Source organism: Nuphar pumila, chromosome 5 (assembly GCF_984573655.1).
Source record: "Nuphar pumila chromosome 5, dmNupPumi1.hap1.1, whole genome shotgun sequence".
NCBI classification, from domain to species: domain Eukaryota; kingdom Viridiplantae; phylum Streptophyta; class Magnoliopsida; order Nymphaeales; family Nymphaeaceae; genus Nuphar; species Nuphar pumila.
In genome coordinates, this window is record NC_143253.1 from 122,412,673 (window position 1) to 122,548,918 (window position 136,246).

The 136,246-nt window shown below is 38.3% G+C and overlaps 5 protein-coding genes across 10 annotated transcripts; 3 read left to right on the plus strand and 2 right to left on the minus strand.

Moving 5' to 3' along the window:
• Positions 1-21,163: 21,163 nt before the first annotated feature.
• Positions 21,164-21,523, minus strand: LOC149838462 (cysteine proteinase inhibitor 5-like). Its single transcript, XM_090008256.1, has one exon. It carries the CDS (start codon positions 21,521-21,523, stop codon positions 21,164-21,166), a length of 360 nt encoding a protein of 119 aa, XP_089864382.1.
• Positions 21,524-25,616: 4,093 nt separating this feature from the next.
• On the minus strand, positions 25,617-26,825 carry LOC149838463 (uncharacterized). Its single transcript, XM_090008257.1, has 2 exons — positions 25,973-26,825; positions 25,617-25,865 (listed from the first exon to the last, which is right to left on the minus strand). Exons 1-2 carry the CDS (start codon positions 26,823-26,825, stop codon positions 25,837-25,839), a joined length of 882 nt encoding a protein of 293 aa, XP_089864383.1. The 3' UTR covers positions 25,617-25,836.
• Positions 26,826-43,342: 16,517 nt separating this feature from the next.
• On the plus strand, positions 43,343-74,748 carry LOC149838464 (uncharacterized). Its single transcript, XM_090006603.1, has 6 exons — positions 43,343-43,551; positions 51,082-51,188; positions 53,734-54,080; positions 71,420-71,515; positions 74,084-74,143; positions 74,231-74,748. The coding sequence occupies exons 2-6, from the start codon at positions 51,104-51,106 to the stop codon at positions 74,432-74,434; spliced, it is 792 nt and encodes a 263-aa protein (XP_089862729.1). The 5' UTR covers positions 43,343-43,551; positions 51,082-51,103; the 3' UTR covers positions 74,435-74,748.
• An 11,678-nt stretch (positions 74,749-86,426) lies between these two features.
• On the plus strand, positions 86,427-91,733 carry LOC149838465 (uncharacterized). Its single transcript, XM_090006602.1, has 5 exons — positions 86,427-87,296; positions 87,973-88,527; positions 89,160-89,696; positions 90,580-90,834; positions 91,105-91,733. Exons 1-5 carry the CDS (start codon positions 86,673-86,675, stop codon positions 91,414-91,416), a joined length of 2,283 nt encoding a protein of 760 aa, XP_089862728.1. The 5' UTR covers positions 86,427-86,672; the 3' UTR covers positions 91,417-91,733.
• A 24,438-nt stretch (positions 91,734-116,171) lies between these two features.
• LOC149838466 (uncharacterized) lies at positions 116,172-120,445 on the plus strand. Of its 6 annotated transcripts, XR_016431969.1 has the most exons (9): positions 116,172-116,695; positions 117,257-117,374; positions 117,465-117,766; positions 117,836-117,934; positions 118,056-118,640; positions 119,136-119,216; positions 119,313-119,356; positions 119,586-119,732; positions 120,080-120,445. XR_016431969.1 is itself a non-coding variant. In XM_090006604.1 (5 exons), exons 1-5 carry the CDS (start codon positions 116,199-116,201, stop codon positions 118,339-118,341), a joined length of 1,302 nt encoding a protein of 433 aa, XP_089862730.1. In that variant the 5' UTR covers positions 116,172-116,198; the 3' UTR covers positions 118,342-120,445. The 6 variants fall into 6 exon arrangements, 1 of the variants encoding a protein (XP_089862730.1); XR_016431968.1 differs by lacking the exon at positions 119,586-119,732; XR_016431966.1 differs by having other exon boundaries at positions 118,056-119,732.
• Positions 120,446-136,246: the final 15,801 nt, after the last annotated feature.

The window sequence follows — 136,246 nt, forward strand, 5'->3', positions numbered from 1 at the left end:
CAAGGCCTGTGCATTTTTGTCCTCCTCCACATTTTGGATAAGAGTACAAGTTGGGTTTGGGGGTGGAATGTGTGGGTGATCAATAGGTGTGTCAATGGGTAGGGTTAGACCCGGACCCGACCCATACCAAACACTATAGGGTCAAGGTTTGGTGATAAATAAAATGGTTTGATTAAAATTTGGGTCAGATCCAAAGGATCTGATTATTATATGTAGCGGGGTATATATGGTTTGTGAATTTTTATATCAAACCCGGAACCTACCTGAGTTCTGACAAAGATCCACTATTTTTCAATGTAAAAAGGATAACAAAAATTATTTTACCGGGTATGCTTCAGGTTTGGTTCATGTAATCCTTATAGGGTCCCGGTATGGTTTCTCTTTTGGTGGGTCTGATTGGACCTGAGTCTGAAATTGGTAACAACATCTCAAATCAGTTCTGGGTCTGGTTCTACCAGGATTCAAACCTAACCCCACCCGTTGACACCCCTAGTGATCAGCAGTGACTGCTTAAGCCATTTCTGCTAGGAATGCAATTGTGATGAGAAGCAGAGGAAGGATGCGTGCCATGATCATAACAATGAAAAGGCAGAGTGCACCAAACTATTGACTATTGATTGGAGAGGGTGAGTATATGGATGAGTGAAAAGTGCAACAATCACTACATATTTATAGGGGCAAGGTTTGGCACAATGAAACGTAATCCTCTCTAAGTATATTGTGTACTGGGGATATGGTTTTTAGGTGGTTTTACTACATTCACACACCAGTTAAAATCATTTAAACTTATTCAACATTTCAAAATGACAGTAGATACTTAAAGTCAGAACTGGAAACTCCATAGAAGGTCTGGTAAATCAACGCCAACTAGTTTTTTATGATAAACTATTTTCACAATCGCCAGCCATGAAGTAATTTAAATGCTCTATAAAGTTATTTTTTGGAAAAGTTTTATGACAGCACCTAACTTTTTTGGTATAATCCAAAAATGCGCCTAACAAATTGCAATCTTCATAAAATGCCAATGTTTTGTTTATGCCCCCATGCCATGGCAAATTGGTTCAAAATTTTCAATCTTTACATCATCATCAACGCCCATGCCATGGCAAATTGGTTAAAAAAAAAGAGTTTAAGCTTTATTGGAAAACAGAAAGAAAAGTGATATTACTAAACTTTTAGAGGTTATATTTGAGATTTTGCCATAAATTTATTGTAAAAAATGCCGATGGCCGTTTTCGATTAACCATAATAAAGTTTAGGTGCATTTACGAAAAGTTTTGTAACATAGGTGCAATTTTGAATTATACTGCAAACATCGGTACAATTTAAAAAATTACCCTTTAGTTTTTTCATCGAGTTCTCACAACAATTTGATGTTCAAGCTTCAAAAACAAGGTGCGGAATGCACTTGTAATTTTTCTCCTTTTTTTTTATAGGGGAAGACACTGGTTTAAAAAAATATAGTATGGATATGAGCAGTTAGGGTTCTTAACTTAAAAAAATAAGCTCACACTTATCAAAGTTGACTGGAGAACAGTGTTAATGATTAAAAAAATAAAAGTTTGGGCGTAGTCCTAGTTTTAGAGAGTTCGAGTTGGCATGCAGCAAGTGGTTTCTGTATGCTGTCACTCTTTTGCAGTGAGCTGATTGATCGACATTGAATTTAGCAATTTCCTGTAAAAAAAAATTAATTGTTATTACAACTACACACAAGAGATGCAGTAAACTACAAGATAAAGAAAGAAAACAGATAACCAAATTGTAACATAAACGAGCAACGAGTTTAAAACCCATAGGGCTTTTCTTTGCCACAACGTAAATTGGGTGTACTCCCCATGGCCAAGGGTCTCCAATAGTGAGGCTTGCCAATGTGAAGTTAGTGATGGGTGTGGGTTGTTTGTTAGGGGTTCCCTTGGCTTTGCCAAAAAGTAAAGAAAAAAAAGAAGATAACCACATTGTCACATAACTGAGTCAGAGAATCTGAAATATACTCTAGGAATTTTTATAATGAATCATAGTTTATTTCATCCAATAAAGGTTGCATTTTTGTCTAATTCTTGCAAAAATTGCTCTCTCTCCGTCTCATGTGGAAGTAATCATGACATTTTTTTATTTTGTTGGACAACCGAATAAAAACCACCTCATTTATTGAGTTCATTGACGTGAAACCCTAGGTGCCTGCTCTTTTTTCATAAGCAATTGAGAAACCACCCTTGGAGTAAGAGACCTGGCTGCCCTATGGTCGCCTCTCCAACAGCCACCCTCGCCCCCTAAGAGAGTTGCCTTGCTTTTGAACCTAGACTGCCCGTCCAGTGGCTTAGGGCCATCCCATTATGCCAAACCCCTTTGGGGCAAAGCCCAGGTGCTACTTGCATGCAAGTATACCTAGAGGTGCTACTTGCATGCAAGTATACCTAGCTTTGGTCTCGCAGTAAAAGACACATACCCTTAGGTTTAAAACTAGTGACGTCTCATCAACTTGACATTCATAACTAGGGGTCACCCCCACCAGATGAGAGATGAGAGAAGACCTTGTGGGTGAATGGCATCCTTAATTAGCACATAATCCTTAGATCATTTCAAGAGTACAGAGGCTTTGAGATTTGACGCATACATAGCCATAGTCCAAGTGTGTGCCAAGGGCTACGATTTGGAAAAGAAAATTAAAATTCAGATAATAGAAAAAAAAAAGATGATGACGTTGCACGATGAACATTTTTGCAAGGATGTGTTCAATTTCTTCATAATTTCATGTATTTCAAGGGATTGAACTTGATTGGAAAGAAAATAGATTGAACTTAATTGAAAAGAAAATAGGTCAACTAACTCTCTCTCTCTCTCTCTCTCTCTCTCTCTCTCTCTCTCTCTCTCTCTCTCTCTCTCTCTCGTGCGCGCGCACACACATATCCGAATCAATGAAAAACTGATTTAAACCTTGCCCATATATCTATATAAACTTACTTTTCATTTTATGAAATTATGCAAATCTGCTCAATCTTTTTTCCACTAAAATTCATGAGTTTCTTTATCAACTTCAACCTTGTCAAACTTAGTTTGAGCTCAATCTGACACGATTCCCTCTCAAACTATTGCAGATCCGAACATGTTCGTATATGAACAGAACTACCAAATGGGATTTGATGAAACCCGTCGTGAACCACACCCAATAGCCAGCCCATTAAGGAACTCGGTCAGGACCAAAAGCCAAACCTGATTCATATTGATAAAGTTTTGGGTCCAATTAATTTTCATGCACGACACATCTACTCCTCACATTTCCTTTTAATGTAAGACTGGCAAATATCTGCAAACATCTCTGGCAGGTGTGCTTGGTAAAACAAGGATGAACTAGTATCCTGCAAGGGCACGATACTAACGCTGAGAAGGATACTGTTTTTAGTTTCCAATAAGATAGATCTTTTTGGTCAAATTTCCATTTCTTCAGACACATTACCGGACGGTAGCGTACGTTTTTACCATAAAGGAAAAAATGGGTTTTACCTGTTGAGCTCGAGTTGGGGATCCAAACATGAGCAATTATTTCATAAGCAAGTTCATAACACCAATCCCTTGCATCGTTTCGAGTTGGGCCCACATTCAGGTGTTGTGCTTTCCCATGCAATGCTGCCATGTGATTGGTTGCTATGATATTTCCTATGTCATTTCCGATGACCGGATTCAATCACGATCTTCTCTCATCTCAGACTGTGGTACTTCAAATACGCATGGATATCAAACAAATTAATGATTTGAATGGATATCAAACAAATTAATGATTTGATTTTCACAGACAAGAACGTTATTAGCAAATTCTTCATACGTCTCCATTACTCAAGATAGTGCTCCTTACATTTATTTGGCCACTAGGCATCACATACCTATACATGAGATAGTGCTCAAGTATATGCTTATTTAGATTAACTACTTTCTCTACTGCTTCATAGAAGCACATTACAAAAGATAATACTACGGGAGGACTGGCTCAAAGGAAGTCAGGTTGAGCGACAGATATTTGTTGTATCTTGTGGCCTCCTGATAGACCTGGCTTTTGTAAAACCTTGGGAGTTGGTCATCCAGAGCCTTGATCAGCAGCATGTAATTGGCATGTCCACCCCAGCCCAGCAGCAGTTGCTGCCCCTCTACCACTTTATCAAACTTGAGGTAGACATGATTCTGTTGGTCATACTGTTTCACAGCAAATGACCCCAAGGACTGTGCATGTTTGTCGTTCTCTACATTTTGGATACGGGTCCAAGTTGGGTTAGGGGGAGGAGGGTGTGGGTGATCAACAGTGACTGCTAAAGCCATTGCTGCTAGAAATGCCATTGTGAAGGGAAGCAGAGGAATCAGGAAGCGTGCCATGACGATGACAATGAAAAGCAGACCACACCAAGCTCTTCTTGCCTATTGTGGATGAGTTGAGGTGCAACAATCTCTACATATTTATAGGCTAGGTTTGGCACACTGAAATGTAATCCCCAAAGTACACTGTGGACTTGGATGGGTAATTAGGCGGTTTTACTGCACTGACTTGAATAAAGTCCTTTTAAGTTTCTCCAATTATTGTTTGAACATGACAATGCATATATGATAAAGTCAGCACTGCAAATTCCAAGGAGCCTTTTGGTAAGTCATGGCCAACTAGTTTTTGCTCATAAAATATTCTCAAGAGACTAGGGTTGGCAGTGGACGAGGGAAAACGGGGTTCAACCTTGCCTCATTTGGACAGTGGATGAAAGACATGAAAAGGGAAATGGACCAGGGATGGAGGTTAAAATCAAAATCCGTATGGGGATGGACTTACTCTTGACCCCGCTCTGTCCCCGACCTCGTTAAGAAAATTATTATTATAACCTTTATATATATATATATATATATATATATATATATATATATATATATATATATATATAACCCTAACATAAACTCTTTCTCGAATCTCTTATCTCTCCTTTCTCTAACAATTCATGTGAGCGCCCATTTTTTTTCTTTCCTTCCTCTAACGGTGGAAGGCAGCATGGGTAGAAGGACTAGGGAAACAGAGCCTCACCCCACCTTGCCCCGTTTGGATCGGAGATGGAGGATATGAAACAGAGAATGGACCAGGGATGGAGGTTAAAATCAAAACCTATGCCAGGATGGAGGCGGAGCATGGGTGGAGACCTTATCCCCCGCCCCTGCCTTAGTCCACTACCTTCCCTACCTGAGACTCATCAGTCATTTGACTAAAATAATTCAGAATAATGGGTTGTAATGGCAGTACTGCCACCGGTAAATGGTGCATTTTTTCTTTTTATTAATGGAACTACATTGATTAAAAAAAACATGGTTGTAACATGGGGACAAGGGGTTATGGTTTTGGACTTTAACGAATGAGTTGAAACTACTCAACATTCAGTAGAGAGAGATTTTAAAAATGAAAAAAAGAAAGGGAGTGCTTGCCTTAGTTTGAGAATGAAAAATAGTAATAGTTTTTTAGGTTGGCATGCAACAATTGGTTTTAGTAAAAGTTGTGAGTATTTTTTTGATACAGAGCATCCAAATGATCAGAGCATTGAAGATGAGTTGGATGTTAATCCAACTTTTCATACCCGATCCAGAATACGATACCCTCGAAGATCCAATTCTCTTTAGACCCATTATGGTCCAAATGGATCTTTGAGGTAATTCCTTCATTTTGGCACATCTCAACTTCTGAAAATTTTGTTTGTAGCTTCTGAAAAATTTCCTTATGTGGCAACTCCATTTTTGTGAATATTGGAATCAGTTTTGTATTTTTTTTTTGTTTAGGTGTCAGATCTTACAGATCCGGATAGTTCTGGTGTCTGATATGATTATTTTAGGGTATTAAAGGGTGTATGGAGTATCGGGTAGATTTTTAATTTTTTTAGCAATTTTATTTTGCTCTAAAATGGTTCAAGATCCATTTGCACAAATTGGATCTTGAACCAGATCCAATTCATCTTAAATGGATTTATATTGGCCCCTCCATGGCTGAACCAATATGAACCCTATTTGAACTTATTTGACCAAAGTCAAGAGGAGTATAGCTTGACTTCCTATTGGTGCAGATGGAGGTGGGCTTAAAGTCCCTTTAAGCCCAAGTCACCTCCAAGGTGGCCAATAAGATGATACATCCTTCTTGACCATCCAAAATAAAGTATTTTAAGTTTAGCCTTCTCATTAGCCACTAAGGAGGTGGACTTCAACATAGCCAATGAGAGGGCATACCACCTTTTTTACTCTTTTAAAAGAGTCTAGATAAAAGGAGGAGGGGCCTTCTCTCTTTGCTGAAAATTTTTGCTGAAGAAAAAATCATGGTAGATCTTCCCTAATCATCTCCTACATTGGGACTTTTTGTTGAAGCTTATTACAGCTGAACTGTGGTGCAGACCATAGCACAATCTGGGTGTGCACCGGAGTTGTGTGTGAACTTGTTAGTGTGTCCATATTAGCTGTTCAAAATCTGTTCCAACAGTTGTGGCTACTTCCTTGTCTGTGGTGCCCTTGCCGAGTTGAAAGGGAGTAGATTTTTTGTTGTTCGTATTTGTGTGAATCTTGATACTTTATTGAAACTTTACCTTGTGACTTATAATTGAATTTGCTTAAACTTGCCTCAGTTTGAACTAGTTATATATCTCATTTGATCTAAGAGGTTACCTTTTAAGCATTGTATCTTGAATATAATTTTTTTGCTAGTTTATTTGGTATTTGTAGCTTATTTATAATCCTTACTTAGTCTCACCAGAGTTGGGATAAGGTGGAAGGGATTTGGTATTAGAAAATATACTTTAGAAGTGTTTTTGTGTGCAGGTTAAACAATAAACTCCTAACATTAAATTTTGGATTAAACTAAATGTGTTGTTGAATCGTGTAACACCATTCGGTTATGTGATTGTTTGTGTATCAGATACAATTACATTAATCAAAGCATAACTTTCATAAAAAATAGTGTATGATAGCTTGTTGGAAAGCTAAAATCTGTGGCTACAACTTATATGTTTAGATAATTTTTTGATTCATTTGTTTTGACTGTCAAAATTTATCTATAACTGAGAAAATAGTCATTTGGATAACCATCAGGACTGTAACAGTCTGACCTCTTGTTTGGTTCATAGCAGAGTCATCTGAACTTCGATTCAAGTGATTTTTATTGTTCTGATTTGATAATTAATTTATCTACAACTTTCATGTTAGACAAATTTGTTGAATCGATCATCTGTATGGAAAAAAGTATTCATTCTCTTTTGCGAGCCTATCCATTCTCTTTTGCCCTATATGTCCAAGCCGAGCATGCCATACAGATACATCCACATCCATATTATTAGCAGTTGAAATAAGTGAGAAACATTCATCATTAACATTCAAATTAATAAGTTCTGTGTCCAACACATAGAAACCATTCATCAAGAAACCAGAAGCAACTGTAGTTTGTCCACAAATGATGTCAACATTGACATCCCCAAACACAAGTTTATAGTTTAACATAGACAAAGCAGAAACTGAAATTAAATTTCGTCGAATCTCTGGAACATGCAGAACATCATATAATAATAGAGATCGTCTTCCTCGCAAATCCAATTTGCAAGTCCTGATTCCTTTGACTTCTGCTCTAGTGTTATTCCCCAGGAACAACCACTTCGAACCAGATGGCATCTTCCTATATTCGACGAAGTTTGTGCGGTCTTTGGTCACATGGTCAGTGGCTCCTGAGTCTACAATCCACATAGGATTAGATTCAATAATTAGTGCACAACTACAAACATTTGTACAAAAAACAGGAGTCATAAGAGAATGTACCTTCTCCTGCTCATGACATTCATGAGCATAGTGACCCAAATTGCCACACTTAAAGCATTTTGCATTTGCCTTATTTTTCTTGCTTTCACGCTTCCCAGAGCGCTGATAAGGCTTCTTTTCTTGCTCTTTGTCTTGTCCCTTCTTATTACCCTTCTTGAACCTTCTTGGTCCATAGAATTTCTTCTTAAAAGATTTTTGCTTTTTCAAACTTTCTGCCACATATGCCCTCATGCCAGATTGTTGAGTCGCTTCAAGGCGATCATTTTCCAGTTCTACATGACGGGCGATATCATTGAAAGTCTTAATACTTTCGTTATGAGTCATATTAATTTTCATATGTTCCCAACTGTGTGGCAGAGAACGAATCACAGCCTGGACCTGTTGTTCATCTGTAAGGGTATGCCCTGCACTATTGAGCTCTCTAATCATGTTTGCCATCTCCCTGAGATGCTGGCTCATGGTGTGCTGAGGGGACTTTCTGTATGAATCGAACCTGATGGTCAGCCTCCTTAGTTTTGTGGTTGATGTTCCCCCAAACTTATCTTTAAGGGCCATCCACATCTGTTGAGCAGTCTTATAATGCTCAAATTGGCACATGATGTCATCCTGCATAGAACATAGCATGGTGACATGCGCAACAGTATTCATGCGCTTCCATTTCTCATAGGTTTCCATATCCTTACGAGATTGTGCCCCAGTACCAATTTCAGGTCGTTCCACAGTATGGTTGAGAGCCTCCAAGGCCTCAGCCTCCTCCAGTGTAAACTGAATCTTTCTATGCCATATATCATAATTATCACCATTCAGTTTTTCAATTCGTGACAAGTCCATTATTGATTTACTTGGTGCAGCCATGTCCTTTTAGATAAGAATAAAGCAATGCACAAAAAAATGTTATTCAAGCATGTTATGATCTAATCATTAGCATATCTATATGCAGTCATAATCACACGATTAGATAACATATAATTTTCACAGGGCGTGGAATCGAAAGCTCACTTCGTTCACAATCATCTCCCACTTTCCCTAAGATAATTATATTTACTTAAACTGTATTATGACTGTTTTAAAAAATAACACATAGAGTAAGTACTTCCAAAGTACTTAAAAAATATCGTATAATCAATATGATTATATCATATTCATTCACATACATGAATAAAATATATAATAAAATGGATTCATGAATCCCAGGCTTATCCGTGGCATAAACAAAATATGGCTCCAACTACTAGTCAATATGCCTCAACCCACATGGACCCTGGTCCTGCCGGGGTTCAGCCAAAAAAAAATTTTTTTTTTTAGCCCGCATTGTAGTTCCAAGAACTCGGCCTGCGGCCTGTGCCGCAAGGCCGGTCAGGCCGGGCTAGGCCGGTCAGGCCGGGCTAGGCCGGTCAGGCCGGGCTAGGCCGGCGGCCTATGCCGCAGGGCCAGGAGCAAACAAGCCTGCGGCTCGAGCCGCAAAACCGGGTCAGGACGGATGAGAAAGCCTGTGGCCTATGCCGCAAGTCTAGAAGCATAAGAGCCTGCGGCCTGTGCCACAGGGCCGGGTAAGGCCGGACTGAGCCTGTGGCATATGCCGCAGGCTGGGAGCAAAAAAATTGCGGCCATTGCCGCCACAGGTCCTGGGCAGGCCTGCGGCCTGTGCTGCAGGGCCAAGGCATGACCTGCGGCCTGTGCTTCAACATTTGGTCCAAAACCGGGCCTGAGTTTTAGCAGCCCTTCTAGCTGCAGGTCAGACCCATCATGTCGGGCTGGCTCATGCCCAGCCCACGCCCTGGCCTAAAAACGTTAGTCCTAACCTGTCCCATGGCAAGCCGAGTAGGCTTGGTCCATCGGGTTGCCCTCGGCACTAGGGATGTAGACAATCCCCCATAGCATGCGTCCACCATGAACCTCTTTTGTTCCGGCCATGAATCAACAAAAACAATATATTCGCAAGCAAAAACGAGCATATAAAACCCGTTGCTCTGATACCAATGAAGATATACGAATACATACCTTTTAGGTTGTTGCGGAAGCGGAAAAAACAGCGGATCGATGATGCTTGCTTTTGCTCAACGGATGTGTGCTCTCACTTGGAGAGAACAATGATTCCACGAATCCAAATGCTAATCACGTTGATTCACCACAAAACGCACTTCCTTTTTCTTCTTGCTGTTTCTTTTCTCTGTGCACAAATCTCTCTGTTGAGATTTCTCTCTCTCAAAGACACAATGCACTATAACTCAATTTGGGCACTCTTTTTATAAGGGATGTGGTCATGTATGGTGAATTAGCTTCAGGACCATCTTGTTGACTTGAAAGGATCGCTCTATCACATGTTTGGTATAATATCTCTCAATTCTTCTATTATATTCCTTATTGTTCTTTGTAGCTAAGATTATTTTCTCATCTAAGAGAACTAATTCTACTAGCCTAAGCTTTTGTTGGGCTTCTAAAGTCATTTTTAAAGTAATAGCGGTCCTGAGTGAGGGTAAGTGTGCCTGCAAAGGTAACAAAGCTTCAGTCTCATACACCAACTCAAAATGAGTGACATTAGTGGGTGTGTTGATGATAGTGTGATATGTAAGCAATGCATCATGCAACTTTTCATATCAATCATGACCAGTTTGTATGATTCTTTCAATGATGTTGATGATGATTTTGTTGGTGGCTTCAGCCTAATCGTTACCTTGAGGATAATAGGGGGTTAAAAAATGATGAGTGGTGACAAACTTTTTGCACATCTTCCTAACCTTTTCATTCTTGAAATAAGAACTATTGTCATTCACTAAGCCTTTGGGCATACCGAAATGACACTTTTTTTTTAATGAATATAGTTACATGTTAGCATACCAAAATGACACTTTTTTTTAATGAATACAGTTACATGTTATCCTTCGACCCAGGACAAAAAAACAACTTTGACCCATTTGATGAAGTATTCGGTGGCACTTAAGATATAACGATGATCATTGGATGTATGCAGATTAGTGGGACCTATGACATCAAATGCCCATGTGAAAAATGATAATGAAGATGCAACAAAATGTAATGCAAATGAAGGTGCACGAATGACATTAGCATGTTCCTGACATTCTTTACATTTTGTGACATAAGAGTATTAATCGTGATCTATGATCAACCAATACTATTTTGCTCTTAAAATTCTTTTGATCATCATCTAGATACTAATGTACCCTCCGCAGAGACCACCATGGAACTCTTCTAAGACCGTTTTGGCCTCCTCTTCATCTAGACATCTAAGGAGTTCAATGTTGTAACCCTTTTTGTAAATGACACCTCCAAGAAGATAATATCTCTGGGTCAATCTTTTAAAGGATTTTTTGTCTCTAGAATAAGTATTCTCGAAAAAGGTTTTGTTCTCTAAAAAAAATTTGATATCATAAAACCAGGGATTTTTATTTTGATAGTTAACCTCTTTTGAACTTGCTTTTTTCCTCAAATTATAGGTTGACTTTTCTAATCTTTTAATGAAAAATGATCTTTGATCTTGTCCCTGCTCCATTTTAGTGATGGAGGCAAGTTTCACCATACTATTAATAAATTGGTTGGTGTCTCTTTCAACGTAAGAGAATTCTCATGATTCAAACCTTTTTACCAACTCTGATATCATTTCAGCATAGGTGGTCAACTTCTCATGTTTGGTTTTTCACAATCTCGTGACTTGTCTGGTTATCAACATCGAGACCTTGAATATGAACTTTCTTGACTGTCAATTCCATCAAACATTTTAATCATTGGATAAAGGCTTCATACTTTGCACATGAAATCCAATTTGAAAGCACAAAAAAACTTTTCATCTCGAGGAATAATAATAACATATCAAATTTCATATCCATTGACATTTTGAGTTCCATCAAAGTACAAATGTCAGGCTTATTCTTCCTTTACTTTAAGAATTTTTTCATCAGGAAAATTATCATTTACTTTGGTTTTCTCATATATGATTAATGGGCCATAATTTATTTCATCCAATAAAGGTTGCATTTTTTGTCTAATTCTCACACTTTCCTTAACAAAATTGCTCTCTCACGTGGAAATTGAAATGGCATCTTTTTTCTTTTGTTAGATAACCGAATAAAAACCACCTCATTCATTGTGTTCATTGAACATGAAACCCTAGGTGCTTGCTTTTTTTCATGAGGAATGGACAAACCACCCTCTGAGTAAGAGACCTGGCTGCACTGAACTATGACTGCTAACCAACGGTCCCTTCGCCGACAGCATAAAGTTAAAGTTGCAGCGCATCCTCACACCCAAAGAGTTGCCTTGCTTAGGCTATAATGCAAGAGGCGGACACTAGCAGGATTTCAACCTATACTGTTCATCTAGCGGCCTAGGCCCATGCCACTATGCCAAACCCCTTTGTGACAAACCCCAGGCGCTCCTTGCATGCCAAGAAGTATACCTAGCTTCGGTCTCGCAGTAAAAGACACATTCTCGTGGGTTTAAAAGTCGTGAGGTCTCATCAACTTGGCATTCACAACTAGGGGTCACCCCTACCAGAAGAGAGAAGCCCTTGTGGGTGAATGACATCTTTAATTAGCACATAATCCTTAGATCATTTCATGAGTTTGGCTTTGAGTTTTGATGCATGGAGAGGCATAGTCCGAGTGTGTGACAAGGGTTAAGCTTTGGAAAAGAAAATTAAAATTCAGATAACAGAAAAATAGATGATGATGTTGCACGATGAACATTTTTGCAAGGTTGTGTTCTATTTCTATATAATTTCATGATAGTGCATTGCTATTTCAAGTGATTGAACTTAATTGGAAAGAAAATAGGTCAACTCTCTATCTCTATCTCTCGCACACACGTACTAATCAATGAAGAACTGATTCAAACCTTGCCCACATATCCATATTTACTTATTTTTCATTTTATGAAATTATGGAAATCTTCTCAACTACCAAATGGGATTTGATGAAACCCGTCATGAACCACACCCAATAGCCAGCCCATTAAGGGGCTCAGTCAGAACCGAAAGCCAAACGGCCCAAACCTGATTCATATTGGTAAAGTTTTGGGTCCAATTAATTTTCATGCACGACCCATCTACGGATATTTGCTTATCCTCTACTTAATCAATCCTCACATTTCCTTTTAATGTAAGAATGGCAGATATCTGCAAACATCTCTGGCAGGTGTGCTTGGTCAAGAAGAATGAACAAGTATCCTGCAAGGGCACGATACTAACTCTGAGAAATTAGTTTCCAATATGATGGATCTTTTTGGTCAAATTTCCATTTCTTCATACACTTACCTGACTGTAGTGTACGTTTTTTTAAGGAAATTAAATTTTATATTACAGAGATGCAGCAACAGGTGCAGAGGTATCAACTGTTGCAGAAGAAAACTGAAGAGATACGAATACATACCTTTTAGGTTGTTGCGGAAGCGGAAAAAACAGCGGATCGATGATGCTTGCTTTTGCTCAACGGATGTGTGCTCTCACTTGGAGAGAACAATGATTCCACGAATCCAAATGCTAATCACGTTGATTCACCACAAAACACACTTCCTTCTTCTTCTTATTGTTTCTTTTCTCTGTGCACAAATCTCTCTGTTGAGATTTCTCTCTCTCAAAGACACAATGCACTGTAACTCACTGTGTATATCAGCGTACTCAGTGCTTCCTTGCCTTTCTTCTCTATATTCGCCCAAATGAGAGAGCCACAGTAAATGGGGAGTGGGTGGTTTCCAAAACCGTCCCCTCCTCAAATGGTGGGCCAGGTCCGGATCTCGCCCATCATGGGCGGACCCAGTACCCAACCCAACATTCTCCCACTCGCACATGATGGGAAGAGATCTTAGAAGAAGGAACACCAAACGTGCTCATATGGTGAATAACATCGTGTATTCATACTGGCAAATGGACCGTGCGACCCGTGAACTTAGGGAGTGGAGGCATATTATGTACCGGTTAGTGTAACATAATAGCCTAAACCTGCAAATAATAAGATAACACAAGGTATACCTGCACAAGCCAAGTAAGAAGCTCACTGTGTCCTAGATCAAATACATTTTTCATATTCTAGCATACTGAATCCCTCTGCACATATTATAGTGCTAAGCTATGCTAGACAAGGCCGTTCATTATGCCACATGTTTCATCATAAACCTAAAACATCCCCAGGATGCGGAAAAATAAGCTAGCTTTTAACATGTGCATAATCTGAAAATGTCAAATGATCTTCCTTTCCAACTCTTATTCTTTGAATCAAGATAAGTTGCTTTCTCAGATATGTTCTTTTAGACCGAATCATACATGGCCTTAAGCAACATGCTAAAGTAGCAACACTCATCTTTCTCCTTAAAATAAGGTTAAAAGTCAATAAGGACATCAAAATATATATATCTATATCTATATATATATTAAGGACTCACATAATGAAGAAGCAGGGACCATTCTTCATTTCCTTTTGTGGTCGACTTATAGTCATGGTGTGACATACGTGGTATGACTCACGTATTACGGCAAGACTTTCTCACTCCAGTGAGTGTATGCATACACCATAAATTCTTTGCCGTACAGATTTTTATTAGTTCAGTTCCTCCCCGAGAAACTAACTTGAGTCCTTCAGGATGCACATTCCCATGCAATGTCTATCCAAGTCCTCAGATATGGTCAACCAGGTTACCCTTGATATTTAGATATCAAGGTCGGTCTCTCCATATAGTTAAATATACATAAGACCTCATCCTAACCCGGTTAGGGCGATGCATCCATATACGTATATATGGCGGATATCATAACTCATTGTACTCCCACTCTTTTGAGTTATAATCACATGATATCCCCAAAATCCGACATGCTTCTTAATTCAGCAATCCTGGATTTTGTTACATCTCATCTCAGCCCGCCCACAAGCAGCGTCTGAGGCGATAAATCCGTGTGAGAAGATTTATCTCAAACCTAGTAGCATACTCATATAGATGTGCAACATGTTATACAATGATCATAGAAAGAAAATATGAATAACATTAGCATATCAAATCTTACAAATACCCATAGATTTTACATGTTTAACATAAGAATCCCTATAGATAGGCTTAGTAAAGGGATCTGCCACCATATCTTGGGTATTAACATATGCCAAGGCAACCTCGCCTTTAGATACAATATCGCGCATATACTTGCATCTCGTATCAATATGTTTGGTTCTATTGTGAAACTTGGGATCCTTAGCAAACGCAATTGCCGCTTGATTATCACAGAATAAAGTCACCGGCAGTTTTGCTTCAGAAGAGAGTCCCAAATGTTTGATGAATCTCCTTAACCAAACACATTCCTGCACTGCGAACGATCCTGCAACAAATTCAGCTTCCATTGTGGACAAGGCTACACACGTCTGCTTCTTGCTACACCAAGATATAGCACCATTGTTCATCAAGAACACATAGCCAGACGTAGACTTACGCTCATCAGGGTCCCCACCCCAATCTGCGTCAGTATAGCCTACCACATGCATGTTACCACCATGGTAACAAAGAACTGAATCCGATGTGCCTTTAAGATATCTCATAATCCTCTTGACAGCCTTCCAATGGGCTTGTCCTGGATTAACTTGATATCTACTCACCAACCCTACTGCATAACATATGTCAGGTCGGGTGCACATCATAAGGTACATAAGGCTGCCTACTGCACTGGAGTAAGGGACTTTGGACATAGCTTCTATTTCTTTAGATTCCTTTGGACACATCTTAAGACTTAAATCATTCCCTTTTGCAACAGGAGTATCTATGGGTTTACTATCTTGCATATGAAATCGTTCTAAGACCTTCTTTATATATGATTCTTGTGAAAGAGAAAGAAGTCTTTTTGAACGATCTCTTTTTATCTCTATGTCCAGCATAAAGCATGCTTCACCCATGTCTTTCATTTCAAAATGAATAGACAACCATTCTTTAATGGTTTTTAGAAACTCCAAATGATTACTAGCCAATAAAATATCATCCATATATAGAGTTAGAATCACAAATTTTGGATCTTGACGCTTAAGATAAACACAGTGGTCCTCATCAATCATAGCAAAGTCATTGCTCATGATGGTCTCATGAAACCTTAAATACCACTGTCTGGATGACTGCTTTAATCCATAAATGGATCGTTTGAGCTTGCACACTTTGCGCTCAAAACCAGCAGTAACAAACCCCTCGGGTTGTTCCATATATATTTCTTCATCCAGTTTTCCATTAAGGAATGCAGTTTTAACGTCCATTTGATGTAATTCTAAATCCATATGTGACACTATGGCTAACAAAAGGCGAATAGAAGTCAATTTGACCACAGTTGAGAATGTTTCATCATAGTCTATCCCTGCCATTTGTGTGTATCCTTTAGCAACCAAACGAGCTTTATATCGCTCGATAGATCCATCAGCATTTCTTTTAATATTGAGAACCCATTTGCTCCCAATAGGTTTTCTTCCTTTTGAAAGATTAACAAGATCCCAGACCTCGTTGGATGCCATGGATTTCATTTCCTCTTCCATTGCCTTGTGTCATTCATTCCTTTTAGGACAAGATAGAGCATCTCTAACACTCTTAGGTATATTATCATCTTGGGGCAAAACCACAAAGGCTTCCCCTTCGATTTGGAATCTCCGACGAGGAATTCTCTTCCTCAGACTCTTTCGAGTTGTCAGATTTTCATCAAAATCAATATCCACTTGAGTGTTACTCCCACTATCCAATAGTGGTATAGACACATCCTCTTGTGTCTCTAAAACATGATGATCAATCTCTTTAGATTGATCTTCATCATCCAATTCATAGAACTGGAAGTGACGCTCTATCTCTCCCCTTTTAGGAAATTCACTTTCAATAAATGTGGCATCTCTAGAATCTATTTCAGAAATACTCCCATCAGTATTCTCTCCTAAGAATACATATCCTTTTGAATGTTCACAGTATCTTATAAAGATACACTTCTTTCCCCTAGGACCCAATTTTCCATATTGATGGGAAAGATTATGGACATATGCAGCAGACCCTCAGGTCTGAGATAAGTCAATTTTGGCTTTCTGTCTTTCCACAATTCATAGGGAGTTGAAGAAATAGATTTAGATGGTACACGATTTAATACATGAGCGGCAGTTAATAAGCAATCACCCCAAAAAGAAATAGGTAAATTTGCCTGCGCCATCATGGACCTGACCATCTCTAAGAGGGTCCTATTCCTCCTTTCTGCAACACCATTTTGTTGCGGAGTTCGAGGAGTAGTTAATTGTCTATCTATCCCTATATCATCACACAATCCCTTGAATTGTTCAGATAGATATTCACGTCCACGATCTGTTCTCAAAGCCTTGATCCTACGATCAAGTTGATTCTCCACCATGTTCATAAAAGATCTAAAGCAATCCAATGCTTCAGATTTATGCGTAATTAAATACACATGGCTAAATCGTGTCTAATCATCAATAAAAGTGATGAAATATGAAGCTCCATGCCTCGTTGCCACATTCATTGGCCCACATATATCTGAATGAATTAATTGAAGAGGATAGGTTGCTCTAATTGCCTTTCCAAAAGGTAATCGAGTTGCTTTTCCAGCAAGACAATGCTCACATATAGGCATTTCAATCTTCGCATGGGATCCCAAAAGACTCTCTCGTGCGAGCCTATCCATTCTCTTTTGCCCTATATGTCCAAGCCGAGCATGCCATACAGATACATCCACATCCATATTATTAGCAGTTGAAATAAGTGAGAAACATTCATCATTAACATTCAAATTAATAAGTTCTGTGTCCAACACATAGAAACCATTCATCAAGAAACCAGAAGCAACTGTAGTTTGTCCACAAATGATGTCAACATTGACATCCCCAAACACAAGTTTATAGTTTAACATAGACAAAGCAGAAACTGAAATTAAATTTCGTCGAATCTCTGGAACATGCAGAACATCATATAATAATAGAGATCGTCTTCCTCGCAAATCCAATTTGCAAGTCCTGATTCCTTTGACTTCTGCTCTAGTGTTATTCCCCAGGAACAACCACTTCGAACCAGATGGCATCTTCCTATATTCGACGAAGTTTGTGCGGTCTTTGGTCACATGGTCAGTGGCTCCTGAGTCTACAATCCACATAGGATTAGATTCAATAATTAGTGCACAACTACAAACATTTGTACAAAAAACAGGAGTCATAAGAGAATGTACCTTCTCCTGCTCATGACATTCATGAGCATAGTGACCCAAATTGCCACACTTAAAGCATTTTGCATTTGCCTTATTTTTCTTGCTTCCACGCTTCCCAGAGCGCTGATAAGGCTTCTTTTTTTGCTCTTTGTCTTGTCCCTTCTTATTACCCTTCTTGAACCTTCTTGGTCCATAGAATTTCTTCTTAAAAGATTTTTGCTTTTTCAAACTTTCTGCCACATATGCCCTCATGCCAGATTGTTGAGTCGCTTCAAGGCGATCATTTTCCAGTTCTACATGACGGGCGATATCATTGAAAGTCTTAATACTTTCGTTATGAGTCATATTAATTTTCATATGTTCCCAACTGTGTGGCAGAGAACGAATCACAGCCTGGACCTGTTGTTCATCTGTAAGGGTATGCCCTGCACTATTGAGCTCTCTAATCATGTTTGCCATCTCCCTGAGATGCTGGCTCATGGTGTGCTGAGGGGACTTTCTGTATGAATCGAACCTGATGGTCAGCCTCCTTAGTTTTGTGGTTGATGTTCCCCCAAACTTATCTTTAAGGGCCATCCACATCTGTTGAGCAGTCTTATAATGCTCAAATTGGCACATGATGTCATCCTGCATAGAACATAGCATGGTGACATGCGCAACAGTATTCATGCGCTTCCATTTCTCATAGGTTTCCATATCCTTACGAGATTGTGCCCCAGTACCAATTTCAGGTCGTTCCACAGTATGGTTGAGAGCCTCCAAGGCCTCAGCCTCCTCCAGTGTAAACTGAATCTTTCTATGCCATATATCATAATTATCACCATTCAGTTTTTCAATTCGTGACAAGTCCATTATTGATTTACTTGGTGCAGCCATGTCCTTTTAGATAAGAATAAAGCAATGCACAAAAAAATGTTATTCAAGCATGTTATGATCTAATCATTAGCATATCTATATGCAGTCATAATCACACGATTAGATAACATATAATTTTCACAGGGCGTGGAATCGAAAGCTCACTTCGTTCACAATCATCTCCCACTTTCCCTAAGATAATTATATTTACTTAAACTGTATTATGACTGTTTTAAAAAATAACACATAGAGTAAGTACTTCCAAAGTACTTAAAAAATATCGTATAATCAATATGATTATATCATATTCATTCACATACATGAATAAAATATATAATAAAATGGATTCATGAATCCCAGGCTTATCCGTGGCATAAACAAAATATGGCTCCAACTACTAGTCAATATGCCTCAACCCACATGGACCCTGGTCCTGCCGGGGTTCAGCCAAAAAAAAATTTTTTTTTTTAGCCCGCATTGTAGTTCCAAGAACTCGGCCTGCGGCCTGTGCCGCAAGGCCGGTCAGGCCGGGCTAGGCCGGTCAGGCCGGGCTAGGCCGGCGGCCTATGCCGCAGGGCCAGGAGCAAACAAGCCTGCGGCTCGAGCCGCAAAACCGGGTCAGGACGGATGAGAAAGCCTGTGGCCTATGCCGCAAGTCTAGAAGCATAAGAGCCTGCGGCCTGTGCCACAGGGCCGGGTAAGGCCGGACTGAGCCTGTGGCATATGCCGCAGGCTGGGAGCAAAAAAATTGCGGCCATTGCCGCCACAGGTCCTGGGCAGGCCTGCGGCCTGTGCTGCAGGGCCAAGGCATGACCTGCGGCCTGTGCTTCAACATTTGGTCCAAAACCGGGCCTGAGTTTTAGCAGCCCTTCTAGCTGCAGGTCAGACCCATCATGTCGGGCTGGCTCATGCCCAGCCCACGCCCTGGCCTAAAAACGTTAGTCCTAACCTGTCCCATGGCAAGCCGAGTAGGCTTGGTCCATCGGGTTGCCCTCGGCACTAGGGATGTAGACAATCCCCCATAGCATGCGTCCACCATGAACCTCTTTTGTTCCGGCCATGAATCAACAAAAAAAATATATTCGCAAGCAAAAAGGAGCATATAAAACCCGTTGCTCTGATACCAATGAAGAGATACGAATACATACCTTTTAGGTTGTTGCGGAAGCGGAAAAAACAGCGGATCGATGATGCTTGCTTTTGCTCAACGGATGTGTGCTCTCACTTGGAGAGAACAATGATTCCACGAATCCAAATGCTAATCACGTTGATTCACCACAAAACGCACTTCCTTTTTCTTCTTACTGTTTCTTTTCTCTGTGCACAAATCTCTCTGTTGAGATTTCTCTCTCTCAAAGACACAATGCACTGTAACTCACTGTGTATATCAGCGTACTCAGTGCTTCCTTGCCTTTCTTCTCTATATTCGCCCAAATGAGAGAGCCACAGTAAATGGGGAGTGGTGGTTTCCAAAACCGTCCCCTCCTTAAATGGTGGGTCGGGTCCGGATCTCGCCCATCATGGGCGGACCCAGTACCCAACCCAACAAAAACAGATCACCAAAAAAAATGTAGTTACATTAAAATACACAGTAGCGTAAGGGAGAAAGGAAACTGTTCATTCCCACGACCACAGTTGCTGCAGAAAACTGGTAACTGCTGCAGAAAAACGTGGCAACTGTAGAAAGGCACAGCAATCTGCAGAAAAACTATAGTGCAGAACCAGAAATTCTATCAATGAGGCTGGCCATTAGGTTGCAGGAGAAGCTCCGGAGCGGAAGCACCCTGCATCGTCCCAGCCCTGCATGTTGTAGGCTGTCCAACAGGCCTGATACAGTACCCTACGTTTTTACCATCAAGGGAAAAATGGGTTTTACCTGTTGAGCTGGAGTTGGGGATCCAAACATGAGCAATTCTTTCTTAAGCAAGTTCATAACACCAATCCCTTGCTGTAGCCCAGTCCTGCCTCCCGGCCCAGTTAAAAAAAAAAATCCAACCCTGATTCCATATGAAATAGATTTTTATCCATTTTTGTAGCCCAGTCCTAGCCCAGCCCTGACTGCAGCAAAAAGTTTGATTTGTCCATATGAAATAGATTTTTATTAATAATTGTAGCCATTTTTTATTTTATCTCAAAAAAAAAATTGGGGGGTGGGGGGTGGCGCTTCCCCCGAACCCCAGACTATCACACCAATTTATTTTTTTTTGCTACAACCCTGTTTGCCCCCCCCCCCTTCACATGAATCCTAGCTACGCCCCAGCATATACATGAGATAGTGCCCAAGTATATGCTTATTTAGATTAACTACTTTATCTACTGCTTCATAGAAGCACAATACAAAAGATAATACTACGGGAGAACTAGCTCGAAGGAAGTCAGGTTGAGTGACAGATATTTGTTGTATCTTGTGGCCTCCTGATAGATCTGGCTTTTGTAAAGCCTTGGGAGTTTGCCATCTATAGCCTTGATCAGCAGCCTGTAATTGGCACGTCCACCCCAGCCCAGCAGCAGTTGCTGCCCCTCTACCACTTTATCAAACTTGAGGTAGCCATGATTCTGTTGGTCATATTGTTTCACAGCAAATGACCCCAAGGACTGTGCATGTTTGTCCTTCTCCACATTTTGGATACGGGTCCAAGTTGGGTTAAGGGGAGGAGGGTGTGGGTGATCAACAGTGGCTGCTAAAGCCATTGCTGCTAGGAACGCCATTGTGATGGGAAGCAGAGGAAGGAATCGTGCCATGATCATAAAAATGAAAAGCAGAGTGCGCCAAGCTATTGCCTATTGATGGGAGAGGGTGAATGGATGAGTTGAGGTTTAATAATCACTGCATATTTATAGGCCAGGTTTGGCACATTGAAACAATCACTTACAAAGTATACTGTGTACCGGGATGTGTTGGGTTGTTTTATTACGTTGACTCCAATCAAGTCATGTAACATATCCAATAATTATTTGGAAATATCAAAATCATAATGCCTATCTAAAGTCAGCACTGCGAATTCCAAGGAGGGTTTGTTGGTACATATATATTCAATCCTTAGATCAACATGATGAATCATATAGAAACTTAGATAGAATTCTGTAAACGGAAGCGTACCTGAATCCATAGCAACAATCTCTGAAGGTATGATCTTCTAGATCAATATACTTGATGTTCTGTGCTCTTCTTTTCTGTAGCTTCTTCTCTCTCTTAATGGGATGTAGAGGAATGCTCAAGTATGTGATCTAGGGACCATGACCCCTTTATCAAAGATGATAATCACCTTTTGGGTAATTATACTTTAGCCCATCATTAAAGTGTAATTACACCTTAGTCTCTACACATTAGAGCACCACATCCTATGGATACATTTAAGCTTAAATAACTTAAACAGAAATTAATCACTTTTGAGAAAGCTTATAAATTTACAGTATATAACACATAATTATTATACATATAAGTCCAATATTGGATAAATAATCCAATACAAATTGTAAATGTTCCAATAATCTCCCACTTGGACTATATGTGTAACCTTATAATTATATGTTATTAAACTTCCATATGAGCTCAACTTTACTGTCATACCTGAATGTACCCAAAAATCAATCATGTCCATCAATTATATTAACACAGAATCAAGGCGGCCTTTGTTACATTTGTCGTAACTCGACCTTCAATGGTCACTTGTGTCAACACAATTGAATGACAAAGATCATGATGTGGATGTGTAGCATGGAAATTTCATGCAATGTGATTACAACATGTCTATTTCCAACTGGTCCACTTTAAATCTTATTAAGATCAATCATATACCATATTCAAAGTGTGAATAAACTGAATGACTTTAATTTCTGCAGAAAATTAACCTTAAAACATCTTTACAACATAACATAATTGTGTCTATAAAAAAAATATTTCAAATGCAAACTCCCACTAAATCTGAATATCTTCAAGAGACTTGACACCCATACGAGCAACATGCTCAACAAACAGTTTGGGTGGCAATCCCTTAGTAAGCGGATCCGCAATCATAGAGTTTGTCCAAATATGTTCAATAGACACTTGTCCACTTTGAATTCTTTCTTTAACAACCAGAAATTTGATGTCTATATGCTTTGACTTCATCGAACTTCTGTTGTTATTGGAATACATAACTGCTGATTTATTGTCACAAAATAACTTTAGTGGTTTTGTAATATTATCCACTATACGCAGTCCCGTGACAAAATTACGCAGCCAGATTCCTTGGTTGGATGCTTCAAAACATGCTACAAACTCAGCTGCCATGGTAGAGGATGCTATAAGAGTCTGTTTAGCACTCCTCCATGAAATGGCACCTCCTGCAAGAAAAAAAATGTAGCCCGACGTAGACTTCTTGCTATCTTGACATCCAGCAAAATCAGAATCGGTATACCCAATGATCTCTAGCTGATCCGATCTCTGATATGTAAGCACGTAATCCTTCGTCCTCTGTAAGTATCGTAATACTCGTTTGACTGCTCTCCAATGGTCCATTCCTGGATTACTTAAATATCTGCCCAACATTCCCACAATGAACGCGATATCTGGACGCGTACATACTTGAGCATACATGAGACTCCCTACTGCCGAAGCATAAGGGATGTTCTGCATTTCCTTTTGCTCATAATCATTTTTAGGGCATTGATTGAGACTGAACTTGTCTCCTTTAGCTACAGGGGTATCTCCTGGTTTATAATTTTGCATGCCAAATCTTTTCAGAATCCTTTCGATATATCGCTTTTGTGATAGTCCTAGAGTACCTCGAGAGCGATCTCGATGTATTCGTATTCCTAACACAAAAGATGCATCACCAAGATCTTTCATCTCAAAATGCTTAGCTAGAAATTTCTTGGTGTCATGCAATAAGCTTATATCGTTACTGGCAAGCAAAATATCATCAACATATAAAACCAGAAATATATGTGTACTCCCACAGAACTTATGGTATACACAGTCATCAACCAAGTTCACCTCAAAACCGAATGAGATGATCACTTGATGAAACTTGAAATACCATTGTCTAGATGCTTGTTTGAGTCCATAGATGGATTTCTTAAGTTTGCAGACCATATTCTTTGAATCATTTGACACAAAGTTTTTTTGTTGTACCATATAAATTGTTTCATCAATGTCACCATTGAGAAACACTGTCTTTACATCCATTTGATGTAACTCAAGATCAAAATGTGCCACTAATGCCATTATAATCTTGAAAGAGTCTTTCGAAGAAACTGGAGCGAAAGTCTCTTTATAGTCGATGCCTTCTTTTTGTGTAAAGCCCTTTGCAACAAGACGAGCCTTATACTTCTCCACATTGCCTTTTGAATCCCTCTTGGTCTTAAAAATCCATTTGCAACCAACAGGTTTCACACCTTCAGGCATTGGGACAAGTTCCCATACGTCATTGTCACTCATGGACTTAATCTCCTCATTTATGGCATCTATCCACTTTTGAGAATTGGAACTTTCCATGGCCTGATGGAAGCTGATAGGATCATCTTCCACCATTCCAATGTCAACATCATTTTCTTGGAGAAATACAATATAATCATCTGGTATTGCACTTCTTCTTTCTCTAGTGGATCTTCTTAATGGTATAGGTTCTTGAGGTTGTGGAGTTTGTTCATCTGGAATAGTTTCTGGAATGAGGGATTCTCCAATATTGTCTTGAGTTGTGTTTTGGACAGGGTCAGAGTAATTCTGATCAATACCAACAACACCTAATGGAATATCAACATATTCTTCTTCAAAGACAAAGTCCTTTACTTTATCACCCCCCGCAAACTCGACATCCTCAAAGAATCGGGCATTTCCGGATTCAAAAATTGCTTTGGTTGTGGGATCATAAAACTTGTATCCTCTAGACCTTTCAGAGTATCCAATAAAATAGCAACTAATGGTTCTTGTGTCCAGTTTCTTTTCATTAGGCTTATATGGCCTTGCCTCAGTTGGACATCCCCAAATGTGCAAATGCTTTAGACTAGGCTTCCTGCCTGTCCAAAGTTCATAAGGGGTTTTAGTAGTTGCTTTAGTTGGAACTTTGTTGAGGATATATGTTGCAGTCTTAAGTGCTTCTCCCCAGAGTGATTCTGGTAAGATAGAGTGACTAATCATACTTCTTATCATATCCTTAAGCATTCTATTTCGTCTTTCAGCAACACCATTCATCGTGGGTGAACCTGGCATGGTGTATTGTGGGACGATACCGCATTCCTCTAGGTATCTAGCAAAAGGTCCTGGACGTTGTTCACCTGAACCGTCATATCTACCGTAGTATTCACCACCACGATCAGATCTGACTCTTTGAATCCTTTTGTTGAGTTGATTCTCAACTTCTGCCTTAAAGGATTTGAACACATCCAAGGATTGTGACTTTTCATTAATAAGAAAAATGTAGCCATATCTAGAATAATCGTCAATGAACGTTATAAAGTATTGTTGACCATTCCAAGCAGCCGTAGGGAATGGCCCACAAATGTCTGTATGAATAAGTTCAAGGACGCCTAATGTCCTATTGGCTTCAAATTTCCTTTTATTGGTTTGTTTTCCCTTGATGCAATGAACACAAATATTATAATCTGTAAAATCTAAGGGATCTAGAATTTCATTAGACACAAGTCTTTCAATTCTTTGTTTTGAAATATGTCCTAATCTCTTGTGCCATAATGCAGCTGAATTCTCATTGGCTAATTTTCCTTTGATGTTATGACTTAAATGCAGGGATTCATTAAATGAAGCAATAATATCAATAGAATAAAGATTATCATGAAAAGACAAAAGACCAGATCCAACTGATTTTGAATCATGAAACAAACTAAATTTTCTATTTCCAAATGAACAAGTAAAGCCTAATTTGTCCAAAGCAGAAATAGAAATAAGGTTACGTCTAAAAAACGGAACAATAAATGTTTCATCAAGATTCAAATAAAATCCAGTTTTCAACAATAATTTAAATTTTCCTATTGCTTCAACTTCAATTTTCTTGCCATCGCCCAAATAGATGTATCTTTCAGCATCACTTGGCTTTCGGCAATGGAGGCAACCCTGCATAGACACACTGATATGAGTGGTTGCACCAGAATCTATCCACCAAGTGTGTCTAGACACCGAAGTTAAATTAACCTCAGAATAAACCAAATTAAGTAATGTACCTTTCTTAGCACGCCAAGAATGATAGTTGGTACACTGCTTCTTTACATGTCCTTCAGCACCACAAAAGAAACATCCAGTACCTCCCGGGTTACCCGGTTGCTTTTCTTGTTTCTTGTTGGGTGTTGTATCTGCAGCTTCCTTTTTCCTTTTAATTCCCTTGCCTTTACCCTTTGAGTACTTAGATGTAGAGGCAAAGTGAGCACTTTCAGTCTTATCTTGCTTCAGTCTTTCCTCTTCCTGAACACAATGGGAGATGAGCTCATTCAGAGACCAAGTCTCTTTCTGGCAATTGTAGCTCACCTTAAATTGACTGAATTGTGTTGGAAGAGAAATAAGAACTAAATGCACTAGCAATTCCTCGGAGAGTTCAAGCTTAAGTGCCCTTAATTTTGAAGCGAGATGAGACATTTCCATAATGTACTCCCTGATATTGCCTCTACCCTTATACCTCATTGAGATTAGAGTTGTCAAGAGCGTACCAATTTCAGACTTTTCGTTCTTGGCAAATCTTTTCTCAATGTCAGCTAGGAAATCTTTGGTTGTAGTAATATTTTCAGACGTAGTGCCCCTGAATGATTCTGGAATGGCCTTCTTCATGATCATCATACACATGCGATTTGATCTATCCCACCTGTCCATTTCCCTCTTTTCATCAGAGGTACTATTGTCTGTAATAGGTGAGGGAGAATCGGTCCTTATTGCAAGGTCTAGATCCATGACTCCGAGAACTATCAAGAGATTCTCTTGCCATGACTTGAAGTTTGTGCCATTAAGCATGGGAATAGAATTTATACTGGCAGTAATATTAGCAGGAGCGGAAATAGCTGAATTCAAATAAAATAAACTAGTCATGCTCACATAATTAACATAGTAATAATAATGAATTCAAATAACGGTAAATTGCATTTCAAGATATCGACACTCCATTAATATCCCATCTTTGGATAGGATATTGACTTGTAATTGACATCTTGGTGTAGTAATCAAACATTAACAGTAAGAACATATCGAACAATGACCTTCCTTTGGGCTGATCTATTACCCACATGTAATCCGAATAACTATCACATGTTTATTACCACAGGTGCTCGTGTAATTCTGTTAAATATTGATCTTCCTTTGGGCCGATCATTATTTACGTTATTACATTGCATAAAATCCTTTTATATTTTGAAATTAACTGATTTCCACAAGAGAGGTCACTTTGGTGACATGATGTTTCAATCAGTTAATCTCAAAATACATATAACTTTTCCAATATTTGAATTCAAAATTATTTGGCATAATAAAAATTTAACAGATCCGAAATAAAAAAAAATTAGCCTTAAGATTAAAAAAAAAAATTGACTTAAAAATCAATATATATATACCCTGTTTATAATTTTTCCAAAATTAACCCCTGTTCTGGAAATAAAAAAAATATATAGGGGGCAATTTTGTAAAATGTAATATCAGAAGAATGCGGAAAGGGGGTTTAAACCGATTCCCGATTTTTCGGTTGTGCACGTCTCCTCTCCAGCGGAAAAACAGCAGCACTGGTAGCCGGTTGCCGGTCACCGTGAGGCAGAAACGGTAGGTCACTGCTCGCATGTGAGGCGACGCCGCCGGTCGCCGGTCACCGCACGCCTGAGAGCTCGAGATCGATGGCCCAGAGCCACCGGAAAACCGACAGAGCCCATGGAGTCCCAGGCGAGGTCGTGGAGCGTGTCGGGCTTGGAGGTGTCGAAGGCTATTACCTCCCCTTCTGCCGTTCTTTGCAAGTCCAAGAAGGGCTCCGCCATCTCCGTGGAGGCCGCCGGAAACCCTTTCTCCATCTGGCCGACGTTATATAAAAAAAATTTTTGGTCGATGAAAGGTAACTTTTTTTTTATTGAATCTTTCGTCGTCTGCAATTGAATGAATAGGGTTTCAATAGAAAGGGTTTCAGGAAATCAAAAATTATTTCCTTCTGTCATCGACTTCTTCGCCATTTTTTTTTTTTGAGTTTAATGGCGACAGAAAGGGCATAGAAAACAACAAAAAAAAATTGATACCCAAATCTGAATCCTTCTACGATTGTTGTTTTTCCAATATATATATATATATATATACTATACGAAGTTGCAGAATCAAAAATTATGCTTAACCTCAAAAATGTATAACCTTTTTAATGTTCCTAAATGATCCGTTCATGTATGGCTCTGATACCACTTGTTGGTACATATATATTCAATCCTTAGATCAACATGATGAATCATATAGAAACTTAGATAGAATTTTGTAAACGGAAGCGTACCTGAATCCATAGCAACAATCTCTGAAGGTATGATCTTCTAGATCAATATACTTGATGTTCTGTGCTCTTCTTTTCTGTAGCTTCTTCTCTCTCTTAATGGGATGTAGAGGAATGTTCAAGTATGTGATCTAGGGACCATGACCCCTTTATCAAAGATGATAATCACCTTTTGGGTAATTACACTTTAGCCCATCATTAAAGTGTAATTACACCTTAGTCTCTACACATTAGAGCACCACATCCTATGGATACATTTAAGCTTAAATAACTTAAACAGAAATTAATCACTTTTGAGAAAGCTTATAAATTGACAGTATATAACACATAATTATTATACATATAAGTCCAATATTGGATAAATAATCCAATACAAATTGTAAATGTTCCAACAGGGTTTGGTAAGTCAAATTAAGCCAACTAACTTTTAATAAAAAACTATTCTAATCGGACTTACCAGTCATGAAAAAATTCACACGTCCTAAGTTTCAATTGCTTTTTTGTTTATTTAGTTCTCACAACTTTGGATGCTAGAAGCATTTGTTGATGTGGCACTGATAGTTTTTTCCTGTTTTCCTTTTAACAGAAAGACACTGATGAAAAAAGCTCATAATATGGACATGAGTTACCATTTTTGGACTTAAAAGAATGAGCCTAAACAAATCAACATTACTAAAGATAGAGATGACCATAGAAACTTAAAAAAAAAAACATAAAATAAAGAAACAGCTCGGTGTGATCTTAGTTTTTGAATGAAAAAACGTAATTAATCCTGGAGCTAGCATGCACCGATTGTTTTCATAGAAACTACTAGCGGTCTGCCTTAACCAATGAATTTCTGCTAGAATTTATGAAATAAATCGTTTATGGACCAATCATCCCATACATAAGATGGCAATAGGGTGAGTATCCTGTTAATGGCTAAAAATGGCCGGCCACCATAATGGTAACTAGCGAGAGATCTTAGTTTAAGTCTCCAATTTCACACAAACACATATGTGTGCATGCGTGCATGTGTGGGTGCATTCACATATCTTTGTAATGATTGTGATATACCAGATGGACCTGGGAAAATCTGACCAGATCGGCATCTACATTCAGCTTAATTAGGCCCCATTCTTCTGAGCCCATCAATTCTTTGCTTGATCAAGCAGTTCCCTCTAACTCACTCAAAACACATTCCTTGATGCAATAATAAGGCAACCATATAGTGTAAACATCTTTGGCAGGCAGACTTAGTGAAACACGGATGAACGTGTCTCCTACAAAAGCAACATAGTAATGCCAAAATGGGGAGGGTGTTGCGTGTTCTCCCCCGAAGACGCATTGTTTGCTACAGTGCATGTTCAGGGGTTCGAATGAGCACCACGTATATAAGCACGTGGGGCTCGTATCCCCATGTGTGTCAGCATCACTTAGCATCGGAGTCTGGTGTCGTTGCAAAGACTTAAGTATCCTTTCCTACTATTCTCGCCATGAAACGACGGTTCGAGAAAAGAATAAAAATGTCCTCTATCCAAAAAAGGGAAATGACGGTTCAAGAAAATGACAAAAATGACCTTTATCTAGAAAGTTTATGATGATGTTAACTCTTCAAAGTCCAAACGTTTTGTTTTCGCCCTAAGCAGTAAACTTTTGCACTATCTGCTGTAACAGGAGCTCCTTTTGATGATGCACCATTTACTGTCGTCTGTTGCAGCCGGAGCAGCCTTTGTCGTCGTCTCGAGTCCAAGTTCCCACCTTGGTTTTTAGCATGTGTTACAACACATTGTCGCCTTCTCATTTTTGCCTTGTGTTACAAAACATTTCAGGATTTGTTCCTACCTCGTGGAGATAACTATAAATCGATCGACTGGTTCGATCATTGGTGGGCATCATAGGGGCATTTGTCGGCCATCTCTTTTTACAGTCTTCTCTTCTTTTTCTTTTTTGTTAGGCAGTATAGAAAAAAGCAATGACGCACAAACATTCCAACAAGTGTCATTAAGGCGTCTTGAGTACCTTTCCATGTCGTCATGCTATTATTGAAGAACGTATGTCGTCGTGAGTGCTATTAAGGCATTGTTTTGTTATTGCAGGTGGATCTTGTCTTTTTTATGATTGAAAAATTAAAGATATTTATACGCTGGAACCTGTTGACAAGAATGCTTGTTTATAGATGCGAGAAAGGGCCTCTACCCCATCTGGTATCGCCCATTCACTTAGTATATTCAATGTATCACAAATCGTGGTTGTAGTAACGTACTACCGATTAGTGGGATATTGGGCATATTTTTCAAAATGCAACAAAGAACGTATAGGACACATTTAATCGAAAGACAGGGTTTGACAAAAAAATTATAAAGTGTGTACTTGAGAGCGTAGACGAAGTCACCTTTATGTCTGATTGGGAGAAAATGATTCAGATGTACGACCTTGAAGACTGTGTGTAATTACAAAATTTATATGCAGAAAAAGAGAAATGGGCATTGGCATAAACAATGTTTCGCTTCATGGAACAATATGAATTATTTGTAGACGGTCTTAGATAGAATGAGCTTGAACAAAATGTGAAATACTTCAATACACGCCATGTAACTTTGGGCATGAAAATATTGATGTGACCTGCAGATCTGTATACACTAACTGTATTTGAATGGATTAAGAAGGAGGTTATACAGGTCATGAATTACAACATAGAATGACACGTGCAAACCGAGAATATGCATAAATACCATATTGTATGGGAGGGCAAAGAGCATCCGAAAAGGCAAAAAGCATATGTTATATACAATGTTGACAACAGAACAGTTGAATGTACGTGCAAAATGTATAAATTCAAAGTTATTTTATATCGTTGTGCATTAAAGGCACTTAATCAAGAGAAGATACAAGAAATACCTGAGTCATATTTAATGCGAAGATGAACGAGACAAGTAAAGATTGAACTGCTGGATATAAATAATGTCAGTCAATTTGGTGTTGATGAGAAGTGTCACATAACCTCCTGTTACCAACAACTATGTAGGTCACTTATACATGTTGCAGATTTGGCATCAAAAAGTGAAGAAGTCTATGTATGCATGAGAAAAGTGTCAAGGGAGCTACTTAAAAATGTGTAGTTAATTCACCATCAGTCTGTTGTTGCTCATAAAGACCAGTCCAAGAAAATCAGAGCAAACAACGGAGATAAAAATCATGCTTTCCTTGATACTCATGAGAAGTTGCACTGAAACGTAAACATCATCTTCAACAAGTCAAGAGTGAACGTTATAGATTATGATGGAAAAATTCACCTAGCGAAGGGTATCAAAAGAAAATTTACCTCTGATCGCAGTCGTCGGAGGACAAATGGTGCACTAGAATTGGTTGGCAAGAAAAGGTCTAAGAAATAGCCAATATCTAAGCAAAAGCAATCAAACCCATAACAAGTCAAGAGTGAATGTTGTATATCGATTTGTAAGATATGATATGTTTTCTAGTATCGATTTATAAGATGTTATACCATGTAGTGTCCTATCGTGATCTATACAATGACGTCTATGTCGGCTATAACTGGATGAAAATTGTAATATGCATAAGTACAAATAACGATAAAGTGCACGGACAAATCATTGTATCATCTATTCTTCAAATATACACATCATTGTATAACCCAATCCAATCACTCCCTCACCTAAAAACCCATAAATATAAATTGACATGAAATTCAACGAAAAAAATCAAGGTAAATTTGAAGTGATTTACAGCATGATACCGATTTATGTTTTATACAAAAATAATATTTTAGTAACAGTTGCAAATCGATGAGTAAATTACGATATTATATATCAATATCGTTCACAAAGACAAACAAAGATATATCGTTGTCGCGATAGCTTCTTAAATACAAATAGTTGTTATTTATAATTTCATTCATTTACCAAAAATATTAGTATTTAGTTACAAAACCCTAATATAGATCTATATAAAACTTTACTCGACCTGACCCAACCCGTTGTCAAGGTCTAAAACCCTAATCTATTTAACCTTTCTTCCTCTTTTCTGCGGCAGTGCATCTTCTTCTTCTTCTTTTTCTCCTCCGCCTTCTTCTTCTTCTTCTTCTTCTTCTTCTTCTTCTTCTTCTTCTTCTCCTTCTTCGTCTTTTTCCTTGTATTTTTCTTTTTTCTTTGTTCTTTTGTGTTTCTTCTACATGTGCGTGATAGATGAGATTTGATGCTGATAACGTAGTTGTTTCACGCCATGAGGAAAGATTTGCATAATCTTCGATGATGATTATGGTGGTTATTTCTGTGTATACATCGATATATACATGACACATACGATTATGCATATTTACCGTGAAGTATATCAAAGCTTACGCAGAATATAACGACCATAATCATCTTCAATCGTTGTCGTCATACCGAAGCAAGCACAGATATTCTGCATGATAGATAGGGGGTGATGTTGATGTCCATCTATTTGATCTATTCCTACTGTCAGACCCTCCATTGTTCACAAACCATACTTCACAGTTAGAAAAATATATGTCTAATCTTCGATATACTTCATGGCAAATACGTAAAAGTGATTTATCATATAGTCCATCGGCTCCTTCAAGGAGACAATGCATGAGCTAAAGTTTGTAAAGCATATTCTCAAGAGTGTATCATTGCTAGAGTCTCTAAGAACCAGTCTCAGTCCCAGGAAAATGGTGCAGTGGGCTGTCATTACTAATGAACTCATTTTCTTGGAGATGATGTATCCTTAGCTGCACATAGAATCACTTTGCAATAGGAAATGAACTCGACGATAAAAAATATGGATGTTTTGGTGATCTCTTCTATAAAAACGAGAGTCTCTAAAAGATAGATATGCATTTGAGAGAAATGTCCTCCCATAAATAGCTTTCCATATTCTCGCACTTGGATTGCATTAGAAGCACATCACTATTTTAGACATGGGTTTCATATTCGTGATGATATTTGTTTTCTTTGATGATGATGGTCATGTATTGTATCAAAGCCAAACCATTGGTCATGATGTATTGTAACTAAATACTAATATTTTTTGTATACGAATGTGGTTATAAATCATGTGGATTTGTAGTTACGAAGTTACGGTGAGAACGATATGTCTTTGTTTGTCTTTGTGAACGAAATCGATTTGTATTTAAAAAGTTAACTCGATTTGTATCGTTGATGTAAAACCCAAAATCTTTAAACCTAAAACCCAAACCCCAAACCCCAAAACCTAAACCCTCAACCCTAATCGCCCGTAAAAGAGATTAGGAAATATCGTTGACATAGACATAGCCCATAAAAGCAAATTGTGATAGCACGTAGCCTTCATACGACATTGTGTAAATCGCGATGGTACATATCGTTCACTTAGACAAAGCTTATTGTCTAAAAGACAAACGTCATTGTGTAAATCGTGATAGTATAACGATTTACATAATGATGTCTATGTCGGCCACAACTAGATAAAAATCGCATTGTGCATGAGTATAAATCACGGTAAAAGTGCACGATCAATGTTTGTGCAAATCATTTCAGTCGTTTATCAATGTTTGTGCAAATCATTTCATTTGTATATAAACACTTGTTCGATTTTTATTTACCATAAAGTTATGAAACACATGAATCGTGTGTGAATTCTGTTTAAGTCTTACCATAAAGTTAATTGTTATGCCTCTTTGCATGACCCAATTGCATGTGAAATCTTTCACATGTATAAATCGTTGTAATATGTATCCTTCACATGTATAAATCGTTGTCTCATCTAGCCTATAGAGCTACAATTTTGATACCGTAGGTAAAACATCGTTGTTTATTGCTTATACAATTAGTGAAAATCGTTGCCTCATCTAGCGTTCACATATACAAATCATTATATATATACTGTAGTTGAATCATTGCGCAAAAGTTGCCTTATAAACAAACTGTCATAAAAGCAAAAAGTTGCTACATTTACTATCTGTGCATGGTCATTGTTAAATCGTTGTAGCTTAATTTTTAAACCATTAGTAAATCGCCTCTATAGTGATTTATTTTGTATATAAATCGTTATACCATGTAGTGTCCTATCATGATTTACACAATGACGTCTATGTCGGCCTCAACTACATGAAAATCGCATTGTGTATGAGTACAAATTATGGTAAAAGTGCAAGATCAATATTTGTGCAAATCGTTTTAGCCGTTTATCAATGTTTGTGCAAATTGTTTCAGTCGTTTATCAATCATTATGTAAATCATGATAGGAACACAGCTCGTAAAAGCAAATCAGTGGCATTTTCACTATATGAATTGTTCAGCTTAATGGGTTTAATGGTGACATTATCATTGTCATCTATTTTATAAAGTTTGAGAAGAAAAATAAAGAAGTGAAGAAAGAAGAAGAAGATGAGAGATGAAAGTGAGGATAATGAGTACTCCACCACGAATAATGAGTATGAGTGTTCCTCCAAGCTTCCAAGCTTTTGCAGGATCACGATTTCACATACATTTGAAAATAACTTCACTTCTTTTTCAAACTTTGAATGACATGTTTATCGATCCACCAAAAAAACTTAACTTGATTACCAAGCTCGGATGCCATGTAATAAGATGAGTCCTTGTATCACCACCAATCGAAACTTCAAATAGCTCCAACCAAAGATCACTCACAAGAACCACAAAGGTTCATACAAAATACCCAAAAAGGGTATGCAATAACAAGAGGAAAAAAATTATTTTAGTGATTAGGAATCACCCTCAAGAAATACATAAATGGTAAAGGGGCAAAGCCCCATATTTATACACATAGTAAGAGGCTAGAGGAGGGAGTTGTTGGGCTCCCAATGGCTCTAAATAGTCCTATGACTCTTTGCTTTTTGACTTAAGTCAAAAAGTTGACTAGTCAAAAAGCTAAAAATGTAAAAAATAAAAAAGTAAAAGTCCTATTCTAACTAAAATAAAGAAAAGGATAATTCCTAGTTAGCCTAGGTTATTACATATTATTTAACAATAACTTGGGGGTTCCTTACGACGAGGGTAACAAATGCTATCTTTATATATATTTATATATATAATGTTTTATGTTCAATGTTATGCAATTTTATGTACTTTGCAATATGTTACATTAAATTACACACTTTATTCATAGTGTCAATTAGGGGGGTGTCAAATGTCAATGGGTCGGGTTTGGTTCAGACCCAGGTGGAACCAGACTTGGACCAGATTTTCAGGTATGGGCTTGGGTCTAATCGGGTCTACTATTAGAGAAACCATACCCCAGACCCCATAAGAACTACATAAACCATACCTAGTAAAATAATATTTTTTATCATTTTTACATTGAAAAAATGCTGGTCTTAATCGGAACTAGGGTCAGGTTCGGGTCTAGTATAAAATTTTACAAACTATGCTCGGGTCCATGTATTAATCGGACCTTCGGGTCCGGACCCCGATCTTAATTGGGTCTTCTTGTTTGTCACCATACCCGGACCCTATATAGGGTTTGGTCCGGGTAAACCTGACCTGACACCCCTAGTTACAATCATATGTTTCTTACAAAATTTAAGTATTTATTGTAATATTTTTATTTTTCTTGATGTTTTACATTTTTGGTCTCACCTAGGCCCTGACTAGTCTTCATAGCGGTCTTCTACTTAGGCTCCTATTAGCACTTTTGACAACTAAGTGTCAACCTCAAGTTTGAGGGTTAGCATCTATGTCGCATAGAGAATTTTGCTATTGTTGCCGTGAATAAAAATGATAAGTTTGAAACCTAGAGGACCCGTACCTAAGAGTGACCGTTATTGGTATGGGTAGTGGGTACAACAACAACATGGGAGCTTGAAGTGTTATGAATGGATATTATGTTGCTGAAAGAGGCAAACATTAGCGTGTCCAAAACACTGAAAAGAGAGTAAGGGGGCGAAGCGGTTAAACAGGAAATATTGGTTAATTATAATAAGACTTGGGATTCAAAGAAGCTGTTGAAATTGTTTAACCCACTCAGTTCAATCCATAAGTTCAAGTCCGGATGGATGAACCTGAGTAGCTACTTACCGTTCAGACATCTATGAAAAAAATTTGAATCTCTCTTTCTATTGCTTTTCAAAAATCTAAGGATTTTGGTTTTCAAATATGAATCCTGTCTGAAATTCTGTAGCATCTTCCTTCCCCATCCCATTCGCGCATACACAGAAAATAAGGAGAAACTTATCCTGTAAGAAAAACTCAAAAATCTCAGAAAAAGTCATTCCTCTTTTCTTCAACTTGTTGAACTACTATTTGAGCAGGACTTTTTCAGACTCATGCCTATTTCTTCAACTTGTTGAACTACTACTTGAGCAAGACTTTTTCAGACTCGTGCCTATTTCTTCAACTTGTTGAACTGCTTCTTGAGCCAGACCTTTTCAGAAAAGGGTTCCAACTAATTTTAGCAATGGTTACTGCTTGAGCAGTGACCTTCGTGGTACCTGCTGAGGCTGAGCAACCTATGAATCAAGAAAGTTACATACTAGGGATTCGAGATTCATTGTCATACGTCTTCCTGATAGACTTGATGCCAACCGGTCTATCTTCCAACCAACATGGAGAACATTGCAAATTGTTGCAAACGAGGCATTATGATCTACACTGTTAATTAGCTAACCTGTTCAATTTCGACTCTCAAAAGAAGTAATATATGCTCTGCATCATCTTTTTTTTTTATTGTTTTTAGTCCCTTAATTTTTTCGTCCATTTCATATCTATACAACAAGGATTCTGGTGGCCACACTTGTCCCCGCATAAAATTCACATTCTTAGTGCCCGATATGTTTTATGGACCATTGAATCTTGTTCCGAAAAGATCATAAACAATTACAATTCGCATTTACAGCAAAAGACAATGTGAATATTAATATTCTAGGGATGTTAATTAGAACAAAAACATTTATGGTCATTTGGGGGACGTTTGTTTTGATCACATGAGAATCACTCTCTCATTCAAATGATGATTCTCATATTGCTTCAAATCTCATGTTCAACTGAACATGAAATTTGAATAGTGAAGTTATTTCGATTCTCATGAGATCCCAAATCACTCCACCGGTCAGATTTCAAATCTCATGGGTTGGGGTGTGATTTTGAATGTTTCATGGGTTTAAAAAAAGGAATGTGCCCCCAATGTTGGTCTTCTGCTCCTCCCCTTCCATCCCCGATGCCACCCTCCCTCCCTCAAGCGCCTCCGTGGCCTCGCCTCCGACTCCCCTTCCCTCCTCGTCTTCGTTGGATTCACCTCCATGGGTTTTGCCAGAAATCATGAAGGTGAACGTTGGGGTTGGGGTTTCTCCCATCGTTCGTTTTCTCCTCTCTCCTCAATCATCCCAAACTGCTCCTTCGGCCATCATCTCGGGTTGTAGCGGCGGCAGCTCTGGCCATCATCTTGTTGGAAAAAATCTTTAGTGTGGAGGGGAAGGATAGACGAGGCCCAAAGAGAGAGAGAGAGGTGGAGGGTTGAGGGTTTGGGGAGGAGATATTCATGAATTTAATTTTTTCTTTTCTATTTTATATTTTTTGTTGTTGTTTTGTTTTATGGTATTTTGAGATTCCATTTATGTTGATTTAATTTTTTTGTTGTTTTTCGGTTTTATATTTTTTTTTGAGATTTTATTTTTGAAGATCTATGTTTTTTTTTATATATTCTATTTCTGAAAATCTTTTTTTTTTATGTTTTGTTTTATGCTTTTTGTTGTTTTTCTGTTTTATGTTTTTTGAGATTCCATTTCTGAAAATCTAATTTTTTCTGTTTTATATTTTTTTGATATTTCATTTATGAAAATCTATTTTATTATTTTTTTATTTTTTGTTGTTTTTCTGTTTTATTTTTTTTTATATTCCAGTTCTGAAAATCTAAATTTTTCTATTTTTTGTTGTTTTTCTGCTTTATATCTTTTTGAGATTCCATTTCTCACGTTAAACAAACATGAGAATTGAAATCACATTATTTTGAATCTCATGGGATTTCAAATGTGATTTACTTTCACTAAAAACGCAACCAACCGTACCCTTGGTGGAGGCTCTCATGGTCCATTCAAGATTCGTAGTTCTTGAGATTCTCCCACACCTTAAAGCTATTTGGCACCAATTAAGGGGGGCATGTCCATGGCAAATGGTGACTCATCATTGTTAATCCCAAAGATTGAGTCATAAACCTCAGATTTTATGAAGTATTGCCCCCTTATTTTGTACAAACAAATTAAGGAAGATGAGTGTTTCAAGGATAAGGAAGGGGGACCTTAAAAATAAAACCTTAAAATACTAAAAAGATTAAAAATAATATTAAAATATTGTATAAACCTATCAATGTCGTGTCTACGTGACAAAGGATGTCCCTGTGACATAACCCCCGCCTCCCTTCTTTTACCCTCCCTCACCCTCATGCTCAAAGAAGAAGAAGAACGAGGTATGTCTCTCTATCTCTATCTTCTTCTCGTTGCTCCTTCTTCCTCCACTTATTTTACATCTCTACTATTTCTTCTCTTCTTCTCCTCCCATCCGAACACCTTAAGCCAACCCACCTAATCAGGTGTGTGGAGCCCTTGTGGGTGAGAACCTAGACACCAAACTTTGTTAACCTTCAAGTTCCAACGTATCATGCGGAAACCAAGGAATGGAGATGCATTATCTTCTCTATTGTCTGTCTTTTTTTTTGTCTTGTTTACCCGAAAGGTAACCGGAGAACTAAATTCAATATGATGTTTCTTTGTTCTAATGAATAAGGAGATTGCTCTTTTATCATATGGAAAAGCTCTTACACGTATTTTGGTGGAGATCCTCCAACCACATCTGGCCATCCGCACCCTTACTTGCATGGGTGAATGATTAATTTTATTATTAATATATAATTGATGAAAATTGAAGCCTTCATTGTGCAAACTTTCTAAACTTTGCAATTCATGCCATTTTTCGATGAGGAACAGGAAAACCAAACTCGGAAACAGAGAACTAGTCGCGCTGGCTATGATTGTCATATTTATGGTCACTGTCTCAGCAGTATAAACCCATGATGTATCCCTCACTGCCACGGATCGAGTAACATTGCTTTGGCTTAATGCCAAGGGGTGATGCTTGTGCGAATAGAACTTTGATTTCTTGCCTCACAGCTAAGGCCCCCTCCCACTGTGTCAAATCCCTTGGGGCTCTATGCAATTCATGCCATTGAGACTTGAATTTTAGACCTCCCACATGTTATCAAGTTGAGGGAAAGTTACCCGTTCAAAATTCACGAGGGACATCCCTTGCCACAAGGTCGAAGTTCGGTGCACATACCAAGCAAAACAAAATTCAAACAATTTATAGGGAAAGAAAAAGGTTCACCAAGTACCTTGAAATAACAGCCTTTATTTGCAAGAATCTCCAGGTAAACCCGGGTGGTCACACCCATGCCAGCTTTTATTAAAATAAAACCTTAAAATATTAACAATAACAAAAATGTTGTTAAAATATTGTATTAACCAGTCAATGTCGTGTCCACATGTTCATGCATGTCCTTGTGACATAACCCACGGGCCACCTTCTTTTACCCTCCCTCACCCTCACCCTGATGTTGAAAGAAGAGGAAGAAAAACGAGGTATGTCTCTCTCTCTCACTATCTCTATCTTCTATCGCTCCTTCTACTTCTTCCCCTTATTTTACTTTTCCTCTATTTCTTCTCTTCTCCTTCTTCTTCTCTCCTGTTCTTCCTCCCATCCGAACACCTTAATCCAACCCACCCAACCAGGTGTGTGGAGCCCTTGTGGGTGACTACGTAGACACCAAACTTTGTCAACTTTCAAGTTCCAATGTATCATGCAGAAACCAAGGAATGGAGATGCATTATCTTCTCTATTGTCTGCCTTTTTTTTGTCTTATTTACCTGAAAGGTAACCCAAGAACTAAATTCAATATGATGTTTCTTTGTCCTAATGAACAAGGAGATTGTTCTTTTGTCATATGGGAAAGCTCTTACAAGTATTTTGGAGGAGATCCTTCAACCATATCTGGCCATCCACACCCTACTTGCATGGGTGAATGATTAATTTTATTATTAGTGTATAATTGATGAAAATTGAAGCCTTCATTGTGCAAAGTTTCTAAACTTTGCAATTCATGCCATTTTCTGATGAGGAACAGGAAAACCAGACTTGGAATCAGGGAACTAGTCGCGTTGGCTATGCCTGACATATTTATGATCACTGTCTCAACAGTATAAACCCATGATGTATCCCTCGCTGCCAGGGATCGAGTTACCTTACTTTGGCTTAATGCTAGGGAGTGATGCTTGTGCGAATAGAAGCTTGATTTCCTGCCTCACAGCCAAGGCCCCCTCCCACTGTGTCAAATCCCTTGGGGCTCTATGCAATTCATGCCATTGAGACTTGAATTTTAGACCTCCCACATGTTATCAAATTGAGGGAAAGTTAGCCGTTCAAAATTCACGAGGGACATCACTTGCCCCAAGGTCGAAGTTGGGTGCACATACCAAGTAAAACAAAGTTCAAACAATTTATAGGGAAAGGAAAAGGTTCACCAATTTCCTTGAAATAACAACCTTTATTTGCAAAAATCCCCAGGTAAATCGAGGTGGGTCACACCCATGCCTGCTTTTATTAAAATAAAACCTTAAAATATTAAAAATAATAAAAACAATGTTAAAATATTGCATTAAACAGTTAATATCGTGTCCACATGTTCAAGCGTGTCCTTGTGACATAACCCACGACCCACCTTCTTTTACCCTCCCTCACCCTCATGCTCGAAGAAGAACGTGGTGCATCTCACTCTATCTCCATCTCTATCTTCTTCTTTCTCCCCTTATTTTGCTTTTCCACTATTTCTTCTCTTCACCTTCTTCTTATCCCCTGTTCTTCCTCCCATCCAAACACCTTAATCCAACCCACGTAACCAGGTGTGTGGAGCTCTTGTGGGTGACGACGTAGACACCAAACTTTGTCAACCTTCAAGTTCCAGCGTATCATGCAGAAACCAAAGAATGGAGATGCATTATCTTCTCTATTGTGTATCTTTTTTTTTCTCTTGGTTACCTAAAAGGTAACCCGAGAACTAAATTCAATATGATGTTTCTTTGTCCTAATAAATAAGGAGATTGTTCTCTTATCATATGGGAAAGCTCTTACATGTATTTTGGTGGATATCCTCCAACCACATCTGTCCATACACACCCCACTTGCATGGGTGAATGATTAGTTTTATTATTAATGTATAATTGGTGAAAATTGAAGCATTGTGCAAACTTTCTAAACTTTGCAATTCATGCAATTTTTCGATGAGGAACAGGAAAGCTAGTCTCAAAATCAGAGAACTAGTCGCGCTGGCTATGCCTACCATATTTATGGTCATTGTCTGAGCATTATAAACCCATGATGTATCCCTCACTGCCAGGGATCAAGTTACCTTGCTTTGGCTTAATGCCAGAGGGTGATGCTTGTGCAAATAGAACCTTGATTTCTTGCCTCACAGCCAAGCCCCCCTCCCACCGTGTCAAATCCCTTGGGGCTCTATGCAATTCATGCCATTAAGACTTGAATTTTACACCTCCCACATGTTATCAAGTTGAGGGAAAGTTACCCGTTCAAAATTCACGAGGGACATCCCTTGCTACAAGGTCGAAGTTGAGTGCACATGCCAAGCAAAACAAAGTTCAAACAATTTATAAGGAAAGAAAAAGGTTCACCAAGTTCCTTGAAATAATAGGCTTTATTTGCAAAAAGCCCCAGATTAACCCGGGTGGGTCACACTCAAGCTTGCTTTTATTAAAATAAAACCTTAAAATATTAAAACAATAAAATAATGTTAAAATATTGCATTAACCTATCAATGTTGTGTCCACATGTTCAAGCATGTCCCTGTGACATAACCCACACCCCTCTTCTTTTACTCTCCCTCACCCTCACCCTCATGCTCGAAGAAGAAGAATAACGAGGTACGTCTCTCTCTATCTCTATCTGTATCTTCTTCTCGCTCCTTCTTCTTCCTCCCCTTATTTTAGTTCTCTATTTCTTCTCTTCTCCTTCTTCTTCTCTCATGTTCTTCCTCCAATTCGAACACCTTAAGCCAACTCACCTTATCAGGTGTGTGGAGCCCTTGTGGGTGACTACGTAGACACCAAACTTTGTCAACCTTCAAGTTTCAACGTATCATGCGGAAACCAAGGAAAGGAGATGCATTATCTTCTCTATTGTCTGTCTTTTTTTGTCTTGTTTACCTGAAAGGTTGTAATACCAGTGAATTTTATTAGATAAATAAACTTAAAATTTACGTCTTTAGGTTGTTACAAGGATATTTTATTGTTTTAATTGTTTATTTGTACTTGAATCTCGAATATCCTATTTGAATCTTCAATGTTGGATTTTTAGTATTATGTTCGGATTTTTCAATATTTCATTCGAATCTTAGATATCGGATCACGAACATTAAATTGTAGATTTAATAAAAGATTTTGGTCAAATGGATTGGATCTTTGGTTTTGGATAATGAGTATCAGGGTCCAATTTGATATTGGATCCAAGTCGAATTCAGTGGATCCGTGAAGTTTAAATTAAATGTTAATGCAAAATTTTTTATTTTGGGCCTATAACACTTTATTGGGATCTATAATAACCTAGGCAATGTTTGAATCTCCATTATTTCATTTGGATCTTGAACGTTGGATCTTTAATTTTCAATGTCAATTTTATTAGTCATTTCATTCATGTTATATAGATTTCATTGCTATTTAACTTAGAATTCATTGGATTTCATTCTTATATAAAGTCCATGTGTTATTTCATGTGAATTTTTCGTCAATAAATTCTGTAAATTTTATTGTCATTAGATTTATGTATACTTAACTTTTTGTAAAAAGCTTGATTTAATTTGAAATTATTATCATAAAAAAAAAGATTAGCATCTGTTTTGAATCCTCTGAAAATTCCAGATTTTCTTTTAGCAGACTTGTGGGTCTGAGAACTCCCCGATGGACGACCCAAATCTTCCTCAAAAAAAAATACATTGGGGGTATCGCGGGTCACGAGTCCGGTCGACCCAGACCCACACCCGTATGTGTGTTAAAAATAAATCACGTTAAAAAAAAAACCTAAATAGGGTTTTCGTTTGCCCTTATGAGAAGCCCCTCTCCCCATGTCCCTCTGTTTATCTGGTCCTCCTCCCTCTTTTTCCCTCCACACGCACTCTCCTCCCTCTTGCCATCTCCCTTCCCCTACTTCTCTCTCACTACCTCGTTATCTCTCTTCCTCCCTCACTCTCTCACGACGTGACGAAGGAGCAAGGCTGCAGACGAATTCGGAAAAGGGGAAAAAGCTTCCAAAGGTAGGATTTACTGCGTTTTTCCAAATGTACCACGTTTCAAGCATGCAATGTAGGTTTTACGGCGATTTTAGCATATACCGTGAAACCTAAATCAGGAATTTGGGATTTTGGTCTGCCGTAAGTCCAAAATCGAAACAAATTTGGGGACTAGAGTGGCCGTAAATCCCAAATCGAAAAGAAAGGGGTTTTAGGGTTGCCGTAAACCCCAAATCGAAAATTTTGGGGATAAGTGGCCGTGAACCCCAAATTGAAAATTTGGTTGAAGGGTTTGCACTTGGATTCAACACTTTTTTTATTCTTTCAGCATTAGCATAAGTCCTTGAAACCGAGGTACTGTCATGTGAATTTCCGGTTGGTATGAGTTTCGGTATTTGCACGTGGATTGATTTGAGTTGCACACGCGGGAGCCTTTCGTTTGGTCCCCTGTCTACCGTATCAATAAACAGTGAGTGCGTACTCACAGAAAATACTAAAGCCGATGTGAGAAATCAAGGAGAGATTAGATTCCAAGTTGTGAGGTTGTCGTGTATTTGGGTGTGAGGTCTGTGGACCGAAACCCTAGCCTGTAGTTGCGATACGTGTTTTAACAGGGTAACATATACAGAAAGATTTCGGATATGTATGACTGCATGTTTGCATCAATGAATCTGCGTATGTGTATCTTAACCTAAACCTGAAAATGTATGTGTTTTGCAGCAACGAATCTGTATGTTTTTTTTTCTCAATCTATTCTGCATATGACTGCTTAATTTTGGAAAACAATATGTTGTTTTATCAATAAAACCTGTGGTGCATGTGATATTTTCTGAGATAGCTAACTGAAAATTTTGCAGTGGCACTGGATGTAATGCCATGTGATACTCTGCGTTAAACTAAATGATCAATATACACAACTTAGACTGATCCATAACTCTCATATAGGTAATCTGAGTTCTGGAACTGTATGGGATAAAACGATTGTGCATTTACATTGTCCACATTATGCTACGTTAAATGGATTACAGAAATAGAGGTTGGACATTCTGTTTTCTTTTGGTTCCATGACTGGAAGTCGATAGTTATAGGTTTTCAATTGACATCTCATTGTTAATTTTAATGCCAATATGTGTGAACATGGACCATTCAATATTTCTCATCAGCATGTTCTGAGTTTTTAGAAATATTCCTGAGTTGTGTCATAAAACCTTTTGACATACCTGCTTCTATTAGATAAATAATCAGTAATAGGTACATACTTCTAACTATGTAGGAAATAATATTAAAGTCTCTTAGTTGAGGTAGCACAACAACAACGTTGATTGTCTGTGATAGGGGTTGACTGAAATTGATATAGGTTAATTTTAATGACAGTATTTTGCTGTTTTAATCTTAATAATGGTTTTAAACTTCGGTGTAGTGCCCTATGCAATTCCATTAGACATTTATGGGTTAAATACAATGGTTGAATGATCATAGGGAGTAAGTTTGTTAATAGAAATTAAATTTCTGTGAGGATCCATGATAGAAATTACATTTTTGTGTGTTAAGATCCATGACAAACCTCTGAACCTGTGCATTTTCTGCATCTTAACACATATCTGAATCTGTACATTTTCTGCAATGTAAAAATACCACAGTATGTGTTTGCCTATCTATATTTCCAACCCAACTATGTGCTCAGCTGGAAAATCGGCAATTTTTAATATTAAAAGATCAGTCATGGGTCTCAAGCATCTATATGAATGTGAAAGGAAGAGAAAATTCAGTTTAGTACTATATGAATGATCTTTAATCATAACTCTCAGTTTCAACTTTTGTAAAAGCAAGTAAGCTGCATGTGCCATGATTCACTCTTACAAATGAATATGAACAACAAATGTCGTGATTCTACATAGATTGGTGGTTGTTCTTATGGTGGGATATATAACTTGAGTTGTGAAGAATGATTGTTCATATGCACTTTATCTATGCAAAATGTAAGTGGCGTTATACTGTTGCATGAACTCTGTGTGTTATACTGAAAATGAGTTTGGTATTTTCTTTAGAACATCACCATGATATTATACATGATCTTCATCTTTGCACCTTAGTTCTTGCGATTGAATGCAAGACGCATGTACTATGACTTATAGTTGTGATTTAGCTGCATATTTGCTGGGGATCAACTGCCTACTAAGCTGCTTATTCTCTCTTGTTCAAATACATGTCAAGTTGCATATTTTTCTGAAGTGCAAATGCCTAATAAACCACATATTTTCTGAAATTATCAAATGCCAACTAAGCTGTATACCTTGTGGAATGTTCAAATGTGAATGTGTTGGAGAAAAGCATATAGTTGTATTACCAAATCTTTGAGATTACACTACATACTCTCTAAAGAAAACAAACGGGTCTTTGTTTATTTGGCGAGAGTTGTCAGTGTACATCACCTTGTATTGGGACACTGCAAGTTTAAAACCTAATGGTAGGTTGTGGCAGTTTGCTATTAAAAAAATATATATAATGATGAAGAATAGAGTTTATGAGCGGCTGCAGGTTGGGCATCGATCGAGAAATTGATTTATACTGTTCCCGGGATAATTTGATTTCCTCTTGATTTATTAGTTCATGTCATCGAAACTCTGATGTTGTTATTTATTTGATAATGAAATAAAATAAGTGATGTTGCTCTCTACTGTAATGTTTCAGAATGCTTAACCTCATAGTATTAATTGTTTTCGCTATTATATATTTTTTTTTCTAAAAAATTTGGGTTAAAATTTCTGGGCGTTACAAAGGACTCGAGAACTAAATTCAATATGATGTTTCTTTCTCCTAATGAATAAGGAGATTGTTCTTTTATCATATGGGAAAGCTCTTACATGTATTTTGATGGAGATCCTCCAACTACATCTGGCCACCCGCACCCTACTTGCACGGGTGAATGATTAATTTTATTATTAATGTATAATTGGTGAAAATTGAAGCCTTCATTGTGCAAACTTTCTAAACTTTGCAATTCATGCCATTTTCCGACGAGGAACAAGAAAACCAGACTTGAAATCAAAGAACTACTCACGCTCGCTATGCCTGTCATATTTATGGTCACTGTCTCAGCAGTATAAACCCATGATGTAACCCATGCTGTCAGGGATCGAGTTACCTTGCTTTGGCATAATGCCAGTGGGTGATGCTTGTGCAATTAGAACCTTGATTTCTTGCCTCACAGCCAAGGCCCCCTCCCACTGTGTCAAATCCATTGGGGCTCTATGCAATTCCTGCCATTGAGACTTGAATTTTAGACCTCCCACATGTTATCAAGTTGAGGGAAAGTTACCCTTTCAAAATTCACGAGGGACATCCCTTGCCACAAGGTCGAAGTTGGGTGCACATACCAAGCAAAACAAAGTTCAAACAATTTATATGGAAAGAAAAAGGTTCACCGAGTTCCTTGAAATAACAGCCTTTATTTGCAAAAATCCCCAGGTAAACCCGGGTGGTCACACCCATGACTGCTTTTATTAAAATAAAACCTTAAAATATTTAAAATAATGTTAAAATATTGCATTAACCAGTCAATGTCGTGTCCACATGTTCAAGCGTGTCCTTGTGACATAACCCACGACCCTTCTTTTACCCTCCCTCACCCTCATGCTCGAAGAAGAACAAGGTACGTCTCACTCTATCTCTATCTCTATCTTCTTCTCGCTCGCTCTTCCTCCTCCCCTTATTTTGCTTCTCCTCTATTTCTTCTCTTCTCCTTCTTCTTATCCCCTGTTCTTCCTCCCATCCAAACGCCTTAATCCAACCCACCTAACCAGGTGTGTGGAGCCCTTGTGGGTGACTACGTAGACACCAAACTTTGTCAACCTTCAAGTTCCAACGTATCATGCGGAAACCAAGGAATGGAGATGCATTATCTTCTCTATTGTCTATCTTTTTTTTGTCTTGTTTACCTGAAAGGTAACCCGAGAACTAAATTCAATATGATGTTTCTTTGTCCTAATGAATAAGGAGATTGTTCTTTTATCGTATGAGAAATCTCTTACATGTATTTTTGTGGATATCCTCCAACCACATCTGGCCATCCACACCCCACTTGCATGGGTGCATGATTAATTTTATTATTAATGTATAATTGGTGAAAATTGAAGCCTTCATTGTGCAAACTTTCTAAACTTTGCAATTCATGCCATTTTCCGATGAGGAACAAGAAAACCAGACTTGGAATCAGAGAACTAGTTGCCCTGGCTATGCCTGTCATATTTATGGTCACTGTCTCAACAGTATAAACCCATGATGTATCCCTCGCTGCCAGGGATCGAGTTACCTTGCTTTGGCTTAATGCCAGGGGTGATGCTTGTGCGAATAGAACCTTGATTTCTTGCCTCACAACCAAGGCCCACTCCCACTGTGTCAAATCCCTTGCGGCTCTATGCAATTCATGCCATTGAGACTTGAATTTTAGACCTCCCACATGTTATCAAGTTGAGGGAAAGTTACCTGTTCAAAATTCACCCCTCCTCCATCTTCTTCTTGCCCTGTTCTTCCACCCCTCCTCCATCTTCTTCTTGCCCCTTCTTCTTCCGTCCCCTCTTCTTGCCTGAAACAAAATGTGCCGTTGACCGTAACCTGTCATGTAGGAGACTGCTCTATTTAACTTAATAATCTGATGAATGCGCAACTTATAGCCATGGTTAAACCTGCTCATTTGACCACCACAGCTGAATCAGACAAGTGAAAGATGGATCAATGTCGTGCATCCTCGGTCATGCTCTCTCAACGGCGTGTAGCCATTGGAGCTACGAGTGCACTGGTACAGAACATGTAACAGTTTAAGCAAAGAGGGATCCTTACTCCTCAATGCAGCAGTGATCTTATCATACTTACCATTTTTCGGATTTAATGATACCAACTAGAGTTAGTGCAAAGGTTGTTAGCAGGATCTGTGTAGGCACATATCACACGAGAACTATGCTACTTCTAGGCCTATGCATTGCTTAATGAGACCTTGTCCATGCCTCAGTGCTTTTCATAATATTGCATTAACCTGTCAATGTCGTGTCCACGTGTTCAAGTGTGTCCCTGTGACATAACCCGCACCCGCCTTCTTTTACCCTCCCTCACCCTCATGCTCGAAGAGGAAGAAGAATGAGGTACGTCTCTCTCCCTCTCTCTATCTTTATCTTCTTCTCGCTCCTTCTTCTTCCTCCCCTTATTTTACTTCTCCTCTATTTCTTCTCTTCTCCTTCTTCTCTCCTGTTCTTCCTCCCATCCTCCCTTTTCTTCTCTCCCCTTCTTCCATCACCTCTTCTTCCTTCCCTTGTTCTTCTTCTTTTTCTCTTCTCCTTCTTCCCCCCTCTGTTTCTTCTCTTCTCCCCTGTTCTTCCACCCCTCCTGCCCCTTCCTCTTCCGTCCCCTCTTCTTCCTCCCCCTTCCCTCTTCTTGCCCCAAACAGAATGTGTCACTGACCGTAACCTGTCATGTAGGAGACTGCTCTATTTAACTTAATAATCTGATGAATGCGCAACTTATAGCCATGGTTGAACCTGCTCATTTGACCACCATAGCTAAATCAGACAAGTGAAAGATGGATCAATGTCCCTTACTGCGTGTAGCCATTAGAGCTACGAGTGCACTGGCACAAAACATGTAACACTTTAAGCAAAGAGGGATCCTTACTCCTCAATGCAACAATGATCTTATCATATTTACCATTTTTTTATTTAATGATACCAACTAGAGCTAGTGCAAAGGTTCTTAGCACGATCTGTGTAGGCACATATCACACGAGAACTATGCTACCTCTAGGCCTATGCATTGCTTACTGGGACCTTGTCCATGCCTCAGTGCTTTTCATAATATTGCATTAACCTGTCAATGTCGTGTTCAAGCGTGCCCCTATAACATAACCTCCCCCCCCCCCCCTCTCTTTTACCCTCCCTCACCCTCATGCTCGAAGAAGAGGAAGAAGAATGAGGTACGTCTCTATCTCTATTTCTATCTTCTTCTCGCTCCTTCTTCTTCCTCCCCTTATTTTACTTATCTATTTCTTCTCTTCTCCTTCTTCTTCTCCTCTGTTCTTCCTCCCATCCTCCCTTTTCTTCTCTCCCCTTCTTTCTTTCCTCGCCTCTTTTTCCTTCCCCTGTTCTTCTTCTTTTTCTCTTCTCCTTCTTCTTCATCCTCCTCTTCTTCCCCCCCTTTGTTTCTTCTCTTCTCCCCTGTTCTTCCACCCCTCCTCCCTCTTCTTCTTGCCCCTTCTTCTTCCATGCCCTCTTCTTACTCCCCCTTCCCTCTTCTTGCCTGAAACAGAATGTGCCGCTGACCGTAACCTGTCATTTAGGAGACTGCTCTATTTAACTTAATAATCTGATGAATGCACAACTTATAGCCATGGTTGAACATGCTCATTTGACCACCACAGTTGAATCAAACAAGTGAAAGATGGATCAATGTCCCTCACTGCGTCGACGCGGGTGTGACACCTGTCTGACTGAATCCCTATGACATAGATTAGGGCAAATATTTGCCCTAATCCTCCCTTCCTCTCCTCTCGACCTATCCTCCTGAAGCCTTCGCCGAACCTCGCCGCCGCCGCCTGCTTCGCCAGACCTCTCCTCCTCAGGTACGCTCTCTCCTCTCTGACTCCCTCTGCTCTCCTCTTCGACCCCTTCCCTGCACAAAGAGGGCACAGGGAGGGGGCTCGGCCCCTCCCCTGCCAACAGAGAGTGCAGGGAGGGGGCTCAACCCCTACCCTGCACAAAGAGGGAGGATCGGGAGGGGGCTCAACCCCTACCCTGCACAAAGAGGGAGGACAGGGAGGGGGCTCGACCCCTCTCCTGCACAAAGAGGGAGGATATGGAGGGGTTTCGGCCTTTCCCTTGCCAACAGGGAGCGCAGGGAGGGGGCTCGGCCCCTCCCCTTGCCGCTATGTGTGTTTTCCGATGTTTGGTATGTGTTGGCTCAGGTGGGGAGTCGAAACAGCTCTCCTTCCTGCATTGATATTTTCAATGTCAGAATCGACAGATGACGCTTCGCAGTTATGAGGCCTTCGGGCCAGTGCTGCGATGTTTACGAGGGATGCTACCTGCCAGTAGTCATATGCTTGTCTCAAAGATTAAGCCATGCATGTGTAAGTATGAACTAATTCAGACTGTGAAACTGCGAATGACTCATTAAATCAGTTATAGTTTGTTTGATGGTACCTGCTACTCGGATAACCGTAGTAAAGCTAGAGCTAATAGTCTTGTAGAATAGAATTGTAGGTTGTTAATTTGATTTATTGCATGCATGATAAATTGATTTGATGATATTGTGATAATTGTTTTTTATTTCATTATTGTTAATGTTGTTAACTGATAAAAACTTTATATATATATATATATATATATATATATATATATATATATATATATATATATATATATATATATTTGCCACACCCCCGCACCCAAGGTTTTTGAAACTGTTGCACCCCTGCCCTCGGCCCAGCACCCGCACCCATGTGACATAGATTTTAAGATTGCAAAAAGTTGCTTTCTAATTATTACAATGTGGTTCCTACGTTGGCAGGTTCAGAACAAAATTTACTTCCATGATCATGTTGCATTGGAACAAATGTCTCAGACGAAGCAATTTTTCATGTGGGATCAGAACTTTGTTTACTGGTCGTCAAGTTGGTTAGTGTCATGGAATCATCTGGATTCACATTAGGCATCTGTACTTCTGCTCTACAATAACTTGTTTTTCTTTGTTAATATCACTCTCAGAAGTAGCACAATGCATTTCAATATGTTTTATGAAATTATGACCTAATGCAATCTTGGGATGCTGTTGGAAGCTTGAGAACCAGATAAATGATCAGTGCATTTTGGTTTGGCTTTTGCATTTAGCAGCTCTGAGTCATGGTCATCATTGATACCATCACTATCATGATGATGATATCATCATTAATATCACCAATAAGGTAATCTTTGTTGTCATCTAAGAACTCTTTCAAAAGTACTGTAATCAACGCAAAGATGGAGTTATTAGTTGTCTTTGTAAATGAGTCAATCTCTTTCTAAGTCATTCTCAATATAATATAACTAGGAAGACAATGGCATCTTTGTTATTTCTTCATGCTTTTACCTAATGTTACTATCATTTAGTCTTGTTAATATCAGTTCTCTGTCTTCTGTAATTGAAAATATGTGGGCATGCTTGGTAGTAGAAGTTTTCCTGAAGGTGCAAAACTAGATGCATGTTGATTGACATCAGTCTGAATTGCTTATGTTGTCTGCTTTAAATAGTCAAGTTTTAGCAGTGATCCTACTCAAGAGGCAGTTCTTTAAATGATGCCCATCCTAAAGAGTTCCTACTAGAGTTTAATTTTAAAAGTAGTTTAGTCTCAGGGTGTTTAGAATTAGGGGTGCACACGAGCCAAGCTCGAGCCGAGCTTGGGCTGTTCAAGCTTGGCTTGACCAGAAATACCACTGCTCAAACTTGGCTCGAGCTTGGAGGCGAGCTTGAACAACATTGTCCAAGCACGGCTTACTCCGAGCTCAAGCCGAGCCGAGCTTGACCGAATTCTAAAAAAAATGCTGTTTTACTTTTTTCAAGCGGCAGGATTTGATCCCGCTGTAATGAAAGAGGGAAAACAATACAATAAAATGCCTCTTATGGGCTTACAAGAGCTCAAGAACAACGACCACTTATGGGTCAATATGGATACTGGTAGAGGTATGAGGTACTAGTATTGGTACAGGTGAGAGTTTAAAATGCTTCAGGTACATTTCTTATAACGGTTAAAAGTATCAATCTGGACTTTAGTCTAATATCAGTTCTATGTTTGTATCTATTTGCACTAGAAGCAAAAGTAGCCAACCTACTCACTTGGTATCAACTTTGGAATGAGACTGTTTGTGCAATAGGTAAATCTGCTCTGTCCATGGAAGAATATTGAAGATGAAATCCAAGACACGAGCTGATTTAGATTTTAGTAGGAAACTTGATTTTCCAAGCAACTTTAGATTTTTCCCTGCATTTAAGATCCACATGCCCAATGTTAGAGGTGATCTCCATCAAATGATCAGAATCACAATTTAGGATCTGCTTTAAAATGGCTACGTCACCCCTTCCAAAAACTTGATCTCCAAATAATTAGAAGCCGTAGAAAATGCTAGTGTTGGAATGGTCTTATTAGGAACTTCTAAAATGAGAGAGTTATGGAATGAGGATGGTTCGAAAATACCTGAGACAATCACGTTGGCACTCAAGCTGTTAGCACAATCAGAATTGGAAATTTTATCAGTTATCTTATATACTATCTTAGATTCAGCTCTGTGGGGAAACAACTCTGATTATTCTGGCCTATCTGGAGTATCCAACATGCACTCTTACTAATAATTGAGCTAAAATCCATATTTTGTGAATCTTGCAAAACATGAAATCAACTTAAGTTGGAACCTACCTTTCAAAAAGAGTAATTTCTTACTTTTCCAACTTCATGAACTCTTTTTTGCCAACTTCATTGCCAAGCTGTCGATTAGTTCAACAGGAAGATCTATTGATAAAATTGCAGCGTATAACTTATTAGGGATTTCATCCATCTATTTGTGGTAGTAAGACCCCTTTAAAGGCCTTTGACAATCTTGCAGATTACATACTTCACATCAAAGTTGAGGAGTTAGCTTATGAATTCTCACTCAAATGGGAAGCGATATTATACCATATCTGACCGTACGATCAACCATTTTGTATCTGATGGGTCCACTACTATAAAGTGCAAATTCGAGACCAATCACAACCAATCTTCACTGCCTAACATTGTTGGTAGAAGTTGTCATTGTCGTAAACAGATAGTTTGATGTTCTTGTCCCAAGAGACTTTATTGCTATCCTCTATTTTGTTGAAGAATCTTTTGATGCCATCTCATCCCCGTTTCCATCTGCATTGAATGCTAATGTCATTGTCATTGGGTGCTCCCAGAACATGCCATAGGAGTTAATGATTTGCAATAACCAGACATGAATTACTGTAAATTAGGCAGAAATTGTTGTTCTTGCTTGCTTCAGAGCGGCTTGACAATTCTTGCTTTTTTTTGCTGTCAAGATTGTCATGGCTATATAGTTATGGTAATTATTAACTTATTACCCATTCTTGGACATCAATCATCATGAAAATTTCTCATTTTACTTATGTTAGTTTTGGGACTTTTACTTTATCGGACAATTCTTTCACCAGGTGGCAACATTCATAATGGTGGAAATAATAAGTCAGATGAGAGTGCAGATGATTTTGAGCGTCGAATATTTGGTGGATTCAGTGACAATGGTCCAGATACAGATCCTTTCTATCAGAAACTCGATAGACTGGAAAAGGCACGTGGGTCTCGACTAAATAGTGGGGACAACTCAATATTTCAATATGGTCTAGATGATATTGGGACTTTTGATACATTGTCAGATGGAATGGATGGAAAGTTGAAGAAGGCGGCCATGTCATATCCATACAATGATGAGATAAAGAATGATGATTATGCATTCAGACCAGATGTGAATTTTAGACAGGGTATGACATATACAATTAAGGTATGCAAATATTATAAGTCTTTTGCATTTGGTTATTGTTTTCAAGTTTATGTCAAGACATGAGATTGGGGAAAAGTGAGCAATCTGAGAAACTATTTGATGGTTTTCATCAATTTGCATCTAGTATAAAATTTTCAGAAATGACAACAAATAACAATTTTCATGGGTTTCTTAGAGATTCTGATTTTTTTTGCAAATTTAGTGGATCATTTTTAAATGAAAAAAATGATATTTTTGCTTTGCCTTTTATGGTGGTTTGTGGATTATGGGATTGAAAATTCAACATTTTTTTGTTCTCTATGTTTCTAACTGTTGTTTTTTGTTTTCCAAAGGTTTTAAGCAAAAATTCAGAAATTATTGGGGGATGGGAAATGAAAAGGAGCTTCATACAAAATCTATAGTTGGAGTTGATTCACTGATTCCAACTCTCACCATTGTTTGGGAGCTATGATATGACAAATCAAAGGAGATGGGATGGGATTTGGCAGGCCCAAATGCCTTTCACCTCCCAAAACCCAGCTATTGGCAACTTCAATGTGGGACACACTTTCGCCTCCCTTCCCAACTCCTTTTTATTTGTAGATGGCCATTTGGGAGCTAGTAATTGGAAAGGGGATGCCAATTCCAGCTGGTAGTGATGTCAACTCCCAAACGATGGTGGGTGTTAGCAAATGCCAACATTCACAAATCTTGGATTAGGGATATCCAGGATTTTGCATTTGAGTGCCAAATATTGGCTCCCAAACAGAGCATTTAAGTTTTTTGTTTTGCCTGCATGAGAAATTGCCCACTTTCAAGATGGCACATTTTCTCATCTTGGTTGAAACAAATGAACCGTGAGTGTTACATGAAATAACTTGTTACAAACTTTATAAATTGTACATCTATGACATTACTTGCACACTTCACTTGAAACTGATCACTGCACAATTGTAATTGTTATTGTGATTGTCATATGTTTGATAAGGAAATGTGCTTACAAAAGCATGCTTAGTTCCTTAGAGAGAAAGGATAATTTTTTTTGGCAATTGGTGTACTTGAGAAAATACATTAACTTAAATTTGACCGATAATTGTCCCTTCCTATGCGCCAGAGCAAGATAAAAGTGTAGCATGAAATTCCAAACAAAGGACTGTTAGCTGGGAATGATGCATATATTTAAAACCTTTAGACAACAAAATCCCACATAAGTTGCAGTTGAAGCTACCTCAACCTAATTTTCGGAAAAAATGCAAGGTGAAAGCAGTGGACTCATACCTATGACTCTGTTGTTCTGTTTATACCTTTAGGCAGTTTGTTAGTTGGTGAACTGCAGCTTTAAGCTCAAGAAAAATTCTAAAATAACTTACAAACAGATGTGGAGGGGCATTTTCATCATCTTACACAACGAGGATATTCTAGACAATACTTGGTGCTGCAGGGTGCCAGGGACATACTGGTATTATGTGAATAATTGAGTTTTCAATGATAATGTAATTTATATAATGGCATTAAATGTATCAGATACACACCTATTACCTAAGGACATTATTATAATTTAGCATATCCATGCAATTACAAATAGGAAATAAATGGAGCATCCAATTGGATTCATTTTTCCCGGTCTTTTTTCTTCAGCAACCAGGTTTTCTCTCATATCTTCTTCTTACCTTTGTTGTTACACATACAATGCAAATCCTTTATTGCGTTAGAGTAGGAACACAATCATTAAGGTACTTTCAGTCCCTTTCTCACCTAATCTCCATTAGTTTTTTTTATATCTCTTTTCAAGCCAGGTGTTCTTTATCTCCTTAGACTTCCCTTTTTTCAATCTCTTCTTGATTAGAAATCAAACCCAAGATCCCAAAATTTTTCTTTAGATCAAATCACTGTTTTACTCAGAAAAAGTTATGTTGCTGACATTATTAGGCCATATAGCTGATGTCAACATAGAGGGCAAACTATGTTAGCGGTGCCACTGGTGAATCTTCCTGATTTTGCAACAGATTGCACCCCAATTTCAGTAAACACATACTCTCTTAAAACAAAAAAAGAGAAGAAAAGATGGGAAAAAAGAGAGACAAACCTAAAAACTTGATCAGATCTTCTAACTGTGGTCAGATTTGAAATCTTCCTTGCATTTATATTCTACTTTATCTCTTTGAAATCTTCTTTTAGAATTTCTTAAACGTTGCTATTTCCTTTTTTCTATTATTTTAACCATGATTAGTATTACCTCCTTGTTTCTTCCTCCATTGGTCAGAAAAAATCTCAATCAATCAATTTTCTTGCGTGCAAAAAATTATTTCATTCCTTCATAGTTTGGGATTGATGGGAGTTTATCTGCATCACCGAGTATGTGTCAATGGATGACATTGATTAGAAAGATTGATGGGGCACCTTGATGGAAATTTGCTATTTGGTATTTTGAACTAGCAAACTTTGATTCAATTTCTGCTGATTCTATTCTTTTTTTCATAAAATTGTACTCAATCTGAGAATGTTGGATCTATCATGGAAGTTAGGACTCTGAGCAGGAGCCAATGCGTTTCTGTTATTGCAGTATGCAGTGGATCAACATATCTTTATTCCCAATGTGTGGTAAGGCTGCCTAGTGACTACCCATATCATTTAAGAGAAGAAGATGAACAAGTTACGGAGATAAGGAGAGGAATGTTTGACCTTTTGAATCCTTTTCATGGCTCTGATACCATAGTACTTGAGATTTGGCCTGTAAATGTGTAAAACTTGCTTTTGATACCATAGAAGTTTCTGTTCTTGATTATGGATGAAAGAGAGGAGAGGAGAGGAGAGGAGAGAACAGTGTATGAGAAGCTAGCCATCATCCTTTCTTTTATTCTTAAAGAGTGTAGTTTCTCTAGTCAAACCATTATTATGATAATGTCATGTTTTTTGCCATGGTGGTAAAATTACCATTTACCCTGGATGTCCAATAACCAACTGTCATCTTTTATCAATAAAATTATGGAATGAAGCAAACATCTAGGACATGGTTTTAGAGTTTTTATAATGGTATTAAAGAATGTGGCTTTGTTAAGATTGCAATATAAAATTCTTTGTTTACATAACGAGATTCTATTGGCATTGTAGTTATTCTATTCTATGTGGTTGATATAATTGTTATAACTTATAAGAGGTTTGGCTCTGAAAATTCAAAAGAACTTATGAAAGGTTCAAGATGAAAGACAAACAATTTAGTTTTTTTGGGGGGATAGGAAGTGGACAGGTCCAATAATGAAGTTAATCGCAGAAAACACGTGTATAATGAGCCTATAGACACCCTGAATGAACAAGTTATTGGCTCGAGAAGGAAAGTTGAAGTTGTTGGATAAGAGAAGTATCACATGTTAAGCGGCTTCCAGTATTTGGCAATAACCAGGCCAGGCATTGCTTACACAGTGAAGCAGATTTGTCAGTTCATGCATTCAGCAACAACGGTTCACATGAAAGAGAGTTGTGATGTACCCACAAAAGTTTCAAAGCTCTAATAATCTGATCATAATCACAAATATAACTGATTTTAATATTTTTTTTATTTTGAACCCTTTTTTTAAATAAAAATATTGTTTTTAATTAAAATATCTAGAATGGAAACGTCACTATATTTTCATGACATGTTTTATTAAGATTTTTTTATCTTTAAGTTTTCAATTTTAAAAATGCTAGGTTTTTTGACATTAAAAAATACTTTTTTTGTAGGAATTTCCTGGGCAGTATTTGTTCTTCATGTAACCATGGTGATATGATCTGCACTCAACGCATATATATACATCTCATTTTACAATTATGTGGTAGGAATGAAGTACCCTTACCATAAAGTATATATGATTCTTAAGTTGCAAGAATATGCTAATACCAAAAGTACCCTCATGTAACTGTATCATTCCCTAAACCCCCCTTTAAGTTGGGGAGAAAATATTTAACATCCCCAACTTGCCACTAATTTCTTGGAGCCTAATTTTATTTACAGCTTTAGTAAGGATATCAGCCAATTGAAGTTGAGAACGCGTATAATGAACTTCAAATTGCTTGGACTCGATCTTCTCCCTATTAAAGTAGCAATCCATCTCTATGTGTTTAGTCCTTTCATGATGGTCTAGATCTGAAGCTATCTGAATAAGTGCCTTGTCACAAAATATTGATATAGGTATCTTGACTTTGAGCTTTAGTTTTGAGACCAATGACTTCAACCACATGCCCTCGCATATTCCATGTGCTAAAGCCCTATATTTTGCTTTCGCACTAGATCTAGCTACCACTATTTGCTTTTTGCTTTTCCATGACACCAAGTTCCCTTCAATCAATGTACAATACCCGAATGTTGACTTCCTATCTTCAATTTCTCCCAAGCCCAAACTGCATCTGCATATTGACTTTCTATCTTCAATTTCTCCCCAACCCAAACTACATTTGCATACAATTCTATATTAAAATTCCCATTATTATCCCATAAAAGTGCCTTGCGAGGACTCTGCTTCAAATATTTCAAAACTCGATGCATAACCAGAGTTGCCAGTCAGAGAAGCAGGAGTGGGAATCGATTCGGGAAGCGAGAAGCGAGTCACTTCCAAAATTGTAGGAAGCCGGAAGCGTGTGACGATTTAGAAGCAAACCAAAAATCGTCTTGGAAGCGACCTGAAAGCGAACAAGGATTCAAAGGAGAAGTGAGTAGGAATCGAAAGGAAAGCGAAAAATCATATAAATAAGACTAAAGTTCTCCCAAGCAATATAACTCAGAAATAGTTAACCAGAAATATAAGTTATGTAACTCAGAAATATAACTAAGAAATAGTCAACCAGAAGTATAACTCAGAATCAGACAATCAGAAATATAAGTTATATAACTCATAGGCAATCAACCATAAATATAAATTATATAACTTAGAAACATTCAACAAAAATATAATTCAGAAACAATCAAAGCAAATTATATATGAAAGACACAAGCTTATAATATATATAATATATATATAATATACATATTATAATAACTTAAATACAAAATATATAATATAGTTGATTGACATAAACTATAGCAAAAACATGAAGACCAAGAGAGAGAAACAAGAATAAGAATAAGAAAAAAACCAGGAAGAAGACAAAGAAAAAGAAAAAAAGAAAATAGAAGGGAAAAATAAGAAAAAAGGAGAAAAAAACAAAAAAAAAGAAGGGAAAACGAGCTTCCCATTAAATGGGAAGTGTTATGGTGCTTCCCAACATGTTTTGGAAGTGTCACGTTTTGCACTTCCGAAATGCGCTTCTGGAAAGCGCGCTTCCCTAGGTCCTATTGCGCTTCCAATAACCTTGTGCACAACACTCATATGGGCAAGTGATGGAGAATGCATAAATCTACTTAGTAAACCCACAACATATGCTATATTTGGTCCACTAATGGTGGGATATATAAGCTTTCCAACCAATCTTTGGTACCCTCCATTATTTTCCAATTCTTCAGCCTTTCTTTGGCCCAGCTTGTGGTTGATTTCAATAAGAGTGTCTGCATTTTTTCATCCAAGCTTTCCAACTTCTTTCAAGAGATCAAGACTGTATTTTCTTTGGGAGAGAATGATACTCTTGCTCGATCTTAAGACTTCAATGCATAAGTATATGTAAGGGCCCAAGATCTTTTATATCAAACACTTTTAAGTACGTCTTCAAGTCTTCTATCCCTTTTTCATCATCCTCTGTAATCACAATGTCATATACATAAACAATTAACATAGAGATTTTTTCATCTCCCTTCACAAAAAGTGTGGTAACTTGTACTTTTTTTTGTATCTGAATTGAATAATGGCGGTACTAAATCTTTTGAACCATGCCTTTGGAGATTGCTTGAGCCCATATATGCCCTTCTTTAACCTGCACATTTTGTTACCATTATTAGACAACTTGAAATAGGGAAAAACACATATATATCTTCATTTAAACTACTATGCAGAAATGCATTCTTTACATCCAACTAGTGCAACCATTCCTTGTACACAACTAAGCTTGACCACAAGGGCAAAGGTCTCCAGATAGTCAATCCCATATCATTGGATATAACCTTTAGCAACCAATCTAGCTTTATATCTTTCAATGACCCCATTTGCTTTAAATTTGAGAGTACTAACCCACATTCACCCTATAAGTTTTTTTCCTTTTGGTATGTCGGTCACCTCCCATCTTTGATTCCGCATCCATCTCTTGAGTCATAACCTCTTTCCACTTTGGGTGTGCCAATGCTTCCTCCACACTTTTAGGAATAGGGTTTGACTCAGAATTGACCACAAATGCTTGGTAAGCTTTGGAAGTTGAGAAATAGGTTACAAAGTTGCTAATAGGATGGGATGTACAAGATCTCTTACCTTTTCTGAGAGGAATTGGTAAATCAAGGTCAGTAGGGGCACATGAGATATTCTCAATGTTGTCTTCTTGATTGGCTAAGCATGGACCTAATTTTGAAGTCCCTTCGATAGTAGTTGTGAGAGGATTACACATTGTAACATTTCCTTCACCTCTAGTATAGGTCCTAACCTGTCCATCTTCTTTATCTTCTAGACTCTTTTGAGAACTCTCACTATTAATTACAGGAATCAAGGGTAAACATGAGCTAGTCTCAATTTCTATTTCTTGAGTCTCCCCCTCAATTAGATAATAGGCATTATTCTCAAAGAATGTCACATCCATTGCTATATATCTTTTCCCGTTGAAAGGATCATAAAATTTGTATCCTTTTTTAGTAGGAGAGTACCCTAGAAAAATACACCTGACAGCCATGGAATCCAATTTATCTCTAGCAAAAAACATATGCACATAACATGTACAACAAAAGAATTTTGGTATAACATGAAATTTCTTGATTGTGGTGTCCAATAACTCTATTGGAGCTTTACCTCCTAGAATGTCACTGGGCATCCTATTAATCAAGTAAGCAACTGTTAGAATTTCATCTCCCCAATATCTCTTAGGGACATTCATTTCCAATAGCAAGGTACATGCCACTTCTAATAAATGTCTATTTTTTCTTTTTTGCCACCCCATTCTGATGAGGAATGTTAGGACAGGTTGTCTAAGGCTTAATGCCATACTTCCTCAGATAATCCATTAGACTGTAGGATGTAAATTCTCCACCATTGTCTGATTGTAGTATATTGATGGAAGTATGATAGTGATTCTCAATCCACTTATGAACAATAGGAAATATAGAACAAACTTCATCCTTGGATTTGATTAAATACACTATAGTCATTCTGGTATAATCATCAACAAAAGATACAAAATACCAGTAACCCTCTATTGTCAAAACTTGTGATGGTCCCTATACATCTAAGTGAAGTAACTCAAAAGGTTTAGTAGACCTAGACTCACTAATGGGAAATGATGTTCTATGATGTTTAACCCTCTCACAAACATCACACTCTAATACAAAAATTTTCCCATTTTTACAACCTCTGGGTCAACATTCTTCAACTTAGACAAAGGAAATGACCTAACCTATTGTACCACAATTTTACATCATCCAAAATAGGGGCCAAACTTTGTTCGTTCATGGACACTAATGCCTTGGGGTCTTCCAAAATGCATAATCCTTTACTCTCATTACAACTAAAGACCTTCCTCGTCTTCCGGTCGAAAAATAAACAATGATGAGGAAAGAATGTTATACAACAATTCATTTCCTTCTTAAGAGAGCTCACATATGAAAGATTTATGGGAAAATATGGGACATAAAGAGCAGAGGACAAGGTGAACAAAGGGGTCTTGACACTAGCCCATCCCAACATGGGGGTATTGTAGCCATCAATAAGTTTAATAGGATTTTTGGTAGAATTAGGAATATAGTCTATGAACATATCCCTTCTTCCCATCATGTGATCAGTAGCTCCTCAGTCAATAATTCGCTCCTTAAGTGAAGAGTTAGAGGTGACACTATTACCTTGGGTGGAATGAGAGGCATAAGAGGCAATGACATTAGATGATGAGAGACCTAATCCTTCTCCAATTTTCATCTTTAGTTCTTTTATCTTCCTTTTCAAAGTGGCTAATGCTTCATTTTCTTCAATCTTAGCCTTTTCTGATGCAGTATCTATGCTTGTAGATTTAAAGGCCTTATTCTTTAAGAAAATTGGTTTTCCAATAAGGTCCCAAACTCCCAACAATGCTCCTTGGTATGCCTTGTTTTTTCACAATGTAAACATTTTAGCTTATTTTTTCTCATCATTCACCCTTTGGCCTCTTCCTCATATGCTTTAATTGATACTCCTCTACCTTTGCTTTTCTCAAAAAATGTTTTAACACTTCCCCTAGGAAGGCTGATCCCTCTATACTTGCCTCACTACTTTGTTCTAATTTTCTTCTGTCCTCTTCCCTCAAGAGCAATGAATTGACCCTTCCCAATTAAGGAAGGATCTCCCTCCCTATAACATTAATCTTATAGTTTCATAATCTGAAGATACTCCTCGTAGAAGATCAAACACTTTTCTCTTCTCATTTTTTTCATTCCTTTATTGTGCACATGATGGGCAATCCACTTTATCAAAGTGATACAATTCAACCCATAATACTCTTAGTTTTGCATAGTATTCACTTAAAGATCTATTCCCTTCTCTGCACTTCATTACCTTGTCTAGCAAGTCATACTCCTTGGCAACATTTGCTCTCTTATAGTAAGCTTCTTTTACCGCTTCCCACACCTTCTTTGCGGTTTGTAAATATATGGTGCGTGAGATACTTGGAATCATAGATTGGAGCAACCATGACATGGCAAGGGCATTTTCTTTCCTCTAAAGATTGCAATCTGTGTAATGAAATGAGCGGAAGATACAAATAAGAGAATACTAAGGGCATACAAGAGCACATTCACAATGTGCACAACCACAAATCCACTAGGGACAATACAAATAGCCAACAAAGGCTTAATACATTGCAACAAACACTTAAAAAATAATAATATTTATTGATAATATGCTTAGCAAAAACATTACATGGGACAAGAGGTCCCATTAGATGAGAGGGCCAAGAGGATCCATATAGTTATTGGGAAAGGGAGATTTCAAACGACTATATTCACTAAAAGACAACACTGAATATAGCTGTTGGAGATTCCCGATAGCTATATTGACTAAAAGGCAAAACTGACCCTAAAGTGCAGAGCCTATTACATGTACAAAATCATCATTCTACCCCTAATGGGTAGAGCTTATTACATGTACAAAATTACTACAATACCCTTAAAGGGTATTACCTATTACAAAGGGAATAAAACCGTTTAAAATTATAATATATGTACATATATGAATCAATACATTTTAACGCATTAAATCTAATAAAAATGAGGATAAGTAAAGCCCTTTATTTATGAAGTTCTTTCAATCTGTAATGCAATACTCATGTCTACGATGATTGGAGCATGCTAGAATTGACTAGCAGAGTGAACAACATGAGATATGTCTGGTATGGTTATAGCCAAATAAGTGAGTGACCTAATCAATTGTCTATATGTAGGATCTTTCAGAAGTGTCCTATCTTGAAGTCTTAATTTTGCATTGACTACAAGAGTCTGCACTTTCTTGTCATCTTTAATCCCAGACTTAGCACAAATATTAGCAACAAGCTTCATTTGAGAAAGAATGTATCCTCTGGGAGAGTCGGTGACTTCAATACCTAAAAAATATATTAAAAATCTCAAATAAGACATATCAAAATTTTCTTTCAAAGCATTTTTAATTTTATTAAGTCCATGTTCATCATTCTCCATTATTATCATGTCATCCACATATAGTAGGAGAATAACAATATTGATATCTTTTGACAAAAAAAAACAGTATCAGCATAACAAGAATAAAAACCCAAATGAGTCATAACATTGTTAAATCTATCATATCAGGCCTTATGAGCTTCTTTAAGACCATATAAGGTCTTTTTAAGTCTAAGGATTTTTTCTTTATCAATACTAAATCTCGACAGAGGGTCTATATAAACTTTCTCATTTAATTCTCCATTAAGAAAACCACTCTATCTTCTAGTTGATAGATGGCCATTTTTTTTATGGATGCAACCGCTATGAAGGTACTAACTGCAAATGTTTCTTCATAGTCAATTCTGTATTCCGTAGAATCACCTGAAACTTGGTTAAAAAAACTTTTAAAAACACAAACTAGTGAATCTCCCACTCAAAACCCTCAAAACTGACATGATCGTACCACTGAACTCCTCTTGTGATGACGTCAACACAGTGATAATGTCAACACAACATTGGCCTGAAGGTCGCGCAACTGCGAAGCGTCATTTGTCGATTCCGACATTGAAAATATCAGTGCAGGAAGGAGAGCTGTTTTGACTCCCCACCTGAGCCAACACATACTGAACATCTGAAAGCCCACTTAGCGGCAAGGGAACCAACATCGATAGAACGTTGTAGTGTGGCCTGCCAAACCGCATGTCCAAACCCTCTGGCAAGATGCACAAGGAACCTTGCAGTTGAGCCGTTAGCATCGAGTAGGGACACGATTCCGCTGCAGCAAAGGGAAAGCAAACATAGATACCAAAAAAAAACAAGTCGTGCACAAAAAGACCCCGTCATTCTAAAAGGGAGAGAGGAAAGACGGAGATGAGCGAAGGAGAGCAGAGGGAGTTAGGGGTATACCTGCAGTGGTCGGCGGCGACGGAGAGCAGAGGGAGTCGAAGAGGAGACGAAGGGAGGATTAGGGTTTGCCCTAATCCTCCCCTATGCAGCCCATTTCATCAGACATTTTTTTAATGAAAACAACTGCACCCAGTGTCAGGTTGACCGTTGCGTCGACACGGGTGCAACACCTGGTTGGCCGAATCCCTGTGACATAGTATATCACTATCTTTAGTAGAACTATCACAAGGTTCTACACTTTCATCATTAAGATGATCATCACTAATAATTTCATCATTCAAATACTTATCACAATTAGAATCATGATTTCTTGAAGAGAGATCAAATAAAAATGTATAGTCTACTTCCTCTTTTTTATTGCCTTTATCAAAACCATTTTTATTTTCTAAGAAAGTCACATATTTAGATATTGAAATCAAAACATTTATAATTATAACCCTTTTGATTTTCCTCATATCCAATGAAAACACATTTAATCCCTTTTAGAGATAACCTATCTCTTTTGTGTAGAAGTACAAAACATTTACAACCAAAAATTCATAATCGTTTGAAGTTGGGTATCATTTTAAAAAAAATTCACAAGAAAAAAATATTTTGTAAAGATGATGATGATATTCTATTTATCAAATAAGTTGAAGTTAGAATGGTCTCGGCTTAAAGATTTTAGAATATCTTTAGAAATAAAATGGGTCCTAGCGGTTTTCATAATATGTCTATGTTTTCTTTTTGCTAGTCCATTTTTGTTGAGGAGTTATGAGACAAGATCTTTGATGACAAATTTCATTTTGTTTTAAATAATTTTGAAATTCATTAGACAAGGATTCTCCACAAAATCATATCTAAGTATGAAAATGTTTCTTTGATATTTATTTCTGACTATCATGTGAAATTCTTTAAAGAAAAAAAAAGACGTCTGATTTTAAATTGAGAAAGTAGACCCATACATATCTAGTAAAATCATCAATAAATGTAACATAACATGAATAACCTCCTTTCGATATGACCAGAGAAGGACATCAAACATCTGAATGCACTAACTCAAAAGGTCTTTTAGAAATAAAAGTTCTATTTGGAAATGAAATGGATTTCATTTTTCTAGGTATACAATCCTTGCACACAATATCTTTTTCGTTACAGATTTTTTTTGTAAAAGAAAAAACAGATATATCTTAGAATAACTTGGATGTCCAAGTCTTTTATACCAAATTTCAGTATCATTATACAACAACAACAACAACAACAACAACAACAACTACGCCTTCATCCCAAAACAATTGGGGTCAGCGATATGAACCCAATTGTTTTTAAGGAAGAGATAAAGAGTCCATGAAATAGAGATCTCTCTTCCTATGGTGTTGCCCAATCCGTTTCCTGGACTGAAAATTTTCCACGAATCAACCTTTAGATGAAAAAGAAATTTCACATCCATGGTTGAAAATTTGACAGATGAAAAAAAAAATTAAATTTAACTTAGGACCAACTAATTTTTGGAACAATTTTTTTTCGAAAATTTTTAGAATCTAAAGTTTTAATACTTTTAATTTTTAAAGATGTTTCATCGGCAGATAAATTTGGGTTAATGAATATATCGGATAAGGCATTCTCACGTAGAGTCGTATGAAAGGAAACTCCTGAGTCAAGAATCCATGAGCACATGCTTGGATAAGAAGAAGAAGAAGCAATTGTGGCATTCGATGTAGAAGATGAAGATTTGAGCATTTGTTGTAACTCCACCGTTAGTTGACAAAGAGTGTCTTTAAGTTCACCTCCACTTTTGTTTTCATCCTCCTTCTTTGGTGTGGATTCTTCCATAGAAGCCACCTTGACAAGCCGATTTAATATGACTCGTCTCTTTACAAAAGTGACAAATAATCCTTCTTGATCCTCCATAGTTGTTGTTCCACGAGCCATTTTGCCTCCCAAATTATAAAGGTTTATATGCTCTTACATTGTTGTCGAGCCTAAACACTGCTAACACTTCATTTCTTCTTTTAGCCATGCCAAGACGAGTTTCTTCTTAACATACTTCAACAACCACATCTTCTAATGGAAGTGAAGATGTTCTATAAAGGAGAGAGAATCTTACTTCGAATTCTGAACGTAATCCATTAAAAAATAAAAAAATTGCTCTCTTTTTATTTATTTTCACCTAAGTTCCACATCTTCGATGACAACCCACTTAGGCTCAAAAAATGCTAATTCATCCCCTGGAGGGGATAAGGCACTAAAAAAGACAAACATTCATGTCCCCGTGCTTGGTTGTTTTAATTTTTTCTTGCAAGTAATATTGTCTTGCAAGATCTTTTTGCATGTACATGCCTTTCATGAACAACCAAACTTCATTTGCCTTTCTAAAATTAGCAATATTGGCATAATTTTTTATTTCAACGTTATTCATAAACCATGCAAGAATCTTAGCATGATTACTTTCCCAATATTCTACTTTATATTGATGATCTTCAATAGCCTTAGTTTGTTCATCTCCTTCTAGAGCCTTTTCTTGACCTCCTTCTAGTTTGGTGAGCTTGAGTTGAGGCTCGAAAATAGTGTACATCACATATCCCCAAAACTTCTTTCCCTTTGAGGTTGTTCTTAAGACCCACATCATGTAGTTGGTACCATTAAGCTTGAAGGAAACACCAATTTTGGACTCATGATCCATTTTGTATGGGCGAAGAGAGAAAAAAGAGAAAATTGTGGAAGAATATGTCCACTTGAGTCACTGCAACTATTACAAATAAACAAACACTTTTGGATGCTTTTTCATGAACACAAACACTTGATAGCCACTTTCCACAAGTCCAAGATCCCTATGACTCTTATTCCATGTAATGAAATGAGCAGAAGATGCAAATAAGAGCCTACTAAGAGCATACAAGTGCACAATCACAATGTGCACAACTACAAGTCCACTTGGGACAATACAAAGAGCCAACAAGGACTTAATACAATACAACAAACACTTAAAAAATTAATAATCTTTATTAATAATATGCTTAGGTGGACAATGATGAAGAAAGGTGTTTCTCTCAAGTACATTAGTATAATTAAAGATATGTATGAAGGAGTAGTAACCAATGTCCGCACTTGTGGAGGGGTGACAACCAATTTTCCTATAACGGTTGGGTTACATCAAGGATCTGCTTTAAGCCCTTTCTTATTTGCTATAGTGATGGATGAGCTTACGAGATCAATTCAAGAAAATGTGCCGTGGTGGATGTTGTTTGCTGATGCTATTGTTTTGATTGATGAGTCTAGAGCTGGGGTTAATGCTAAGTTAGAATTATGGAGATAGACATTGGAAGCAAGAGGTTTTAAGTTGAGTAAGAGTAAGACAGAATACATGGAATGTCGATTTAGTAAGCAACGAAATAGAGATGGGAGTGTAGTGAAGCTTGGTGAGAAAGAAATACCGGTGGATGATTCTTTCAAATATTTGGGATCTATCATTCAAAAGTATGGAGAAATTGATGGAGATGTAAATCATAGGATAAAGGTTGGGTGGATGAAATGGAAGAGTGCAACTGGAGTGTTGTGCGATCGTAGAATGCCATTGCGGTTGAAGGGAAAGTTTTATAGGACGACTATTAGGCCCGCTTTACTATATGGTACGGAATGTTGGGCTGCCAAGAGACATCATATTCAAAAAATGAGTGTAGCTGAGATGCGTATGCTGAGATGGATGTGTGGAAATACCATGGTTGCCAGTTGAGGAAGCGGGAGCGGGAAGCGATACGGGAAGCGGGAGCGGGAAGCGAGGCACTTTCAAAATTTTAGGAAGCGGGGAAGCGTGGGACCACTTAGGAGCGATTCGGGAAGCGTCTCGGAAGCGACCTAGGAAGCGTCTCGGAAGCGACCCAGGAAGCGTCTCGGAAGCGAGGGGGAAGCGAAAAAAATAAAAATAAAAAATAAAAAATACAAAAAATTTGAAAAAACAGGGGAAGCGAGGGGGAAGCGTGGGGGAAGCGAGGGGGAAGCGTGGGGGAAGCGTTGGGGAAGCGCGCTTCCCATTAAAGGGAAGCGCGTCCCCCATTAAAGGGAAACGCGTCCCCCATTAAAGGGAAGCGCACTTCCCAAAAAAGGGGGACGCTTCCCCCCACGCTTCGGAAGCGCGACGTTTCGCGCTTCCGAAGCGCGCTTCGGGGAAGCGCGCTTCCCCTTTTAGCTAGGCGCTTCCGGTAACTCTGGGAAATACAATAAAAGATAAGATTCGGAACGAGGAGATACGTAAGAAGGTAGGCGTTGCACCCATTGAAAATAAGATGAGAGAGAAACTTTTACGGTGGTTTGGACATATTCGACGAAGGCCTAATGATGCTCCAGTTAGAAGGATGGAGAAATGGGAAAATATATTAGTTAAAAGAGGTCGGGGTAGGCCTAGGAAGACATGGATAGAGGTGATAGGAAAGGATATGAATGCTTTGAACCTCACCGAGGACATGGCATTGGATAGAAATGAATGGAGGAGAAGGATTCATGTGGAAGACCCAGAATGATTTTCTTTGTTGGTTCATATCGCCGACCCCAATTGTTTTGGGATGAAGGCTTAGTTGTTGTTGTTGTTGTATTAATAATATGCTTAGCAAAAACATTACATCTAATGGGACAAGAGGTCCCTATTTGTATAGGGACAAGTGGGCCATGAGAACCCATATAGCTGTTGAAAAAAAGGCTCAACAGCTAGAAATATAATTGCTGGAGATTTCCATTATCGATATTCACTAAAAGACAAAACTTAATATAGCTGTTGGAGATTCCCCCGACTATACTGACTAAAAGACAAAACTGCTCTTTACAAAAGCGTAAAGGATAGAATAAAAATAAAATACAAAATGAGGTAAGTACTGCCCCTAAAGGCAGAGCCTACAAAATTGCCATTCTTTCTCTAATGGGCAGAGCCTATTACTTGTACAAAATTACCACAATACCCTAAAGGGTATTGCCTATTACAAAGGGAAGAAAAACAGTTTAAAATTATATATATATGAGTAATGCACTCCTTAGGCCTCCTTTTCTCGTTAGGTCTCATTAAGCCCCTTAAAAAATCATAGTTTTTAGTATTTTTTCTCACATCTACCATAGATGTTATCTATAGGTTTTGTTTAGTGGGAACTGGCTTTTGGATCGCCGGAATCAGACATGTATACAAGTTTTTCTGGTGATCCAAAAATCAATGGCTATAAAGGCATCACATTTTCCGGCTCATAAAAATACATTTTTTATTAAAAAAAACATGATCAAAGAGTGGATTCCTACTAAATCGAGCATGATAAACATATCTAACGGTTCAGATCTATCATAAAACACTTCAAACTATGAGGCCTAATGAGACATAACGAAAAAGGAGGCCTAATATGTTCAGTTCTCTCTCTCTCTCTATATATATATATATGTATATATACATTTTAACAACCCAAACTCCTCTCTTTTGGTTTAGTAGTTTCACCTGTTATGTATTCAAATTTTCCACTAGCAAGAACAACCAATTCAATGGATTGAGCCCATTCAACACAATTCTTCCCATCAAATCAAACATTTCTTATTTGGAACCCTTCAACACTTAGGATTCCTGGAGAGTTCGCCATAGGACTCCCTTTAGTAGAACCACTTTCTTTAGTTTCAACAGTACTTGAGCTCGGATTCATTTTGTTTCACATACTTGACCAATATTTTCTTTGGACTCTTGAGGCCTTTTTTTCACACTTGGGACACTCAGTTAAGGCACAAACAACATTGTCTCTCTTCAATATGCTGTCAACTACAGTCGCTAACAGTGTCCAAACTACATAACTATTCAAGAGAAGCTGTCAAATGCAGTAATACATGTAAAGAAGTACAACCTCCATTCCACTCAATGAACTTCTCAAAGACCAGCCTGTCACTACTTCTAGAATCCCCAAAAAAAAACTAACTTCATAGGATTGAGATTTTTTGCCTCCAAACTGTTCCTCAACACTTTTCCTTTAATTTCTGACTAAATATGACCACCAATAACTACTGACACTGACCCAGCAACCAGATTGAGTAAAAAACACCTTCACTTAGGTGGCGACAGAAAATAGAGTGAAAAATCCAATACTCTCATATGCTGAGCCAAAAAGCTTCAGAAAAAACATTTTAAAATCATCTAAATATGTTTGCTATCATTACCTGAACACCCAATCAGAAACTTCAAACTTTTGTATCCAGTACCCTCTATGTTGACGTCACCTTTGGAAGACCGATTCTGATGATTTTCTTGGTTCTCAGGTATCACTCCTACCATGTTCTTCATGTAACCATGGTGATATGATCTGCACTCAACATATCAAGTGAGGGAGATGAAGTAGTTTGAAAAGAGAATGAGAGGGAGGAGAGATGGGAGTGAGCGAGGTAACGATAGAGAGAAAAAAGAGATTAGGACAACCAAAAAAATGACATCTCATGTCATTCTTTAACATATATACATCTCCTTTTACAAATATGGTAGAATAAACGTACCCTTACCATAAAGTATAAATGACTCTTAAGTTGCAAACTTGCAAGACTATGCTAATGCCAATCATTCCCAAACAGTATTGTCACAGGACTGATATTGGTGATCAGGACTTTGATATTACAGAGTTTTCTGCCTGTGTGGCTGTTTTGACTATTATATTCAAATCTTTTCTTTTTATATACTATAACATGCCCAATTTCTGGAATGAAGATTATGATTTTGTCTTCTATGCAGGATCTTGATCTTACAAAGCCAGGTGTTCAGAAACGTGCCCCAAGGCCGGAGTTCGAGACAACTACAGAAGAGGTTTTAAGAAAAGCTGATTTTCGGGTATTTCTCTTTTTTCCAAATTGATAATTTACTTGTTTTATTTATGATTTTTTATTCTGAGATCCCTTAGTTATGATAGAATGTCACTTTTTGATCCAGCTATGTTATTTGGGACATGCTACTACCTTTTTTTTGCTTGGACTACCAAAAATGCTACTTGACCTTTAGCTGCTAAACCTCAGCCAGGGATAATTGGGCTGCAATGGGTTGGATCCCAGTTCAATGTCAATGTGATCTGGTTCTTCAGTTGACGATTGATTCAAAAATATGGTCAAGATCTCCTCACTTGGATAGATATTGGATTTGAGATCCATGTGTCAATCAAACAGGCTGGAAGCTTTTTGAGTCCGAGGGCCTTATATCTGTTTCATGTGGCAGAATCTGGGCCTGCTTTTATCTAAATCTTAGGCCCCAAGTGTATCCTATGGAATATCATATTAGTTGATGCAGCGATCTGTCTCGGTTAGCTAGATCTGATTTATTGGCAGCCCTTTAAACATAATACCTACTTAACATTAAAATGCTATTTTACGTTAAATGTTGCATGCAAGTGGTCAACAGGTCAGATCTAGGATCAATTATCCAATTGACCTGTATTGATGGATCCATACCACTGGATGTGGAATCTGGAAAGGAGTCCCAGGTAAAGAATCAATGTATTTCAAACCTGATTGGGCATGGTCTCAGTCTGGGGTTTATTAGAATAATATCGATCTTGTTGTTATCAAAAATGAGGTATCTGATATGAGTTGTACATGCAATGCCAGAATTCAAGCTTCAGCCACAAATATGAAAGCAACACAAGGTTTACCTTGGTCACTTTCATTTAGAAATACCAATAAAGTCAAAAAATTGTATTATTACTATAGGTAGATTAGCATCTTATATATATATATATATATATATGTATATATATGGGTAGTGGCAAGCTATCAGACTGCATCCCGACCATATGGTTCCAGATTGCTTGGGACCATCAATTTTCGTTTTTTTTTTCGAAATTCTGACCTTACAGATGTGTTCAACATGATCGATTTACTAGAAATTGATACTTGGATCATTTGATTCCGATGCATGGATAGGTTTTTATAAGGTCCAAAAATCAATTGTCTACCATTTTTATAAATTTTTGATGCTTCAAATACCTGTTTTTCCATCCAAAATGCATGATCCAAGTGTCAATTTCTAGTAAATCAATCATGCTGAACACATCTGTAAGGTCAGAATTTCGAAAAAACACCAAAAAATTTCTCAGTGGGTAGGGTTGGTACATTTTCTATTGGGTAGGTTTCTATTTTCCTATCTCTCTCTCTCTATATATATATATATATATATATATATATATATATATATATATATATATATATATATATATAGGAAAAACCCTTCATCACTACCGCACATTGGCAGGCCTCCGGTTGGTAAAACCTGTGAGGTCTCCCTTGCCACCGGCTAGCACACCCAGCTTCAACCTTGTGGCAAGGATGCTCCCCATGGGTTTAAAATTTGTTACATCCCGTCAAGTTTGTGACCTTCACAAGTCGCCCCTGCTAGATGAGCGGAGCCTTTGGGGGCCATGTTGGAATATATTTCAGATTAGGTAAAACAACAGATTTAATGCTATAAATTAATGTCTGTTCGGGTATGGGCTGCTTTGTAGCTACACCTAGTAAACTTGCTTCGTATCTGATTTTTTGTTCAGGTTGGTATCGTCTTTTGTGATCTTGGCATGCAAGGTGTGCTTTGTTATTATCTGTGAGAAAGCTTTGGAAATGTCCGATTTGGTACTTTGGGTTTCTCCGTTTTGCGCCTTGTAAATATTTTATCTGACAGTTGGGCAAGCAAATACACTTGATGCACACTATTTAAGATTTAATAAAATACGAAAAGTACTTCCTCAAAAGTTTTACTGGCTTGGATCATCAGCTAGTGGCAGCCAACTAGTTCATGTAAGATCAAGTACCTGGGGAAGCATGCTAAACAGAAACCTTGATGCCTTGTTTATGTTGACTAAGTTCTTAGAACGATTTTTCAGGCTGACATATAATAAATAACTAGTATGCTTTGAGTTTCTGCATGTACTTTTGGTCATTCTATTCCTTGTCAACTGTTATCATATTTGATCAATGGAGAATTTTCATGGGTGAAGTGAGGGGAAGTTTGCAACTCAAATTATTTCTCCCATTTGATGTTCTTGCAAGCAAATCTTTCAATATGAAAAATGAATCTCACAATGCAATAACTGACTAATCACATGTATTGGTTGGAACTCTGTCCTGTTTGTACCTTTTCAAATTAAGCTATTTGAGACAATTTTCCCAGTCAAAGCTCTTTTTTGAGTGGTTTACATTTTAAAAATGCTTTTCAGCATGAAATAAAGGATGATAATTTCCTCATAAAATGTTGAATATCGAGGTATCAATAAACACTCTGGAAGTGAAGACTCTGTATTCTCATAAAACGCAATCACGTGATCCACTTGCTTCTTATCAAATGTTCTACCGTTTGCTTTCCGTCAAATAAGTTGGCTTTCTTTTAGCATATCTGATACGATAAGCAATTTTGCAGAATGTGAGGTTTCTTTCCAACTTTATCACTGAAGCTGGAATTATCATCAAGAGAAGCAAGGTCAGCTATTTAGTTCGTATTTACCAGCGAAGTATCACATCATATCATGCTTGTGAAGATAACCATCCTTTTCTTTTTCTGATGCAGACTGGGATTAGTGCCAAGGCACAGAGACGCGTTGCTCGTGAGATTAAGACGGCCCGGGCTTTTGGTTTGATGCCTTTTACAACAATGGGGACTAAGCCGTTTGTTTTTGGAAAGAGCACAGAAGATCTTGATGACGATTATGACTTTGAGTATTATGGAGGAAGATCTTCTGCTGGTTCTGCACCGAAGGAGGAAGCAGTCTGAAAGACGATTTTTTTGTGGACATGGTGTTCTTTTGAAATACCCTGAATCAGTTTTGGAGTTTGAGACAACTGAAAGGAGTCTTTGTGACTTAGGGCAACCAATCTTTATGACCAAGTTGCCGGAGTTCCAATTTGCAGGTTCCACTCTTCTCTTTTTCCTTATTTGGCTGCGGTGAAGGCCTTGCAATTTGGAAACTCATGGCCTTGAGAAATTGAAAATTCCTTTTTTTTTGCATTTGTATTTGCAAAATAGTGACAAAATTATTCACAAATAAAAATATCTATAAAACATAAAAATAAAAATTCCAAGACTAATTTCTGTTGGTATTTACCGTTAGAACAGACGCAAAACATCACATGCTAGCATTTGTCACTATGCTCAGCAACTGGCTTCTAATTTGTTGGTCTAGATATTGTGAACAAAGGTTTAAACTTTTCACATACCTGATGTATGGAACGAGATTTCAATAATGAAAGTAGATCAGCTGAGGGGCTGTTGATGTGGGGCTGCCAATGTGTAGGATTTTTATTAGGTACCTGACCTGATCCGAACCTGAATTCCCAGGTATGGCATAAAAATGCCAACCCAAATATTACTTAGGTCAACCTGGACCTGACTCGAGTAAATATTCAGGCTGGGTTTGAGTTGTGATTTTGGTTTGCATGAGATGGCTCGACTTGGCATGGCGTGAGTATTTTATGTGCATCTTTTAGTGAAATTAAACTCCTTAAATTATATGAAACATGATTTGGGATTTTGTTTTTTTGCCATAACAAAACTGGAATTAGAACCTAAATCTGGCAACCAGTTATTTGGGTGAGGGGTGAGGAGTGAGGGAATTGGGTGGAAACTCATAAATGGAAAGGAAGCTTCGGTTTATGGAAGGGTTGGTCACAAGTGGCAGGGGAGTTTTGTGTCTTAAAGGATATTGTTGGGGATGGGTGTAACACCCTTTTTTGGCATGATTTGTGGAGGGGTGAGCGACCTTTAAGGGAGGAATGTCCACACTTGTATCATGCCAGCCCATAAAAAGTATGGTAGGGTGCATGAATTTTGTTTGTCAACATCAAACTAATGGGAGATCATTTTGAGGAGAGACCCCTCAGATGGCTTTTTTCAATGGACCACTACTCTTATGTCTGACCCATCGACTATCTCCTTGGTGCATCACGATGGCCAGTTGGTGTGTTGGTTGAATAATGATGGAGTGTTCTCTACGGCCTCGCTCTATATGGTAATGTCATCATCTTCGATGAAATGGCTGCCCGATAAATGCTTATAGGGGGTGGCCTACCATTGAGAGCCTCTTTGATGGGATGGGATGAATCATTTTACAGGGTAAACTAAAGACAGAAAACAGATTGCAGAGAATCAGGTTTCACCTATGCAGCCGATGCTCTTTATGCCTATGCGAGGTGGAATTGAACAAGCACCTACTTTGTGATTGTTCCTTCAAGCGATCATTACTTCAGCAAGCATGGGGCGACTTCCAATTCATGTGGGATGATATTCTGTTTTCCAGGAATGCGCTCATTGCAAACCATCTTCAGACAAAAGGAAAAAAATGGATTTTCTTGTGGAAAGTTTGGGTGTTGTTGGCATGAAAGCTGGTCTGGTGGGGCGGAACCAACGGGTCTTTCGGAACAACTCCAGCTGCGTCGACTACATCCTTCGACAGCTGCGATGGGAACTTACCTGCAGGGCACCACGCAAAATGGCGGTCCAGTCCTTGGGCTGGATTGGGTCCATCTGGATTTTTTCCTAGGCCTGTGGGTTCTTCAATTGGTTTCATGGTTCTTCATTTCCCCTGCTCTTTGTTATTTTCTGTTCACTGCACGTTGTGCGATATCTCATCACACTAATGTTTTTCTGTAAGGTCACTGTTTGATTCAATGAATTAACGTTTCTCTCCAAAAAAAAAAAATGTATCTTGCAACAATTTGAAATTTTTTATATTTTTCAAAATTTCTGTAAACTAACTTCTCAAATAAATAAATAAATAAGAAGAAATATAGAAAGGGACCCTTTTTTGTGGCTACTTGATAAAAACACAAATATCATGACATGATTTTGACATTTTGAAAATAATCACAATATTTTCCAAATATTGTGATATTTTGACTGATTAAAAAGGCTGAACAAATATTGTGATATTGCCAGGATGTTAACAGGTTAGACTTGGGTCAGGTCAATGCCTTACCGAGTCCGACCTACCGGATTCGGAGTCAAATGGGATATTATAAAACCAGACCCAGATCCAACTAGCTTAAAATTTGATATTGGTTTTTGGATTTTAGTCACTTACATTTTAATAAGATTTGGACTTGAATTTGGATGAAAATTTTAATGCCTAGTCCAAATCCGACAAATTGGATTGGGTTTGCGTTCGAATATCGGATAAACTCCCATCCATTGACATCCCTGTGTTACGACGATATTTTGGAAATTATTGCCATATTTGTCATTGTGAATTAATGATGTTTTTTTTTCATAAAAGCAGTTATAAGAAACTTCGAAGAACTGACTGCTTCCATCCACAGTGTCCACATCTTTCACCAACTTTCTAGAAGAAACGGCAACACATTTTCAACACACAAAAGATGGCGGGCAATGGAAAAGCCTTCAGATTGGGACTTTGAACCATATAATCAACTTTCCTATTAAAGGCTGAGAGTCAAACCTTTGACATTTATAAATAACTCACTTTGTCAATGTAAAATCTATTTTTTACTGATATTTAATATGCAATTTTTATGTTAAAATTTTGTTTTTAAATCATTCTTATTGTAAAAACTATATGTAATAGATATGTTTTGGCAAAAAGCTAAAAAAGATTGTTGGGACGTTGCAGGTTCAAAACCCAATGGTATAGTTAGTGGACCGGGCAGAGGCGGGGGATAAGGTCTCCACCCCTGCTCCATCTCAAAATTCTGCCCTCCGGGTTTTGGTTTTAACCTCAATCCCTGCCTTCATCCTGGTTTCATGTCCTCCATTCCTGATCCAGATGGGGCGAGGTGAGGTGGAGCCCCGTTTCTTCCAGGTCCACTGTCATTCTTAAAAGTATTTTAGTTATTTTACTAATGGGAATCGGGGACAGGGCAAGGCAGGAGAAAGCATAAGTCCATCCTTGCACGGGTTTTGATTTTAGCCTTCATCCCCGCCTCCGTCCCCGATCCAAACAGGGCGAGGTGAGGTGGGGCGGGACCCATTTTCCAATTTTCTCCCGGTCCACCACTACCATCCCTAAACCCCAGCTTGCCTTTAAAAAAAAACCTAAAAGCTAATAAGATACATACATTCTTTATGCTTCTATTTAATCCCTCACCTTTGCTTAATGCTTCACGCATTACTTATCATGCCCTCTCCTTATTCATGATCTGGTAATTATGCTTTGATTGTGAACCAATGTAGTACACAGCCATGATAAAGTCAAACCTGAGTTCACATAGACAAAATATTTGATAAACCATTCATCATGAAAGAAACGATTCACCCGACCCGATCACTAACTAATACTAAGATAATAATATAAAATATTTGTCTTTTCGGTATACTTTTTCCGTTTCATTACTGCCACGGGCTTTGCACAATTGATTGGATCATATAGATATCCCTCCTGTATAAAAAAATGTATATTTTATGTATAAATAACATGAAATGTTTTGGAATGATCAACTCGTATTTGGCTCGTCTCATTGAGGGAGGAGCGGACCTTGAGCTCGGCTCAGCTAAAAGTGAGCATGAGCCAAGTCATGAGCTCCATCGACTGGTAAATGAGTCGAGCCCAAAAAATGCCCTGTTCGGTTTGTTCAGGCCTAGCTGAGGACCACATTAAAGTTAGTTTCTTACGATCTAATTTTTGGTTTTGCTAGAAATGAAGATCAGGTGACATGTCAAATCACTTTAACATCTTCACCGTCCATTGCTTCATCCCACAAGGAGCTCATAAATCACTTTTCCAAAAGTGATTTGTCCAGCTGAGTTGGGTATGCCCTACTCCCGTTCAAACACAGTTGGGGTTTATTAAGCTATTCCCTTAGATAATTACCATAAACAATATGAACTTAATGATTAAGAGTTTTTGCATGTTAGTATTAGTAGTAATAATAATATGGGTCACTAGAATCTGTTAACGGGAAATACTCCTGAGCATGAACTAGGCAATTTTTACTCTTTTTTTTTTTTGCAAATCTAACCCTCAGATACAGTCAGTGTGGTTCATTTTACTAAAATCGACTGTTGATAAAAAAATATGATTTTTAGATGCTTAAATATTTATAAAAATTTTGAGCTATTGATTTTCAAGCCTTAAAAGATCATTCTTATGCATAGTAATCGGATTATCCAAGAGTCTGTCCCTATAATTAAAACCAAGCATCTAGATCACAGTATGGTGAAATTTAAGAAAAAAATATAAATAAAAAAACCCATAAAAATCTTGGTTCATACTCCAATTCATATATTTCCAGTTAAGATATTATAAATGTCCACAGTAATAATAATAATATCAACAACAAGAACATATGCATACATCCTTGAATATTTACATCATGGACACGTTTTGGTGCACATTTCAGGCCAGAAATGCCCTTAATTGGATCTTTTGTTTAAGGTACCAAAATTGACCTGAGTCGGGCACAGGTCAGGATCCAACACATTGACAACCCTATATGAGTGTTGCGTGCATTTTGGGTTTCTGGATTAGTTTTTCCACTCAGTACTATTTGTCTACACAGCGGTAGGGACGACAATCATATATATGGAACCCTGATCAAGCTTCGTTAGTTTCGGGTCTGGATCCACATCCAACCACAAAAGATATGGTCTTCTACTTGAATCCTGACCAGGATCCCAATCACTGTCATAAAATTTCTTGTGCGGGAAAAATCTCATAATATTTTGAAAAGACTGGTCTTTCTATATTAGCACACAGCTAACTAGGGGTGGCAAAATCTGACCCGACCCGCCAACCCGCTTCTTAGCCGGGTTAGGGTTTGGATTAAACGGGTTCGTGTCATAAACTGGTCGACCCACCTAACCCGTTTATTAAACGGGTCGTGTTCGTGTTAGGGGTATCCCAACCCGCCAACCCGTTTGACCCGTTTATATATATTAACTTGTCTAACCCTAACTCTATATATATATTAACTTATCTAACGGCCAACCAGTCAACCAGCAATCATGTCTATGTTATCGGGTCAACCCGTTTAATAAACGGGTCACCGTGTCGTGTAATCGTGTCGTGTCGACCTGACCCGTTTATTAAACGAGTTAACCGTGTTGTGCCGGGTTACTCGTTTAACCGGACCCTATTGCCACCCCTACAGCTAACACAAAAATACATAAATATAGATAATAGTTTGATAATATAAAACCACCAGGGGGTCGCTGAGTGGCCACCACGGTGGTTGTGAAGGCATTGAGTTGAAGACACGAAGACACCGGATCAAACCCTGCTGGTGCACGGGTGTATCTCTAGCTTTTAGAGCTGTTGTTATGATAGTTTTTTATTTATAATTATATTCCTGCATTTCCTAAAAAAAAAATGATTGGTTGTTCAGATTATTCATAACTACTTTCTTAGTTCTGTTCTTCTAGCATTGGATGAACAAGTTACAAGAACGATCCACCAACGGGGCTCCACTTTTCTGGTAGGAGCAGCTAGTGCTCCTCACCTTGCTTTGGGAGGTTGCAAGTTCAAAACCCAATGGTTTAGTTGTACCCCTGGTAGGGGTCTGGCTAACCCCCAGCTCGCCTTTCAAAAAAAGAACGATCCTCATGTTTGCACCTAAAAAAAGTAAGAAGACTTAGTGGTCAATACATTTAGCCGTTAGCATGATAGAGTTGGTGAGATTTTTTAATTTTTTTTTGACTTGAGCACGAGTCAACCTTCAATTGAATAAGATCCTTGGTCGAGTCAAGCCAAGTGTTGGGCCCCTCGTAGTCAAAGCACACACCTACAAGTCGGTTCACTCACCTAGAATGTTGACCACACCAAAAAATATTCATTGAGACCCATAATTAGTGGATATAATATGCATTTTATAACCTTATAAAAGGGGACCAAGATATGAAATTGGTGATCCCCAATCTTTGAGTAACGACAAATAAAAAAAATATGGGTATATTTTTTATCCAATCAAAGTGGTCCAATTCCAATCCAGCTGAGATTGAAACGCGAGTACACTAATTATGTATTTTCAGAAAAAGGAAATTGTTAATTCAAGGAAGAGAATGACGTTCTGGCAGGGTGTCGATAGGCTTCCACCAAGTTATCGCGTCATCGAATAGAATGATGCCACGTGGAGATATATTACCATAATCTTGCTTGACTACGCAGCCGTGACGCTGTGCTGACGTCGCACCCAAGGTGGGACCGGACTGGGCTCGGCAGGAGCGCGTGGGAGGCGTGTAGTTTTCGGCCTTGACTTTCTATCCAGGCGGCTGTTGTGATTAATTTACAAGAATGCCTACGGTCAGAGAGGGTATTGACGGTTCTGTGTTTGTCAATTATCTGTACTACGGTACTAACCGAGACTAATGCCATCTATGTCACATAAGGTAGGGTTCAGGGTTCGGAGAGTATATATATATATAAAAGATGCTTTTGTAACACTTATTAAATAAATGATAGATCTAACAAATGTGTTTAGCAGAGTTTATTTAATATGTTAAAAGGTTTTATAATATCTAATACAACATAGGATCTTATTTTTGTAGACTGTGAAAATCAAAAGGCTCACAGTTCATGAAAATAAAAGTCATCACAAAATGGTATAAAACAGTAAAGAGAACATGTTAAACATGATCCAAATGTTAGATTTTGCATTTAGAGCTTAGATCTATGTGTAACACAATAATTTATGGTGGCACGGTACCAGAAGCATTGAATATATACGGGTTTATATTTGGTATTAACGAAGGTATAAAACTATTGTGCTAAAAATCATAGTTTCAAACAGACTATATCAATTCAATCTGACCACATAAATGTATCGAGCATGGTTTATTTGCTAAGGTTTTTTTGATGTAAAAATTACTTTTGAGACATGAAATTTTGGTACATTATGAGCATTTTTGAAACTTTTAAAAACCTACTTATATGCCACAAATACATGATTTAAACTTTATTTTCTATTAAACAAGTCTTCTAGATCACATCCATAGGGTTGGATCTAAAAAAAATCCAAAAAAAGTAGAAATGATGGCAATTTCTATTAAATAGTTCCAAACCTTCATTAGTACCAAATAGTAACCTTATATACAGTGTACGAATGAATTCTTTTCATTTTTTGATAGTTTTATATTTTCCATGGTTTGATTAGTGGGAATCAGCTTTTGGATTGTTTGATTACAATACATTGCACGATCATATGATTCTTGAAAAATCTTTGGCTTACAAATGTAAGATATTTTTGGCTCACAAAATCATATTTTTTTTATAAAAAAAAAAACACAATAAAAAAGCTGATCCTCAGCATTTGGACAGTGCTGAATCTATCAATGTGTTCCAAGTGGATCAACATGATCCACACCTATGATATCTAGCTCATTCATACGGTCCCATTGACCTCTCATTCTCTCTCTCTCTCTTGGTGTAAAATTTTTCTAAATATCATAAATGTTGAAGGCTTAAAGAATGATAATTTTTTAATAAAAAAAACATAATCCAAGTATCGTTCTCTAGCAAATCGACCATGTCGAATTTATCTGTGCACTCAGATTTGGGAAAAACGACTCAGAAACCCCCCTTGGGTCGCGGTGGGATGCTACTCCCTTCCCTCTCTCTCTCTTTATATATATATATATATATTTATTTATTTCTTTATTTATTTATTTATGTCAAGTTTCTTGAAAGGCCTGCTTGCACTTCAAATCTCATGACATGATCTAAAATCTGTTTTCTGATTATCTGTAGTTTAGATTTTCAAAAACATATGGACATACTTTTTTACTAGATAATGTAATAAACAGTTACTTTACAAAATATGAGTCAGGATCGAGTGCAATATGATTGCACAAATATGTGTGCATTAAGCACCTGATTGCCCTCCATCAGGCCTTAGCCCTACAGCCTGACAGGCCCTATCGCCAAGATGGAGGGTGATCAGGTGCTTAATGCACAAATAAATATTTGTGCAATCATATTGCACCTGATCTTTTCACAATTCCCCCGTTCGTGCTCTGAATAGCTACCGCAGGGACACCAACTAGATCCCAATGAGGTTGGTCAATGGGACCGGTGGCGGTGCTAAATGGATCCGGTCATGTGGGTCTGACCAGTGTAACAAATATCCAATGCTCTCTCAAGAAAAGAAAAGAAAAAAGACATTAAAAAAACACGATATTATACCTCATTGATAAATCCTTAATTATCCGCATACATTTTCTTCTTTCATAAAATCTAAATTTCTCATGAGAAAAAGTAGCCATATTTTCTTGTATTATGATTTTGTCGATTATTAATCAAATCTGGTCCTGCTCTGGCTTTTGCCAGGAATGGGCCAATTCTTAATCAAACTCGATGCAGAACTAAAACGGACCAATTTTGCATCACTTGGGGTTGCCAAAGGTCAGTTCCTTACACAAGACGAGTTCAATTCTAATGGTTGGACCTCGCCCACTTGGGCTCAATTGACTTATTCGGTTGGGTTATTTTAGTTAGAATGGTCCGAGTCAGTCAAGCATTGACTTGGTTTGGTTGATCTTTGTCTAGACTGGTTTGATTTGGTAATGCCGTGAGCGTTTGAAAGTAGCGACTTTTTATTCTTGTTTTTTGGATTTTTTTCTTTCCTAGAAATTCCCAAGAACGCCAAAAGGTGGCTACTTTTTATATATATATATATATATATATATATAGCTGTGTTTGAAACACAGATGGGAGACCCACTCAGCTGACTCTTTTTACCTCCTTTCAAACGCGCCCTCAACTGTTAGGTGTGAACGCCTTGGACACATTCACACGCATGCGTAGTGGTTAGTTGGCATATATTGCGAGAAATTGCCTGAAAGTTTAAATTGCCAATTTCTCATGAGATTTTCAAATTGTGACAAATATCACGATATTTATATTTTTAAAAGATATTTAGCGTGAAAACCACCAAGTTTTTTATTTTTAAATGTGTTTTATTTATATTTTCTTATAAAACTTAATTTTTTTATTTTTTACTTTATTTTTTATTCTCAAGATTTTGCCAAAAAAATTCAAGATTTGTGAAAAATGTCAAAATCTCCGGAGTTTTTATGCCTGCCGAGATTTTGCCAATTTTAACTTTTGTCACTATGGTTGCCTTAGGCAGACCCCTCTACAACTTTTAAACCATACACCATTGGGATTCTAACTTGCAATGTCCCAACACAAGGTCTCCTTCACTAACAGACTCCTGCCAAACAAGCAGAGCCCCTGTTGGTGAGTAATAAAGAATTTGCCCTCCTCAGCAGTAGCGGTGTCAACTGGTCGGGTTTAAGTGAACTCGATCTGAACCAAACCCTGTAGAATCCGCGTATCATGATAAATAAGAAGATCTGATTAAGACCCGGGTCTGGACCCAAAGGTCTGATTAAGACATGGACCCAGGTATAGCTTGTGAAATTTCATCCCAGACCTGGGCCCAACCCGAGTTTTGATTAAAACATGCAAATTTTCAATATAAAAATGATAAAAAATAAGGTTTTACTGGATCTGATTTATATAGTTATTATGGGGTCCAGATATGGTTTCTCTTGTAGTGGGTCTGATTAAACCCGAGTAGGAACCCAATACCAAAATTATAAAAAATATGGTTTTACTGGATCTGATTTATATAGTTATTATGGGGTCCAGATATGGTTTCTCTTGTAGTGGGTCTGATTAAACCCGAGTAAGAACCCAATACCATACCCAAAAATCAGGGCCAGGTCTAGTTCCACCTGGGTCTGAATCAAACCCGAGCCCTTGACACCCCCTACTCAGCAGTAATCTTGAAAGATTGTTTCTGATTAACGGATGGCGTTAGCATTCTCATGTAACCTAACTTTTTTAAAAGAAAAAAAAAAGAGAGGAAAAAATTGAAAATACCTATTTTAAAAATGACCAAAATGCCCTTGATTTGAATGACCCAAAAATATCCTTCCAAACATCAATCATCTTAGCTCCTTCTTAGCCATTTCAACCCAATCAAACTGGAAGTAAACTTGATTTGAGTTTTTTTTTTTGGAAAATGTACAAAATGACATCTAACTTTTGCTGCATAACCAGAAGATAATTTAAAGAACTTCAAAAAAGCAGTGAGTTTTTTTTTTATGACGAGGAAGCAAATTAAAAAAAAAAATAGCTACAATTGTCACTAACCTATCTTGGTTAACATAAAGATATTTGTCCTGTTCTTAGCTCAGCCCAAACTAATCATGATTTTGAAGGAAAACGTGGTATGAATTAAGAAAAGCTTTGTTGAAAAGTTCAAATAGTTGGTATCAATTATAATTCAAATAGTTCTTGATCTATGCCGTATAGTTTGTGCTCCAAATACTAGATAAATTATTTGACTGGTTAAAACCATACTAACCCAAATAAGTAAAATATAATTTTGGTCTTATATGCTAACTTGTGTTTTGCAAGGCTTTTGAGTTATGTGAATTTTGAAATGACATCTTTGTATTTGATTTATCCTTAAAATGTATTGATCTTGAGATCCTCCTCCTCCTCCTCCTCCTCCTCTCATATTTGATGAATTTGTAAAGTTATATTTAACATTTCCCTATATATTTGATCTCGAGATTGTATAGTGTTTTCAATTAAACATGGGGTATTTCCAAGATCCCTCACATAAGATAGTACCACTTTAACCATCCAGCTATCTTACTGTTACCTCTGGTTTAAGCAACTTAACATGCGCATAAGTATAGCTCAATAAGATTTCCCCGAAAAGCAGATTGAGATCAACCATGACTCAAACAGATCAATCTTTCTAAGGTTTGAAGCAACTCAAATAGAATCGACCCGCGATTCAACTAGTGACCCAATTGAGGTTGATCTTGGTGAAATTGATTCAAATCATGGTATGCTCACTTTTCAATCAGACCTTTAACTGGGCCCTGCCAAGGCACACCACACCAAGTATGTTGGTCCCTATATTGAATTCCAAGGTAAGAGAGAGATTTTCAACCCTAAACCATTATATTAATTTTCGAAGGTAGATTAGTCATTTGTGAAGTAGAAGGACACCAACCACTAATGGCTAAATCCTAAAGCGAACCGGGTATGAAAAGAAAAGGAGGGAAATTTTCATTTTGAAGGCACTGTTGCATGGTAAAACAAGTCGCAGGGCACATTTGGGCCTCGAAATGGCATGCATCAAACACGATAAAAAGAAAAATACATCCACACCCAAAAAAGGTTTAATCCAAAAACGAGAAAAATGTTGAATCCTTCTAGTTTTTTTTTTCATCAATGTTTTGAGGAGCATTTGTTACATTTCTACGAAAAGAAAGTAGGTATGAACAGATTCTGACAAAAAGAACTGTTTTTTGCATTTTTTACGTGGGTCTCACATATTTCTCATGAAGGTTCATGTTTGTTTCACCATTTCATAAGGACCTAACATTTATGTAATAGAAGCGGTTTTGTAATTTTGTTATACATAGCTCAAGGTTAAACTGAGTTACATCAAAATAGATTTTCTATCAATTATGTCTTAAAATGTCTTTTAAGAAAGATGATGGAATTTTTTTAAATGTAGGGGAAAAGAAAGGGCAGTAAATGAAATTGTCAGAGACAGCTCAAACAAAAGCAGAGGGGCCTATTTCCTACCTAATTGGAATCATGCAAGACTTTAGGTAGCCCTTCAGTTTCCCCCCTCGTCTGGAAAACAATTAATATAAAAAAGAAAAGTGATAAGTATTACTATTATTAATACTACCACTGCCACATTGTAAAAACAGTAAAAACTGTTGAAAAAATCAGTTCCCTTAAAAGGCTTCTTATTTATATACAAGGGATTAAGTAAAATCTCCCAAACCGTGTCTGCTGGTTGGACTGACTGGTTCCTTCCTGACCCCTTCTTCTTCTCTGACAAAAGAGAAACGGAAGCCTTCCCAAAAAACAGAGAGAGACCAAATCAGTCAACAACCCCAACAAATCCGCAACCCATAAAAACCCCTCCCCTCCTCCTCCCCCTCCTCATCTCACCTTTCTGTCTCCCCAACAACAGATACTTAGAGAGAGAAACACTTAGTGAGAGAGAGAGATCCATCTTTCCCAATGGCTGTCTCCCCCACCACCACCATCAAGATGTTCCTCCTCCTCCTCTGCTTTGTGGGCACCCTCTTCTCCACCTCATCTGCTCAGACCTGCAAATCACAGAGCTTCTCCTCTAACAGGCTCTTCGCCAACTGCACCGACCTCTCCGTCCTGAACGCCTACCTCCACTGGACCTACTTCGCCTCCAACGGCACCCTCAACATCGCCTACAGGGCCACTCCGGTCTCGCCCGGCGGGTGGGTCGCCTGGGCGATCAACCCCAGAGGCCGGCAGATGCTCGGGTCACAGGCCATCGTCGGCTACGCCGTCTCTGGAAAGCTGAACGTCATCACCGTCAACGTCGACAGCCTCTCTCCCACGTTGAAGAACGGGACCCTCACCTTCCCCGTCTCGAACCTCGGCGGGGAGACGTCCGGCAACGACATCATCCTCTACGCCACGCTGAGCCTGCCGAGGAGCAACACCACCGTGAATCAGGTGTGGCAGACCGGCCCTGTTTCGAGCGGGGATCTGCTGCCTCACTCCATGACCGGCGCCAACATGCAGTCAACGGGGTCCCTGGATCTCCTTTCTGGGCAGAGAACGGTCTCCAGTGACAGGAATTCGACGTCCCTGTCGAATAACGTAAGCTTTCGCGAAGGATTTTGCTTGAATTTACCGAGTTTTGGTTGTTTCAGTCTTTAATTCGATGCATGGTTCACCCTATTCTTTTCTTTCCAATTCATGGTATGCTTGTAGATCAAGTTTTGATTGTTGAGCTTTTTGGGGAATTAATGGTGATTGGTGTGTTTGATTAGGTTAGGACCTTATCATGAGGGGTTATTTGGGAGCTGAGTTGATTTGGTATAGCCCTCTGTTATTTGGTTTTAGTGTTGCTTCAGGGGTGCTCTGTTTCAGTTTATGATTCTGGATATAGTGAACTTGGTTTTCTGTTCACTACTACCTCATGTTACTGAATGAGGGGTTTTTAATTAGATTTGGTTACCGAATTGTCCAAAAGAGGGCAGTGGTTGCTGTTTCTTTGCACCCCTTTTCATTCCAATTTATTCCCCTTTTCTCGGTCTCCCGTATTTTTCTTTGCTTTTTCAGACTTCGTGAGTATTGCTTCTGATCATTCAAGCTTACCAGTGTCCTTATTCCGACCTTGGTACTCTTTGAAATTCCTTCCTTTCCATTGTATACTATGATAGTTGTGTTCTCTGTTTCTTCTGGAGTTGTGCCAAATAGAGAATGGTGACGTTGGCTTATTATCTCAAGTACTGTTATCCGGGATCTCTCTGTGACTTTCATACTCTCTCAGACTTGCAGGTCACAGAACTTCTCCTCCAACAGGCTCTTCACCACCTGCACCGATCTCTCCGTCCTGAACGCCCAACTCCACTGGACCTACATCCCGTCCGACGGCACCCTCAACATTGCCTACAGGGCCACTCCGGTCTCGCCCGGCGGGTGGGTCGCCTGGGCGATCAACCCCAGAGGCCGGCAGATGCTCGGGTCACAGGCCATCGTCGGCTACGTCGTCTCTGGAAAGCTGAACGTCATCACCGTCAACGTCGACAGCCTCTCTCCCACGTTGAAGAACGGGACCCTCACCTTCCCCGTCTCGAACCTCGGCGGGGAGACGTCCGGCAATGACATCATCCTCTACGCCACGCTGAGCCTGCCGAGGAGCAACACCACCGTGAATCAGGTGTGGCAGACCGGCCCTGTTTCGAGCGGGGATCTGTTGCCTCACTCCATGATGGGCGCCAACATGCAGTCGACGGGGTCCCTGGATCTCCTCTCCGGGCAGAGCACGGTCTCCAGTGCCGGGAATTCGCCGTCACCGTCGCCGTCCCAGTCCCAGCCGAATAACGTAAGCTTTCGATGTTGGCATCTCATGGTTCACCCTATTCTTTTCTTTCCAATTCATGGTATGCTTGTAGATCAAGTTTTGATTGTTGAGCTTTTTGGGGAATTAATGGTGATTGGTGTGTTTGATTGGGTTAGGACCTTATCATGAGGGGTTATTTGGGAGCTGAGTTGATTTGGTATAGCCCTCTGTTAATTGGATTTAGTGTTGCTGCAGGGGTGCTCTGTTTCAGTTTATGATTCTGGTTATAGTGAACTTGGTTTTCTATTCACTACTACCTCATGTTACTGAATGAGGGGGTTTTAGTTAGATTTGGTTACCGAATTGTCCAAAAGAGGGCAGTGGTTGCTGTTTCTTTGCACCCCTTTTCATTCCAATTTATTCCCCTTTTCTCGGTCTCCCGTATTTTTCTTTGCTTTTTCAGACTTTGTGAGTATTGCTTCTGATCATTCAAGCTTACCAGTGTCCTTATTCCGACCTTGGTACTCCTTGAAATTCCTTCCTTTCCATTATATACTATGATAGTTGTGTTCTCTGTTTCTTCTGGAGTTGTGCCAAATAGATAATGGTGACGTTGGCTTATTATCTCAAGCACTGTTATCCGGGATCTCTCTGTGACTTTCATACTCTCTCAGACTTGCAGGTCACAGAGCTTCTCCTCCAACAGGCTCTTCACCACCTGCACCGACCTCTCCGTCCTGAACGCCCACCTCCACTGGACCTACATCCCGTCCAACGGCACCCTCAACATTGCCTACAGGGCCACTCCGGTCTCGCCCGGCGGGTGGGTCGCCTGGGCGATCAACCCCAGCGGTCGGCGGATGCTCGGCTCCCAGGCCATCGTCGGCTACGTCGTCTCTGGAAAGCTGAATGTCATCACTGTCAACGTCGACAGCCTCACTCCCACGATGAAGAATGGGACCCTCACCTTCCCCGTCTCGAACCTTGGCGGGGAGACGTCCGGCGACGACATCATCCTCTATGCGACGCTGAGCCTGCCGAGCAACGACACCACCGTGAATCAGGTGTGGCAGACCGGCCCTGTCTCAAGCGGGGTTCTGGTGCCTCACTCCATGACCAGCGCCAACATGCAGTCGACGGGGTCCCTGGATCTCCTCTCCGGGCAGAGCACGGTCTCCAGCAACGGGAATTCTAAGGCCCGCCGAAAAAATGTAAGTTTTCGTGAACGATTTTGCTTGAATGTAAAGAGATTTTGTTGTTTCAGTCTTTAATTCGTTGTTGGCATCTCATGGTTCACCCTATTTTTTTCTTTCCAATTCATGATATGTTTGTAGATCTTTTGGTTGTTGAGATTTTTGGGGAATTATTTGTGATTGGTGTGTTTGATTGGGTTTGGACCTTATCATGAAGGGTTATTTCGGAGCTGAGTTGATTTGGTATAGCCCTCTGTTAATTGATTTTAGTGTTGCTGCAGGGTTGCTCTGTTTCAGTTTATGATTCTGGTTATAGTGAACTTGGTTTTCTGTTCACTACTACCTCATGTTACTGAATGAGGGGGTTTTAGTTAGATTTGGTTACCGAATTGTCCAAAAGAGGGCAGTAGTTGCTGTTTCTTTGTACCCCTTTTCATTCCAATTTATTCCCCTTTTCTCGGTCTCCCGTGTTTTTCAGACTGCAAGTATTGCTTCTGATCATTCAGGCTTACCCGTGTCCTTGTTCCGACCTTGGTATTTGAAATTGCTTCTTTTCCATTATATACTATGATATTGTGTTCTCTGTTTCTTCTGGAGTTATAACAAATGGAGAATGGTGGCAGTGGCTCAAGCACTGTTATCCGGGATCTCTCTGTGACTTTCGTAAGCTCTTATCATTTAGGCACATAGAAAAGCTTCCTGTTCGCATATCATTTGAATTGTCTGAATCATTTTCGGAGGATTATGCTTCACAGCTTCAGTAAAGATGTCCTTATCATCTGGGCTCTCTGCATCTTCAGTATCAATTATCAATTAAAACTTCTTATCATATGCTTGCCTGTATTTACTATTTATGAATGGATCAATTTGGATAACTAATAAGGGTTTAATTGGTTATCAGGTGCATGGGGTCCTGAATGCAGTCAGCTGGGGAACCCTGATGCCTCTTGGTGCCATAATCGCAAGATACATGAGGGTGTTCAAGTCTGCTGATCCAGCCTGGTTTTACCTCCATGTTGCGTGCCAGTCTTCGGCCTACATAATCGGTGTTGCCGGTTGGGGAACCGGTCTTAAACTCGGCAGCGATTCCAAAGGCATCACGTACTCCACTCATCGGAACATTGGGATCGCCCTCTTCTGTCTTGCAACAGTTCAGGTAGCTGCTTCTGCAAAACATGCATATATCTTTCTGTGATTATGAAAATAGCGGTGGTCTCCGATATAAAACATGCATATAACTTTACTCAATTATGCGAATATGTGAGAGTATTGTAAGTAGCAGAGTGGCCTTGCTGCCACCATCCATTAAGATTTTGTCCCTTGTCACATCGATTCTTAAAATAAACTCTGGAAAAAAAGAACATGAAAAACAAAAATCACACCAACTGGCTTGTTGATGCTAAAGGGCGGTTATGTTTCCTTGCAGGTGTTTGCTTTGCTCCTGAGACCTAAGAAGGATCACAAGTACCGTATCTACTGGAACGTGTACCACCATTCTATTGGATACTCCGTTATCATCTTGAGCATTATCAACATCTTCAAAGGATTGAATATGTTGTCGCCTGACAAAAAGTGGAAGCACACATACATGGGCATCATCATTGCTTTGGGTGTCATTGCCGTGATCCTAGAAGCCATTACATGGGTTGTGGTTCTGAGGAGGAGGTCAAGAAGCTCTGAGAAGTCACACCATGGTGTTAATGGAGCAAATGGACACGGTGGGATACGTGGAATTTAGAGGCGTGAGAGGCATTAGAGTGTTTTATTTAGTTTTTTTTTTCTACTGTTTTACTTGCATATCATGGTTTGGCACGAGGATGTAGGGTTGTGTTGCCTCTTGTATGTTACAAGAAGCTGTTTTATTTTTAGGTGGTAGTGAATTCTTTCTCATATTTTCCCTTATCCTCCTTTTGGTGAGAGAATTTGTTAGGTCGCAGAGTGTCTGTCCATACCTCTGATCTCATGTATGCTTTTTTTTTACCCTACTATAGTGAGGATTTTTTGTGGTGTTATCGGACCTCTTTGTTATATATTGTCCTTTAGATATTTTGGCTATATTCTTTGATATTTTGGTGATCCTGTTGGCCCTTTGTGATTATTGGATCATATATCCTTTAGGGGTTGTTTGATCGTGCATCCGCACAGGATGTCGCGGCTGCTTGTCATGTGTTTTTTAACAAACATGGGACACGTCAGACGGTGTTCACTTGCCGGCCAACTGCTCCTCCGCCGCTCCCTGCCTCCCCTCCCACTGCTTCACTTCCATACCAGTTGTGAGAGGCGTACGCCTCAGAGGCGAAGCGCAGGCTCAACGCCTCGCTTCGCCTCATCGCATTTAACAACCTTGGTTGGGCGCCCTTCTCTCTCTCTCTCTCCCCTGTGCAGCGTTCAGAGGGGCCAGCAGAGGTGAGGCGGTGACAGGCTGGCTGGCGGAGGTAAGGGCGGCAATGATGCCAGTGGAGGTGAGGGCGGCAGTGAGACCTCTCTCTCTCTCTTCGTTATTCTTCATTCTTCTTTTATTTTCTTCTTTAGCGTTTTTTTTTTCTTCTTTTTATGATTAGGGTTGTCTCTCCCCCTTTGATCTCTTTTTTTATTTTCTTTTGATTCTTCTTATTCTTCTTTGTTCTTTTTTTATTCTTGATTAGGTTTTTTTTTTTTTTTTCTTTAATTAAGATTTTTTATTGATTACAGTTTTTTTCTTTGATTTTCATTGATTAAGGATTTTTTTATTTTTATTGATTAGGGTTTTAGATATTTAATTTATGGTATATTTTTCTTGTACTTTAAGGTTTTTTGGTTTATTTATGATTTATTTTCTTGCATATTAGGGTTTTATGATTTATTTATAAAAAATATGAATGAGTTCTTATTTTTATTTTTTTGGTTTTTAGTTTTTGGTTTTGTATACATCTATTGCATTTTGGTTTTTTGGCTTTTAGTTTCATGAATATGAATTCTTGCATTTTGGTTTTTGGTATAAAAATATGAGTATGATTTATTTTTTTGCATTTTTAGTTTTTGGTTTTTATATAAAATGAATATGAATATGCATTTTAGGATTTTAAATTTGTATATAAAAAATATGATTTTTTATTTTTTTTATCAAATTACCCGTTTCTCAAAAAATATTATTTTAAATTAAGGGTTTTTATAGTTAATTTGATTAGGGTTTATTTTTTATTTTCTATGATTAGGACTTTGAATCACATTTTGTTTAATTAAGATGTTCTTTTATTTTTTATTATTTGGATCCAATTTAAGATCCATAGTTGAGGCAAAAATTCAGGATTTTAGACATATCTTCGTAATTTGATCTATATTTGGGTCAAAGATCCATAATAAACTTGTTAAAGTATATAAAATAGTGGGCGGAGTGGGTCATATAATTCAAAACAAAGTAATCTGACTCATTATCCATACTGTTCATATTGTCCGAGCACAACGTAAAACTAACGTTAGATTTTGGAACACAGCATCCAAGTAAGATCCAAACAAATATTGAACTTGGTACAGTTGTTATAGAATGAACAGAACCAGTGTTCTTTGTTCTTCTTATCTGTAATTTCATGAACAAGTCATCAAACATGCTTTTAAGCATTACTAATAGAATTCTAAAATAAAAATGAAAGGACAACATATATGATTGTGTAACCTTGCATGTTCATTTGGGCATCCATATCATTATCATCAAGCCTTATCCCCAAATACATGGGGTTTCCCATGTATATCATGAAAGGGGCAGAATTATGCTTTAATATTTTTCATGCATGTATAGATACGACGGATAAGGATTTTGCCTAACATTTAACAAGGCACTTGAGTCCAACAGTTATATGAAATGACTGTGATGTTGAGGACGATTTTTTTTTTTTTGGGATAATGATTCATGTATGCGTCCTACAATCACAATCGAATATAAAATGTATGTCATTTCTGTATTCCAGTTGTCCCATCAAGTTGGAGAATGACAAGGTTGAATGCATGTGACTTGGGTTTTGGACTCTTTCATGATTTCATAAGTTGTAATGAATCCCAGTAATCCGAGTAGCAAATAGGGCAAAACTTAAGTGGCATCCCATTCATGACATACTAAAGTGCTTTGAGCCACTCATCTGCTTTCTTTGCTTTCACACTTACAAACACATGCAGTGTGTGTGTGTGCATGTATCATTGAGATTGGCCCACTAGAAGGCACTATCAAAAGGTTCACCTTAAGCAACAAGTTTCTTGAATCTAAAGCATTATTTCAAGTGAATTTATAAGATGGATTTTTCTTGATTTCGAGTACTCTCTCTCTCTCTCTCATGCACGTGTGTGTATGCACATATAGAAACACACATATATATACATGCTTGCATCCTCACCTAGACATGTTTAGAAATGAGATGCTCCAAAGTGTCCGTGACATAGTTTTTGAAGCGAGACACGGGATTGGATTGGATCCACCTTCGCTATTCGGATTCTAAATCTACTCTTTAGGGAGGTTGGTTTGGTTAGTTTCTGCTAATTTTCTTTGATTTTCAGTACCCTTTAGTTTATCATAGACTTGCACACAGTAGCTAGTATTTTGTAATATATCTATTCACAATCCCGCTTTGGGTCCTGCATTAACACACTTCCAACAAAGTTTACTCGTTGTTTTAACGTGCATTATGCTTCACTGGTAGAACAAGTCAGTAAAGTGTATTCTATTAAAATTATGAAGAAAGCATACTACAATCGGTTGGAACTTTTAAAGAGCTTATTAAGCTGCATCCCTTTCTATCGATCTAAGAAGAATCTTCAAACCTTAAAAATCTCTCTTGAGCACTCTCATGGTTCCAAGATCTTTAGAAGGAAGTGGAGAGATTGAGTCATTTATAAGCAGTGAGTAGTGACACAGTGAGCCGGATAAAAGAGTCTGTACTCAATGGTCATTTCGTACTGCTGGAATTAATGGCAATTCATAAGGTAGAGGTGATTTTATGAAAAACTTTCTAGTACATTGCACATGCGGCTACCAAATTTAGATCGTAGTTAATGTTTTTAATTTTATCTATTTCTGTTTAATTTAAACAAGAAAATATTGTTCGGATGAATGTTCAGTTAAAATATAAAACAAAATTAAAACAAATTTGTTAAGAGGGAAAGGTGCTTATTTCTTCTTTATAAACTATATTTTCTTTGAAAATCCAACTCAACTTTTTTGAAAAAATGGTCTAGGAATAAAAACTAACAAGGGTTACATAAAAAACCATTTAATTTGAACTAAAAAAAATGATTGCAAGTTCAAATCCCAATGCACTACAAGAAAAACCGTGGATGGTGCAAGAATGCGCCATCAACAGTGCCAGGAAAGGCAGCGCCGTTAATGCATTTCCTGAAGCAACTTAACACCGCCAGCAAATGTGGTTTTCACAGGCGCACTTCTTGTACCAGTAAAAAATTAATACTGGCGCAGTTGTGTGCCAGTAAAGATATTTCACAAAATTGAAATATCTTTTACAGGCGCAGTTCTATGCCAGTAAAAAATGTTTGTTGGTGCCATATTGCGCCAGTAAAGATATTTCACAAAATTGAAATATCTTTTACCGGCGCAGTTCTGTGCTAGTAAATAATGTTTGCTGGCACAATACTGCGCCAGTAAAAATCTTGTCCCAAAACAACAAGATCTTTACTGGAACAAAACTGCGCTGGTAAAAGTCTTTACTGGCGCAATATTGTGGCAGAAAAGGTTTCTGTTTTTTAAAAACACAGTTCCTACGCCAGTAAAAAAACACCAAGGAGGCACTTTTTACTGGCGCAGTTTTTGGACTAGTAAAAACTTTTTTTTTTTAATTATCAAACCAGTACATCAGTCTTCAAGATCAAATAACAAACACATCATCACAAGGTTCTAAGAATACAGTACTTTCAAAAGAAATGTTAAAGGTTATACACCAGCACTACAAGAAATAAAGCACCTGTGGCAACTGTATGGTGATTTTGTTGGGGAAAAGCTTTGACAACAGCTTCATTGTCTTTGGAATTTCTTTGCCTCTATCATGCAACCTACCAAAACTATCCTGCAAAAAGTAAGAAAATCATCAAGACTTCGACCAACAAAAGTGCTTCCTATATGGACCAATCACGCAACACGCAACTACATAATGACTGCAGGTGCACTGTGAATTAACATACTGATTGGCTCATGCCAACCATGTTTGAATGTCTAACTCTTGATAAACCAAGAGATCTTAATGGAGGTTCTAACCAGGCCTTAGAAACTAACCCAATTAATTGAGAATCACCCAGCTAATTCAGGTTAGAACTTTAAAAGATTCAGAAGTGGAAGCTATGTATGCAAAAAATTCATGAACAAGAATATTGCAAAACTAGAATACTAAGTTACGAATTTGAGAAACTCAGAAAACTACATATTGAAGTATTACTGCAACTCATTATATCCAAAGTCTGTATTAATAAAGAAGCAAAAAGAATATGATATGGATAAGTTCTTGCTGGTACCAAGTTAATAATGCTTTAGATGAAGAAAAATGGTGCATATAAGAGTTCTGCTGACCCGCCCTCAAGTTCAAATGTTCAAGCCATTTTTCCAATATTCTAGATCTTTCCTGTCACTTTAACCCAGTTTCATCTCTTAGTTTCATAAGTTGGTCTGTCAAAGGGGAATAATCTTTGAGTTTCCGACCTAAGAAGTATTAATAATTTACATGTTTATTTGTTCATTTTTATGATTGGTAATTTCTCCAAATCTGAATGTCAATAGCATCCATGTGCTACATGTATCTGAGAGGCCTACTTGTCCACGAAGCTTATTCCCATCAGTTTAGAGCTTCAACTGTTTTCTAGTTCTGATGTTTCATGTGATACCAATGGATTTCCATCCTTCACCAAAAATTGATCTGTAGGAGCTACAATTTGTCTATAATTACAAATAGAATAATGTCATCCTCTAGTTCAAAATGCTTTCCCAATAAAATGAGATATTCCTTTTACTTCAGATTTACCGTGTGCATTTGAACATTGCCACCAGTTTCTTAGAGCCTACATTGATAATTCAGCAGAATATGTTCTGTCAGATTTAAAGCTTAAACTACATTCAAAAAGGGACTTTGCAGGCAAAAAGCCAGAAATATCAATCTTTTACTGATCCTATGTGCTTGAACTTGTACTTGGTGACACTGACCTGATTATATATGGCTTGGTCTCCTTCAAGTTCTTTCCTGGTACCATGTATTTGATCTCTAACACATGCTAGGTTGTTCTCCCTATCTTCTATAGCAGCATGAAGGTCAGCAGATGCTTCTGTCTCCATCTTTGGCCTGCTTAATTAAGTCCACCATCATTATCAAAGCACAAGAAAGGGACCAAAGATATTTGAATCAAGAATATTTATCCGCGAGACCGAGTCTGACTAGTGAAGAGCAAGCAAAACCACTTGTTTTATTAATGAACAACTATCACCCTCACTAAAAAAAGTTTGCAGGGCTGAATTCCATGCAGTACACTACTTGTTTTATTAATGAAGTAATGAACAACGTATGGGTTTCAGTGTTTACAAAGTCATCATCAGAGACTTCCATGCTTCCTACTATTAGAGCTTGATCATTACAATTATTATCAAGATTCAACTATGAACAAGGCTATCTTAGCTACAACCTTCATAAGATAATGGAGACCTTAACCTTATGATATCCCTGCTCAACAGTTTAACCATTGTCAAAGTTGATGAATCTAACTTTAAACTGATTGATTGTTATCATAGAATCAAGCACACAAACATATCATAATTTTAGTTTTTTGCATCTCTCTGTTTCTGCAAATCCCGTGTCATTAATGAAAAACAGCAGCAAACAACAGTTCAAGTGCCTCTTTCTTCAACAATAAATCAATCCTATCAATGTTGGGAAACAGAAGAAGGAAAATATGGAGATATAAAAGTGCCACACCAACAATATGTAACATAAAAAAATGCATGATAAAGAAAATCTAGAAGTGGTAAAATGTGCTTCGGCAACAAACAAGTTAAAGCAATTTAAGGACCTTCAATTGCATATAAGCGTAGTGGATGTATACCTTCAAAATGTGAAAGCTCAATCTTTTTTCTTCAAAAGATCGATGCAGGCCTGCTTCATAAGCCTTTTGAACTTCCCTGCAAAGGCCAATTGTATTAGCTGAAAACTCCAATAAAAATAAAATAAAGAAAATAAATGAAACATCTTTCAATTCGTTTAGCACTCAGAAATCGATGACAAAGATGCCAAAATAGGTGTCCATTAGCAGATGTTAGAAAAGCTAGAGGAATTATGTAAAAGCTAATATTACAGCTAGCAAAAAAGTACTCAGACTATAGCATTTATAACCCAGTATATGTGACAACCTATGTCCATAATGCAAACAACTAATAACCCATGTTTATGACAAAACATTCAAATAAAACCAATAGTCATGTACAATGATCCAAAATTCATGTTGATGGACAACTATAACAAAAAAAGGACACTAGTGTTAATGTTGAAGCTCAATGGCGATCCACCATGTCCATACCCTCCATACCCTACAATAGCAACACACGAAAAAAAATTTAAACTATATATAAGCCTTTTATCATTAATGAATATGAAATCATTAGAAGTTTACCTGATTAGAAGGGTTTCCAAAAAAAATTTATAGCACACTAGTACAATTTTTTTATAGGTGATATCCAAATCTCCAAATATTCTTTACACGAGAGCCTATCATCTTTTAAATCTACCTGTGTTTGTGGACCTTCTTTTTTCCATGTTCTTCTCCTTCTTCTTCACATTTTGCAGCAATTACTTCCTCTTTATTCTTAGTATATGAGACAATTAATTCATTTTGGTCCTCGGTATCCAGGATAATTAATTTCTTTGTATTCAGAGTCGGCTATGTGTATATCATCTTTCTGTTAAATTATATGTAATAACCTAGGGTAACTAGGAATCTTTGTTAGTTTATTTTTAGTTTAGTTAGCATAGGTCTAGTTTAGTTAGAATAAGACCTTTTTGTCTTTATTTTTTACTTTATAATCTTTTTGAGTAGTCAATGTTTGACTTAGTCAAAAAGGTAAAGAGACGTTGGGCTTCCAACAGCTCTATTTAGAGCCATTGGAAGCCCAATGACTCCCTCCTTCTAGCCATTCTCATTGTGTATAAATATGGGGCTTTGCCCCCTCATAATGTAAGCTTTTCTTTAGTGTGATTTTCAATTAATAAAATATATTTTTTCTTCTTATTGTTGCATACCCTTCTTTGGGTATTTTGTATGAACCTTTGTGGTTCTTGTGAGTGATCTTTCTCGGTACTTTAGTTGGTGCTATTTGAAGTTTCGATTGCTGGTGATCCAAGAACTCATATTATTACATAGTATCATAGCTTGGTGATCAAGCTAAGTTTAGTTTTGGTGCATCGGGAAACATGTCATTCAAAGTTTGAAAAAGAAGCGAAGTTATTTTCAAGTATATGTGAAATCGTGATCGTGTAAAAGCTTGGAGGAGCACGCGTACTCGTTATCGGTGGTAGAGTACTCATTATCCAATCTTTCATCACTTCTCTTCTTCTTCTTTCTTCTTTCTTCTTTCTTCTTTTTCTTTATTTTTCTTCTCAAACCTTGTAAAATGGATGACAATGATAATGTCACCATTAAACTCATTAAGCTCAACGATTCTAGCTATGTTACGTGAGCTTCAATTACGAAGCACCTTATATGGGGAAACGGGTTGTGGGGATTAGTTGATGGAACTGATTTAGAAGAGGTTAAGAAAAACAAAGTCATTACCACTTACAAAAAAAGTGGAAGGAATAGAAAATGGGACATGCCAAAATTATGTCTTGGCTCATAAGTAGTGTTGATATAAAAAAATGTTCAAGTCTTGCAAAATTTGAACATGCAAACAATGCTTGGGACTATATTAAGAAAATGTTTTCTCTTAAAGACATTGCACATATGTGCAACTTACAAGACAAAGTTTGAAATATCGTTAAAGGGGACAAGAGTATTAAAGAGTACTATAATAACTTGTCTGGATTATGAGAAGAGTTGGCTCTCCTTGAACCAAAATGACATTATTCACAAGACATAGAACTCCGTCAAAACCAGATAAATGTGGAGCATTCCTTCCAATTTATTAGTGGATTAAGATCGAAATTTGAATAAACCAAATTCATTTTTCTTCATCGAGGAAAGGTTCCTTCAATAGAAGACACAATAGAAGAATTAAGTATGAAAGAGAATAGGCTTAAAAAGAGAATCTCCAAGTGTAACGATGACTCGGTTCTAGTCGTATCTAGACCGAGAAACCATATTCGTATATACAAACCCCCACACTATGGGAAGATAAATGATAAGAAACAAGGAAATGAATTTGAAAAAAGAAAAGTCATTTGTTAATATTGCCGAGAACCGAGACACGTGAAAACTTATTGTTCAAAATTGAAGAAACTCTATGAAAAAAAGGTTGCCACTGTCGAACCTCGACAAGAATCAAGTGAATCATCAATTGGAAGTATGTCCTTAACACAATTAGTAGAGACACTTCAACCTCTACTCAAATGAGCATCTTCATCGACTGGAGTTGCAGTCTCTTCTGTCAGCATCTCTGATCCCGGTTAATCTCTTTAGCTTCTTGACTCAGGTGTCTCTTTTCATATGACACCAAACATTGATATGTTATCCGAATGTCATAACTCAAATGGGTCAAATGTTTTTACCGTTGATGGAACATCTCTTGAAATCAAAAGAATAGGAAATTTCGAAGATATTTCTCAAAACTCAAAACGATTTTGTATTCCACAAATTATATTTATTCCTAAACTTAACCTAAATCTTTTAGTTGTCTCTCAATTATCTGACTATGGATATAATGTTTCATTCTCATCTCATGGTTGTCGAGTGCATGATCATCAATTAGGGAAGCTAATTGGGTAAGGCCATAGAGAAGGAGGCTTATACTACATGGATTTTTTTGAAATACCCAATAATACATTATGTTGTAATATTCAGAAAAGGGATTTGGATCTATGGCATAAGAGACTTGGCCATCCTAGTGTATCCAAGATCTAGTTTTTTTCAAAGATGATTTTTTTTTTTTAATTTTGAAACCTTTACATGTGAAAAATGTATTCTTGGTAAAATAAAGAGATTACATTTTTAAGAAAGACACTTTGTCTCTTCTCGACCACTTGAGTTAGTACATTCGAATGTGTGGGGACCCACACCTGTTATATCAGAAGGTGGTTTTATGTATTATGTAATTTTCGTAGATGACTTTACAAAACATACTTAGATCTATTTTCTTAAGCATAAATCCAAAGTTTTCTCACATTTTCAAATATTTCATAATCTAGTCAAAAATCAATTTAAGAATGAGATTTCAATCTTCCGCACTGATTCAGGGGGAGAGTTTTTATCAAAAGATTTAAAAACTATTTGAATTTATACGGTATTACACATCAAAGATCATGTCCCTATACCCCTCAACAAAATGTTTTAGCAGAAAGAAAGCATAGGCATATTATAGAAACAACAAAAACTTTACTCATTACACATCAAGTACCAAAGATTTTTTGGGCTAAAGCTACTCTAACTGCAGTTTATCTTATTAACAGAACGCCATTCTCTTCATTAAATAATATATCTCCTGTTGAAAAACTTTTCAAACAAATTTCAAATTATTCTAGATTAAGAGTTTTTTGGTGCAAGTATTTTGTTTTTTCTAACAAAAGTGACAAACTCTCTCCACATGCTATTCCTTGTGTTTTTTTAAGATATGCAAATCACCAAAAAGGCTATATATGTTTTGATCCTAAAACTAAAAAGTTATATCTGTTAAGAAATGTATTTTTTTTTTTGAAAAAGAAAGTTTTTTGGGGAGTAAGAACTCTAAGGAAATAGATGAGTATTCTTTTTTATTGGACTTAGTTTCAAAGATTGATGAAGGTGATATTAATGAAAGTCAAAGAGAGCAAAATGACATGATAAGTACAAAATCATTTCGTGATGATCAAGATTGTATTTAATACTCTAGGCGGGGTAATTCAGAACAACCATGTGCTCTAAAACAATATTCTAAAGAACATGAACAAATACCAACAAGAAGATCATCTAGAGTGTCAAAAGTCTCCAAAAAATTTGTGTCCTATAAGTCTTTTTCATCGAAGTATCAAGCCTACATTTCCTTAATACACTCTTATATAGGGCCTTCTAACTATGCTACAACAAAGGAACAGTCTGAATGGGTCAAAGCAATGACAATGGAATTAAATTGCAATGAAGTATGCGGAAAAATAAAGAATGCTAAAAGCATTCACAATGTCCAACAATGGACCAATACACAAAAGAGATAATAGCCAAGTCCACTATGGGACAATATAAACAAGCCTTGAGAAAGGCCCAAACTAAAAATATAAAGACTCTTTATTGAAAGAGAGCTCTCAAGCTTAAAGAATACAAAGGGGTTCACCCCTATTTATACACCCAAAAGGGATCTCAAAAGAAGAGCCAAAAGGGGGCTCCTATAGAGTCGTTGGGAGCCCCCAATGGTAAAAAATGTGACCGTTGGGGTCCCCAACGACTCTATGTGGGGCCCCTTTTGGGTTGGGTTTTGAGACAAAAAGTAAAAAGAAAAAAGAATAAAAAGTAAAAAGAAAAGAAATAGTTGTTTACTAAAACAACTATGTGAAAAGTCAAAAATATCCCTATTGGGTATTATACATGTATATATATATATATGTATAATTACATATATTTTAACACCTCCCTCAAACTTTATGGGGAGATGACCGAAAGTTTGCCAAGAAGAAACATAAAGCGGGGAGCAGGAAGAGCTTTAGTGAAAAAATCCGCTAACTGATATTCTGATGTGACATATGACAGAGTAACTGTTTCACATAGGTATTCATCACGAACATAGTGGCAGACCATCTCTATATGTTTGGTGCGCTCATGGAAGGCATGATTACTAGCAATGTAGATGGCACTTTTGTTGTCACAACATAGCTTTGAAGCACCTGTAATGTCAACCCCCATATCTTTGAGAAGGCTTCGAAGCCAAACAAGTTCCATTGTAGTAGTTGTCATAGCTTGGTATTCAGCTTCAGTAGATGATAGCGAGACTTTCTGTTGCTTCTTGCATCTCCAAGAAATTAAGGAATCTCTTAAAAAGACACAGAAGCCAGTAGTTGAGATTCTATTATTAGGGTTACCTCCCCAATCTGCATCAGTATAAGTAAGTAAATCCAAAGAAGAAGATGATGATAAAAATAGCCCTTTAGTTATTGTGTTTTTGATGTATCGAACGACCCAGAGCACGACACTCATGTGCACAATGAACAACATGAGCGATGTTTGGTCTGTTGATAGTCAGATATGTGAGAGATCCAATGAATTGTTTGTAGGGTGTGGGGTCTTCTAGAAGAACGTCATTCTCAAATCTTAATTTTGCATTAACTACTTCTGGAGTCTCTACCTTTTTATCATCTGAAATTCCAGATTTAGTACATATATCTGCAACAAGCTTCATCTGTGACAGTATATATCCTTTGAGAAAATATGCAACTTCAATGCCGATAAAATATCTAAGAAAACCTAAAGCAAACATGTCAAAACTATCTTTTAACATATTTTTAACATTAATAATATTAATTTGATCATTTCCTATGATAATCATGTGATCAACATAAAGTAATAAGATAACAATACTAGTACCTGCACTTTTAACAAACAAAATAGTGTCAGTATAACATAAGTGAAATCCCAATTTAATCATGATATCACTAAATCGATCATACCAAGCCTTGGGAGCTTGTTTAAGACCATATAAGGCTTTTAAAAATTTGAGAGTTTGACCTTGTCCAATATTAACTCCGAGCGGTGGATCTATATATACTTATTCATTTAGATTTTCATTTAGGAATGCATTTTTCACATCGAGTTGATATATAGGTCATTTTTTAGTTGATGCGACAGCTATTAAGGTTCTAACACTTGTCATTATAGCTACAGGGGCAAATGTTTCTTTGTAGTCAATTCCATATTCTTACAAATATCCTTTAGCCACTAATCTGGCTTTATATCTTTCTAAGGATCCATTGCTTTTGGTTTTAACCTTAAAGACCCATCGACATCCAATATTTTTTTTATGAGGAGGGAGCTTGACTATTTCTCAAATATTAGCCTTTTTTTAGAGTATCTAATTATATGTTCATTGCTTCAATCCAATGAGGTAGAGTTTTTGCTTGATTATAATGAGTGAGTTCATAATATGAGTGTAAGGTTATTAGACATGCCCGATAATTTGGTGCAAGAGACTCATATGACACAAACCTATTGGGTAAAATTGATTCTCTAGAAGATCGCCTAACGAGGGTTTCTTCTAAGGATTCAGTAAGTTGAGAAAATTTCTCCAAGGCGCTAATAGGCCTTTCTTGTTCCCTTCGATTATAAACATGAACACTTTCATTATCAGTATCACCATTATGTGGTGATATTTCAATATTGGATACATCACAAGTATCATCTATACTTTCAAGATGATTCATAGAATCATCACATATATCATCTATAAGATCATGTAAAAACATGTAGTCAATTTCATTTTGTTTATCTAGTTTTTCAAATTCATTTTCATCTTCCAAAAAAGTCACGTCTTTTGAAACATATAGTTTGTTATTTTTGAAATCAAAACACCTATAGCCTTTTTTATTTTCTCCATAACCTAGAAAAACACATTCAATTGCCTTTGGAGACAACTTATCTCTCTTATATGAGAGAACAAAGCATTTATAACCAAAGATGTGAAGGAGATTGAAGTCTGGGGAAAATTTAAAAAGTTTTTCATAAGAAGAAACATTCTTTAATTTAGAAGAAGGCATTCGATTGATTAAGTATGTTGAAGTTAAGACAGTTTCAGCCCAATTTGTTTTTGGAATAACCACCTTTAGACATAACCAAAGATGGACCCCAAACATCCGAGTGCACCAACTCAAAAGGTTTTATGGAAAGAAATGTTCTAGTTGGAAATGGAATAGACTTCATTTTTCCAAAAATGCAAACTTTGCAATTAATGTCCTTTTCCTTACAAAATGTGTTTCCAAATAAAAAAAGATACATTTTTGAATAACTTGGATGTCCAAGTCTTTTATGCCAAGTTTCAATGCTTTTATCTTGGACATAAGTACAAAAAAAGTTTGTAGGGAGATTTAGATGATCCATATAGTAGAGGTCCCCTTTCCTATGGCCTTGCCCAATCCGCTTCCCGGACTGAAGATCCTATACAAAGCAACCATTAGATGAGAAAGATATTTCACATCCATGGTCGGCAATTTGAGAGACCGAAAAAAGATTCAAATTAAGATTTGAAACAACTCTCACTTTAGGAACAAAGAGATTTTGAGAATTTTGAGAGTTAAGTGTTCCAATACTTGTGATTTTTAAAAAAGTCCCATCAGTCATAGAAACACATGAACCTTTTAAATTGGTGTATACATCGGTTAAAGCATTTTCATGAGGGGTCATATGGAAGGATGCTCCGGAGTCTAGGATCCAAGAATACGTACCGAATAATGATGTAGACGCAATAGCCGCACCCGACGTGGAGGAAGTGGCTTTGAGAATTTGTTGTAGAGCCATAGATATTTGACCAAGTGTTCCCTTGAGGTCCCCACTTTTGCCTTCATTTTCTTTGTCGGTGGTAGATTCTTCAAAAAAAGCCACCTTAAGCTTGAATGTTCTATTTAGCTTTGGGCAAGCGGGTTTAATGTGACCCGGCTCATAACAAAGATAACATATAATCATCTTTCTTTCTCCATTAGAGTTACCTTGTTTTCCAAAGTGGGGTGGTTTATAGGTTTTGACATTATTGTCGGGTTTGGATACGACAAACACTTTATCAATGTTTTTAGTCATGCCAAGCCTAGTTTCCTCTTGTGTGATTTTGGTAATGGCATCTTCTATTGGTTAAAAAATAGATCTATGAAGGAGTGATGACCTCACTTGCTCAAATTTGGGACGTAGCCCAAACAAAAATTAGAATAATCGATCTTGTTCCATTTGTTTTTGCCTAAGTTCAACATCCTCTATAGCAACCCATTTTGGCTCTAAAAGAGACAACTCATCCCATAGTGGGTTTAATGCATTATAGTAACCTTGTATATTTGAATCACCTTGTTTGGTGGTTCTAATTTTTTTCTTGCAAAAAATATGCTCTTGCAAGGTCTTTTTGGGTATAATACCCTTCATAAAGAACCAAGTCTCATTGGCTTGGCGAAATTTAGCTATATTAGCACATACCTTGAGTTCGACATTGTTCATGAACTAAGCAAGGATTTTGGCATGGTTGTTCTCCTAATCTTCTACTTTCCTTTGGAGGTCTTCAATGGCTTTGAGGCGAGCATTTCCCTCAAGAGCCTTTTCTTGGTCTCCTTTGATCTTGGTGAGCTCCAATTGAGGTTCCGGAATAGAACCCATTACATAACCCCAAGTTTCTTACCTTTAAGGTTGTTCTCCATTGTCGATTCCCACATCATATAATTCTTTCTATTGAGCTTGAAGGATAGGTCGATTTTGGTCTCTATGATGCCACCAAAGTGTATGAAGAAGAGATACGAAGAATGTGAAAATGAATTACACACTTCTTCCTTTAAGAACCGAATGGCTCTGATACCATGTAATGAAGCATGCAGAAAAATAAAGAATTCTAAACGCATTCACAATGTCCAACAATGGACCAATACTGATGCAGAGCACGTCCCATACCCAACAGCACACAACCGTGTTTCGAGTTTGGGTCCGGACCCGAGACCCGGATCCAGCCAAACCCTTTTAAATAACCCAACTTAGGGTTGCGTGCGGGGGATAGAGAATTCAGAATTGCAGCAGCTGTCCCTTTCTTTTCAGCAACAGTTTCCTTTTTCCTTTTCAACATATTTTTTTATTCCTCTTTGGTCTTCTTTTTGTCAGGCTGTTTTCTTTTCACGTTGAATTCAGACAGACCCCTTGATTGTTTTTGTCCTTTTGTATTTGTTTTTCTTCCATCTGAGCATTTATTTATTGCAGCAGCCTCCCATTAGCCTCATACTTTACTGTTTCCTTTTCTTCCATGTTATTTCTTTTCACTGTTTGATTAAATTGTTTTTTTTTTAAATAAAGCAACCACCGTTCTTTCTACGATGATCCTTATTATTATTCCTCTGTTATCGTTTCCTGTGGGCCTTTCTTTTATTTTTGTTTCCTGTGGCAGCAGTCGTTATTATCCATTTTCCCACGTTATTTCTCATTCTTCATTGTAGTACGTTACTTTTGATAATGGACTTAAGGAGGATCGATTGACCTGATTCCCAGCGTCATACTTCCATTGAGTATTTTGTGGTTTCACAACTGTTGTGCATTGGAGAACCATCGTCAATGTCGGCACCCGACAACCAACAACGTCAGCCCCACTTAACGTGACTGCTTCAAATTCCTCGCTACATCACAGCGATCGGAATATCCAATCTCCACGCTGCCTAACTTGTTGCACCCAAGTGCATCCCGGGGTCCGATCTCCACCCTGTGTCAAAGAGTGTCAACAGAACACTCATTAACGTGAAGGCCACGACTCCCTCACTGCATCAAATGGTATCAGAGCCCAGTCCCTCCTCCTTCGTCAACGGCATGACGCAAGAAGCGAGGAACAGTCCTACGAGCAAAAAGATGCGAGAGAAGATCATGAAGCAGATGCTCGACATGTTGACGGAAATGCAGGAAGATATGCTATGCCTAGAAAAGGAGGTAGCCAGTCTGTCAAAACGCATGGATGGGGTCGAAGCACGATTAGGTGCGCTTGAATCCAAAGTGAATGCGCACACAGTGCTGTTGAATCAGTTAGGCGCGCGCACGATCCACACTGTTGATACTATCGTCGTCAATCCAGCCCCAGTGACGCTCCAACAAACATCGCGACGTGAAGCTGTGGAAGAAACTCTGCACAGGGATGCAGGTTGCGACAATTCTCCCCATCTGGTACTTTCCCTCCATCTCGAATCAGCAGTGACCCTGGGTCGCCCATGTCCAGGTACCCTCCAACCGAACTATCAAGGTGCGAATGCACCCCAGCAATGGCAGCGAGCCCCTGCGACTGCATCGCAGGGCCTGCGCAGGGATGTCGGTCGCGCGACCATCCAGCAGGTGGTGTCATATCCATCATGGTTTCTTGATGCATTCAATTATGCCATTTCAACAAATATGGATGTCTTAAATTTGTGTATTGGTGGACCTGATTACTTAGACCTTCCATTGGTCGAAACGGGTTGGGAGTTGACTGCAGATAATATTATTATGGTTTCGACAATTGGGAATGACGGGCCTCTTTACGGAACATTGAACACTCCAGCAATGATTGATCTTTTGAAGCCGTTTGGGTTTGCTTTCGGGAACAAGATCCTGAACGGGGATTTCTCTATGGACGGTGAGCAGAGCCACTATGCATTCGGGGCAGATATAGTGAAGTTTTCAAGAGGTGGTCCAGTTTTTGGTAAGCATGCTTGTATTTTTGGGATTCTAGCCAAACCCTTAAGACCGCGTGCGGGAGGAACAAAAATTCAGCTTATGCTTCCAGGGAGTGCCATAGCAGATGCTATAGACGATCCATTTCAAAATAAATCTACAGGCTTTGATTTGGAGTCGTCCAAGAATATCGCTATGGGTTGCCTATCGTCAATGTCCCTGATTTATATGCATATCGTGGTGACAACAAGTCGTCAGAGCCGACTTCTTCCCAACCCGGAGAGAATGATGCAGAGCACGTCCTATACCCAACAGCACACAGCCGTGTTTCGAGTTTGGGTCCGGACCTGAGACCCGGATCGAGCTAAACCCTTTTAAATAACCCAACTTAGGGTTGCGTGCGGGGGATAGAGAATTCAGAGTTGCAGCAGCCGTCCCTTTCTTTTCAGCAGCAATTTCCTTTTTCCTTTTCAGCATATTTTTTTCCTCTTTGGTCTTCTTTCTGTCAGGCTGTTTTCTTTTCACGTTGAATTCAGCCAGACCCCTTGATTCTTTTTGTCCTTTTGTATTTGTTTTTCTTCTATCTGAGCATTTATTTATTGCAGCAGCCTCCCATTAGCCTCATACTTTACTATTTCCTTTTCTTCCATGTTATTTCTTTTCACTGTTTGATTAAATTGTTTTTTTTTAAATAAAGCAACCACCGTTCTTTCTACGATGATCCTTATTATTATTCCTCTGTTATCGTTTCCTGTGGGCCTTTCTTTTATTTTTGTTTCCTGTGGCAGCAGTCGTTATTATCCATTTTCCCACGTTATTTCTCATTCTTCATTGTAGTACGTTACTTTTGATACTGGACTTAAGGAGGATTGATTGACCTGATACTCAGCGTCATACTTCCATTGAGTATTTTGTGGTTTCACAACTGTTGTGCATTGGAGAACCATCGTCAATGTCGGCACCCGACAGCCAACAACGGCAGCCCCACTTAACGTGACTGCTTCAAATTCCTCGCTACATCACAACGATCGAAATATCCAATCTCCACGCTGCCTAACTTGCTGCACCCAAGTGCATCCCGGGGTCCGATCTCCACCCTGTGTCAAAGAGTGTCAACACAACACTCATTAACGTGAAGGCCACGACTCCCTCACTGCATCAAATACACAAGAGAGACAATAGCCAAGTCCACTATGGGACAATATAAACAAGCCTTGAAAGGCACAAACTAAAAATATAAAAACTCTTTATTGAAAGAGAGCTCTTAAACTTAAAGAATATAAAGGGGTTGACCCCTATTTATACACCCAAAAGGGGTCTCAAAAGGAGAGCCAAAAGGGGGCGCCCATAGAGTCGTTGGGAGCCCCCAACGACTCTATGTGGGCCCCTTTTGGGTTGGGTTTTGAGACAAAAAATAAAAATAAAAATAAAAATAAAAATAAAATAAAAAGTAAAAAAGAAAAGAAATAGTTGTTTACTAAAACAACTATGTGAAAAGTCAAAAATACCCCTATCGGGTATTATACATATATATATATGTATGTATGTATAGTTATATATATTTTAACATTAAATGCATTAGAAAAGGCGAATACCTGGACTATTCAAGATATTCCGCCAAGCAAAAAACCTATAGGTTGTCGATGGGTGTATAAAGTTAAAACCAAAAGTGACGGCATTCTTGAAATGTTTAAGGCTCGATTAGCCAAAGGCTATTTCCAAGAGTATAGAATAGATTATGAAGAGACCTTTGCTCTAGTCGCTAGAATGATCATAGTTAGGACTTAGTAGCTCTTGCCTCTGTAAAAAAATGGCATATATATATCAAATGGATGTCAAGAATGCATTTCTCAATGGAAGCTTAGCCGAAGAAGTATATATAGAACCAACACCTAGCATTAATATTCCTAAAAGAAAAACTCTTCTTTTAAATAAGGCTTTGTATGGTCTTAAGTAAGCTCTAAAAGCTTGGTATGACAAATTTAGTCAAGTTATGCTTGATTTTGGTTTTCAATCTTATCTTACTGACACAACTTTGTTTGTGAAGAACTCTGATGCAGGTATTATCATCCTTCTCCTCTATGTAGATGGCATGATCATCACTGGAATTGATAAACATGTAGTTAACAACATTAAAAAAATTCTTACAATAGACTTTGAAATGAGTGATTTGGGTTTTTTAAAATTCTTTCTTGGTATAAAAGTTGCTTATTCCTTTAGAGACTATTTGCTAACTCAATCTAAATTTGCTCTAGATATTGTTGACAGGTCTGATATCTCAGATGAAAAACAGGTCGACACTCCTAAAGTTGTAAATATCAAAATGAAGATTTAATGATGGAGAACCATTTGAAAATCCAACACCTTACAGACAACTTGTTGGGGCACTGCCTTATCTATCCATTACAAGATCTGACATTGCGCATGCCGTTCACACAACAAGCCAATTTCAGCATGCTCCTACTGTTTATATGGGAGTTGTTTTACGTATTATTAGATATATTAAAACCTCTATTTTTCGAGAACTTTTCTTGTCTCTTTCTTCTTCCTTAGATCTAATTGCTTATACTGATGCAGCTTAGGGAGGTGATTCCAATGATCGACACTCAACTATTAATTTTTGTGTATTTTTAGATGAATCATTGATCTCTTGGAGGTGCAAGAAGCAACAAAAAGTCTCCATCTCATCAACTGAAGTCGAGTACTGAGCTATGGCCACAACCACTATGAAAATAGTCTGGCTAAGACGCTTGCTTCATGACATGGGTGTTCAAAGTACAGAAGCATCACGACTATGCTGCGACAACAAAAATTCTATTTACATCGACAGCAACCGAACATTTCACGAACGAATCAAGTACATTGAGATGGATTGTCACTATGTACTAGAGGAATTTCTACACGGCACTATTAATCTCCCCTATGTTTTTTCAGAATATCAACTAGCAAACTTCTTTACCAAACCTCTCGCTGCTCCTCGATTTCACTTTCTCTTAGACAAACTTTTGATTATCCAACCGTAAGTTTGAGAGAAGTGTTAAATTATATGTAATAACCTAGGGTAACTAGGAATCTTTGTTAGCTTATTTTTAGTTTAGTTAGAATAGGACATTTTTGTCTTTATTTTCTACTTTATGATCTTTTTGACTAGTCAATGTTTCAACAACAACAACTACGCCTTCATCCCAAAACAATTGGGGTCAGCGATATGAACCAAAAAAGAAATTCATTTTGGGTCTTCCACATGAATCCTTTTCCTCCAATCATTTCTATCCAACGCCATGTCCTCGGTGAGGTTCAAAGCATTCATATCCTTTCCTATCATCTACATCCAAGTCTTCCTAGGCCTACCCCGACCTCTTTTAACTAATATATTTTCCCATTTCTCCAACCTTCTAACTGAAGCATCATTAGGCCTTCGCCGAATATGTCCAAACCACCGTAAACGATTCTCTCGCATCTTATTTTCAATGGGTGCAACACCTACCTTCTTACGTATCTCTTCGTTCTGAATCTTATCTTTTATTGTATTTCCACACATCCATCTAAGCATCCGCATCTCAGCTACACTCATTTTTTGAATATGATGTCTCTTGGCAGCCCAACATTCCGTACCATATAGTAAAGCGGGTCTAATAGTCGTCCTATAAAACTTTCCCTTCAACCGCAATGGCATTCTACGATCGCACAGCACTCCAGTAGCACTTTTCCATTTCATCCACCCAACCTTTATCCTATGATTTACATCTCCATCAATTTCTCCATACTTTTGAATGATGGATCCCAAATATTTGAAATAATCATTCACCGGTATATCTTGCTCACCAAGCTTCACTACACTCCCATCACTACTACGTTGCTTACTAATCCGACATTCCATATATTCAGTCTTACTCTTACTCAACTTAAAACCTCTAGCTTCCAATGTCTGTCTCCATAATTCTAACTTAGCATTAACCCCAGCTCTAGACTCATCAATCAAAACAATATCATCAGCAAACAACATACACCACGGTACATTTTCTTGAATTGATCTCGTAAGCTCATCCATCACTATCGCAAATAGGAAAGGGCTTAAAGCAGATCCTTGATGTAACCCAACCGTTATCGGGAAATTGGTTGTCACCCCTCCACAAGTGCGGACATTGGTTACTACTCCTTCATACATATCTTTAATTATACTAATGTACTTGAGAGAAACACCTTTCTTCATCATTGTCCACCAGAGAACGTCCCTAGGTACTCTATCGTATGCCTTCTCTAAATCAATAAAAACCATATGCAAATCTTTGTTCCTCTCTATATCTTTCAATAAGTTGTCTAAGAAGATGTATAGCTTCCATAGTTGATCTTCCAGGCATAAAACCAAATTGATTCTCCGATATCATGACAACCTTCCTCAACCTAGACTCAATCACCCTCTCCCAAAGTTTCATAGTATGACTCATGAGTTTTATACCACGATAGTTTGTGCAATCTTGTATATCACCCTTATTCTTATATAAAGGCACCAAAGTACTCTTCCTCCACTCATTAGGCATCTTATTTGTTCGCCAAATCAAGTTAAAAAGATTTTTCAACCATTCTAAACCTTTCTCTCCCAAGCATTTCCAAGCCTCGATAGGTATACCATCTGGGCCAACTGCCCTTCTTGATTTCATTTTCTTCAAAGCCTCTGCAATTTCTTTCTTTTGAATCTTGCGCATGAAGTCACGATTTATCTCATGAAAAGGAATGGAGAAGTCTCCAACGACTTAGTCAAAAAGGTAAAGAGACGTTGGGCTTCCAACGACTCTAAGCCCAACGACTCCCTCTTTCTAGCCATTCTCATTGTGTATAAATATGGGGCTTTTCCCTCTCATAATGTAAGCTTTTCTTTAGTGTGATTTTCAATAAATAAAATATTTTTTTTTCTTATTGTTGCATACCCTTCTTTGGGTATTTTGTATGAACCTTTGTGGTTCTTGCGAGTGATCTTTCTCGGCACTTTGGTTGGTGCTATTTGAAGTTTAGATTGGTGGTGAACGAAGAACTCATATTCTTACACTTTCAACAATTGTAGTTCTTGTGCTGCCTGTGCCGGTGGACCATCATTATTTTCTTGTTGTTCTTCTTCTTCAGAATCAGGTATAATTAGTGTGCTAAGTGAGGTGAGGGACACTCCATTGCCAAGTGTTGTTTGAAAGGAATGATGTCATCCATAAAGCAGACACCTCAATAGTTGCACTTTAGAAATTTTACTTTTATATATGTACAATATTTTCTCAATGGATCTTCATGTCCCTACATCTTTATATCTATTAACAAAATCAATAAAATAATTAATAATAAAATAACAGTTTTCATAAATGGAAAATCATGTTTGTTCATGCATTTGTAAGCTGGTATGCTTGTGAAAACAAGCAATATGCAAGGTATCAAATATTGATTGATACCTTTTCATCCTATATTGCTTTTGTCGTGCAAGGTTGTAGATAGTAATGGTAACATATTGCTCTACAATCATTTGACAGTACTGTTTTTGTGCCTCATTGAGTGAAAATGCTGAGAAAAATTATGCAAGGGATTGAACGATGGTTGTCAACTCAAGGGGAGCATATAAAAAAAGTAAATTTTCTAACTTTAGTATTACTGTTAATATTATTAAGATCTCATGATTGAAGATGTTGCATCATGTCAGTTATATTTTCATCTTAGCTTCTAGGTGCTAATTTAGTTACTCATTTTGCTTTTTTCCTCATTTGACATTTTATTGTTGACGCAATTTTTAGATTTGTAATTTACTGCTTAGAATGTTTTCATTTTTAACATCAATTGGTTTGAGCTACTCTTGAGTTCTTATTGATTCTGTTGTAGCTTCCAAGGAACTGGATGAATTTGCACTTCCTTTGTGTTACTGGGACAACAATGTCCATGAGAGCAGGCATTGTGCAGCAGTTTGCTTTCTCAAATACGTTCTCTGACTTTACTACTTTTTCCTCTTCTTTGACAAGCTGAAGGTGTAGATGTCCAGCACAGAGCTCTTGGAAGCCTGCCCTCCTACCATAGAAAATAGGTGTGAAGAGGCTTCCACATCTCTTTTAACTTTTAAAACAACTGCATTAGTCTAATACACATAGTTACATCAACTCCAATATATAATTGAGCACAGCTGTGTGTTTTTTTATGTACTACATTTTCTACAGTAAATTATATTAAAAAAATGTTTAGGTTGAAAATGGTGGCAGTTTTCATTGCCACTATTTGTCTGATGTTATTCCACTAGTGGCAGTGTTTAATTGCGCTATAGGGTACCTACAAGGAAACCGATGTTGTAGGTATAGGCTCCAGTAGGACCTATAGTGGCAGTTGTAAATGCCACTATAAGGTAACAACGGCAATTACCTAATGCTACTATAGGTAACCTACAACGGCAGTTATACTCGCGATAAAAAAAATGCCACTGTAGCTATCAGCAACAACACCTACAACGAGCATCAGTGAACTGCCGTTGTTTGCTTCAGTGGCATTTAGACCCAAAAAATGGTGGTGAGTGAGAGAAAGATAAAGATGGGAGAAGCTCTTCTTGTGGCAACCAAAGAATGAGATATGTTGTGGGTGAATAGTTGCCTCAATAAAAGAGGATTTTTTTTTATAGAAAAAATTCTTCCATCCATTGGGAATTTTTTTGAATGAAAAATCAGATTCTTTTAGAAAAACTTTCCTTTCAAAAGTTCTCTCGGATAAAAAGTTATAATTTTTTCTTTCCTACTTTCATTTTTCCTACTATTTTCCTGTTTCCAAACATGAAAATTTTGTAGAAGTCAGATAATGAGAGGAAAGTACAGTCGGTACACGGCATTTTTGAAGCACCAAAACCATAGACTATATAAATAGATAAATTCGTATGAAACATCTCAAAGCAAAGAAATTGCTAAACCCTATAACTTGTGGAGAGAGAGAGAGAGAGAGAGAGAGAGAGAGAGGGTTTAACGAAGGATCTCTCTTCGAGCCGAACCCCCAAGAAGTTCGCCTCGCCTTTATTTCCCAGCCTCCAACCTCCACCGAGACCTGCGTTGCTTGCGCTTTTCTTTGGGAGGGAAGTAATGGAGAGAATGGATCGGTGAAAAGAGAAACAGGCAAAGTGCATTGTTACAAGCACGCTTACAATTGAAATCGCTTATGTGGGAAACGGGTGCCCGCAAGAATAACAGCCTCGCAGCAGTGTCTGCCGATCTGGGTATGCCCCGTTGCTCTTCTTTGCATCAATTCCTTTCAGTGGTATCTGAGCAAAGGTCTAACTTGCCTTAACGGAAGCCTCCGACCACATAGAAGCTGCAACAGAGCTCCCATCCGGCATCCTTCAATTACCAAGGATATCACAAATTTGGGGTTCAAAGATTTCATGTTTCTGTTTGCAGCCTCATTGAGGTATTTTGGGGTTCAAAGAATTTCGAACTTGCAAGTGGAAATTGTGTGTCCTCGCATGATCGCATCCATACATCTTTGTGACATAGGACAAAAGTCGAACCTGTTCAGGGTCGAAGGTCGGTGATTCGAGTTGTTGGCAATTCATGGTTAATTTCCTGCTCACCAGGCCAGCCTGGTGTCGACCCCTAAAATTTGACTTGCACTGCACCTGATAACATTTAGACCACTTCCTATTAAGGGTGTCAATGATCCCACCTAATTTGATTTAGTTTAGTTGCGTTTAGTAAAGCCAAAACCATATCCTATTATAATCAGATGTGCATATGGTTTTGATCTTTTGCTATCAAATTCCATAAATTTTTAAACTTGTCGGGGATATCCAAATTCATTTACATGTAAAAAAAGCAGATCTGGTAATGAGTTTTTCACCATTCTAATCCGAATTTGAATTCAAATCGGTTTTGCCAACATCCGATGAGTGCATACATTTCGCTCTAGGATCCGAATCTGACATATACCGATACGTACTGGATCACTTGCCAGTTGCTCCCATCCTAAGTCCTAATAACAGAATAACCTACATGCGATGCGACCACATCCTTTCTCCATACCAGAGAGGCCGCAACAATGGCTGCTCATCGTTATGTGAACGCTATAACTCGAACAAACACTTGGTGGGCACCCCCTTCCTGCACCATAAATCCACTGAGATTCTACTCCTCCGACCCCTTCTTCCCTCAACACGGAGACGGCAACTCCATCTCTCTCAGTTTCGAGGGGCTGGGACACAGGCTCGGCCGCATCGTGAAGGAGCTCGATGGTGCACAACACCCCAACAGAGAGAAGCCCACGTCGGACGCCCAAACCCGGCCGAAGGAGGACCAAGGGAAGGACCCAACGAGGGAGAGCGGATTCGAACTCGAGATCTCTCACCCGATGCCCGAATGGATTGCCTTTGTCGACGTCTTGGTCGAAGGGAATTACTTCTCCGCAAAGAGTGGGGAAGGGGTTCTTCTTTTCGAAGGCAGAGCCGCTCCCAAGGAACGCAAGAAGGGGAAGGATGTTGAGGCGACTCTCTCTCGTGGGTTTGCGAGCTTTGCGACTCACAGGGTGGATTTGATGAGGTAGTGCGGTTTTCTGGACGACCCACGTCTTCTTTTTAATTTTCCCCTGTTTTCTCGATTTTGTAGATCCTAAGTAGGGTTTTTGAGAGTTCTGGAGATCCGAAAATTGGAGTTTTTTGGGGTTCACATACAGAGAAGAGTTTGAATTTGATGGTTGGGCACTGTGAATTCGAGATTCGGATGCCTATATTTAGCTTTGAACATGGAAGGCTGAGATTCCAATGCAAAGTTCTATGCCCTGCTCGTGATGTATTTTTTTATGTACTATGTACCCCATAGTATGGGACGTACTAATCCTTCGCTTGGATAATTTCTCTGTTGTTATATATGTTCTTTTATGCATCATCCACAGACATTTTTCAGGCACATTGTTGAATGCAGAGTTTGCACAGTTTATGTTATATGTTATTTATGGGTTTCGGTTCATGCTTGATATATAAAACAGTCAGGGTTATATTTTTCTCAATTTCTTCTGCAGAATTCTGCAAGCGATGATGTAAGGATGGCATTAAGATCATTATAGGAAATCCTATTAAGACTAATTTACTTGTTAATTTACAGGCATCTCTCTAGAAGAGATATCCAGTTGATGGTGGCTACCGGTTGTCCCAATCTAAATCCAAAAATCATCACATCAAGCAAGCGTTTGAGAGCTTATGTTCACATTGATGAAGGGGAAGTAAGTTTTGCTAATTAGGATCATTTCACCTATTAGTATGCAGTTGTCCATCTCAAAAGTTCATGATGCTGTCTCTTTTTGTAATTGCAGGTGTGTAGTGAGTGTAATCTCAGAGGTTCTTGTAGTATGGCATATGTTACCCCTTGCAAAAAGGAAACAGCCCGTATGATTGATGTTCTGAGGCTGTTGTTTGTATTTGGTTATGTTTCACAGTTTCAACCATCTAATGGCCATTCACAGAAAAAAAGCAGCAAGGGGCCAGTGCGTAGACTATTAAGTCAACTGGTTGAGTTAAGTAAACTTCCCTTTGATCTGGATTACAAAAACTCTATGCTTGACAATTTCGGTTGGCATGACATGGAGATGAAGAAAGGTGACTGGATATGTACCAAGTGAGTTGATTCTTTGCGTCTAATGTTGCTCCTTAAAAAATCTGTATATCTCACACTTAAAACTTGCAGGTGTGAATTTATGAACTTTGCGAAGAACAAAAGATGTATGCGATGTGGTGTACCTCCTCCAAGGAAAAAATTGAAGCCTGGAGAATGGGAATGCCCTGGGTATAAATCAAACAAATATTGCACACTTGATATCTCTGTAACCATTCCTGGGTTTTTATACTCACAAGTAGAACTATATCATGCTTATTTTGATTCATTTGTTGGGTTGCTATATTTGCAGATGTGGGTACATAAATTATAGAAGGAACAAATTTTGTTACAAGTGTGAATGCAACCGACCTAGCAATTCCGATGGTTTTCACAATTTTGATTCATTTGATGATGATATGAATTTCAAGACGTACAATGAATGGAAGTGGAAGAAGCCAAACAGGGAGGAAAATGACCTAAACATGAGATTGGATCACCATGAAGTAGCTCCAGACAAATCAAGATCTATACCATTTGATACTTCATTTCATCTTGACAAGTTTGATGAATATGATGATGGTGATATGGATGTGTAACAGTTACAGCTACCATTGCATGGTTTTGAAACCAATGACACTGATCTAGACAAGCTATGGATTATTAACAGTTCTGGAAGTTAAGGAATAGTTTTGATGGATTGTAAAAAGTAAATGATCCTTCTCTAATAATGACCGATGTTAAATTCTTATTTTTTTCCACTACCTTGTTTGTGATCCACAAAGATAGGAGAACTTTGACGAGAGGATACAATTTTCAATGGACATGGTTAAAGAATTGCATTGTTAGTGTCTCCTTGAAGCCGTCAGATCTAGAAGTAATCTGTAAGTTTCCACAGGTACAAGTTATAAATAATTTCTTGGTTGGTGCCTTGTGTTGTTGAATTTCATGTTTCTTGTGAATAATGGTGAATCTCCACAAAACTATTACACTATTTATATTTCCATTCTGAGGGGACATCTGTTTAAGCATAGCTCAAAATAGAGAGAGGTATTGCTCAAGTACTCTATGCTTCACCATTTCAAGGTAGTTAATCACTATTGTAAAAACTAAAATTATATCATAAAAGCAGAGAACTTTGTTTCTTGCCAACTAAATTTGGTTAGGATTTTTTCAAATTATCATTGATTGCTGAAAATAATCTAAGTTATTGTTTTCATTCTATTCACTGTGTTCATCTTTCCCTTCTGCTTGTATCGTCTCTGGGGCTGCCACAGTTAATAGATCCAAAAACAGTGCCCTTTAATGTCACGCATTGGGTTACATGAAAGCAATTTTCTTTTATTACTTCAAATCAACCAATAGTATTTCATTTTCTGTTTCCTTTTCCTAGTTTTTTCTCACTACTCAGATGCAACTTGAAGAGCTGAGTCTGGAGTGGAGGGAAATGATGATTCGTATCAAAGATGATATGGTAGGATGTATTCGCAGATTTAAGCTGCTATCTATGAATTCATCCAACACTTTTTTCGTTAACATCTATAACCGAAGGGAATTTGGTTGTTTGCAGTTCTTTTGCCTCTTTAAATAGTTTTCATGGTGATGATGATAAAGGTACTTTTCTTGGTTCTTGGGGGCGGGTTTGATGGAGGGATCTTTTATTGTTATTTTGCCTGCTTAATTATTTAAAAACAATGATCATATTCACATTCATGTTGCAACACATCGTATATTGGCAGATATGCTCTCTCTCTCTCTCTCTCTCTCTCTCTCTCTCTCCACGTTGATTACATAGACAACTAGGAGCCACAACATGTGATAATAAAATTTGTTTCATTAACAGATTGCTGCCCATGTGGAACTATTTGATGGGAGGCAGGTAAAAGGAATATAGGAGAGTGTGAAGTCAGATTACCTGTGGTTTACCCTCAGCAAACCTCCATCAAGGATATCTGGAGGTCCTGTCTGAGACCTCCAGAAGATGGCAAAAGTAGCTGTTAACCTCAAAATAGCACTTCTCCCTTTTTTTTTTGCATTACTAACATGTTATAGTCATGGACTATTTTCAATCGTATGAAACATTTTATTTATTTAGCTAATTTTTATTGGATCTGTTTTGCAATATTGACATGTTATTTTTATTCATATTTTCACTCAAATTATCTTTTGAAATTTTGTGATCTTTTCAAGATTATTATGCTTATTTTAAAATCTCCTCAGTGTCTCCAAATATTTAGATTTGGAATTATGGTGTTTAATTTGAAGATATCAAACATTAGAATCTATTAATATATATGCATGCTGCTGTATTTTAACATCTGTTTTCCTTTTTCACAGGCTTGTCAAGGATCTGAGGTTGATTTACGCAATATCAGGACTGTTATGCCATTGAATTCCTTATCTTTTCACATTCTAATGAAGGCTGTAACCCCAGATTTTTACATTTTTACATTCCTCATGTGGGAGATGCACAGTATGAAAGATACAAAAAAGCAGAAAGAAAAAGAGGAGGTATTGCTGTCAATTGTTGTGCACACTTTTGTTTTATTTATTTTTATTCTGTTTCATGTAATGGTGTCTTTTTTCTGAAAGCCAAGCATCAAGGATCAAATGAAAAAGAGGCGAGCTCTTTGTTAAGTGATGCATTAAACCATCTATTTGACAGCTTTAAACCTGCTTTCATTGAATATTGAGATTTCTGGTTGATGTCCTTCCTGGCCACATTAAATATGTTATGTTTAAGTAAATTTCCGCCCTTACAACTAGGTGGCTCTGTATAAGTCAGTGCAATTCTATTCATCAATGTAGCATGTTGCCCTGAGTATCGTGTTCATGAGGGAAATCTGCACAAATTCCTCTAATCTTCTTCTTTGGCTGACTAGGGTCAATAGGTTTTTCATTCGAACCATGTAAACAAATACCTAAAACTCCTAATCAGTGAGTGTTTGCATTCATCGGTAGTCTTTTTTTGGTTATAGAAGGTTGAGGGGGGCTAAAACCTCATTTACTATATAGGAAAGGTGCCTCTAAAAAGGAATAGAATCAAGAATCCTTTTGGTCGCTCCTGTTTTCTCACTTGCACCATTTATGTTTTGCTTTCTAGCCTTTTCCCAACCAAGCATAGGTAGAACGGGTCTATCACATACACACAAAATTCAGAGCATGATTAGTTTTCAGGCAACCTTTTCTTATCAACTTGTGTGATTGCCAAAATGTTAAAAGGAAGCTGTATAGCCATTTTGTAAAAGATAACCAACCTTGTGGACAAAAATACTTTTAAGCATTTAGAAGGTGTTTCACTCAAGTGTCCTCTTAAGGGGAATGTGTGCTTCCCAAGTGGAAAGTGACGCTTCCTCCAAGCATGGGGGAAACTCATTTCTCATTTATTGAAAGTGTGCTTCCTATATTATAGGAAACACACTTTCCACTCGCTTCTAAGTTGCTTCTCCCTCGCTTTTTACTCGATTCCTACTACTTCTCACTTGTTTCCCTTTTGATTTTTATGTTTTTCATATTAAATTTATTATTTATTATTTTCCCCTTGTTTCCTCATCACTTTTTACACGTTTCTTTTTTTGCTTCGCATACGCTTGCACAATCGCTTCCAAAAGGAATTCTGTTTTATGTTTCATGCCACTTTTTAACACTCCTGTATCCATTTTACATCTTTGTAACTATGACTTGAACACAAGATCTTGAATCTTTACTCAGTATGTTTCCAATCTGGGATAAGATGAATCTGTCATATAATCAACTGTTTGCATATTGCAAAGGCTATGCCTTCAATGAAGAGTTGCTGATCCAGTTACAATGAATTTTCTTGTCAAAACATAAGGTGGCAAACACTAAATTGAATTTCATCTTCTCAGTTTCGTCATTCAAATGCATACCAAACGACTGCATGCCTTATTTTTTTCTCCACAGTTAACCAAAATGGTGCTTGGGGTAAGTTTCATTAGATCAATCTTTTCTAAATCTAAATATTTTGTTGTTATAGTTTTCCCCTTGAAGTTTTCAAACTAGTGATTTTAAACACTTATGTATAGAATATATCTCTTTCCCTTTCTTCACTTCTTTTCCTTTCCTTTTCTCAGTCATACATAAACCCCCACCTTCTAAGTTAATATTTGGGAAGTTAGTTAGTGGGAACTGTCAAGGATATAAATGCCTGACAGTCCTCTCTAAAAAGCATTTTGACGAGTGTTCCTCATTTATTGACGAAGCAAAAAGGATGGTGTTGCTATAATTTCTATTAGAAGTCTGCCCGCCCCCCTCCCTCTTTCTTCCTCCCATCTTTTATTTGTTTGTCCTCTTCTTCATTAGCCGTCAAAGTGGGTTTGGTTTGTTTCAGGGACTGCAATCTGCAGTCTCTCTCGCTCTTTGTTTTTAATTCAAGCCAATGCTTGTCCAAGTGCAAGGCGAAGGAAATGATGGACGTGTCTAGCTTGAGATATTGGTGAAATTATTGATCTATTATATGTCGCTCAGGATTGCATACAGGGAGGTCTCTTACGATTTTTTTTTATATATAAGGTAGGTTAGAGTTGACATCATCAAATCTAAGCCACAAAACCATTCATTGAAGAGGTTATTTAACCAAAAAATAGTTAATTTCAGTCAATGCCATTTTCTTTTGTCCCATGCAAATAAATGCATTTATAATGCTTAATAGTAGCAATGTATATTTTCATAGCTTGCATATAATGAGAATCAACTCATGTAATAGGTCGTTGGGTAAAGATTATTCCAAGACTTACCAAAAAAAAAGGTTACTTGGTCCCACAGTTAGATTTAGAGACCACAGATATCTTAACAGTACACTCCATAACTAAATCGGTAAAATGATTACCTGGTCCAACCCAAGTCCATTTGCGACATTAGTTTTTTTTTCAAGGCGATCTGGGGTTAGGCAGACCCTACAAGTTGTATAACTGTACCATTGGGTTTTGAACCTGAAACGTCCCAACACAAGGTGACGTGCACTAGCTGCTCCTACCAGACAAGCGGCTGTTGGTATTTGCGACATTGATTTTGAGGGAACAAAAGACATTAATGTATATATATATATATATAATATAATTTATGTAGCGACGCAGGTAAATTTCATACTGTCCAGTGATGTGCACTCCTGGTATTGTTCGGTTGGATATCTGATAAGACTGGGAACTGGATCAGAACAGATTTCACCGACCCAATGAAAAAACTGTTTGGATTTGGATCAAAACCAGGTCCACCAGAAAACTTCTGGTGAATTAGTGAGAAAAAAAGTCATGTCGGTTCCCTATTGAACTGTGTGTGCTTTCTTTTGGAGTTTTGTTAGCATTTATTTTGTAGGCTTTTCTTGTCTATGCATATCAAGACCAAACCCATGTTCTGCCGTGCACCTAACTTGATAGCCCTTGCAGAAAATTCATTGGTGTTCAAATTCTTAATTGCCATTACAGGAGAGAGAGAGAGAGAGAGAGAGAGAGAGAGAGAGAGAGAGAGAGAGAGAGAGAGATTCATAAAAGCAGATGGGACCTCAACCTTGAATCAATGCATTTTCTTCAGTTGTCCCCTTAGTTGAAACTACTCTCATCCAAGGAATACGGATCATTTACTAACAAGGAGCAGCACCGCTTGGTCTGATACAGCCTTATGTCCCACTTGCCTTTTGTGTATCAAATCCTGCCGTGAGGTGAGTCATGTTCAGTAGAATCCAACTAGAATCAGACCTGGATCCAGCTAATACATATCCAACTCAACCTCCAAGCTCCAAGCTGGTCACCTTTTAGATGTCAAAGTTGGTATATTTTAATTATATGGGTTGAATACAGACCCGGATCTTAGTCTAGTGGCCAAATTACAGCTTCAGATATGGGATATCCTAATGTACGAGTAATTTACAATGACAAGATACCATTACATATTAAAGCCATCACATTTTACGTTTTTCTCACCACATTTTACAGCATTCTTAATACTCTCCTTTAAGTTGGATTCAACATGCCCAACTTGTTTTCGAGCTTATGAAATTGATCTCTCTCAAGAGGCTTCTTATATATGGTAGGGAGGAGGCAATATATTTCGTCTGAAGGAAATCACTTTGCACTTTGTCACTCATGGCAATCAATCTCGACACGATGCGTGTCGTGTTTATGAAACACGTGATTAATCACGACAATGTGAAGAGCTGCTTAGTTATCACAATATAGAGTGTGACTGGAGTAAGGTGGCGGATGCTCATATCATGTAATAAATATGTTAGCCAAAGTAAGCTCACAATAAGCGGAGGCCATTGATTTATATTCGGCTTCTGTCGATGATCTGTTCTCAATCATTGTACAGTAACCCAAAATGGATTATAGGTTATTGGGCCAGAAGTCTAGTAAGAATCACAAAACATAATAAGTTAAATGTTATTGTTAGATAATAGAAAAATGCCTTGTTCTGGTGTAGCCTTGAGAGATCTGAGAAGTGTTGCATCCAAGTGAGGTTTTCTTGGTTGGTGCGTGAATTGGTTTAACATGTGAACAGGGTAAACTATGTATGATCGATTGGCGATGAGGCATATAAGCCTTCCCACTAGTCACCTATATCGACTAGGATACCATTTGTGTTTGTGAGCTTCAAGTGTTGCTATATTGAAAATTCTGATGGTCGCACCTCCACATGCCCCATTTCATCAAGAATATCCAAGGTATATTTTCTTTGGGAGAGAAAAATGCCCGGCAGATCGAGCCACCTCTATTTCAAGAAAATATTTAAGTAACCCAAGATCTTTTATCTTGAATACTGAGTTATGGATTCTGTTTAAGTTCTCTATTTGCCCAAGGCTGGTCCTTGCAACAATAATATCATTGATGTATACTAACACAAAAATGCACCCTTCTGATGAGATATTGACTACTAAGGAATAATCTGCTTTTGATTGATCAAATCCAATTCCTTTGATGGCATTTGAGAATTTAGAGAACCAATTTTGGGTTGATTGTTTCAATCTATAAATGAATTTATTGAGTTAGCAGACTTTGTATCTCCTCTTTCGATAAAATTCGAGTGGCAATTTCATATAAACTTTTTCATCTAAATCGTCATGTAAGAATGTGTTGTTGATGTCTAGCTGATATACATGCCCATTATGGATAGCGGCAATGGCTAACAAGTATCTGTCAATCACAAATTTTGCCATCGGAGCAACCCTTCAAGTATCTTTTAGCCACTAAATGAGCCTTATATCTTTTTATGGTTTCTTCATATGAATATTTGACTTTGTAGATCGATTTATAGTTTTTGAAGGCATATTTGTAATAAGTCATGTGTAATTTTCCTCGAATGCCCTTATTTTGGCCACCCTTGCTTCTTGCCAATATTGCTTGGCTTGAGAAGACTCTGGAGGATAGCTGCAAGGAAGACTTTATGGCACGATGAAAGTTTATGGTACTGAAGATATTGATCAATCGGATAATGAGTTCCTCTACATTTCTCAAACGCTGAATGATTGTTTGAGCTATATGGGGCTTATAATCCTTGAGGCAGGCTGGTTTGGTATGTTGCCTTTGGGATTTTCTAGTATGATTGATATTCAAAATTAGGGTTGATCTCATGCGATTGTAATGGTGGGTCGGCTTGGGTAATCAAGTCGAACTGGACGGATCCAATTGAGCCACAGGCTATCTTAACTCATTGTTGGAGAATGGGAGCTAGATCTCCACGTTACAGAGATTTTGAAGATTTAGGATAGGAAGAGGAAGAACAACTTGGTCATCACTAATAGATGCACATTGATTTTCAGCAAAGGGAAATATATTCTTATGAAATTTAACATCACAGCTAGTGGAAGTGGTATGGGAATCAAGATCATATAGGTGATATGCTACATGACCATAAGGATACCCAATATAAGTTCAACGCCCAGCCCTGACATCAAATTCGTGACAGTGGTGTATATTATAAGCATATCAAAGGAATCCAAAAACCTTCAGATGCAGGAATTTTTATTAAAAAGAACTCCATGGGTTGTTTTTCCAGATAACACATCCATAGGAAGTCTATTAATAAGATAGCCTGCAATTAAAATGCATTCACCCCATAATTTTAAAGGAAGACTAGCTTGGAACATGAGAGCCCGAGCATTATTGAGCAAATCTCGATGCTTACGATTGAGTACTCCATTTTATTGGAGCTTCGTGATGCAGCTATGCTGGTGATGAATGTCTTTTTCTCGAAGGAAATTCTGCATTTCATTCAAGAAAATTTTAGTTTTGTTGTCACTACATATTTTGCAAATTGGTGTAGATATAAAATTTAATAAATATGTGACATTTTTAAAATTTATAGCATACTAAATACACCCCCACAATGGTTAAAAAATAATGTGCACTTGATAGAAAAACAGTTTGGTATCCTCCCCATATACTGTAATGGATAAGCTGGAAGGGAGCAATCGTGGATATGGAGCTTTTTAGAAATGGTAATGGGATTTGTTTTGCTATGGGGGCAAATGGAACAATGATCATAAAAAAAACACTAAAATTATTTTATTTGAATAATTAATAAATGTCTGAATACGAGAACTAGAAATATGTCCAAGACATACGTGCTAAAGATAAGTAGGATTTAAATATAAAAAAGCAACACTATTAGCCATTTCAAGGAAATAGTCTGTTTAGCATTTTACCTAATCCAATCTTCTGCTCTGATAGAGGGTCCTGTCACTACAACAAAAGATGGAAATGGCAGCATCTTCTACAGCGAAATTGCCATTGTTGCAAGAGTCACCAATCAAATATAGCAACACATTTTAAGTCCCAAGTCAATTTACAAACTGAAATAAGATCGTATTTGAAACCAAGAATGCGTAAGAAATTGGACAGTTTGTTTTGAGAAGACAAGAAAACATCACCAATGTGGGTGATCAAGAAGTTTGACAGTAGGACAGTCAACGGGTCATATGATCTGTTGCTCCGGTATCTATGATCATTTCTTGTAACATGGAAATGAAAGCATAGAAAGAAAGAGTTTTGCCTGCAAGATTGACTTGGGAACCTGTTCGAGCCTTTTTACCTTGACAGTAGAGACTCAAAATTTGTTGTCGCTGGTGGACTGGACATCGAACGTCCTCTTCACCAGCGACAGCAGCATCCGCATTGATTACATTCAAAGCATTTGACTTTGAGGGAAAACCATGCAGAAAATAACTTTTTGCCTTCAAATGTCTGAACTTTCCATAACGGTCACATCAAGGTCGCGGCCTATTCTGCCCATGCCTTTGAACACCCACATTATTTTGGTAGGTGTTGGTAGCAACAGCAGCAAAAAAACGAACCATTGGAGGAAGAAGGTTGAACCCGCAACTCTTGTTGTCGTTCTTCTCGTACAACTAACAACACTGGGAATTAGCTCCATTAACAAAATTTGACCGAAGCAGGTTATATGTGCACCCCCCGAAGACGGCCGTTAGCTACATCTCGTATTCGGGGGTCCCAATGAGCGTCACGTATGTAATCATGTGTGGCTCGTATCCCCATGTTTGTCAGCATCACTTAGCGTTGCAGTCCGATGTGGTTGCAAAGACTTAAGTACCCTTTCCTCCATTGGTGCAAAAAAAAATGACGATTCTAAAAAAGGAATAGTTGCAAAGACTTAAGTATCCCGAAAATGGTTATTTAAGACTCAGTTTCTGCACTGCAGGATTATCTGAGAAAGGAATCCCCCTTGGAGAAGGTCATGAACATCAACCCTCTCTCTCTCTCCCTTATCTTTCTGTTTTTGTGCATATCCAGCTGACGATCTTACACTGCTCCATCAAGCACTGACTGACCTGCATACTAACTGTAGCATGGTTCAACTTGATGAGTTGTGGAACCTGATTCAGAGTTTTTGCCCTTACAGGAGGGGGGTTCGGGGGCTCCCTCCTAACAGGGGGTTTCTGGGGGGCAGCGGCCCCAAGAAATTTTTTTTTTTTGGTCTTGTATAATTTTTTTTCTTTCCCTCTTGTAACTATCGAAAAAGAGCAATAAAGTGTTTTGTTTGATCGTGGTGCTCATATGTTTCCTTCAGTTGTTTCTTACTCGAGGTTTTCGTAACACCCTTTCCCGCGATTTTTTTGCTTTTTTTTCGCTATGCAATTTTCGTAAATCACTACTCGATTTAGCGATTTACCATTTTTTTGCTATGCAATTTTCATAAATCGCTACTCGATTTAGCGATTTGTCATTTTTTTGCTACGTGATTTTCGTAAATCGCTACTCGATATAGCGATTTGCCATTTATTTATTTTTTTTGCTATGCAATTTTCATAAATCGCTACTCAATTTTGCGATTTGCCAATTTTTTTGCGTAACGCGATTTTCATAAATCGCGATGCCGAACACCGCCCCCTTGAGCACGATCTTCGTCGTTATCAGGCTGTAGTTGCCAGTCATCCCGATGGCAGTCTTGAGGTTCATGGTGGGGAAGCCGGATGTTGTACTCCATTGTAGGTGTACTGGAGGAAGATTCCGTTGTAGGTGTCCCTCGAAGGCAGAGGAGGAGTTGCCGCAGTCGGTTGCCCGCTGGACAATAGCAACATTCTGGCCACTGCTAGCAGAAAGAGGATGACGATCACCATCGGATCGCTGACTCTTTGCCTTCCTTGATTTCTTCTTTAGAGAGAGAGAGAGGGTTTTACAGTGTTTTACGAAGAATGAAGAAGAAGAAGATGACGACGAAAAGTTCAAACAGAAAAGAAAGAGAGAGCGCTTCATGTTCGTTTTGCTGTTTAGACTTTGAAGAGTCAACATCATCCTCGACTTTCTAGATGTAGGACATTTTTGTCCTTTTTTCGAACCGTTGTTTTCTTTTTTTTAAATGGAGGACATTTTTGTCATTTTCGCGAACCGTCGTTTCATGGCAAGAATAGCAAGAAAGGGTACTTAAGTCTTTGCAACCGCACCGGACTCCGGTGCTAAGTGATGCCAACACACACGAAAATATGAGTCCCATGTGCTTACATACGTGGCGCTCATTCAGACCCCCGAACATGCATTGTGGTATTCAACGCATCTTCGGGGGAGAACATACACCACCCTTGACTATGGATCATGGAATAGCTATCATTTAGTCCCATCAAGAACTACATGAGTCGTTCATGCTGCTACAAATCTTGCATTAATCACATTGCTCCACGTGAGCAGGTGGGAAGAGAAGCATATGAACCAAGTTCATCCCATAACCCCCTTAACTTAGTGAAATAGGTAGCAAGAGAAGATTTCATCTACTTGAGATTTATAATCTCTTGACGAATTTGATAGATGCGAGAATTGTTAGACCCCTTGCTCAACTCACTCTATGTCTTTGTTGTAGTGTTAGTGTATGTCACGTTGTTAGCTAAATCTTTGTTTATCAAATTCAAGATCCAAGATTACATGTTGCATCTTTCCAAAGCAGGAGATAATGATGTTGGCTCATCCGATTTAGTGAGGGAACCATCAACATATGCTAGCTTATTCTTGGCATAAGGTCATTATCATGGTGCACTTTCAGATTTAAAAATTATCACTCGTAAGAGGCTGGGATACGAGTGACATACCTGCATTGTTCAATTGATGGATATAATACGGGCTTGCAGTAGAATCACTAGCTTCGTTGTTGGTATGCTTGGGATCGTCAAAAGCCTTGGTGGTCTCTTTGGTATGATATGCTCTGATACCATCATAAGAGAATGGTGATAGAAAGGAGAACACGATGGCAAAAAGAATGCATCACTTGATTACATCTCCAATGAGGATAAACGATTTATACATAATACACTTAAGAAAATAACCAAAACCCTTGAATTATAGCTTATCCAAAATAATCGAAACCCTTAAATTGTAGTCTATCTAAGGTGCAATCGATAGATATAAGATATCTTAGTGTGCAAGTAATTTTTAATGACAAGTTATTGTTACAAATTACACCCACCACATTTTATGCCTTTCCCATCACATTCTACGACTTTTCTAATATATATATATATATATATATATATATATATATATATATATATATATATATATATATATATATATATATATATATATATAAAGAGAGAGAGAGAGAGCCGAACTATAACCATCAAAATTATGAAAAAGGTTCAACCAACATTGAACCCGTTGGAAACACAAAAAAGGCCCCAGACATGCTTAGGAGCCCAAAAAATAAAAAATAAAAAACAAGACACAGTAAACTGACGAGATTCAACCTAGATCAGGGGGGGCAGGGTGGCAGATTGCGCTGAAGATTTGAGAGGCTAATGCGCAGAATGGCGTACACGCCTGCCAAAATACAGTTTACTAATTTATTGAAAACTACTAAAAACTTGCCAAAAAATAGCATTGTTGCGGACCATCCAAACGGCTCACCAGAACAAGAGTAGCCATGTTTTCCAAATAATCTGTCATTTCTTGCAACTGCGAACTGGTGAGGACCCCACAACAGGTCGATAGCGAATGACTCTTGTCGCACATTGACAACCGGCTTATTCCAGGTAACCTTAAAGATGTTTTGAAAAACAGGGCAATCCCCAAAAAGGTGAAACACAGATTCTTTGGCCGCCTCGCACATCACACATTTACTCAGAAGATGGAAGCTGATGGATTTAAGGAAGCTGTCTGTCTACACCCGTTCGTGTAAGATAAGCCATGCCAGGAAGCGTGAGCGAGGAGTCGGTCCCTTGCCCCAGATAAGGCGCACAGAGAACCAGTCCACCCCTGAAGGAAGGAGAGAGAGGTAGCAGGCTTTTGTGCGGAAAGAGCCGTTAGGCGCAAAGGCGCGACCAAAGAACTGGGATTGTGGGTCATCATTGCCATCATTTGAAAGAACAATAGACCAAGCTTGGATCCACTAATGACAGTTGTGACATGGTTTGCCGAATCATGCGGTGGCCACCAAACAACGATTCAACAACCCCGTATTTAGCAAGAAAAATGCTTGCACATGGGGATCCTGGTTGGTGCGCAAGCCAACTTTGCTTCACGATGAGCATCATAATCCTCAATCTAGGATCCGGGACCCCCAAACTCGCCCTATACAGAGGAAGCCTTAGGGTTTCTCACTCCACCAGGTGGTGTTTGGTGTTGGTACCTTGCCCAGACCATAGAAAGTTCACCAACACCCGAGAGAGCTTCTTACTGACCCTCATAGGCATCAAGAACATAGACATAAAGAATTCTGGCATAGCATTTAAAACGTGCTTGATGAGAGTAAATCTACCGGCGATGAAAATATAGGAAGCTTGTCAGGTCGATATTTTGTTTTGAACCCTTTGAAGAGTTGCGTTCCAAGCTGCCGTTGGGATACACGTGATTTGGAGTGACAAACCTAGGTAAGAAAAGGAGTTTTTTGAGACAGCATATCTGGAGATTCGCTTTCCCATGGCCAGCATAGATATAGGGGCATTGACCATTGACAAACAACACTTATCATTGTTTATAGATAAACCTGACATCGATAGGAAAGAAAGAAGGATAAGCTTGAATCTTAACATTTGTTGGATGGATGCCCTGCCAAAAATAATCATATCATCGGCGTAGGTAAGGATATGACTCGAGAACTCCTGGATACCGAGAGAATCAATTAGACCACACTCCAATGCCCTCTTAAACAAAACCACATGGCTTTCAGAAATGACGTTAAAGAGTAAAGGATACAGGGGGCATCCTTGTCGAACACCATGATCAAGTTTGAACTGCTAGCCACAAACCCCATTGATCTGAATTTGGGACTGGGCATTGGTAACCAACTCACACACCCAGCTAGAGAAGCGCCTACAAAAGCCAAAATTCGTTAGCATGTGGAAAAAGAAAGACCAATAAACTGAGTCGTAGGCTTTGTGAAAGTCAAGCTTAAGAGTGAAGAAAGGCCGCCCACTGATCTTGAGAGAGTGTAACACTTCTATGGCCAGAATGAAAGAATGTTGAAGCCGTCTATGAGGGATGGAGGTGAACTATGCATCCAAAAAAAGCCGAGGAGCGAGTGAACACATCCTATTTGCCATGACCTTGGCGATAATGTGGTATAATCCCCCTAACACGGATATGGGCCAGAACCACGAGATGTCCAATGCGGTTGCGTCCTTAGGAATAAGAGAAACGATGGTCAAGTGAGAGTGAATCGGCAATCGACCATTGCGATGAAACTCAACAAAGACACTAAGAATGTCACTCTTAACTCAGTGCCAGAATATGCGAAAGAAATCCACATGATACCTATCAAATCTTGGAGCTTTCCAACCAGACGACTCCCGCACGACCAAGAAGATTTCGTCTTCAGTGAAAGACACCTGCATCGACTTGGAGAGAGCCCGGTCCATGGACAAGACTAATGCAGGACCCATAGAACCACCTACCGAGTGGTTGCAAGAATACGGGTTAGTGAAATAATTGGTAACAACTGAGAGGACCCAGTCGCCCGAGTAGGAAACACCTTCGATGGACATAGATTGAATGACTTATCTCTTATGCCTATGAGAGGCGAAGGAATGGAAAAACTTGGTGTTCCTGTCACCCACTTTAAGCCATATCACCCAAGACCACTGCTTTCAGCGAATCTCATCCTTCAGTCACCAAGATTGTAATAGTAGAGTCAGCTCGACCGATCTAGCATTGAGGCTTTCAATATCGAATGCAGACAAGAAGGTCATAGCCAAGAGAGATTGATGGATAGAAGACAGTTCACGCCCTTATTCCCTTAGATTTTGGAATTTGTTTATGTTATTGAAACTAAGCCAAGATTTGATTTTACAAGATAAGCAGAATAGTTTAACCAGGCACTGGGATGCCGCCTGGGTCGTATAGAAAGGTCTACTCTAAGACTTAAGGACGATTGACTTGAAACCCTCCTTAAGTCACCATTGCTCAAATCTAAAGGTTCTGCAACCGAAGAAGCCATGCCCCCATCGAATAACAATCTGACTATGATCCGAGATGGATGAGAGAAGGAGACAACACGAGATGTCATTAAGAGAGCCCTGCAGATCTGGAGATTCAAGCACTTGGTCGAGCAGACAGTAGCACAGGCGAGATCGCCGATTGGTCCAAGAGAAAGCTTCACCGATATGGGGGACGGGGTACAGCCGGTGCATCTGAATAAAGTTTTGGAAGTCAATCATGGAAGTCGAGTAGGAAACCAGAATGCCGAGTCATTTGAGGACAACAGGCAGTTGAAATCTCCCATGATAAGATGTTGCTCCCTGAAGGATTCAATGACCCTATTCAGGTACGACCAAAACTCCTCCCGACGGATCTGGCAGTAGGAACCGTACACCATGATGACCATGACCGACACAGGCTTTGCCAGAAGGGGAAGGGTGATGGAGATGGAAAATGTGTTGTCGTCTAGTTGGTGTAAGCCTAGAGAAGGCTTCCCGAGGATGAGGATACCTCCCACATAATGGAACGCGGGCTTGAAGAAAAAATCTGCACCATGCTAGATTTCGGAAACGACTCAGCGCGAGACATCTGCCATCTTTGTCTCATATAGAGCGATGAAATCAGACTGTTCTTGACGGATCCAACTTGCAAGGAATAGACGCTTAGAGGGGCAATTTATGCCCTGAATATTCCAGCATAGAATCTTCATAACTGAAAATTCGAAAACCTCGAGGAGTACAATTCCACATCGAATGCCTAAGAGATACCTCAAACTGGCAGGAGGGAGAATGCGAGGGCCGACGGTGTCCCCTGATAGAGAGACCACCTGCCCAGGAGATGAATATCCCCCGATCGAAGAAGGAGGCATGGTGACATTTGGGATATGTGGATCAACAACGACCACAGCCGACAAATCATCTGAGATAGCAGTGAAGGATTCACGTATAAGATTATAGATGCTTTGGATCTGTGGTTGGGGTAGCGATAGATCGAGACACTGAGCTGCTTCAGCCACAGACAGACCCATTGTGGATAAGAGAGGACTGTGCAAAGAAGGCAGAGCGGCAATCGAAGTAGAGGGCGAGATGGGAGAGCCCCCTGGCCATCGAAGTCGTACTCCCTGGTGAATGAGGTAACGACAGAGGAAGACGGATTCCAGCAAGCCATGATGAATGGAGGGGGATAGATGAGACTGTTAGAAATCAGGCATAGCGGAAAGACGTTGCATCGATCTTTGAGAGACGATACTAAGGCCAAGAGGCCCTCAACGAGCATGCAGATGAATCGAGGCTGAACCGAGACTCCAATAAGATGCTTATGATAGACTCAAGCAGAAACCGAAGCATCTGATACCTGAATCATCGGCTGCGGAAAAGGCCCAAGATCTGAACCACCATTGATCAACGCAGACAGAAATGATGATGCAGCCTTTATAGAGGGGCAAAGAGAAAGTTGTGGCGCCTGGATGACCATTGAAGGACCCCTAGGCCAATCAACCTCGGGCAAGGGATCCACCATAGGGATCGGTTGCAGTGAAGCCCACTTCTCGAGCCTCCATGAATCCCACAAAAGGCTGCATTGGCGAAAATGAGGCAAAAATGGCTCAGAACTCCCATCAGCCCACCCTAGAGCCAGTCCGTCGCCTCGAGGTGGATAGGTAGGGGGGAGGACGGACCGGGATACATGCTATATGAACCGCCACACATACCAATCCTGAACTCCAAAGCACGAAGGGGCGGTCTCCCAGGATGAATGAGAACTCCAAAAAAAGAGCCAAGAGAAGAAGAGATGGCATTTAAGGAGGGTTGCGAGCTCCCAAACCGCAGTGTATGATTGCCGCATGCAGACCCATAGGCAGATGAAATGATAAACATTGGCTTTTGTGAAAATGCTCGAGATGAGCAACTGCCTTGGACCAGAGTGTCCCTCAACGCCAAGGCTGCGATAGGCGAGCAACGGGCCAACTGAAAACCTTGGAAAACCTTGCGCGGGCACGATGACCCAACAACGTCGGTCAAGGGAACCAGCCTAGCCAATGGTTGCCGTTGGTCTCGAATATGGAGGAGCCAACATGGCCACCAAAGGATAGAATGTCAGAGTGTAGGCATAGCTAACGCGAAGGGACCGTCTTCCTTAGCTTTTGCCTTAAAAGAACCTCAGGAAGCGAAAAAGGGAAAAACTGAGATATAGTACTTGAGCCGGTTAGAAGAAATCATACTAACCGCAACAACCACAGAGCACGCGACCGACATCCCAGAGCTGCAATCATCACCGGAAGAGGAACCCTGTGAGAGAGAGAGAGAGAGAGAGAGAGTCGTATGAAAATTTTCATCATCTCCAGTGAAAAAAAATCGCATGAAAAATCTAGTTTCTCAAATAATTTTTTATGTGAAAATTCTTTGAAACAATTGTGAAAACTGCAGTTTTTTTTGTTTGTTTGTTTTCTTCTCACGTTTTCCTCCTCATCTTCTCACTTCCAAGTGTGCCCTAGAGAGAAACTGGCATGGTCGAAAAGCATTTTCATGACGCAACTGCTATACGAGTTATTGCAGATTGCAGGGAGGCAATTGATTCAAATTAAGCACCATGGATGGCACCAAATGGCATTTATTAATGGATGGAGAGAGCTCATACCTCTTCAACCTAGCGGGTCCGTTATCCTCACGACGGTACACCAACCTTAAATGAATGCGCCCTTCTTCACATATTTTACGTTGTGGCAAGTAGTGCATTTCGATTACAACTTTTTCCGGTGCAAGGATAGTATAATCACTTACCAAAATTTTTTCCCTTCTTTTGGAATTCGTACAAGAAAAGCAACAGCAGTCTTTTTCTTTTCTTTTTCTTTTTTTGAGAGAGAGAGAAAAAAGAAAATCAACGTCAGTCAAAAAGCGAGACTAAGTAAGTTCTCTTTGCTAAATGCTCTTAAACCACTAGAAAGTTTAATTTTTTATTTTCATAAATACAAACACGTGAGTGTGTGCAGTGGTTTTTCTCTAAAAAAAAAAAGAACGTGTGCAGTGATATGTAAACATGAACAATCAGAAACTACACCTAGCCTTTAAGATATATATTTGGTATATATAATCGAAGGTTATATGAGAGACGACCTAATTTTGAAAGATGAAAAAATCAAATTTCCAAACTACACTATTATACATAAATAATCGATGCTTACATTGATAGGCACTTCTATGTGGTACTGCATATGTTTCGGCGGTACACATCTGATTTACGTAGTTCCAAACTCCAAAAACAAATTCTAACTGTTTGATCATGTTTTGCATATTCTATTTATTATTTTCATGTGTTAAAGTTGAGTCAAATATGATGTTTTATGCAATTTTTAAGCCACATATCTTCATAAATTGTTAACGGTTGATTTTCACTGTCTAAAAATAGAATCTTATGGTGTATTAAATACTTTTTTTTATAGGCAAACTGGGGTTAGGCAGACCCCTATCAGTTACACTATACCATTGGGTTTTGAACTTGCAACGTCCCAACACAAAGTGATGTGCACTAGCTGCTCCTACCAGACAAAGTTGTGGTGTGTTAAACATGATAAAACCTTTTTTATACTAAATAAATCATGATAAACACATTTGTGTGGTTAGACTTACCATTTGGT

Bases quoted from the DNA above. Each gene is read 5' to 3' on its own strand.
- LOC149838462 (XM_090008256.1), bottom strand. From the start codon at position 21,523: ATGGCGTTCCTAGCAGCAATGGCTTTAGCAGCCACTGTTGATCACCCA.
- LOC149838463 (XM_090008257.1), bottom strand. From the start codon at position 26,825: ATGACTAGTTTATTTTATTTGAATTCAGCTATTTCCGCTCCTGCTAAT. The intron at 25,866-25,972 runs GTACATTACTTA...GTGTCTATGCAG, and splicing joins TTCTTGGCGTGCTAAGAAAG to GGTTGCCTCCATTGCCGAAA.
- LOC149838464 (XM_090006603.1), top strand. From the start codon at position 51,104: ATGATCATGTTGCATTGGAACAAATGTCTCAGACGAAGCAATTTTTCA. The intron at 51,189-53,733 runs GTTAGTGTCATG...TTCTTTCACCAG, and splicing joins GTTTACTGGTCGTCAAGTTG to GTGGCAACATTCATAATGGT. The intron at 71,516-74,083 runs GTATTTCTCTTT...GCAATTTTGCAG, and splicing joins TAAGAAAAGCTGATTTTCGG to AATGTGAGGTTTCTTTCCAA.
- LOC149838465 (XM_090006602.1), top strand. From the start codon at position 86,673: ATGGCTGTCTCCCCCACCACCACCATCAAGATGTTCCTCCTCCTCCTC. The intron at 87,297-87,972 runs GTAAGCTTTCGC...ATACTCTCTCAG, and splicing joins CGACGTCCCTGTCGAATAAC to ACTTGCAGGTCACAGAACTT. The intron at 90,835-91,104 runs GTAGCTGCTTCT...GTTTCCTTGCAG, and splicing joins TCTGTCTTGCAACAGTTCAG to GTGTTTGCTTTGCTCCTGAG.
- LOC149838466 (XM_090006604.1), top strand. From the start codon at position 116,199: ATGGCTGCTCATCGTTATGTGAACGCTATAACTCGAACAAACACTTGG. The intron at 116,696-117,256 runs GTAGTGCGGTTT...GTTAATTTACAG, and splicing joins CACAGGGTGGATTTGATGAG to GCATCTCTCTAGAAGAGATA. The intron at 117,935-118,055 runs GTATAAATCAAA...CTATATTTGCAG, and splicing joins GGAGAATGGGAATGCCCTGG to ATGTGGGTACATAAATTATA.